Source organism: Myxocyprinus asiaticus, chromosome 27, assembly GCF_019703515.2.
Source record: "Myxocyprinus asiaticus isolate MX2 ecotype Aquarium Trade chromosome 27, UBuf_Myxa_2, whole genome shotgun sequence".
Classification (NCBI taxonomy): domain Eukaryota; kingdom Metazoa; phylum Chordata; class Actinopteri; order Cypriniformes; family Catostomidae; genus Myxocyprinus; species Myxocyprinus asiaticus.
This window is the reverse complement of record NC_059370.1, coordinates 19804345-19948523: the sequence shown is the minus strand read 5'-3', so window position 1 is coordinate 19948523 and position 144179 is coordinate 19804345. Positions and strand designations below refer to the sequence as shown.

The window sequence follows — 144179 nt, the reverse complement described above, 5'->3', positions numbered from 1 at the left end:
CACATGATGATGATGAGACTTTTGTGTCCAGACAGAAATTTAAGTCATTATTCTCAAATCATATCATTGATAAACTCTAGTTTGCAGTGCCCAGATCAAATTTGGTGACTACGGCACAGTTTGACAACATGGTGTATTGATTCACGAGACATGCAGAAACTAATAAGGTTTGATGTTATTGATGTCTAACCTGCGCCTTAAGGCTACAACCTGCCTAAACAAATTCCACCAAACACTGTTGTTGGGTTTTGTTGGATCAGTGTGTTAACCCTGTTAGTATTTGTAATGGCAGTGTGACAGTATACCCACTTTTCCACCATGGGGCAAAACGGTTGCAGAACCATGGTGTTCCAAACCAACAGGGTTTCTTTTTCTAACAAGGAGCCACAAAATGAGAATTAGAATGGACTAACTGAGCAAGTGACCAATCTTGAGTCGCCATGTATGCACATACAGTAATGCATTCCACCAGCATGGTTGAGTGCAATTAGCTTTACCGAACCATACTTAAGTGGACATGCTACTAGAACTGCTGATAGAACTGGAACTGGAACTAGCTTATCGACTTTATAAGGCCACAACCAGACTAATCAGTTTTAATTTGAAAACTTCGTTTTCAGTTTTCTAACATCATCGTTTTCTAAAGAATGAGAAAATGGAGAGCGTTTTGAAATGCTGAATTTATGGTAAAGGAAAATGCCGTTCTAGTGTTGATGAGAGGGTTAAATGTAGGGAAATCAATGCATTTTCACATTTTTCCTCTATGTTCTTCTATTTTTCCTTTTGTGTGCCATGGAAGAAAGAAAGACACAGGTTTAAAGTGAAATTAGGGTGAGTAAATAATGACAGAAGGGTGAACTATTCTTCATAAGCCATCAAATGTAAGATCTTAAACACCTACCAACTAGCAATTCTGATTTTACACAAACTTCTTAAAGGAATATTCAGGGTTCAATACAAGTCAAGTTCAACTGACAGAATTTGTGGCATAATGTTCATTACCACAAAAATTTATTTAGACTCATCCCTCCTTTTCTATAAAAAACTTTTCAAAAGTATAGCCACAAGACAAACAATGTGTGTTAACATGATTTTAGTGTGATAAAATGGCTTGTTAACTTTTTATGTGTAAAGTTACATCTAATTATACAACTTCCTTGCCATAACGATGTAATGCCTTAAACCCCAAACTTGTATTGAACCCGGAATATTCCTTTAAGACATAGAGTGCAATAAAAAGAAACTATTGCTTTATTGCATTTTGATGCAATCCTGACTCTATTACTCTTTCAGGGCATGGTACTTGTAGACTCGAGGGAAATTGCCACACAAGTCACTTTCCGCTACCTCCAAATAAAATCACTTTTTAAAACCAGCACCAAGCAGCAAATTAGTGTCTGATTTTTATGGCCAAAAAATGGTCTGAAGACCTCTTGTTTTGCACTGAGAGGTCATACAGAAGGTGACTGGTAATCCTGTAATGGAGCACACAGGCTCTCATTATACAACACAAGGCTTAGTATTGTGAGGCTGACTAGGGTGAGCAGCTTCTTACCCAAACCAGCTGATTGTTTCACCATAGAATTACTTACAGCTGTCAGGCAAATAACATTATGCCTGACAAAAGAATTACATCAATATTTACCTATGCCATGGTTAAACCAGAGACCATAGTTTACTTAGTAAGGGATAATGTACAGTCAGCCGGTTGTTATCGCGAAATGAACCCCGACAGGGAGATCAGGACACCGATGCAAAGCTGAGAGGACTTCTATCAGCTTGAAGGGGTTTATTCTGCGATAACAACCGGCTGACTGTACATAATCCCACTTATGACACGGCTACTAACCAATAAATAAATACATGGATATGAAACATTGATATGAGCTGAAATTATTTTATTAGCTTATTTGTAGAGATTGCACAGTGATCCAAAAAGTAAAGATGGCTCAGATACCTGGATGGCTGGTCTGATACGTGGATGTGCGGTTGTTACTGAGAAATATCAGACCGCTAGATGGCGCTGTTTACCAATCAGAATCGAGTATTCCAGTAATTTAAACTTTGTGCATTTTGGAGTTTAAAAATGTTGGTACCCATTCACTTGCAATGTTTGGACCTACAGAGATGAAATATTCTAAAAATCTTTGTGTTGAGCAGAAGAAAGAAAGTCATGCACATCTTGGATGGCATGAGGATGAGTAAATAATGAGAGAATTTAAATTTTGGGGTGAACTATCCCTTTAAATAAATGCTAATGTTATATCTATTTAAAACAGACATGAGAAAATTCTTATCAAATCAAGCAGTTCAAAGTGTATTGGACCCATAAAAAGTGTCTGGTCAAGATGATCAATTGCTGACATCTAATCTAACTTTGTTTTAAGGTGGTGTGTTAGCTCTAATACTGTGGTAATTTGATAAGTGGTAATAAGTTTAAATAAATGTGTAATATTAGCATTTTGATCATGCTAATTTTTATAATTCATGACATATTCAGTAAACAATCTAAAATGTAATGATTTTGCCACACATTTAGCATGTTTTATTATTTATTAATGTTTTACAGGCTTTCGGCCATTAAATCATTGTACAAGTTATCATTTGAAATTTGTAAAGACTGATGAATCTGATCACGTCTTGCACACGCACAGCAGACACTGGCATTACATTTGTTGAGCAACATTCCTTTGCGGGTGCCAAGATGCATTAAGTGAGCACGTAAATGACAGCTGTTTGATATGAGCCTGCAGACTGGATATTCCCGGCCAAGTCTCGACTGCCTGGTCACGTAGTAGCTCAATGCACCATGCTTGCAGGAGAGCTGATCCAGCCAGGCATTCTAAAAGTTATTTTTGAGTCCCTTAGTATTCATCTTTATGCCAAGCTGTTGTGACTATCTGTCTCTAACAACTCAGTTTGAGTACTGGTACTTTAAAAAGGAAAACTACCTTAGTTACAGTATATCCAAATAAACTTCAAACAACTTCAGATATAATAGGTTTATATTAAAGGTATTTTTGACACATAAATGAAAATTCTCTCATCGTTTACTCTCATGCCGCTCCAAATTTTTACATTTAATTTACCATGGAACACAAAATATGTTAGCCTGTCAACATTTACCTTCATTACTTCATTTTGTATGCATCACCATAAATCCTTATATTCTCTTGTATGCTTGCATGCATGTAGTCTCTTGTAGCCAGACCTTTGTCTAAAATGGCAAATGACTAGAACGACTGTCTGTGGTCCGTCTGAGGCTGAGACTAGCATGCATGTGAATCCCATTTCTGAACAGATGAAACCTTTACAACATAAATGACTAGCAAGGTTTGCTTCTATGTTCAAATAACGTGTTGATTTAAGCCTTAAAATGGCATAAACAAGATGGCTGTAAATCCCTCATTGAGTTGCGGGGCTGTGCATCATGCAGATTTGTTGCTTTGACCACATGGCCTGGTTTGTGTGCATCACGCTGACCCATTTCACTTGAATGGACAGATGGTTTAACTGAATTTGATAATGCCCATAGTCAAAGCGGACTTTTTGATGCCTGATATTACTATGCTTCTTATAGGCCACATTTGCTTTGAGAGCTCAACCATGCTCAATCTAGTCTAAAGACTGGCTGTCACTATGTAATCACAACTTTGCCTTGGAAGGTTTGTGAACTTTTTTGCTCATTGTTCAGAATGTTCAGTATGTGGTAGGTGTAAAAACTTTAATAAGGAAAAGAGAATAGACTTGGTGGTTTGTTAAAATAAAATAAAAGTTATCCACATTGTTTACAGAATAGGAAACACCAAATGTCCTCATTTGTTTGGGAAACTAACAGACACCTATGAATATGTGGGAGTAATGTCACCAACTTAGACACAAAAGATTGCAAAACAGAATTAGAGCTCACCTTAAAACAAACTCGTTACACTAGCTAAGTTAGACTAAATGTCATTAATTGATCATCTTGACCAGACACTTTTTATGGGTCCAATACACTTTGAACTGCTTGATTTGATAAGAACTTTCTCATGTCTGTTTTAAATAGATATAACATTAGCATTTATTTAAAGGGATAGTTCACCCCAAAATTTAAATTCTCTCATTATTTACTCATCCTCATGCCATCCAAGATGTGCATGACTGACTTTCTTCTGCTCAACACAAAGATTTGTAGAATATTTCATCTCTGTAGGTCCAAACATTGTGCATTTTGGAGTTTAAAAATGTTGGTACCCATTCACTTGCAAAGGTAACATTAAAGTAATCCATACGACTCCAGTAGTTAAATCTATATCTTCAGAAGTGATATGAAAGGTGTGGGTGAGAAACAGATCAATATTTGTTTTTGTTTTTTTTTACTATCAGTCTCCATTTTTACATGTGTTTTTGATGATTCATATTCTTCGTGCAAATCGCCACTTACTGGGCAGAAAGAAAAATCAATAGTAAAAGAATTTAAGGGAAAGTTAAACCAAAAATTCTAAATTCTCTCATTTACTCACTCTCATGCCATCCCAGATGCATATGACTTCCTTCTGAAGAACACCAAATTATGATTTTTAGAAGAATATCTCTGCTCTGAAGGTCCATACAACGCAAATAAACAGTGGCCAGAACTTTGAAGCTTCAAACAGCACATAAAGACAGCATAAAAGTAATCCATAAGGCTCCAGTGATTTAATCCAGGTCTTCTGAAGTGATCGAATAGGTTTTGGGTGAGGGAAAAAAAAAGAAATTTACTTTACCCCCACCTTTGACAACCTCCTAACAGCAGGTGCAGATATGCACAAAGAATGTGACGCCAAAAAACAAAGTAGAACCGGAGAATTATAGTAAAAAAAAATAAAAAAAAAATTAAAAATAAAAAAAAAAACCCAAACACCTATCATACGGCTTCAGAAGATATGGACTTAACCACTGGAGTACCTTACGTTGTTTTGACTCTCATTGAGGACCTACAGAAGAGATTTTTCTAAAAATCTTAATTTGTGTTCCGCAGAAGAAAGTCACACACATTTGGAAAGGCATGAGGGAAAGTAAATGATAACTTTCATTTTTGGGTGAACAATCCCTTTTATATTGATCCGTTTCTTACCAACACCTATCATAATCACTTCTGAAGATATGAATTTAACCACTGGTGTCTTATGGATTACTTATGCTTTTTGGAGCTTCAAAGTTTGTCACCATTCACTTGCATTTTATGGACCTACAGAGTGGAGATATTCTAAAAATCTTTGTGCAGCAGAAAAAGAAATTTGAGTGAACTATTCCTTTAAGCACTAGGTTTGCCCACAGTGTGTGCCATTCTAGTGTGAGCTGAACACCACAGTAAAGAATTGCAAACAAGACAACAAAATCAAGCTCAAACTTGCCCATATAAAGACACCCATCATTCCACACAAAGCAAGTGAAGCAGCTCTTATAAAACCAGATTAACACTTCCTGGCTCCATTTAGGATTAGATATTTGGCCCAGCCCCCTGATAAACATCTTATAATTGCACACGAAACAAGGCAATGCAATTCTCAGAAGGAAAAGTAAATTTGAGTTAATGCTTTATTTAATAAGTCACCATTACAGCTCAATCCGAAACCTTTTTTGGACAAACAAAAACACAAACTTGAAAGTGGCATTACAAACTTACGTGGGCTCTGTTCAAATCAATACAATGCACAAGCATACACTGAGAACAGCACAAGTGGGAAATGAATAAAGGCACACCATTTAGCATGGACAAGTGCACAAGAGCAGCATGAATACGTAAAATCCCCTCATTTACAAAAACGAAAAAAGGCATGAGCTGGAGATCAAGAATTTTGAATTCTTGCTAATAAGAACAGAATTACCAGCATTCCAATTCTTCAGCTTTGAATAACACATTAAGGGGCTTTCTGACCGGACATACGAGGACAAAGAATTCAAACCAAAATGGAGGCGTACTTTGCCGAAATGGTCAGTTGTAAATCTCACTCCCATGGCCCTTTAATGTCTTGACAGCACCAGAGAGTTGGTGTAACTGCCAAGACTCTACGGCAAGAAACCCTTTCGCTGGCAGAGGGGAATCTATAGCCCTTTCAGTCCACCGCTGCCCCATCAACTCCCAGTCCCAACAGTTCAAGTATTGTCCAGATTACTACAAAAGAAGAAAACACTATCTCAACAGACTGCCCCCTCCTATTTCTCGCTTGTAACGATTTGTGAGGTGATCTGCCTGGACCGTGAGTTTGGATAAAACTGCAAACAGTCCATGGAGGTGGTAGTGGAACTGGCCCTCCAGGTCTGAACCATCCTCAGCGTCTCCTTTCACCTGCTGCTGTGGCCCCTCCTGCTTCACAGCCATCTCCAGGAAGCTGGCACTGCCACCCATCTCCCTCTTCAGCAAGCCCCACTCCATGTCGTTCTTAATGGACTTAAGCAGCAGGTAATGCTCATACATGTCCCTCTGTTTACTGGGTAAAGAGGGCTCGTTGTTGTGACTAAAAGGGGTTTGGCTGTCCTGCTCCTCCAGAGGCACGTCCCGCAATAAGCTTGGCACCATGATGGTCTCGTTCATGTTGTTGGCTGCGGCCATGAAGCGGTTCATGACGTTGAGCAGCGAGTGCTTGTTGCAGTGTGCGTCGTTGCTGAGTTGCATCATGAACAAACTGAAAAAAGAAGTTGGATTGCATTATTAATAAATGGTTAAATCAATGCAAGCTTATCCATCGTCAAACTAGCCACGCGACAAAACTCGCGTCCACGCCTTTAGCGCGCGACGTGCATTATAATGAAACAATGCCCACCAATAGGCACAGCCGACTAAAATCTAATGAAATCTACTTAAGTCCGTTAAACGTGATTTCTAGGAATGTTTGATAAAACTGATAAGCGTGCAGAATGCAACACTTCACTAGTGAGGCAAGCGTCGCTTTATTCTACCTAGCAATGACCACGCAATAAAACAAAAACGGTGTTTAAAAGCACCAGATCCAAACGACTCACCTGGATGGAACCGGTTTTTGGACTGGAACGATCCAAAAGCAAATAACAAAGGATAATGACGTTGGTAAAGTACCGAACTGTACCGTACCAATGGAGAAGAAAGTTCCCTTCTGCAGGTTTCAGGCGGTGACCGGTAGACTTTATACTGTTGACGTCAGGCAGCGTTAAGTCACATGGCCAATTATGTACGGCGTTGGAAGTGAGTGACGGGTGATCGGACCAATCGCGCATCGCCTTTGAATCTCTAAGGGGTGTAACCACTGTTCAGACGATTTGATAGACCTTTTTCCACACTTCCGTGTTTCTCGCTTCCGGGGGTGTCTCTCGCAGGGTAAACTTACTTCCGGTATCAACAACGGCAATTGAAACGGGTGCAAGATCTGCTGAAATCAAAGTCTATACACAAATTAAAGAGCGTGTAAATGTTTGATCGGACTTTTTTGCTTTGTTGTCGACTCTACAGAGCTTTAATTAGGATATTGATTATGGTAAAGAACATTCTGACAACTTTGAGGAAGGCATAACATGACTGAATCCAGCATATTCAGTGAGAAATTCAGGCTGCTAGTTGCCCTAGACTACACCGGTTATAAATAACTTGTGAATTCGCTGTTATTTCATTCTCTGTGTCTGTTTGGGTCAGCTCTGCATTATCGCAAGTGAAAACAGCATGTTGTGTGCGTAGATAATCGTTAGCCAGCTCCCCTCCCTGTACAGCTGATCGCTTGCACCATGGACACTTTCATAAACAGGAACACTATTGTCATCTCTCTCTCTCCGATATTGCATCACAAGCTTCTGACACCATCATAAAACTGAGCGTGATCAAGTTAATGTTTGAGGCGACATTCGGGATTAAACACATTGAACCCTGTACTTTTCACACCATAAAGCCAAACCAACTCAGATATACAAGTGCATCTGCCTTTTTTTGTAGCACGCGGCTCAAATGTCAAAACAAGATTTTATTGTCATTTTATCATCCTTATAAATAAAAGAATGAAAACATCCATTTCTTGATGCGTTTAATCGTGAGAATCACCCCCTATTTATTTATTTTTAATTTGTGATAAAAGTAGCTAATATTCTGACTCTGTTAATCTATAATGGCTTTTATGACTGCTTATCATCATTTTAAAGTCTGTAAACATGTGCCGTAATATTCGATGTAGTGCTTATGCCACGTTATATACAGGTTGTTATAATTAGTATTAAATGCATTGTTTATTGCACAGTTCTTATTGCTGTCTGATGATCTTTTACTGGGAAGAGGGGTTACTGTTCATTGTATATAATTTATGAAAATAGGTAAATACATTTTATATGGGACAAGATTGGTTTCATTACTACATTTGATTATTTATACTTTTAAAAACTTTTTGGGAGTTTCATACAAGGTTCAGTTCAGTTTTATTTTATTTGTATTTTTGCATCTGTGCTGGGAGTTTATATAGCTTTTAAAATGTATTTCCCATGATACGGTGATAAGAGGAGGGAGACGGTTGAAAGAATATAGACTGCAGCCTGAAAAGCTGAATCAGTTTGAAAAAGATGATAAATAATTTCTGTGTATATCATGTTGTGACTTGTTGGAAAACAGACCATAGAGAAGAAGTAAGAAGCATAATTAGAGGCAAATATAAACACCGACAACGGCCGCCAACCCATAGCGGAAGTAGCTGTACTGTGCGGTGACGTAGTTTCCGGCTATTGTGAAAAAAGGCTAATTGAACAAAATAAATAAATAAATAAAAACATTAATTCACTTATTCTTTGAGTCGTCACTTTATTTTATTTTTAAATTAAGCTCAGAATAACATCAATTTTTCAAACAAAGTAGCTGGTAGTTTAGATAGATGTAAAACAAAAATCTGTTTTACAAAAATATTAAAAGCAATGCGTCATTTCATTTTAAGAGGTTTTCTGTAATAGGTCTACTGGTCTGTCAGCAGATTTCACAAAATCCAATCTTTCCACAAAGATTAACATTAGATTGTTTCGGTATAAAAATGCAAGCTTATTCAAGAGGATTCATGAAAATGTAGTAACAGATGCCAAAATAAACCATTTTTATGTTATTTCAAGTTTTATATGTGTCAATAATATAGATATCGACAGTGCTGGGTGGATTACTTGTGAATTGTAATCAGGTACTGATTACAAGTTACATTAAAATTGCAATTAGTAACGTAATCTTGTAGATTACATTTTTGGGGTAATCTAATATGACTACTTTTGGATTACTTTCAACCAAATTCTGCATGATTTCAATCGTTTGAGTGGTGCTTATGTCCACAAATTCAGATAAATGATTGCAAATGTAAAAATATGATGTTTTCATACATTATTTCCCCCAGTGATGCTGATAGTGGTCTATGCCCTCCATCAGTGACAGACTCAAATATGTTTGCGTTTAACAGGCATTTCTTATTGGAGTTTCTAAAAGTATGGACAGGTTCCCATGGCACATTAACACAAATGTGGTCATGCAATTTGGCCATTTTACAAACGCCATGTAGTAAGAGATCAGACCAGTTATATTTGTGGATCAGCATCACAAAAAAGTCTCAAAGTTATCACTACACCAAAAATGCATTCATATAAATTTTTGAAGCTGACTATAAAAGCAATTTAAGAAACTAAAAGTAATTTTATGGTACTAATCCAATTAAATATGATGAAGTATATTTGCATTTTTATGCGTTTGATGGACAAAACCCTTCCAAAGACATTGCAACACATGATTATATTACAGAGTGATAATTCAATTAATAATTGAAAAAAATGTATTTGCGATGTAAAGTTTCCAAATGCTTCTTTAGATTTGATGCAAAATCCCTTGCAGTTGTGGATATTAACTTTTTGAAGGCAGAGTTTACATTGCACAGTGATGTTTTTGCCCCGCGTCTCCTTAAAAATGAAATGATCTCTATAAATCCAGTGGTCAAATGCTGAAGTAGACCACTCCATCACCACCTGCCTGGCTAGTAGGGAGTATCAGTTCTGAGTGCAATACACAACCCTCCCCCTCACTTCCAAAAACTTACTGAACATATATTAGCAGTGTGCTGATTTAGAATGAAAAATGTAAAATATTGAAAAAAGATGATTGGGGGCCTGGGTAGCTCAGCGAGTATTGACACTGACTACCACCCCTGGAGTCACGAGTTCGAATCCAGGGCGTGTTGAGTGACTCCAGCCAGGTCTCCTAAGCAACCAAACTGGCCCGGTTGCTAGGGAGGGTAGAGTCAGATGGGGTAACCTCCTCGTGGTCGCTATAAAATGTGGTTCTCGCTCTCGGTGGGGCGCGTGGTGAGTTGTGTGTAGATGCCGCGGAGAATAGCGTAAAGCCTCCACACGCGCTACATCTCAGTGGAAACGCGCACAACAAGCCACGTGATAAGATGCGTGGGTTGACGGTCTCAGAGGTGGAGACAACAGAGATTCATCCTCTGCCACCCGGATTGAGTCACTACGCCACCATGAGGACTTAGAGTGCATTGGGAATTGGACATTCCAAATTGGGGAGAAAAGGGGAGAAAATAAAAAATAAAATAGAAAAAATAAAAGAAAAAAGATGATTATGATGATCAATAAACTATAAACAATTGACTGCAGTTGCCTCGTTAATATGTAATCATGTGATCTATAAAAAGTAACTAATCTGATTACGAGTATTTTAAAATGTTATTTAATCAAATTGCAAGTACTTGATTTTAGTAATCTGATTACATAATTCAGATAACATGTAATCCGTTACTACCCCGTACTGGATGTTGATCAATTTGAATATTTTTGAGCAGTAGGTCTGCTTAGTAGTGTGCAATTATGAGGTCCAACCCAAGTTGCAGAGTAGCCTACTGTTTTATTTCTAAAAATAAAGCAAAGGCACCATCTGATGGTCCTGTGTCTGAGGCACAGGCAACAGCTTCATGCAACAACAAAAATAAAAAAAAAAATATATAAAATGGTCCCCTAGGACATTTACAGTTCCCAGATTGACAGTGGAGTTTACAAAAAGTCTACATGCTCAAAGAGTAATATGCCGACAAGGCATGATGCAGGATTGCTTATTTGCCTTAAAATGAGTAACAATCTGTAATGAGGTTCATATGATGGGTAAGGAGGAGGCAGGAACCAGCTGAACAGTCAATGCTCCCCTCCTCGTCACACAATCATATACATATGTTGGAGTGACTTAAGAGAAAAATGATATTTCTGTTTGTATGTACATTTTTATTATTGTTACTCACAAACTTCTCTGACAATTTCACATTTTTATAGCCATATCAAAGTTAAAGAGAGACTACAGCTCATCACAGTCATGGCATTCAGCAATTTCTGTCATTATTATACTATCACGTCTACATCAATAAACCGAGGCTGCAAATAACTACATAATTTTAACAAAAGCAATCCAAATGGAATGGGAAAACATGTTTTTCTGTATCTAAACTAGCTTATCTGGTGATTAGGCCTACACACACACTTCATATGTAACACTGGATAACACAGGACCTCAAAAGGTAAAACATTATATCTTTATTAACTATCAAGTACTTTTTGGCAAATGTTGAGAAAAGGTTCAGGTTTCATTCAAGAAACTTTACTAATGTTTTAGTTATGTGTTGAGTCAATGTGTACAGCACTCCATCTGCTGCATTAACAGAGTATTTCTGGTTTAACACTGGGTAAAATGTGTGCACTTGTGTATCTAATCATGGTTACATTTACACTCTGGCAAAACAACTATGCAAAATTGGCCTGTCCCTTAGGAATGGATTCCATCCCTTCAATCTAGTTAGCAACAAGAAATATTTTTAAAAAGCAGCTATAAAATATTTAGCTAAGGCACACATACAAAACATTGAAACTACACGATTTCCCTTTGTGTCAGGTTCAGTCCTTGGTGATGCTGAGTTCTACAGTACCCTGTAGAAGACAGGAATTGACAGTAAGAATTCCTAAATAATAATAATAAAGAAACCTAATGATTTTTAACTACATTTTGTCAAGTTTTGATGAATCAAAATGAATAATTAGGTGACTTCAAATAAAATACCACAAAAGGTATTGTATAATAAGAAAATATACCTGTAATGGAGGATTACTACACCATCTCATATTGGTTGTTGGTGATATAGCGAGACAGACAGCATGCCAGGAATATCCCAATAAGCTAATGAGAAAGAGGATGCCAAATAAAGACAACAGAATTACAGTTAAAAGGTCTATTTCGGACCAAAAACATTCAAAATTACTTATATCACAAACTGGATGTGACAAATACCTGGAAGAATGCTATTCCAAAAGATATTCCAGCAATAATGCCAACATTAGCCTCCATCGTGGTAGTCATCAGAGAGAAACAGCCCTATAAGGAGGATTTTCATTTTACAATTACAGATATTGATTATAGATAGGTATTGTTAGAGAGTGTTCTAAAACAATCAAGTTCTTACGCGTTGGTACACCACTGCTGCAGCCAACTTTAGATCCTTCAGTTCTGCAGTAGTGCAATTCACACCAGCAGTAATATTACAGCAACTTTTGGGGATTCCCTCTTGTTTGAAGTAATCTGTGTCTGCCCAGCTAGTGTAGTTCTTCTCTCCACAGCATTGTAGCTACAATGGAAGGAATAATATCGTTCATGAGTGAATCTGAGACAGGGAAGGACAATATTATGATTCAGTATGATTCCACATAAAAAAAAATACCACTGCACCAACTCACATTTTCATATTTTGTAGGCATTGCTCTATGGATCAGATAAAAACAAACAAATACATCCTTACTGTGCTCTGGATCCTGTCCAGATCGTTGCTTCTGATGTCTGTACCAGTGTAGGCTGATTCAGCATTTTTATAGACATCTTGAAGTACTGCTTTAATCTTAAAAGAATACAAAAACACCATTTGGTTGTAGGTGGCAGATGACAAATACTATATGTGAAGGTCTGAAAAATGAATAAATTACCTCATGTCTAAAAATGAAGCCAGATATGCCTGAGACAAGTTCGGCTAAGAACACCAGTGTCAGGAACATAGCATACTAAGACAAGAGGAAAGACAAAATAAGAAAATGTTTAATTAACACATAAGGCTTGGCCATCTTGCTAAGGAAGTTTCACAAGTGGGTGTTCCTTCAACTTTTGATTTTGTCTGAGTTGATTTTTATCAAAACAAACAAATTTCAGATTACATTTTTGTGTGCTTGTTATTTGACGGTCACGTTAAAACGAACTTTTATTTTTCATTTTTTATCATGCCTTCACTTATTTGTACTTTTCAAATGTCTTTTATGTATAGACTTTATTGTTCCACCCTTGTCCCAGACCTTCAATATTAAACTATAAAAATCCATTATAAAAATTAAAATGATAGCATAATTAAGACTATGATAACCTAAACAAATAATGATACAAACAACCCATTTTAATACCTTTTGTAGGAAAATATTTTCTGTCATTTTAAATCAAAATTACAAATGTCCCACAGCTGCAAGGTTATTACAGTTCACAGAAACTAAAACTGAAATGAAATTCCCAAAAATAACCTAGAAAAACAAAATAAAAACAAAAACTAACATTTTCCAAAAAAAAAACAAAACAAAAATACTAAACTGAAACTAACTAAAACTAAATAGAAATGATCATAAAATATTTCCAGTTTTAATTTTTAATACTTTGACTTCCTCTGAAAATCGTTTTTGTTTCATTCAAGGTCTCCATCTGTTGCATTGCAAACATGCCAAACATTTCAAACGAGAAACATCATGGCCGGAAGGAGATGTATCAGTAGCGTTTGGGAGTATTTTAATATTGTGCATTGACAGATAAATAAAAATATCTAGTGGTTTCTCAAAATAGCACATGTGGCCCGTATCTGAAAGGTAAAAACCCAACAAACTTAAGTGCACCTGCAAAGCCAAATAGAAATAAAAATAAAAACTAAAATATATTGACTAAATTAAAAACTAAAACTAAAATTAAGCAAAAACTAACAAACACAGTTGGTAAAATAACTGAAACTAAACCAAATAATTTCAAATCTAAAACTAAATAAAATTTAAACTAAATTAAAAACTATAATAACCTTGCACAGTTGTGGTGTCATTTCCACCTCAAACAAATTTACAAGTCGACAAAAGAGTCAGTGAAGAGCATACTTGAAACAAAATAAAAGATATGTGATGTTTGAAAAAAAAGAAAAAAAAAAGAAAAGAAAGTTGTAAGCAGAATATTATTATTGGGCGTCACTACCAATGAACTGTAACTTTGCCAAATTATACCAAAAGTATGCAATGTTATCTATGAAATTAGCCTTAGCAAGACAAAAGAGTAGGACATCTTATTCCAAAAACGTTAAAAATGTAATTTCCGCCACAGAATAGACCTTTTTCACACTCCGGGTTTTGGAACGCGGAAGTAAAAAACCCCACAGTTTGCAGGTTAAACTTCGACAGCAAATATTATTTTCACATACCCATTTGCTCCAAGACCAAAAGAAAAAATCCACAATTACGTTTGAATGACTTTCCAGAAGTGGAAAACAATATAGAGCAGTGGATTAAGACAATAAAATGGGATAAGATACCAAATTTACTGTCACTCTCTCTGCAGCCGTAATCGAAACCCCTTCGCAGCTGTTGTAATTCCTTTTTTAAAACTAATTCCAGGGTAATATAAAAATAAGCATAATGTTATAAATTTACACTCAATATTTAAAAAATGTATAATATAAAAAAGTTTGCTAGGTTTACGCTGATAAATAAGGTGGAAACGCACCATCACAGTCTGTAAAAAAGGTCTAATCTATTAAACAATACAGAATTTGAGATGAGGTGGAAAAGACACTCTGGTGTGAATTATTCATGACTTAAAAAAAAATTACAAAAATGACTCAAATCGCCTGTGTACATACAATTTTGGACATTGTTAGAAGTCAAATAAAAAAAAGGGAGAGGGTGAAAAACGTTTTAACGATTCTTTACTTCTTAAAGTCCACAGTGTTAAAAGTGCACGAGTTAAAGAAACACCCATTTATAAAATCTATTACTCTCAGTGTTGAGATCTTCTGATATCTCTCAAGAACTGACCAGTTTCAGCATCCATGGACTCCCACGGCAGGTTGCGAAGCAACCAAACAACCCAAAGATGACGATGACGGCTCCGGTCCCAATCAGGACATATGGTGCATTGGTACCCTTGTCTGAACTCAAGAGTAGGTCGAACTCCAAATTAACCTTTCCCCATACTCCAACGGCCAACAGGATCACTCCTGTGAACTACAGGTGAAAGGTAAAGACTCTCAGACATATTCAATAGGAGTGCTGTTTAAGGATAGCCTGAAACACAGTGATTACAGGCCTGTACCTCACCCCATCCAGAATCTCAGTAACACCGTTGCAAACCGTGTAATTACACTTACACAGCTACATCACAGCTCTTACAGTTGTTCGAGAATTAAATAAAACAATTTTGTCTTAAGCTCAAAACATCAGCCTTGACCTATTTAAAAACTGATTGAAATAACTAAGGGCAACTGACTCAGTCTGAATCTCTCTTTATACTCTTTCCTCTCAGCAGCAGAGGTTGTAAACATGACCATCTGGCCATCTGTCTCCTGCCTGCTGGAAATCACTGTGAATAGCAATAAATGTTCAAGATAAAACAGCTGCTTCGGACTTTGCACCCATTAAGGACACATTTGATTAACTATTTATATCAGTTTCCACACCGAATCTCTGTATGAATCAATATATTTGAACAAAGACGAAAACAACTGTGACTTTTCTTCACAGGAGACAAAACAAAGCTGAATATTTTCTCCAGGAGAAACTTGAATCACGATCCCAACATTGAGATTTCACTTCATTACTTAATAGCTTTGAGACACTAAAGACTAATTTAGGTAAAAGAGTAAATTATTCGACCAACAACTTCAAAACGTTCAAGTCTAATTTTGGTAAAAGAGTAAATTATTCGACCAACAACTTTTAAAACGTTCAAGGCTAATTTTGGCAAAAGAGTAAATTATTCGACCAACAACTTAAAAACGTTCAAGGCTAATTTTGGTAAAAGAGTAAATTATTCGACCAACAATTTTAAAACATCAAAGACTCATTTATGTAAACATTAAACTAAAAGTGAAACAATCCTTCAGTAAACCGGTAACAATAAATGACTTCGGCAGGATCTAGTAGGTCTTTGAAGTCTTTGATAATCAACAGACAGGTTTATTCAAATAAACTAAGCTAAATAAACTAAGAAATGTATCTTATCTTTCAATAAGTGGTCAGCTGTTAGTTGACTGAGCTCATTTTCAGAGTGAGTTAGCTCTCGAGCTAACAGCGAATCTGATGAAAACACACAAACTCACCCAGAAAATCAGACTGTACGAGATGAGAAACGTCTTCAGACACGTTATCACGGGTTTGGTCTGCAGCCGTGCGGACGGAGGGGACATTTCTACTTTGGTTTGTCCAGCTGATGTGGCTGGCAACAGGATTTCTTGATGAAGAGAGCTGCAGAAAAGTTGCTGGTTGTGTGTTGTGGAAGTTTGTTAAGGAGCCTCTGGAGGATGAAGACTATGCTGTGGAGCCTGGTGCCTCTCCCGACAGGAAGTGCTGTTTTCCAAGATAAAGGACTGAGAATCTAGACTAGGAGAGCTGTAAATATAACAACATTAAAATTCCGGATGAATAAATTAAATGTGAAAATAATAATAACAGGAAGACTTTGTTCCGTGTTTGGATATTTCTGAGGAATTTGAAACTGGTCAGGGGTTTTCATAGTGGGGTCCTGGGCTGGGACCCCCAAGGGGCCGCAAGAGGGTGCTCTGGAAATAAAATAAAAAGTTTGGCATTACAGAATTTGACATTATTTCTGTTTCGTTCTGCTTTCTAAAGACTGGTTGGACATTATGAGATTCATCATAAATTATTTGATTCTATTGACAGCCCTAGTTTTATCTGTGAGAAATTAAAAAAAATATCTGCATGAACTGTAGATCTGTGATAAAAAAAATAATATTTTTTTAATTTTTAGCTTGCTTACTGGTGGTAATAAGAGTGTATTCTCAGTAAAGCTGCTTTGGAATAACATTTAATGTGAAAGCGCTATACAAATACATTTGAATTTAATTCAAATGTTTCTCTTAAGGTTTATATACAAACAGGGCCGTAGCAAGGAATTCAGGGCCCCGTGAATATATATTGCTCTGGGCCCGTACCTATTAAAATAATACAGTTTTGAATTTGTTGTGGGCTCCCCTGGACATTTGGGCCCCTATAATCATTACCACCTTTCACCCTACTAGCTACGGTTCTGTATACAAACAATAATATTGAAAATAAAAAGGTTAGGACAAAACACTATAAACTTAAAGTAACAGGCCTACTTCGCCCAAAAATGAAAATTCTCTCATCATTTACTCACACTCATGACATCCCAGATGTGTATGACTTTCTTCTGCTCAACACAAATATTTTTAGAAGAAAGTCTCAGTTCTGTTGGTCCTCACAATGCAAGTAAATGGGTACCAAAACTTTTAAGCTTCAAAAAGCACATAAAGGCAGCATAAAAGCAATCCATTCTACTCCAGTGGTTTAATCCATGTCTTCTGAATCCAATTGGTTTTTGGTGAGAACAGAACAAAATATAGCACTTTTTCACTGTACATCTTGACACTGCAGCCTCTAGGAATGATCACGATTTCAAACTCGATTACACTTGATGATGCTAGGAAGTGTAATCAAGCTTGAAATCATGATCACCAAAGAGACTGCTGATGTCACGATTTATAGTGAAAAAAGAGTTGCATTTTGGTCTGTTTCTCACCGAAAACCAAGTGGATCACTTCAGAAGACATGGATTAAACCATGGATTACTTTTATAGCTTAAAAGTTTTGGTACCCATTTATTTGCATTGTATCGACCAACAGAGATGAGATATTCCTCTAAAAATCTTTGTGTTGAACAGAATAAAGAAAGTCATACACATCCGAGATGGCATGAAGGTGAGTAAATGATCAGAGAATTTTCATTTTTAGGTGAACTATCCCTTTAAGACAAAATAAATATTTTTGGTGTATGTGTGTATGTATATACAGTTGTGCTCAAAAGTTTGCATACCCTGGATGAAATTGTGAAATTGTGGTATTGATTTTGAAAATATGACTGATCATGCAAAAAAACTGTCTTTTATTTAAGGATAGTGATCATATGAAGCCATTTATTATCACATAGTTGTTTGGCTCCTTTTTAAATCATAATGATAACAGAAATCACCCAAATTGCCCTGATCAAAAGTTTACATACCCTTGAATGTTTGACCTTGTTACAGACACACAAGGTGACACACACAGGTTTAAATGGCAATTAAAGGTTAATTTCCCACACCTGTGGCTTTTTAAATTGCAATTAGTGTCTGTGTATAAATAGTCAATGAGTTCTCACGTGGATGCACTAAGCAGGCTAGATACTGAGCCATGGGGAGCAGAAAAGAACTGTCAAAAGACATGCATAACAAGGTAATGGAACTTTATAAAGATGGAAAATGCCAGTCAGTACTGTACAATCACTTATTAATAAGTGGAAAATTCAGGGATCTCTTGATATCAAGCCAAGGTCAGATAGACCAAGAAAGATTTCAGCAACAACTGCCAGAAGAATTGTTCGGGATACAAAGAAAAACCCACAGGTAACCTCAGGAGAAATACAGGCTGCTCTGAAAAAAGATGGTGTGGTTGTTTCCAGAAGCACAATACAACGATACTTGAACAAAAATGAGCTGCATGGTCAAGTTGCCAAAAAGAAGCCTTTACTGCGCCAATGCCACAAAAAAGCCCGGTTACAATATGCCCGACACGCAATATGCAACACCTTGACACACCTCACAGCTTCTGGCACACTGTAATTTGGAGTGATGAGACCAAAATAGAGCTTTATGGTCACAACCATACACGCTATGTTTGGAGAGGGGTCAACAAGGCCTATAGTGAAAAGAATACCATCCCCACTGTGAAGCATTGTGGTGGCTCACTGATGTTTTGGGGGTGTGTGAGCTCTTAAGGCAAGGGGAATCTTGTGAAAATTGATGGCAAGATGAGTGCAGCATGTTATCAGAAAATACTGGCAGACAATTTGCATTCTTCTGTACGAAAGCTGCACATGGGACACTCTTGGACTTTCCAGCATGACAATGACCCTAAGCACAAGGCCAAGTTGACCCTCCAGTGGTTACAGCAGGAAAAGGTGAAGGTTCTGGAGTGGCCATCACAGTCTCCTGACCTTAATATCATCGAGCCACTCTGGGGAGATCTCAAACGTGTGGTTCATGCAAGATGACCAAAGACTTTGCATGACCTGGAGGCATTTTGCCAAGACGAATGGGCAGCTATTCCACCTGCAAGAATTTGGGGCCTCATAGACAACTATTACAAAAGACTGCACGCTGTCATTGATGCTAAAGTGGGCAATACATAGTATTAAGAACTAAGGGTATGAAGACTTTTGAACAGGGGTCATTTCATTTTTTTCTTTGTTGCCATGTTTTGTTTTATGATTGTGTCATTCTGTTATAACCTACAGTTGAATTTGAATCCCATAAGAAATAAAAGAAATGTGTTTTGCCTGCTCACTCATGTTTTCTTTAAAAATGGTACATATATTTCCAATTCTCCAAGGGTATGCAAACTTTTGAGAACAACTGATATATATATATATATACACTACCAGTCAAAATTTTTGAAACACTTGACTGAAATTTTTCTCATGATCTTAAAAATCTTTTGATCTGAAGGCGTATGTTTAAATGTTTGAAATTTGTTTTGTAGACAAAAATATAATTGTGCCACCATATTAATTTATTTCATTATAAAACTCAAATTTAATAAAAAATTTTAAAAAAGTTTTTGAAATTGATGACTTATACCAAATAATAAAAAAAAAACAGTCCCAATAAGTGCCCAACATAGATGGGAACTCCTTCAATACTATTTAAAAAGCATCCCAGGGTGATACCTCAAGAAGTTGGTTGAGAAAATGTCAAGAGTACATTTCTGAAAATTCTAGGCAAAGGGTGACTACTTTGAAGATGCTAAAATATAACACACTTTTGATTTATTTTGGATTTTGTTTAGTCGCAAACATAATTCCCATAGTTCCATTTATGTTATTCCATAGTTTTGATGACTTTACTATTATTCTAAAATGTGAAAAAAATAATAATAAAGAATGAGTAAGTGTTTCAAAACCTTTGACCGATAGTGTATACACAGCTGAAGTCAGAAGTTTACACACATCTTAGCCAAATACATTTAAACTAAATTTTTCACAATTCCTGACATTTAATCATAGAAAACATTCCCTGTCTTAGGTCAGTTAGGATAACTACTTTATTTTAAGAATGTGAAAGGTCAGAATAATAGTAGAGATAATTATTTATTTCAGCTTTTATTTCTTTCATCACATTCCCAGTGGGTCAGAAGTTTACATACATTTTATTAGTATTTGATAGCATTTAAATTGTTTAACTTGGGTCAAACATTTTAGGTAGCCTTCCACAAGCTTCTCACAATAAGTTGCTGGAATTTTGGCCCATTCCTCCAGGCAGAACTGGTGTAACTGAGTCAGGTTTGTAGGCCTCCTTGCTCGCACATGCTTTTTCAGTTCTGCCCACAAAATGTATATTGGATTGAGGTCAGGGCTTTTTTATGGCCACTCCTGTACCTTGACTTTGTTGTCCTTAAGCCATTTTACCACAACTTTGGAGCAATGCTTGGGGTCATTGTCCATTTGGAAGACCCATTTGCGACCAAGCTTTAACTTCCTGCCTGATGTCTTGAGATGTTGCTTCAATATATCCACATAATTTTCCTTCCTCACGATGCCATCTATTTTGTGAAGTGCACCAGTCCCTCCTGCAGCAAAGCACCCCCACAACATGATGCTGCCACCCCCATGCTTCACGGTTGGGATGGTGTTCTTTGGCTTGCAAGCCTCACCCTTTATCCTCCAAACATAACAATGGTCATTATGGCCAAACAGTAAACTTTTTGTTTCATCAGACTAAAGGACATTTCTCCAAAAAGTAAGATCTTTGTCCCCATGTGCACTTGCAAACTGTAGTCTGGCTTTTTTATGGCAGTTTTGGAGCACTGGCTTCTTCCTTGCTGAGCAGCCTTTCAGGTTATGTCGATATAGGACTCGTTTTACTGTGGATATAGATACTTGTCTACCTGTTTTCTCCAGCATCTTCACAAGGCCCTTTGCTATTGTTCTGGGATTGATGTGCACTTTTCGCACCAAACTTCATTCATTTCTAGGAGACAGAATGCATCTCCTTCCTGAGCGTTATGATGGCTGCGTGGTCCTATGGTGTATATACTTGCGTACTATTGTTTGTACAGATACCTTCAGGCATTTGGAAATTGCTCCCAAGGATGAACCAGACTTGTGGAGGTCCACAACTGTTTTCTGAGGTCTTGGTTGATTTCTTTTAATTTTCCCATAATGTCAAGCAAAGAGGCACTCAGTTTGAAGATAGGCCTTAAAATACATCCACAGGTACACCTCCAATTCAGTACACCTCCTATCAGAAGCTAATTGGCTAATTGTCTAAAGGCTTGACATCATTTTCTGGAATTTTCTAAGCTGCTTAAAGGCACAATTAACTTATGTAAACTTTTGACCCACTGGAATTGTGATATAGTCAATTAAAAGTGAAACAATCTGTCTGTAAACAATTGTTGGAAAATTTACTTGTGTCATGCATGAAGTAGATGTCCTAAACAACTGGCCAAAACTATAGTTTGCTAATATGAAATCTGTGGAGTGGTTAAAAAATGAGTTTTAATGACTTCAACCTAAGTGTATGTAAATTTCTGACTTAAACAATGTATATATATATATATATACATTGTACATTGTACATTTTAGGAACAGGGGTCCCTCACAAGCGGATTATAATATTTGTGGGGACTAGGCTCGAAAGTTTGAAAAACCCTACTTTAGGCATTGTGTGCTTATGCAAAGGCTTAATTACCATACTGGTAAACATAGTTTCCACCAAAATGCCAAAACTGCTACCGTTACTAGTCGTACCTAACATGGAAATACTTGAATATACTAATCATTCAGTAGCAGTGTAACAAATACCATGGTGACTGGTAAGCTGGCTGATTACCAGTTAAGGGCAACCATAACTGACAGCCTTAACAGACAACTATAAGTAATGACTTTCAATAATAAGTCCTGCATCATTTTAATGTGCATTATGTTATAAACCCATCAGTATATTATGTATGGCAGAAAATGGGCACACAGCCGGGGAATGAAAAGATGAATAATAATAATAATAAAAAAGCTATTAAAAAAAAAAGGCATCAACATAAAGGTTTAGGACAATGTGATTTTTAAGCATTTCTGTTGAGATTTCTTGCTTAAGGAAAGACCAGAAGGGTTTTCAAATTTTTTGATTCCAAGGACCCCCAAATATGATGATTCCCTTGCGAGGGACCCCCTTCCTTAGATACAGTATAAAGGCAGCTATATATTTTCATGCATTAAAAACAAAAAACAAATACTGTTTGAGAAAAATAGTAAGTAGGATATTACAAAGACATGCTGTTTCCTAAATGTTTCCAAACAAAATAATTGGCTTTTATATTTTCATTGTACTAAAACCAGTTCTACTAAACTCACAAAATTATACACACTGATTTGGTTTTCAACTCCCTAAGTTTAAAGACTATGGTTATCAATAGAATACAAGAATTAATCTGTTTATTTTCAACCAGTCTTTAAAAAGCAGAATGAAAATTTGTGATTTAAAATTTCAGTAAATGTGTATTTTATTGCGTTAAACCTATTAATATCTGTTAACATGTTAACGTTGACAGCCCTAAAAACATCTTATAAAATCTTTACTGAGCCAACATTCTCAGTGTAACAAGAAGTTCTGTACCACAAGATGGCGGTATAAAACAACAGCTAATTGATTGACGTTTTGCAAATACAGTCATTGCTTTTGCAATGGGCAGATATTTGAGGTTAATTCTTAATATTACACAGTGTTCTTGTACTCTTTTTGATATATTTTGCCTTTCCTTGTGCTGCAACAGTCTTCCTAATAAGGATATTATCTTTTCAAGAAATGCTATCCTTGGGCACTGGGTACATCTAATAACGTGTATTTTCGAAAGTTCACAAGCAAAGTAACTGTTTGTATGATACTCACTTTTACTAGAAACTATGTATGTTATTTGAAACTATGAAAAGAAGCAATAGAGATTTATTCCAAAATTCTTGCATTGGAAATGGTGATGGAATGTTGATTAAGTTGTTAAGTTATTGGCCTACAATCATTATTGAAATGCATATTTATTTAATATTATTGTGCTGTATAGAGCTGGGTCTATGTGTAATTTCAAATTTGATAGGTTTTTATATACTTATTTAATGTTCTGTATACTTAATTTTAAAGCCATGTATGATATAAATTATTTTCTCAGACTATGAAAAGCATGCTGCTTTTTTCCAAGCAGAGGCTGGAATGGAGCTTGTTTCACCTTCAGGAGATCAAAAGACGAAGTAAGTAACCATCAGTCACTCAGATGCTGAAGAATAAAGTTGTTTAGCTGAGTATGTGGTAGGTAAATGGAATATATATCTAGGAACTTGTTGAAGGCTTACAGAGATGAGCGCATTAGATGTGTAAACATAAGGCATCAAAATGGAGAGCTAATGTCTGCATTTTTCAGTCTTTGTATAATGACAACTGCCTCCATCCCCAAAAACCTCTCATTTGGGAAATTGGAGCATGAGAGAGATGGCTAACCAGACTTTATACGGCAGACAGTGAGCACAGGGCAAATTCATGTAAGCATATTCATGGCAGTAAATGTGTGAATTTATGTGTGTGTGCATTGTGGATGCTGTCACACATTCATTTAAAGGGGTCATGACATGAGCAATCAAATTTTCCTTTTTGACATGCAGGTGTTCATTGCCTATAAAAACTTACTGTAAGTTTAAGAACTCAAAATGTTCTTCTTATTTCAAAAAGAGCATTTGTTAAAACTGAGCTGCCAAAATGACTCGTTCTCTACTTCCTCCACATTGTGATGTCACACTGTAGAAGATATTTGCATCTGACTACCTCCACTATAACACATCAACGCCTATTTCACCTTATCACTTCAGTAGCCCCACCCAGTAGTGGTGAGCAATGAAAAGGCAATGAGAGAGCTGGTCAGTCAAGAGCAGAGAGCCAATCATAACAGTGGGCATTTACTGTCAAGTCTTAAAGGAGAAGCAGCACCAAATCCGAGTATCTCTGACAGAGGCAAATGATCATGTTTTACAAATACTGTATATGACTGTTTTTTTGTGCAAAAAACTTTACTCATATTATCAATGAACCTTAAGGAACATATTAAAATAATTTAAAAAATCCATGTTGTGATCACTTTAAAGGTTTGTTCCACAAGTAGTCATGTCTTTAGTCATATCATAAGTGCTCAGAATGAAAAGCAAAATATTTTGGCAGGCTATTTACTGTAGATTTAAACATGAAATGTTGTAAATTGTAATTTATTACATTAGTACATTGATACTGAGGGGACAGAAAAATAAATAAAAGTGTGACAATTATAAAACAATGTATTGAAGAACAAAACAAAATAGTGTCACTTTTAGGGATATTCTAGTAGAAAATGTAAAATTTCAAAAATCTCGTAATGACTTATTATTTTCAATGACAACAACAGAAATGTAACTAAAAGATGAGCATATTTCAACATCCAAAGCTTTGTTTCACTTAAGTGCTTTGTTTTATGTTTCATATTACACAGCTATAATGATATTTCAAGAACAAATGAAAGACTGAATATTCGAGTAAACATGCATCTGTGCCTGAGCAGACATCAGTACTGTGCATTGTTTGTGTATTAAATTTTTGTTTCTGAAAATATTATGTGAGGTCCTCCTTCACTCAAACTAAATTAGATATAAAATAAACAGCCATTTACCAAACACTAATGGCTAGAACCTTTCAGTATGGTTGAGTGAGTGAGTGTGATGTATGTGTGTGTATGCATGTGTTTGAAATGCACAAACATCTTTGATGTTCTAAAGTACCATGGACACTCCATTGGCTCCACTTACACATCTTCAAACTAATGGCCTCCCCCCACCCTCTCTGTCTTGCTCTCACTCTAATTTCTCACACACGCTCAGACACTTTCTGTGAGGGACTCGACATGGAGGCGAAGGTAGAATCCATATGCAGGAAGTTTATTACACACAGCAAACAAATTCAAAACACAGGGCAGAGACGTAATCGTAGAAGCTGGCAAAGTAGTCATTATCAAGAAATCAGTCCAACCAGGCAAACAGAGCAAAACAGTAATCAAAAAATCAGTAATCCAATAAAGAAGGCACAATGGTCATACCAAGAAGGCAATGAAACAGGCAATGGGAAAAATGCTTGGTAAGGCAGTGAAACTGGCAATAATTACAAAGTAACAATGGAGAGGCATGGCTATTTATACAGTGTAAACAGGAAGTCACCATAGAATAAACGGTTCAATGTTAGAACTCGGGAGAGGGCTCCCTCTGGCGATCGGTTGAATGAATACCAGCCTCATTCGTTAAACCCCCCCCCCCCCATGATCAATTCCGGTGTTCTCCTTCGGGGTCGTCCCCTTGGTTGTTGTGTAGGAAGGTTCAGGTGCCCTTGGTGAAAGTCATGAATCAAGGATGGATCCAGTATGTCGTTGGTGGCTACCCATGATCTCTCCTCTGGTCCGTAACTTCCCAGTCCACAAGGTACTGCATCTGGCCCCCTCTACGACGAGAGTCCATGATCTCTCTGACCATGTAAGCAGATGATCCATCGGTCTCCAATGGAGGCGGAGGCTCAGGATCCATGGTTCCGGGGCCAGACGTTGGGTGGACCAGTTTCAACAATGACACATGAAAGGAAGGAGAGATGCGGTAGTTAGCAGGAAGCTCCATTTGGTATGTTACATGATTGATCTGTTTGAGAATTCTGAACGGACCAGCATACCTGGGGCTGAGCTTCCTGCAGGGTAGCCACAACTTGAGATCACGTGTAGATAACCAGACCCTCTGACCAGGCTGGTAGTCGGGTTGGGGACACCTCCGTCGATCAGCTTGGATTCGTTGGGCCCGAATGGCCCACTGCAGTCTGACGTGCGCACTGTCCCACACCTGCTCGCTCTGTCTGATCCAATCGTCCACCGCTGGCACCATAGAGGGTTCACCTGACCAAAGGAACATAGGAGGTTGGTAGCCCAGCACACATTGGAAGGGAGTGAGCCCAATAGAGGAGTGAGTGTGGGAGTTCTGAGCATATTCCACCCATGGAAAGAAGTCGCTCCACTTCTGTTGTTCACGACTGCAGTATGACCTAAGATATCTTGATGTATTCAAGGTTTTTATGGTCAGTGATTACTTGGAATGAATGGACAGATCCTTCAAGCCAGTGGTGCCACTCTTCTAACACAGCCTTCATGGACAGTAGCTCTTTGTTTCCAACATCATAGTTCCTTTCAGCCGAGTTTAGTTTACGTGAAAAGAAAGCACATGGATAAAGTTTTCCAGGGTTACCATGGCGCTGAGAGAGAACCGCCCCGATGCCGCAGTCTGATGCATCCACTTCCACAATGAACAGTTGGTTAGGATCGGGGTGCTTGAGAATGGGGGCGGTCGTGAAACTTGTCTGGAGGATTTTGAAGGCCTTTTGAGCAGAGTCACTCCATGGTAGTTTGGATGGTTTCCCTTTGAGCAATGATGTTAAAGGGGCAGAGATGAGACTGTAGTTGCGGATAAACCTCCAGTAGAAGTTCGCAAAGCCCATAAAACATTGTAGCTCCTTAACAGTATTGGGTCTTAGCCATTCCATGACTGCCTGGATCTTGGAGTTATCCATCTTGACACCCCTATGACTGATTATATACCCCAAGAATGTTGTCTGGGTAGTGTGGAACTCACATTTTTCTGCTTTCACGTAGAGTTGATGTTTCTGTAGGCATGAGAGGACCATCTTGACATCTTTAATGTGTTGTGCTTTATTTTGGGAGTAGATGAGTATGTTGTCAATGTAGGCTATGACACACTTGTTGAGGAGGTCTCTGAAAATCTCGTTAACGAATGACTGGAACACAGCTGGTGCGTTGGCCAGGCCATAAGGCATCACCTGGTACTCATAGTGCCCCCTAGTGGATGAATGTGGTTTTCCACTCGTCTCCTTCTCTAATACGAATAAGATTGTAAACACTTCTCAAATCAAGTTTAGTGTAGATACGTGCTTCACTTAGTTGTTGTAGGGCAGATGGAACAAGAGGGAGTGGGTACCCGTACTTGATTGTTACAGTGTTCAGCCCTCAGTATTCAATAGATGGACGGAGCCGTCCATCTTTTTTCTCAATGAAGAAAAAGCCTGCTGCAGCTGGAGAGGTAGAAGGACAAATGAATCCTGAAGCTAGAGCCTCCTCGATGTAGGTTTCCATGGCCAAGGTTTCAGGTCTTGATAACGGATAGGCCTTGCTCCTGGGAGGAGCCTTGTTGGACAGTAACTCAATAGCGCAATCCCATAGACGATGAGGGGGTAGTTGTGTTGCCTTGATCTTGCTGAAAACTTGGAAAACTCAGAATATTCCTTGGGGATCTTGACTTGAGCTTGAATCTCAGGACTTTCGATGCTAGTAGTTAAACATGGCATGGTGACTGTGACATGCAGACAATTTGACCGGCAATAATCTGACCATTGTTTTAGCTCACCCTGTTTCCAGGAGATGATGGGATCGTGGATAGCCAGTCATGGCTGATCCAGGATGAGAATATGTTTAGGTGAGTTGATGACAAACAGAGATATGGTTTCTGTGTGAAATAATCCAATACGTAGTGTCACTGGAACAGTTTGGTGAGTGATGCCTGTGCCTATGGGTGCATTATCCACAGCAGTGATGTTAATGGTGGGTATGCAAGGTACTGTTGGAATATGGAGTTCTTGTACAAGATCTTGATGAATCAAATTTACAGCGGCCCCTGAGTCGACGAGTGCAGAAACACATTTAAATTTATCAAAGGACAGTTTGATGGGAAGATACTCACATTTGTTCAAGAAGTTTGATATTTCTTGCTTTTGTGAGGACATGCAGAGTTTAAATGACTCCTTTCACCACAGTAGTAACACAGTCTCTCTCTATGATGACGATCGCATTCTTCATCAGAAACTCTATTACATGCGATCTGCATCGGTTCAGGAGCTTCAGAGCATGCCTGGACTTGACTGTGGATTGATGGTGTGACTTGGAGCTAATCCTTGAACATGGTGAATTTCGCAGCAAATAATCAATCTTTACAGCCAACGAAATGAATTCAGTGAGTGTTGAATTCTCACCCTTGCATGCATGTTCGGCCTTGAGATTATGGTTCAATCCCTCTCTGAACACAGTCTTGAGTACGATATCATTCCATCCACTTTGGGCTGCTAATGTCCTGAAGTGTAAGGCAAAGTCAGCTGCAGAATGTGAACCCTGGCGTACATGAAGCAGCTGAACAGAGACAACTTTACCTCCCTCAGGATATTCAGACACTTCATGGATCTGGGAAGCGAAGTAATCGAATGATGTTTGAAGTTGTTTATCATTCTCCCAAACAGCTGAGGCCCAGTCTAATGCTTTTCCGGTAAGTAAAGTCATCATGAATGCACATTTCTTGGAATCCTGGCTGAATGACTCTTGTTGATTGGAGAAATATATTTTGCATTTGTGTAAAAATCCCTTACATTTCACAGGTGAGCCATCAAACTTTTCAGGAACAGCTAATCTTACTGGTGTAGCTTGTGGGGATGGAAGAGAGCGGATGTAGTGGGTGAGGTTCTCATTTGCAGTTCTTAGGTTGTTCAGTTGCTCTTGGTAACTTTTGAGAAGTTTGCCCTGGTAAGCGTAGGCAGCTTGCAGCTGATTAACTTCCGCTGGATTCATTGGTGGTGAAGTATTCTGTGAGGGACTCGACATGCAGGTGAAGGTAGAATCCATATGCAGGAAGTTTATAACACAGCAAACAAATCCAAAACACAGGGCAGAGGCGTAATCGTAGAAGCAAGCAGGCATTATCAAGTAATCAGTCCAACCAGTCAAACAGAGCAAAACAGTAATCCAATAAAGCAGGCACAATGGTCATAACAAGAAGGCAATGAAACAGGCAATGGGAAAAACGCTTGGTAAGGCAGTGAAACTGGCAATGGCTATTTATACAGTGTAAACAGGAAGTCACCATAAAATAAACGGTTCAATGTTAGTATTCGGGAGAGGGCTCCCTCTGGAGGTCGGCTGAATGAATACCAGCCTCATTTGTTACACTTTCTCCCTTCAGCACACTTATGAGCACACTTTCTCCCCCCTCTTTCTTTCCCACAGATCTGCACAGGATTTCTGATAGGTCAAGAGTCCTGTATGTGGTGTGCCACGACCATAAGGCCAGGTTTCTGCTTTACCACGTCTCAAAGCTCCACTGGTTTACTTCATTTCATGTTAAGTCTTTTTCCCTTGAGTTTATATCTGTGATGGAGTGTGGAGGATTAATTTGTGTGTGCAATTGGGGTTTTTATGGTTAATTAAGTTCATCGAAAGTTAATTAAGAAAACAGGTTTATGGCAATATATTTATCCTTTGAAGTTTGCAACTACCTAGCCCTCTTTATGTTACAACTTTATGTGAAATTGCAATAAACTCTCTATTCTGAACTAAGCTCAACTATGGATGAAGGCATACTCAATTCACTGAACAAGAGAAGTTAACTGTCTGGACCTTGAACATATGGGTGGCACTTCACATAACCTTAGTTAATGGTTTATAAAGGGGTTTGTGAATGACTAAAATGTCATAGCCTATACAAATGCTTATAAAGCATTAATATGTGGTTATAACAACATGCTTTCATGCAATACCTGCCAAATATTTTACCATACCTGCTTATTAAACATTTATTCATCACTAGCAACCTATAAAATGTATCTTAATGTAAAGTGAACTGATGTGAAGCATTTATTAAGAAGTTGCCAACATTAAAAACCTGTACATAAAAGTTCAGTATGGTTTAATGGTCATCAGCCTTGATTATGTGCTGTGAATGATCATGAAGACCTGAAATGTATGGGTTTTTTTTTTCAGATGACTTTAGATAACTATAGGACTAGGTAATTGGAACACTATTCCGAGAAGCACCATTCTTTTGACATCAATGTGCAAAAAAAAAGCGAGTCCAGACATTACAGTAATTATAAACATAAAGCGCACTGTAGCAAAATAATAATAAATAAATAATATATACAGTACTGTGCAAAAGTCTTAGGCACATAATATGTTTCACAAAAGCATTTGTCTTAAGATGGTTATTTATATCTTCAGCTTTAGTGTGTCAATAGGAAATATAAATGTTAGACTCCCAAACATTACTTTTGCAAATAGAAAAGATTAGAATAGAAAAACAGGGAGCCCTGCAACAGATGGCATGGCCCTCATGAAGCCCCCCTCTGAACATCATGTCAGTCTGAGATTACATAAAGAGACAGAAGTAATTGAGACAGCCTAAACAGATAGAAGAACTGTGGCGAATTCTCCAAGAAGATTGGAACATCCTATCTGCCAACAACCAAGAAAAACTGTGTCCAGGTGTACCTAGGAGAACTGGTGCTGTTTTAAAGGCAAAGGTGGTCACACCGAATATTGATTTCGCTTTTTTATGTTTATTGGACTTTGTATGACATTAAGTGATAAATGAAAACTATTTATGTCATTATTTTTGAAGACATCCTCACTATGCAACATTTTTCACAAGTGCCTAAAACTTTTGCACAGTACTGTATATACTGTATATATATATATATATATATATATATATATATATATATATATATATATATATATATATATATATATATATAATCCCTCCTTTTAATCAGACTATAATAGTCAATTTTTTTCAACATAAACCATGAATTAAGGCATATTATGTTTTTGATTAAAATAAGTATGAACAAGCGCATTTTTTAAGCATTTATAATATGTTAAGATGCTCACTATTTAACAAGTGTTGGATGAAAGTGTCCATTTATGCAGAATGTTTCTAGAATTGCATATAAATTATTTATGATGCATTTGTTAATCACTTAATAGTCATTAATGAACCCCTTTATAAACCCCTACCCAATGGAACATTAATTTAAAATGTTACTATCACAGGATATTCATGAAGAAATATATGGAATGTGCGAAAGAGATCAACCAGGTTCTAATCTGTGTTTAGTGAACTGTTTCCTTATGCTTCATAGTGCAGAACAGACAAACAGTAAACTCTCCTGCCCCCGTGACACACACCTAGCCAGTTGCTCACGCAAGAAAGCGGAGCCAGTTTACACTCATTATATTTGTGCAATTGAACCAATAACTATCATAGCTGATAGATTATGATATGTGCCATAATTTGCGCTCTCATTTGAAAATGTTGGTGGAAAGCAAAAAGGCTTGTTAAAATATTATTTGAAAGCATAGTAATGCATGCACTGGGATATTTGGGATAGAAGACTTATTTTAACATGAGTTAAATGACTGCGCTCGTGGATGTTTAGTCTCCGCGCGCGCAAGAGAGGTGCTTCGTCTGCCGAGAGCGCGTGAGTCAGATCGAGTACAGAAGATAAAACCCAAAATGCTTTAACAATACGGTCGCGTTTGTGGGTGATTATCACCGAAAGGGAACAGAACAGCTCTTCTGGCGTAAGACACGCATATTATCATAAGCTGAACACAAAAGAGGCGCACGAGCCTGGGCAGCTCATTGTCGTGTGCTTAATTCTGCTGGTTTTAATCACAGGGAGGGTCGTGAAGTCTATGGGGTAAATGGATATGTAAAGGGCCTGGTCATCGGACCTTAATGCAAGATCTTTACCGTTTAGTTGAAGTAAGTGTTGACGGTGGGGATCGTAGAGGATATGGCTGCTCTAATGACTTCAGGACTTTGGTTTGTCGCTCTCACACTGTCGGGTAAGCAACGCTCCTTCCAACAGTGCGGATTTCTTATGATCAAGTGCCATACTCATTAAAGCTTTTTAATAGTTAGCCTATATTATGAGGTTACATGCCTCTGTTTTTGTATTGACTGTATATTGCAATTAAATCCTAATTAAAATAACCCTTAAATTACGCTGTTACGCACATAGGATAAGGTGATCATTTAAAATGAACTTATGATTACTTGATTATTTATGATTAGCCTAATTGATCCAATGGATGTCTTTAGTTTGCATTCTTGATTGGTGCTTCTGATAAACTGGGGTGAGTCCATTGTATCTAAATACGAGTCATGTGACATTATCACATAAATTCACCAATCAATCTGGCATTAAACAAGAAATGTAATGTGTCAAGTAGTTAATAAATATTGCTAATAAAAATAATTTACAATGGATTATCTCAACATACAAAGATACAGTGAGGTCAGGAGGTGACCAATATATTATCCAGTTTACCAATGTATTATCTAAGAACTTAATTACAGTACATGTTCAAGATTAAGAAAAGTTAAAGAATTTACTTTTGAAAACCCATATTGACAGAACATTAATCTGAATATTAAATCACTATAACATCAAAGTGTCATGCTATGTGGACCTTTCATCTAGGCTGCATGGCTGTGTGCTGTCATGCACGCAAGGAAAAGTCTAGAAGGGACCCTTGAGTATGCGTGGACCTTGGGCATGTGCACATTTCAGGATTATAGTTTTTTAGGATTATGTGGAAGTCTGATTTCAGTCCATTTCAGGGCAGGGATAGTAAAATTTGTGTGTGTGTTTTAGTCCTTGAGGCATGCTAACTCTGACATAACTCTGATTAGATCTTTTGCTCAGTGAGTCAGAGCTGCAGAGAGGGTCTCAAACTAATTCATGAACGCACACACCTAGATATTTAGATAAATAGATGGATAGTGTGTGTGTGTGTGTGTGTGAGAGAGAACAAAATTTAGACAACTTCAGTCACCATTCACTTTCATTGTATGAAGTGAATATACCTTCTGCCAGACATCTCCTTTTGCATTCCATGGAAGAAAGAAAGTTATATTAGTTTGGAACAACATGAGGGTGAGTATATGATGATAGAATTTTCAATTTTGGGTGAACTATCCCTTTAAAGCATTGTCATATGTAATCAAGCCTCTACCCATATACATTTATTCATTTAGCGGATACTTTTATCCACATCAGATTGCAAAAAAAGTAATACAACAAAATAGATTCAACATAGGAAGACAAGAGAAGTGCCACAAGACAAATTTCCAAGACAAAAAGCCTCTGTTCTGATGGAGTGGGGAAGATCGTTCAACTATGTAGGTACATTGAACATGAAGGTTTTGGAGATTTTTTTTTTCTGCCTTTATGTGGTGGTACCTTGAGGTGCCGCTCACTCACTGACTGCAGATTTCTGGAGGGAACATAGATTTGCAGAAGTGAGTACAGGAGGGTGCAGATCCAGTAACTGTTCTGTATTGCAGTAGTTCAGTCTAGCCCTGGAGTTCCGCTGTTACTTGCACCAGTATATTAGGACTTCCTGAATTAAAAAAAGGATTTTTGTTTTGTTTTGTAGGTGATTTGTCTTAAATTAACTTTATTTATTGCACTTTTTTATGGTTCTGCCTTGCATTCTAACAAAAAGGAAACTAATCTCTTCTATAATTTTATGATTAAAAACTGGGCTCCATTTCCAAATCTGCTCAACTGACTGATTGCTCTCACATTAATGATTTTCATTGTTTAAGTATTTCCACTCGATAAACAGTGAGCCAGTTACACAGAAGTAATCAAGGCCATAATGTAAGCAATCAGAGATGTTCACGTAGAATATAATTGATAAAATATTTGGTTGATACATTGCAGAACATTTTTATATGATGATATGTCGACTAGTAAGATCTTACATTGATGAATTAGAAGAAAGAAAATTATTAGTACTAGTTATAGATATGCTATAGACTGTACTGTAGTCGTTGATACAGATGGTGGATACAGATCCAGAAGGGTGTATGACTGGGGTCATTTAAAGGGATGTGATTTTTCCACCTCCATGCTTTTTCCATAAAAATAGCTTCTCATCATATCGCTTCTGAAGACATGGATTTAACCACTGGGCTATTATAGTGGATTACTTTTATGCTGCCTTTATATGCATTTTGGAGCTTCAAAATGTTGGTACCCATTCACTTGCATTGTGAGGACTTACAGAGCTGAAATATTCTTCTAAATATCTTTGTTTGTTTGATGAAAAGAATAAGAGATTCTTAGCCATGATCTCTGATCATATCTGCTCTGTGGTGTATAATGATTTCAGAGTGTAGTAAGCAGAAACAGCCACACAGTCTTAGATTATGAATGTAATGCAAACTGAAAGATGCAATGTGGGGGAAAGCCTTCAGCAGGGAGGAAACGTCTGAGCATGAATAAGAGAAAGAGAGAAACACTCTCTTTTAGAGTTAAAGGGCAGCACTGCTGCTTGTTGTGGCCTCAAACTGCGGCACTAGGGCAGCTGTAGGGCCACTGCTGTTGTACTGTATATGTGTAAATTGTTTAATGCAGTACGGCTTTGCTGCAGATGGAGAACCTTTCAATAATTTAGTTGGTGGATATTTATGCTACTCAAACACTGATAACACACATTTGCAGATACACAATGGTTAAGTACTGCTTGGTCAAACATTAGGGCATCCTTTTTATGCAATTTAGGTTGGCCCTCACTCAGGTGGGAAGTGTTTGTGTGTGTGTGAGTCTGTGTGTTGGGGCGAAAACCAATGGCAAGTTTCTTTGTTATCAGTTTGTATCCTCGGCAAAGAACCATATGAGTTAGACTTGGCCTGTGTGTTTTTGTCTGCGTGTGTGTGTTGTCTGTGTGAGGAGTCAGGTTTTATTTTTGTGCAGTTGAATTATTCACAGAGTTGAAGTGCACTGGGGTGGAAAATCTCAGTGCATGCCACTGTGTGTGTGTTGTTTTATAATCCCGAGATGTTGTTTTTGTGCGAGTGTGTGTTTATGTGTATTTCTTTTCAAACCTGGCTTAGGGGTTTGTGCTTGTGTGTCTTGGTTGTGTGTGAGTGCAAAGTGGGTTATATTTGAATTAGAGGTGGGCGATATGACCAAAATCTTATATCACGATATGAATCTTTTTACATCTTTTTAAGTTTTTTTAACGTTTTTTTTTTTTTTTTAATCTATATATATATATATATATATATAAAAAAAATGTGTATATTAAATAACCATATTGTAATTCCTATTTTTGAATAAACTAGTAATTTAATTAAGTACTTTATAAATGAACATAACTACCTCTTAATTAATTATCTCTTTATTTGAAACTTGACAAACATAGTCAGAGTAAAAACAAAAAAATTCAATTTGGTTTTAAATCAACCTTACCATAATGCTTAATTGCACACTATGCCACATTTCAGTCTGATGTTGACTAGATTTATTATTTTTATTATAAACTTTCCTCAAGAAACTTGACATCTTCTGAAAGCAACGCAACAAAGAAATAATCCAAAAGTAAAATAATAATAATAATAATAATAATAATAAAATTATATATATATATATATATATATATATATATATATATATATATATATATATATATATATATACACACACTACCGGTCAAAAGTTTTGAAACACGCATTCTTTATTATAATTTGTTTTTCTTCACATTTTAGAATAATAGTAAAGTCATCAAAACTATAGAATAATAGAAATGGAACTATGGGAATTATGTTGTGACTAAACAAAATCCAAAATAAATCAAAATGTGTTTTTTAGCATCTTCAAAGAAGTCACCCTTTGCCTAGAATTTGCAGACATGTACTCTTGACATTTTCTCAACCAACTTCTTGAGGTATCACCCTGGGATGATCTTTAAACAGTATTGAAGGAGTTCACATCTATGCTGGGCACTTATTGGCTGCTTTTCTTTATTATTTGGTCCAAGTCATCAATTTCAAAAACATATTTTTTTTTTTTATTACATTTGAGTTTTATAATGAAATAAATTAATATGGTGGCACAATTATATTTTTGTCTACAAAACTAATTTCAAACATTTAAGCATACGCCTTCAGATCAAAAGATTTTTAAGATTACGAGAAACATTTCAGTCAAGTGTTTAAAAACTTTTGACCGGTAGTATAAGTATATGAAATATACACTTTTATGAAAAAGTATTTGCCCCCTTCCTGATTTCTTCTTTTTTTTGTGTATTTTTCATACTAAATTGTTTTAGATCTTCAAACGAGATATAACATAAAACAAAGGCAACATGAATAAACACAAAATACACTTTTCAAATATATATATATATTTTATTGAAGCAAAAAATATCACCTATATCACCCATGTGAAAAACTAACAGCCCGCTTAAACTTAATAAATGGTTGTGCCACCTTTAGCAGCAAGAAGTGCAACCAAACGCTTCCGATAACTGGAGATCAGTCTTTCACAATGCTGTGGTGGAATTTTGGCCCACTCTTCTTTGCAGAACTGCTTTAGTTCAGCCATATTGGAGGGTTTTCCAGCATGAACTGCCCATTTAAGGTCCTGCCACAGCATCTCACTCGGGTTCAAGTCAGGACTTTGACTATACTACTCGAAAAATTAAAGTTTGCTTCTTTTGAGCCATTCAGAGGTGGACTTACTCCAATTCTTTGGATCATTGTCTTGCTGCATAATCCAGTTGCGCTTGAGCTTCAATTTACGGACTGATGACTGGACGTTCTCCTTTAGAATTTTCTGTTAGAGAGAAGAATTCATGTTTCCCTCAATTATTGCAAGTCGCCCTGGCCCTGAAGTAGCAAAGCAGCCCCACACCATCACACTACCACCACCATGCTTGACCGTAGGTATGATGTTCTTTTTGTGGAATTCTGTGTTTGATTTATGCCAGATGTAACAGGAACTCGTGTCTACCATACTATTCCAACACTTTCGACTCATCAGTCCACAGAACATTCTCCCAAAAGTTTGAGGATCATCAAGGTGTGTTTTGGCAAAATTCAGATGAGCCTTAATGTTCTTCTGGGTTAGCAGTGGTTTTTGCCTCGCCACTCTTCCATGGATGGCATTTTTAGCCAGTGTCTTCCTGATAGTGGAGTCATAAACAGTGACCTTTATTGCTGCGAGAGAGGCCTGCAGTTCCTTGGATGTTGTCCTTGGCTTTTTTGTGACTTTCTGGATGAGTCGTTGCTGTTCTCTTGGAGGAATTTTGGAAGGTTGGCCACTTCTGGGAAGGTAAACTACTGTACCAAGTTTTCTCCATTTGGAGATAATGGCTCTCACTGTGGTTCTTTGGAGTCCCAGAGCCTTTGCAATAGCTTTACAACCCTTCCCAGCCTGATGTATTTCAATCACCTTTTTCCTCATCATTTCTGGAATTTCTTTCGAACTTGTGGTTCCCAGCTCTGCTCCTGGAGGCCCCCCCAACACTACACATTTTGGATATCTCCCTAATCAAACACACCTGAGTCAACTCATTAGCTCATTATTAGAGACTCTTCAACCTGAATTGGGTGTGTCAGATAAGGGAGATGTACAAATATTCAGTGTTGGGGAGCCTCGAGGAACAGGTTTGAGAACCACTGGCAAAGTGCGCTACTGGGTGAGACCTTTTAGACAAATTCATGCTACTGAAAAAGTTCTATTTAGGTGCTGATTTGACTGAACAGGGCTGGCAGTAATCAGGCCTGGGTGTGTCTAGTCCAGCTGAACCCCATTATGAATGCAGTTTCATAGATTTGGGGATTTAGTAACTAAGGGGGCAAATATTTTACTGGCTTCATTTGGCTCTAAATTATTTAAGTTATCTCTGTAGAGAATATTTTAATATCTGAAAGCAAACATGTCCGGTTTGTTTCCTAATATCTAATATCATTCAAACTGAATTTTATTAAGGGTGATGATGTGTAGTTTAAAAAAATCTGCATGGCAGATGACACATAATTGTTGGCGCATGACATATTGTTTTAGCTGTTTTCCTCATCAGTGTTGGTTAGAATTTGGAGCTCTCTTGCTGTTTGAGATTTTTAACTTTCTCCATAGCGCTTTAAGGTAAAAAACTCAAAACTCAGTAAAATTCAAACGGGTCACACAAGTTTTGAACTTTGTGCTGCGATAGAGAGAAACCGGATTGAGCAGTGGCAATATCTCAGGGCCAGCAAAGCCTTCTCTGCTGGCCTAACATGCCAAATAAATAAATATTTTTCATCCTTTCATTCTCAATCACCTTTTTATTTTTAATTGCTTTCCACTCTTAATTAATCTACAAACAAATAGAGAAAAACTAAAAGTTTATCCAGTCAGAATTTATTCTTTGATGCTTACAAGCAAAGTGTGACAACTGTTTCACAAATTGCATGCCTGAAGCAGCGTGTGAGTTTGAGCTCCACCTCATCAGGTCTTCAGAATTTCTTCAGAATCCCTCAACAGTGCAAATGAATGAGCAACTAAAGTCAGATTGTCAGAGTCATCAGCCAATCAGATTGATTTATTTGTTCTTGGTGGGTGTGATCTTTAGAATATGTCCCAGTCGAGGCCTTGTAGCTTTGAGTGACGCAATCACGCTTTAAGTGATGTACGTAATTCAAGAGCAAAAAGCGTAAGATCACACTGTCTGACTGTCATCACTGCTGTTATTGCCGTTGAGAAAGAGATCCTTATGGATTTAAAAACACGAGATGTTCTGCATGATCATGCGATTGCTTAATTTATTAAATGGGAAAGGAGAACTGATTTTCACTTCAAGTAAATTGGTAAGTGCTTTTTGCATTGTTATAGCAACATCAGGAGTTTTCTAAGTGTAAATTAGGCTGCTTGAGCATTCAGTGTCGGATCAAGTTTTGAAAAGTAGTGCTGCGTTCCATTCAACTCGGAAAGTCGGATTTTCCAACTTCTTACTAGGAAAAGTGCAATGGAATGCATCTTGAAATCAGATTTACAACTTGTATGCTTGTGCAGAAATTCTCAACTCTGATTTCACCGAGATGCAGGGGCATGATGTCACACAAACATGTCCACACTCAGGGAGATATACAAAGTAAGTGATAAACATTCACTTTATTAAGTAATATCGATAAATGAGTTTGTTTCCACATTACATGATATTAAAGCTTGTTTAACAAACGCCTGCAGAAACAGATATATAAAACATTATAATCTCTTTAGATAATCGTACACCTGAAGCACAAATGCTAGCGCTGCAGCATTGTTTATCAGTTGGGTTGCTAGGATACATCTCTAATGAGAGTCAAACCCCTACTAAGCTAACGGGAGCATTGCAGTTTTGCTTCCTTAAATGTCATCTTCTGAAGCCGCTCCATTTTCCTCAATTTCTCTGACAGAATGTATACTGCATACATGTGACGTGAATTGAATGAGGAGCACATTTCTTGTCACGTGTGATTTTTGCATTACCGCGATACATACAATAATCCAAAATGTATACCGTTTGCCAAATTTCTACCGGTTTATCATGTAGAGTATACTGGTAAATTGTCCACCCCTAATTTCAATTTAAGGTCACGTCCACACTAATCGTTTTTTACATTTTTTTCTCCCAATTTGGAATGCCCAATTCCCACTACTTAGTAGGTCCTCGTCGTGCCACGGTTACTCACCTCAATCTGGGTGCCGGAGGACAAGTCTCAGTTGCATCCAATTCTAAGACCGTCAATCCGTGCATCTTATCACGTGGCTCGCTGTGCATGACACCGTGGAGACTCACAGCACATAGAGGCTCATGCTACTCTCCGCGATCCACGCACAACTTACCACGCGCCCCATTGAGAGCGAGAACCCCTAATCGCAACCACGAGGAGGTTATCCCATGTGACTCTACCCTCCTTAGCAACTGGGCCAATTTGGTTGCTTAGGAGACTTGGCTGGAGTCACTCAGCACACCCTGGATTTTAACTCGCAACTCCAGGGGTGGTAGTCAATGTCAGTTCTCGCTGAGCTACCCAGGCCCCCCCTGAATCTGCATTGTTGAAGGTCACTAATTATATTTTACTCTCCATGGATTCAGGCTCACCTGTTGTCTTAGTTTTATTAGACCTCAGTGCCGCGTTTGACACTATCGACCATAATATTCTTCTCAATCATCTAGAATGTATGGTTGGCATCCAGGGTATGGCCCTTCAGTGGTTTTCCTCCTATCTAAAAGAAAGGACGTTCTTTGTAAATGTAGGTAATTTTTCTTCTGCGTTGGCTCAATTACAGTGTGGTGTCCCTCAAGGGTCGATTTTAGGACCTGTATATGCTTCCACTGAGCTCTGTTTTTCAGAAGTACAGCATATCTTATCACTGTTATGCTGACGATTCCCAATTTTATTTCCCAGTGAGTGAAGACAAGAATTATTCATCTGAGAAGATGTTAAACATTGGCTGGCAAACAATTTCTTACAATTAAATTAAAGCAAATATGAAGTTCTGATTTTAGGTTCCTCCATGCCCTACTTACCTTGCCTGATTGCCCATTTAGGTCCTCTGTCGTCGAATGTACAAGATCATGTGAGGATTCTTGGAGTGATTTTAGACTCCTCGTTACTTAATAAGCAGATCAGTGCTGTTGTCAAGGGTAGCTTTTTCCACCTGAGATCTATTGCTAAAATAAAACATTTTCTTTCCCATAAAGACTTGGAAATTGTGATCCACTCACTTATTATATCAAGGTTAGACTATTGTAACTCGTTGTACATTTGTCTGCCCCAAACTGTGTTATCCCGCCTACAGCTAGTTCAAAACGCGGCAGCTAGGCTTTTAACAGGGTCAAGAAAGAGGGATCACATTTCCCTGGTTTTAGCATCTCTACACTGGCTTCCTGTGAAATTCAGGGTCGATTTAAATATTAGGATTTTTGTCTACAAGACACTATCTGGTCTCGTGCCCCAATATATCAGTGATCTTCTACACCCTTACTCCCCCACCAGAGCGCTCAGGTCTTCTGATCAACTTCTATTGAGGGTTCCTCATTACTGCTATAGATCTAAGGGTGACTGTGCCTTTTCTGTGATAGGTCCTAATCTCTGGAACAGTCTCCCTTTCCATGTGAGGTCAGCTTCATCATTAGCCATTTTTAAATCTTCTTTAAAAGCATCTTTTTATTCTGTAGCTTTTGAATAGATCATTGAATAGTTTGAAATAGATAAATACTTGATGTTGTATTTAAATGTTTTTATATATTTTATTATGTTTATATTTAAATTTAAATCAATCTGTTTTTATATCACTCTGTCATTTTGTTTGTTTGATCTGTAAAGCAGGTCAAATTTTGTTGTTTTTAAATGTGCTCTATAAATAAAGGTTGACTTGACCTGACTTGACTAAAGCCTGCTTAAATGCTGTAGGAAAAGTGCAGCTGAAAAGTGCCCATGTACTGTATGTAGCGATGTGTCAATTATGTGTGTGAGTGCAGTTAGGATGGAGGAAGAAATGTCTTGGAGAAGGTGGGAAGGAGTAGGTTCAAGGGGGCAGGTGGTGGGGTGGTTGGAGAGGAGGACTTTAGAGACCTCAGGGTCGGTTAGAGGATAGAACATAGAGAGAAGAGCTGCATACAGGAGGTAGGTGTTTGAGATGGTGTTGTGCAGAGAATGTATTGCTGATGGCTGCAACCATATCATTGAAAAAAGTGCCGAAGACATCTTCTGTCAGTGAGGTGGTGGGGAGTGGAGGGGGAGAACAGAGGAGTGTATTAAATGTTCTAAATAAGCTGTGAGCATCTATAGTGTTGCTGATCTTGTCCTGATAATAGGAAGTTTTTTCAGAGGAGACATTAGCCGAGAAGGAAGAAAGCAGAGCCTTATACTTACTCAGATCTGCAGGATGTTTAGATTTGTGCCAGATCCTCTTAGCCACCCTGAGGTCAGTCCAATGTTACATTTACATTTATTCATTTGGCAGATACTTTTATCCAAAGCGACTTACAAAAGAGGAATAATACAACATAATCAATTTATCTAAAGGAGACAGTAGTATGAAAATTGCTGCATTACAAAGTTTCAATTGCATCAGAAAAATATTATCCAAGACAGATAAGAGTGCAACAATATATATATATATATATATATATATATATATATATATATATATATATATATATATATTATGAGTGTATGGTCAAGTACTCATGGAAAAGATGTGTCTTCATCCAAGACCGAAAGGGAATTTGCATCATGGATGGAGCTGGGAAGGTCGTTCCACCACCGAGGTACAGTGAAGCTGGAAGTCCAGTAAAGTGATTTGGTGTCTCTTTGTGTTGGTACAACAAGAGGCTGCTCATTAGCCTACCACAGGCTTCTGGTGGGAACGTAGTTCTACAGGAATGATTTTAGGTAAGATGGAGCAGATCTAGTGACTGTTGTTGATGCCAGCATCAGAGCCTTGAACTTGATACATGCAGCAACTGGCTGCCAGTGTAGAGAGACAAGGAGTGGTGTAAAATGCGCTCTCTTTGGTTCATTGAAGACCAGACGTGCTGCTGCATTCTGGATCATTTGCAGAGGCATAATTGCAAATGCAGGAAGGCTGGCAATGTGAGTGTTACAGTAATCCAGTCTAGATATGACAAATGACTCAACAAGGAGTTGTGTGGCATGTTCAGAGAGGAAGGGTCTTATTTTTCTGATATTGTAGAGTGTAAATCTACATGATTGTGCTGTCTTTGAGATGTGGTCGGTGAAACTGAGTTGGTTGTCGATGGTTATCCTTAGATTTCTGACCATTTTGGAAGGTGATATTGTGGATGAAACAGTAGAATAAGAACTGGTGATCTAGATCCCTCTCTTGCCTGTCTCAGTGACTCGGTGACTGATGGCAGCAGTCTCGGTAGAAAGTCTACTTTTGAAGCCTGACTGATTATCATCTAGCAGCTTGTTATGTGATAGGCAGAGATCTGATTGAAAACTACCCTTTCAAGTGGTTTCACCATGAATGGGAGGAGAAGACTGGTCTGTAATTTTGTACTTGTGAGGGGATAAGCGCAGGTTTTATAAGCAGTGGAGTTACTTGAGCTTGCTTAAATGCGGTAGGAAAGGTGCCTGTAAGTAGAGTGTTAATTATGTGTTTGAGTGCAGGCAGGATGGATGGAGAAATGACTTGGAGAAGGTGGGAAGGAATAGGGTCAAGGAGGCAGGTGGTGGGGTGGTTGGAGAGGAGAAGTTTAGAGATCTCAGTTTCAGTCAGAGGAGAGAAAATAGAGATAGAAGAGTTGCATACAGGACATGGGTATTTGAGAGGGTGTGGTGCTGAGAAAGAACTGCTGATGGCTGCAACCTTATGAGTAAAATAAGTGGCAAAGGCATCAGCTGTCAGTGAGGTGTCAGTTGGTGGAGGGGGAGGACAGAGAAGTGTGTTAAATGTCCTAAATAGGCTGCGAGTGTATGTGGTGTTGTTGATCTTGTCCTGAGAATAGGATGTTTTTGCAGATGCAATGTTATCAGAAAAGGCAGCAAGCAGAGACTGATACTTACTCAGATATGCTGGATCTTTAAATTTCTGCTCAGCCACCCTGAGGTCAGTCTGATGTTCAGGAAGAATGTCAGAGAGCCAGGGGTTGGGTGGTGTCATACGTGCTAGCCTAGAGGAGAGAGGACAGATGCTGTCTAGACAGGTTGTAAAAGTAGAGCAAAGAGTGTTTGTAGCGGTGTTTTGTTCCATGGTGGAAGCGAAGAGCAGTAGAGACAACAGTGTAAAGGTGGGTGGGGAAGTTATGGCGAAAAAACCCAAAGGGGGAGTGTCATGTAGTATAGATGGGAGTGTCATGTTGAATTGAATAAAGTAGTAATCAGGAACATGAGGTCCAGCTGGTTGCCTGATCTGTGAGTTGTGGTAGTTCATAGTATTTCCAAGAAAACGAGTGTATGTAGCAGTGTTTACATCTAGAGAGGAAAGGAGATTTTGTGAGGTAAGACAGGTAGAGACAGCAGTGGAGAGGCGGGTGGGTGAGAGAGAATGGAGGAGGAGAATGTGGTAGTGTAGATGGAAGCATCATGTTAAATTTAACAAAGTAGTGATCAGAAACATGTAAAGGGGTAAGAAGATCATTGTTTGTTGTACAGTTACATGTAAATATGAGATCCAGATTGTTGCCCAATCTGTGAGTTGCGGTAGTGCATAGTCTTTGCATAGTCGGCAAGTTCAGCAGCCTGGGGCTTGTCTAGGTATATGTTGAAATCACCAAGAACCACAAATGGGCTGCCATCTTCAGGGAAGGAGGATAGCAGGACATCCATCTCCTCAAGGAAGTTAGCCAGCTGACTAGGAGGATAATATAAAATAACAACATGGATTTTTGTAGGTTGAATTTTAGTAATTGCATGGAATTCAAAAGAGCTAAAGCGATGAGAGAGGTGAAAATGTCCAGTTGTTTGGAATGGGCAAACCTGTTCCCCCAACCCTACCGGTATGACGAGGGGTGTGAGAGAAGAGGAAGTTGTTGGAGAGGGAGGAGGGTGTTGCTGTATCCTCTGGGTGTATCCATGTCTCTGTCAGAGCAAGGATGCTGAGGGCTGACTGAGTGGCAAAGGCTGGAATGAAGTAAAATTTGTTCACAGCTTACTGGCAGTTCCAGAGTCCAACAGCAAATGAGAGAGGAGCAGTTGATGAGGTGCAGAGGGGCCATAGGTTGTGTTGGTTGCGATGTGTCTGGATCGTGAGAACCATCTATAACAGGGGTGTCAAACTCGGTTCCTGGAGGGCCACAGTCCAGCAGAGTTTAGCTCCAATCCTAATTAAACACACCTGAAGCAGATAATCAAGGTCTTCAGGAGTGCTTGAAGATCACAAGGAGGCATTTTGGAGCAGGGCTGGAACTAAACTCTACAGGGCTGCGGCCCTCCAGGAACTGAGTTTGACACCCCTGATCTATAACATATAACAAAGATGGGCTAGAAAAGATGGAAAAGAAAATAGTAAAGGAAAAGATATTTAAGTGCTGTAGTGGAGTGGGGCCTTGTTGTTGTCCTTGCTCGGTGGACTCGAACAGGTAGACTCGCTGGTCTTTACACAAGTAGGTCTTCACAAGAGGAGGGCTTCACATGAGGGAAGCCGCTTCCACAGCCGCTTCTGCGACAGCGTCCATGACATATATACACGCTATTGTGTCGTTAAGTGGGAAAAAATTGGACACTCCTCACTATTTAGCAAAACAAAGCAACTCCACGTGGCTAACCGAAACAGAGAGATGCAAACACAGGAACAAATGCAAGTTCAGTACACAGTAAGTAATCAACTCTTAACCGAGTAATGAATACTATTCTAAAACAAAGTAGATAGACAGTAATAAACACACTAAAACAAACGCGAAGTCAAACACACAGTAAACAAACAACTCTAAACCTGGCAATGAATACTATTATAAAACAAAGTGAAACACATTAATATACAGCCACTTACACACTACTGCAGACTCCTCCTGACTTTGACAAGTAGTCTTGTTATAAGATGCATGAGTAGTGAGATGACCATTTTCACAAAGTAAACACCAACAGAACTCCAACACAAACTGGAAGTGGATTTCAGCTGTTCAGTGATTTATTTCTTCTAACATAATTACATAACTTAAACGCAAATCAATATTTCATGTCCATTTATTTATTTATTTGGTTAGTAGCAGTGTAATAAGTGGGATGATGTATAGTCATCCAGTTGTTATCACAAAATAAACACTTTCAAGGTGATACAAGACCTGATCTCCCTGTCAGGGTTTATTTATTAAGAAATGCAATTTTCCTCTTAAAGTATTCTTAATTTAGTATATTTTAATACATTTAGGCTATGTTTAGTATGAATTCTTTTACTGTTTGATTACTGTTAATTCATTACTGTTAATAATAACTTGTATAGAAGATACATATTTGAGTTTATTAAAACTTCATGTTGTGGATCGTGGGATATTTCGGACCAGGGGCCTCTGTAGGATTTCAAAACATCATAATTACAAACCCAAAAAAGTACAAAGATGTTCAAAAATAATGAAAAATATAATAAGCATGTATATATTTTGTTTTCCATATTCAAGGGGCATTTCTAGCCTTTCATCATTTATCAAGTCACATAGTGCTTCCTTATTATGTAGCAGGGTTCGGGTGGCATGTTCCCCTTTGTGATTTTTTATTTTTATTTATTTTTTTACAATGTGATTCTGGTGACTTCTGGAGCAGTATTTTTACATTTTCAAAGCATCTATAGACATAAAGTATTCAAATGAAGTTGTTGAAGTTTCTCACAATGACCTTCAAAAAAAGTAGCCAGTTGTGACAGTACCATGGTAAAGTGATGGTAATATTATGGTATTTTGATAGATACCAGAGTATTTACAGTACATGTTAGGTATCTAAAGTATCTCAGTACTCTGAGTGATTGTTATATAGTCTAAGTATCTGAAACTTTTTGAATAAAACTCAATTTAATTAACACCTTATTAGAACTAGTTATTAGGACTTATTAGTACTATTTAGTTATTATAGAGCTAGTTATAATAGTCTGACTGTACCCATGAGTAGACCACTTTACTGAGTTGTGACTGTGCTAGTGAAAATTTTGGTTTCCTACTCCATAACAGATATTATTTTCCTTTCATCAGGCTCTTAATCATTTAAATAATCTTTATGAATATTTGAAGGCAAAACACCTGTACACCTACTTATATGATTTTCTAATCAGCCAAACATGTGGCAGCAGTGCAGTGCATAAAATCATGCAGGTATGGGTCAGGAGCTTCAGTTAATGTTCACATCAACCATCAGAATGGGGAGAAATGTGATCTCAGTGATTTAGACCGTGGGATGATTGACAACATGTAGAACTTTGAGGTGGATGGGCTACAACAGTAAAAGGCCATGTCGGGTTCCACTTCTGTCAGCCAAGAACAGAAAGCTTAGGCTGCAGTGGCACAGGCTCACCATAACTGGACAATAAAGACTGGAAAAACATAACTTGGTCAGATGAATCTGGATTTCTGCTGAGGTACACAGATGATAGACCCACTACAGCCTCAGCTTTCTGTTCTTGGCTGACAGAAGTGGAACCCGATGTGGTCTTCTGCTGTTCTAGCCCATTCGCCTAAATGTTAGACGTGTTGTGCATTCTGAGATGCTATTCTGCTCGCTACAATTGTACAGAGGGGTTATCTGAGTTTCTGTAGACTTTCTTTAAGCTCGAACCAGTCTGGCCATTCTACGTTGACCTCTCTCATCATCAAGGCGTATCCATCCACAGAACTACTGCTCAATGGATGTTTTTTGTTTTTGCCACCATTCTGAGTAAACTCTAGAGACTGTTGTGCGTGAAAATCCCAGGAGATCAGCAGTTACAGAAATACTCAAACCAGCCCGTCTGGCATCAAAAATCATGTTACGGTCTAAATCACTGAGATCACAGTTTTTCCTCATTCTTATGATTGACGTGAACATTAACTGAAGGTCCTGACCCATATCTGCATGATTTCATACATTGCACTGCTGCCACATGATTGGCTGATTAGATAATTGCATGAATATGTAGGTGTACAGGTGTACCTAATAAAGTGGTCGGTGAGTGCATATTACACAGGAGGAAAACTTTGTCCATAATTTGGAGCCATAAAATGTCTTGGATGTCCAGAATGTTAAACCCCTTTATGTTCTTGCCCTTATATTTACAGTGCAATGCCATAATCACAGGTAAAACCTTGGATGGCTCCTTATTACAGTGGTTAAGTAGCTAGTCTTTATTTTTTTTTCTCAGAGTGATCCATTATTGTTGTGAATTCACATGTAACCTGTCCTTTACCATATGTCACTTTCTTTGAAACTGTCCAGTAATTTTTTGTCAGTTTTTGTCAAAACATTGAAAATCAATTGCCTACAATATGTCATATTAATCAGTGGCGATTTCTCAGGGCCAGCAAAACCTTCTCTGCTGGCCTAACATGCCAAATAAATAAATATTTTTAATCCTTTCATTCTCAATCACCTTTTTGCCTATGTATTTTTAATCATTTTCCACTCTTAATTAATCTATAAACAAATAGAGAAAAACAAAAAGTTTATCCAGTCAGAATTTATTCCATAAAGTAAGCATACAAGCAAAGTGTGACAACTGTTTCAAAAATCGCATGCCCGAAGCAGCATGTGAGTTTGAGCTCCACCCTGTCAGGCCTTCAGAATTTCCACAGAATCCCTCAACAGTGCAAATGAATGAGCAACTAAAGTCAGATTGTCAGATTCATCAGCCAGTCAGATTGATTTATTTGTTCTTGGTGGGTGTGATCTTTAGAATATGTCCCAGTTGAGGTCTTCTAGCTTTGAGTGACGCAGTCATGCTTTAATTGATGTACGTAATTCAAGAGCGAAAAGTGCGAAATCTTGCTGATTTGGCTGTCTTGGCTGTCATCACTGCTGATATAGAGCTTGGGAAAATACGCCACTACGCATTGCATTCTGGGTAGTTGCCGCCATGTTTTAGGACACGCTCATCAGTTATCAGATATTAGTACACAGCGATAATAAACAGAAAAAAACAAACAAAAAAAACAATAATGGACCAAACGAAGACCAAGTGCAAGATTCTATATAGAGAAAAGCTCAACAAGGAAGCAAAGTTGCAGTACTTACAAAAAATCAAGGAAATCAACGGGCTCGATCCGTACGAACACAAAGAGTGGTCCGATGATCTTAAGGAGCTACTGCACGTAACATTCCCGGATGTGTTTTCTTACCTTGTTTGTGGCGTCAGTGCGTAAACATTTGAGCAATTTAGAAATTATAAATCTCTCGAGGCCCACCTGCAGTTCACAAATGGATGGGTGCAGGACCTGCAGATTTTCCGTGTCAACGACCAGAAACGGTTGTTCGCACAAAGGTATGTAACAAACACACACCTCTTTCACCACTCTAAACTTCATCATTTTCATCAGCAGCACATTTAGTCATGACAGTTTGTTTTTCACTTAGGCCACATTTTGGGCACATTATATCTATCTGTCTGTCTGTCTGTCTGTCCAAAATTCTAGCTTTTAAAACTACTAAACTAAAACTTTCAAACTTATAACCTTTTTTTTTTTTGTTTCTGCACATTTTGGACTACATTCTGAGTTTGATGTTTAGTGTGAGCCCTGTTCATATAGATGATTAGAGATATTTTTATTGTGTTTTATTATTCATTTTATACTTATTTCAGTATATTTTTATATCTTAGGTTTTGCAATTTCAACGCCTAAATGAACCTCCACTCAAGCCATGGCTGATCCTCAGCTCCAGTGGCCAAGTGGAGTGTGCGCACTGCACATGCATGGCTGGCATAGCAGAGTCTTGCACACATGTTGGGGCTCTCCTGTTTAAAATTGAAGCAGCAGTCTGGATATGGGGGACCAAGACTGTCAATGACGTTCCAGCCTACTGGATGATACCTGCTAGTGTTGATAAGGTCCAAGCAGAAGCGGGCTACAAGATTGACTTCTCCTCTAGTGCAGCTAAGAGGGTGGCACTCGACAAGTGCATCAATGGGGAGAGAGGAATGCCAGGGATACGTACTCGTTTTGGCTCTGTGAGTCCTTGTGGGCATAAGCCCAGACTTTCAGACCTGTCACCCCCGCTTCAGATTTTGCACACTCACAGCAAGGCTGATTGTCTTTCTGGGATTGAGGAGTACTACCATCATTATGCAGACCCTGTTAAGCCACATGTAGTACCAAAGTCCCTACTGCACCTTCGTGACCCAGGAAAGGATGGATGCGAACTACCTGTCCTGCTCCAGCATTGCAACATCATCACACACCTGGTAGCGGTAACAGAGACACAGGCAGCTGCAGTGGAAGCTCAGACAAGACTGCAACATCGATCGCCTGCTTGGTACACATTAAGAGCAGGAAGTATAACAGCTTCCAATATGCATGCCGTTATGTCTACTTGTGTTGACAAACCAGCTACATCAACTGTGTCAAGAGTGTGCTATCCCAAAAAAACAGCAAACTCAGCTGCCATCAGATGGGGGATAGACAATGAAGAAACAGCAAGGCAGACCTATGTCACATTGACAGCACCCCAGCACAGGAACCTGAAAGTGGAGCAATGTGGATTCATAATAAATCCATTATTTCCTGAGGTTGGGGCATCACCTGACGGGCTCATTCATTGCACATATTGTGGGAAAGGCTGTCTGGAAATTAAATGCACATTTAAGTACCGTAACAACTCCATCCTGCAGGCCTGTGCAGATGACAGCAACTTCTGTCTCCAGCTAACTGATGGGAAGTTACACTTGAAACAGACACACAAGTACTACAGCCAAGTACAAACACAGATCTTTGTTACTGGGTCACAGTTTTGTGACTTTGTTGTGTGGACGGCGAATGATTGTGCTGTGGTTCGGGTCTTACCAGATGCGGACTACTGGAAAACACTTCTAAAGTGGGCACAGGAATTCTTCCACAAAGTTTCACTACCTGAGCTTGTGTCTTGTTACTATACCCGACCAGCCTCCACAAAGACACCTGTTTCAACAGAGTTACAGCCATCTCATATAAAAAGGGCAAGAACACAGGCACATGAAAACATAAAAAGACTCTGGTGCATTTGCAGAGGGCCTGAAGACCAGGATGACATGGTGGCTTGTGACAACGAAAACTGTGCAGTCCAGTGGTTCCACCTCAGCTGTGTGGGACTCAGTCAGGCACCTTCAGAAAGCGAGTCATGTTTCTGTGCCTCCTGCACACACTGAAACATTGGAGCACAAGTGTGTTTTTGTATTTATAGTTCTTTTTAATTACTGGGCTTGAGTGGGAGGGCTCTTACGCCCTCGGGATCGCCGCCATGTGGTCCTCCGCAAGCCGGACGGCTTCCTCCAGCAACGCCGGGCGGTGGCACTAGACCCACTCCACCGTCCCCTTTGGCAGTAGATGTATTAATTGCTCCAGTACCACCTGGTCAATGATCCCATCGACGCCGCAGTCCCCCGCTAGCAACCATCTTCGGCAGGCGTCGTGTAGCCGGGCAAAGGCAAACAGGCAGTTGGAGCTCTCCAGCTTCAGGATCTGGAAGAGTTGACAACTTTCTTACGGACTCCGACCAACCCATTGCAGGATGGCTTTCTTTAAGTCTCTGTAAGCCAGGAGGCTTGTCGCTGGCAGTTGTTGAGCTGCGAGCTGGGCTTCCCCGGACAGTAGCGGGATGAGTCGGTGCGTTGGTGGACACCGGGTGTAATCAAACCACTATCCACCAACGCTTGGTTCAATCCGAGGCGTTGGGCACAAGTAAAACGGTGAGGGTGAAATGTGTGCACGGGGATATTCATAAGTATCCGGTGGTGACCCTGGAAAAAGCATAGAGTGGAGGCCGTGGTTAGTTCCTGCCTCACCCATCCACTGATTTTGGGGACTGATTGGCCTGATTTTAAAGTTTTATTAAAGGGAATTTGTGCGGATGGGTCCTGTATGAAGTTAGGGAGATGTGCAATGTGCGATGCTCTGGCAGGGGAGGTGGAGCCGGGGCCATCCTCGACAGCTCCACGTTATAATGACGAGAGAGGGGGAGAGGCTGCAGCCCGCTGACTGATATCACTAAAAAGGGAGCTCCAGACCCAGTCCAGTGGACGGAGCAGTGTCAGTGGGCGTTCACGCAAGTTAAAGCCGCACTTTGCAGGGGCCGCTTTTACATTCACCTGACTATTCTCTCCCTTTTGTTTTACAGACAGATGCTTCAGACAGGGGGCTGGGGGCCGTACTCTCGCAGGTGGTGGAGGGGGAGGCACGCCCGGTGCTGTACATTAGCCGTAAGCTCTCGTTGAGGGAAACTAAGTACAGCACCGTGGAAAAGGAGTGTTAAGCCATCAAGTGGGCGGTCCTCACTCTCCGATACTACCTGTTGGGGCAGGCCTTCACCCTCTGTTCCGATCACGCCCCACTCCAGTGGCTCCACCGCATGAAAGATACCAATGCACGGATCACCCATTGGTATCTGGCTCTTCAGCCGTTTAAGTTCAAGGTGGTCCACAGACCGGGGGCGCAGATGGCTGTCGCCGACTTCCTTTCCAGGAATGGGGGTGTGGTCAAGCATCTCTCCGGAGAGAGAGAAAGCAGTAAGGGCGCTTACACCTGAGCTAAATTATTATTAACACCTGTCTCTAATTTCATTGAGCACGGGGAGAGCAGCATAAAAAGAGCCACACCGCAAGTAGACGAGAGAGAGAGCCTGGGTACCAGAGATCATATTGTGAAGCCGAGAGTTTATTATTGCGAAGTTGAGAGTTTATTATTGTGAAGAAGTTTGTTTATTTATGAGAGTGAATTATTGAACGGAGTGAAAACCCTGAAAGAGTGTATCTGCTGCAGTGAGGAGAATAAAACGCCTACCTGAACCAGGAAATCTGCTTCTCGCCTCCTTCTTTCATTGAGAAGTGTTACAGTGACGTTTTTCCATCTTACTGCTGCTACCCATGCCATGCGATGCTGCTTTTTTAACTCAGAGACCTGAGATCCAACGTGTTGTTTCCAGGCGGGAAAGCTGAAAAATCGCACTCCATTTGAAATACAGTTTCCACGCCTGTCGTGAGTGCGATTATGGCAATTAATTACACAACAAGCATTCACCATTGTTACATATCTGTATAATACAAACTATACCATCTATTTCCAATACAACACAGTATCCACCACAGCTTCCGTGTCCTAAAGTCCCAACATGCATTGCATTGCTGACGTCACGTCCCCAGAAGCTATTGCCGTTGAGAAAGAGATTCTTATGGATTTAAAAACACGAGATGTTCTGCATGATCGTGCGATTGCTTAATTTATTAAACAGGAAAGGAGGACTGAATTTCACTTCAAGCAAATTGGTAAGTGCTTTCCAATTTCCAAAAAAGAGTTTTCTAAGTGTGAATTAGGCTGCTTGAGCATTCAGTGTCAGATCAAGTTTTGAAAAGTAGTGCTGTGTTCCATTCAACTCGGAAAGTCGGATTTTCCAACTTCCTACTAGGAAAAGTGCAATGGAATACATCTTGAAGTCAGAATTACAACTTGTATGCTCGTGCAGAAATTCTCAACTCCGATTTCGCCGAGATGCAGGGGCATGATGTCACACAAACACGTCGACACTCAGGGAGAGATACAAAGTAAGTGATAAACATTCACTTTATTAAGTAATATCGATAAATGAGTTTGTTTCCACATTACATGCTATTAAAGCTTGTTTAACAAACGCCTGCAGAAACAGATATATAAAACATTATAATCTCTTTAGATAATCGTACACCTGAAGCACAAATGCTAGCGCTGCAGCATTGTTTATCAGTTGGGTTGCTAGGAGACATCTCTAATGAGAGTCAAACCCCTGCTAAGCTAATGGGAGCATTGCAGTTTTGTTTCCTTAAACGTCATCTTCCGAATATCGGGGAATGGAATGCATTTATGGTCAGAGATATCAAGTAGGAATATCCCTCATCCAACTTGAATGGAATGCAGCATAACCGTGTACCCTGACGAAATGAAATTTATTGCAAGCAACATTTAAATCGCATATATTATTAGATCGATTTTTCCAGGTATTATAGACCTCCTTGATAGATTAATATGAAAAATTATGATTTTTGAATGTCTGTTTGGGAGACGTTCATTTCACAAAACAGTCATGCTGCAGTTCAAGTTAGGCTTGCTTGAGCATTAAGTGTCATTTCAAGTTCTGGATTTTGTGCGTGGACGTGTTTTTAAAATGTCAGTTGGTATTACTAGTTGGCTGTGACAATGTATGATGCCCAAAGGCATAGGGTGTCTTATTCATTGTGAAACTGTGTTTTCTTAATGGCATGAATCACACTGAAGGCCTAGACTTTAAATGCACGGCCCGCCACTGATATTAAGCGACTGAAAACGAAATCTTAAATCATCATGGGTTGCAAAATTTGTTGCAGTTAACACTGCCATGTTTGTAGTGTTCATTTATGGACAGGCCGTTTTGCTCAGTAACCCCCCATTATGCTAATTACTCCCAGACTCTGCTATCATATGCTGAAATATGAGAGCTTGCGATAAAGGAAATATGTGCTGATGAGGCAGTGATGTAGTGAACTGCTGACTCATCCTTGGCAAAGACTGATCATTACTTCAGGGTCTTGAAGAGAGACTTCTATGGCCCTCTGCAGGCTGTCAGTGGATCATGATGATTGGCTTCAGTGCATCTTATTTTCTGCATCTTATTGTCTGCAGTTGTAATAATGAATGTGTTAATGCAGTTGAGAGGATGATAAAACTTGACACTGACATGCGTTTCTAGAGATTTTTTTTTTTTTTTTTTTTTTAAATAAAAAGCAGGATTGTGTTATGTTTTTGTGGATATTTTTGTACAGAATGATTCTTCAGAATCAATTATTGTAAATTTTCCCTCAGGTTTGAGAAATTCTTTGAGAGTTTGGTTCTGCTTTATTTGCTCAGATAGTTTTAACATTAATTTAATATTTTAATTTCTCTCATGTTTCAGCTCTACTTGTTCAGCTGTTAGTCAGATGAAATGTCTTACTGAGCGAAGAGAAACTCTCAGACTGGGTGATTGTGTGTTGAATGCTGACCACTGCCTCAGTTCTTCTTCTGACAACTTTAATCTTGTTGTTTAGAGTCCCCACAGTACACTGCTTGTCCACGTAGTGATGTCATTTGTACTGACTTGCTGTCCCTTAGAGACACTGGCACAGAAACACCAGTAGAGTTTTTGGCTCTCTCTTTGAGATACTTTTCACTTGTTCCTGCTGAAATTACATTTTGGCCTTCCTAGCTTATACAGCATCCAAAATGACTTTTTTTGCCACACTTGCAAGGTGGTTAAATTTTGCAATATTTGCTCAAAAATATATTTTTTCTATTGCTTTGACAATGTAATTATTTAGCTGTGTTCGTGTCCCAGTCTCTTGTTTAACCCTTTAGGGTTATTTTTGACCCGAGACAAGTAAAGAATAATTTATAAATATTGCATAGTTTTTGGTACCAGACCCAAACGTTGTGACTTTGTCAAGAACATAAAAACAAACCAAATGAAAAGGAAAAATTATATTTTTGCATATAAAGTTTTTTTGTTGATTCTTAAGTGAAATATGGAATAAACAAAACATATATACACAGAATCAACTTAACTCCCATTATTTCCCCCAACCCCACCCTGTCCCTCGACAAATATCCCTGTGGTCAAAGCCTAAATTACACCATGCACACATATAAGCAAACAAACAAACAAACAAACAAACAAACAAACAAAAAAAAAAAAAAAATATATATATATATATATATATATATATATATATATATATATATATATATATATATATAAATCAACAAACAAAGAGAAAATAAATAATTCACAAAGAATAGAATTTACAATTACCACCACAATTCTGGTTCTCTCCAATGGTGAGATTGGGGTAAGGACCGCTTGTTCAGTGTTGTACCAGGGAGGGGCTCTCTCAGGTGGAAGTAACCAATGGGCCAGGTGTCTGAGATTAAAAGCCTAGTAATAACACATTTTTTGGGGGAGGCCTAAACCTCCTTTGTCAATTGGTCTATGTAACTTTCTGAAATGCAACCAAGGTCGTTTAACATTCTAAATAAAAGACTTAGATATTCTATCAATTGTTTAAAATAAGAAAGAGGAACATTTAGAGGGAGAGACTGTAGTAGATCATTGAATTTGGGGATACAATTCATTTTTATAACATTGACCTTCCTTGCCATAGACAAATGTAGTGAAGCCCACCTATCTACATCACACGAGAAACTTTTCATGAATAGGTCAAAATTAACTTTTTTTTAATCCCCTTTTCTCCCCAATTTGGAATGCCCAATTCCCACTACTTAGTAGGTCCTCGTGGTGGTGCGGTTACTCACTTCAATCCAGGTGGCAGAGGACAAGTCTCAGTTGCCTCCACTTCTGAGACAGTCAATCCACACATCTTATCACGTGGCTCGTTGTGCATGACACCACGGAGACTCCGCATGTGGAGGCTCATGCTACTCTTCACGATCCACGCACAACTTACCATGCACCCCACTGAGAGCGAGAACCCCTAATCACGACCACAAGGAGGTTACCCCATGTGACTCAACCCTCCCTAGCAACCGGGCCAATTTGGTTTCTTAGGAGACCTGGCTGGAGTCACTCAGCACGCCCTGGATTCGAACTCGCTGCTCCAGGGGTAGTAGTCAGCATGAATACTCACTGAGCTACCCAGGCCCCCCTCCTCAAAATTAAATCTCTCATATTTGCTGTAAATAAAATGGCTAAATACCTAATGCCTTTCTTGGGCCATTGGAAGGCGCCAGGTTGGAAAGCCATGGCAGGGCACTATGCTGTCAGAGCAAGAGCTTCTGATTTAGACCAATTCACCCTATATCCTGAAAATTTGGAGAAATAATTAATAATCCTATGGAGGCTAGGCATAGATCTACTAGGGTTGGAGACAAATAATATTATATCATCTGCATAGACTAGAAGTTTATGCACCACACCTCCAACAATACCAGGAAAATCATCCTCTTTTCTTATTGTGGCTGCTAATGGTTCCAGGGCAAGATAGAACAATAAAGGGGAGAGAGGACAGCATTGCTGGGTTCCCCTACCAAGAGAAAACAAATCTGAAATGAATCCATTAGTTTGCACTGCCACTACCGTAGGGGTGGGCGATATACCGGTAGACAGGATACATTGGTAGAAATTTGCCAACATTTTGGAGTATCGTTTGTATCGCAGTTATGCAAAACCGCCACCGCGTACATAACACGTACGTGGTACACATTCTGTCTGAGAAATGGAGGAAGGCGGAGAGACTTTATATGAGACTGAGAGAATTGAAGAAACAGGGTTTTTCAGGTACTGACCATTTTTCGGCAGCCGCCGAAGCAAATTCAATTACATTAATTTCGCGTTCCGAACATGCTTCTCATCGGACACATGCAACTGTGTTTCACGTCATCTCTGAAGCATGAATGTGCGTGCGAGTCCAGCATGCTTCCAGATTGGGCTCTGCAGACACTTGCATTACTCAGTTTTCTCAGTTCTCAGTTTCATGTATCTGGCAAGAAGTCTCCCTGCCTTGTCCCCAGACTCAAAATATGTCTTGCCCTGAATAACCAAATACTCTACCTTCTGTGACAAAATAGTATATACTTATACTTTAGCTGAGTCAGCTCTCTAAGACCATTGGATGACATTTGGTCCTTCAGCTCTGTTTCATCACTTTTAAAACTCTTTTCCAATTCTAAATTCCTGTGTTTTTATCTTTTTGATGAACGAGGCATATTGTATGATCTGCCCCCTAAGAACTGCCTTAAGCACCTCCCATGCCACGCCCACAGAGGACACTGAGGACCAATTGGTTTCTACATAATCATTAACTTATCAGTATTAACTATCTTTAACATTTGTTGAAATGCTGGGTACTGTAGATAGAAGGGATGTATTAAAGCGCCATCTAAATGATTTCCTTTTCTCTATATGTGGCAACATCTCTAAACACACCAAAGCATGATCTGAAACTAAAATTAAAATATTGGATATATAAAAAAATCTATTCGAGTAAATCTTATGAACTGATGAAAAAAGGTGTTGTCTTCTTTTGTGTCAATGCTGCTCTAAAGCAGGGGTTTCAAAATCATTTTGGGTCGCAGGACTGACTGGACCAAGCGACATTGCATGGGGACCATAGTTCATATTTATAAATTATATATACTGTGTGTATATATATATATATATATATATATTTTTTTCTTTAACTGTTTAAATAGCTTTTAGAATTATGAATCAAAATTCTTAATTATTTTTAACAAGATTTTATCATATTATCATGTTTTATCAACACAAAACATTTCAACATGACTGAGAGCAACTTATAGAAAATAACATATTCATTCAGACCTTCCGAGTAATTCAGTAAATTCATTCTCTGAAGGATTCGTCAGACTGATTCAAAATGAGAACTGGTGAATCACTGTTTTAAACGTACCAGCTCATAAGAGTCATTTAGTCATGAATCGGACTAAACCATGTTTGTTGTTGAGTACAGCCAGTGAACACAGCGCAATAGAAAAGGCGCACTGTTTGGTGTTATTTCACGGTGCACCCTTTATATCATCACATTCAATTCAGACTGAAAATCTCATAACTTGGGTAAAATATAGTTTCTTTAGTGATGCTGGCAGATCAGCAAGGGAGCAAAGGAAAATTAGAACAGGAAAATAGATGCCATTTTCATAACTAACACTGGGGTAAAAAATAAAATAAAATTGCCCACCAGCCACAGTGCCCATGAATGCCCAATTTCACCAGCTCCTTTGGTTATTCATAAAGGTATGCGCCACGGAATGAGTCAGCAATGAGGACTTAATTGCAGGAACAAGGAAAAAAAATAAAGACTTTATTAAATAAAATACAAACGGGAGAAAAACTGAAAAGCAAAAAATAATGACAAACTATCCAAGAACAACTAACTGAAAGACAAGATTACAAACCAGACTGGGAGACAGCACAAACAAACACCAACTGAACAACATAAGAAACAAAACAATCCAACAAACACAAGAGGAAAAGGAGCACAATATATACAGGTAGGGCACATGAGGAACAGGTGAAGACTATTAACATAACAAGGACTAACTGAGGGAGCTGATGAGGTTAACGAGGAGGTGGGGTCAGGGAAGCACATGGCAGACAAACACAAAGCCACATGCTAACACACGAGACTAAAACAGACACGAGTGCACATGGTGATGAAGGACTAAACACAGCAATGTGCACTCACACAGCACACAAGATTGACAGAAGAGCACATGGCAAGAGAACCGAACCTGAAACCACGTGCTCACAAAAGACGAGACATGAAGCATGAGTGTCCGGAACCCGACCCAGAACAGAAACCAAACTAGGACCCAGACACCACGCTCCAAACATGAAAACACAAACAGAACATGAGTGTCAGGATCCTGTCACCACTAAAAACATGACTGACAAAGTGACAGGATACTGACAGTATGTAAAACACCACTTTTGAAGCTGTAGTGAATTATGATGACACACATAACAATTCATTAATGTCACTGCATGTCATTTGCTTTGTATGTGTATGTATTCAGCTACAAATGTTTGGAATTAAGCAATGTTACATTCACAATGCGTGTAAACGTGAACTGCTCTGTGGAAATTCAGTGAACTAAACTTGAAGCACCTCCTGAGATGGTCTGAAATCATTTGCAGTGTTATCATGGATGACACTGTTCTTGCAGTTACAAACTATTTTCAGATGACTGAAACAGCAGAAACAGTGAGCACTCTGCATGCGTGTGTTCCATGAGAAGCGCTGTGCTTATGGGCAGCATAGTGCATCTGAATACACAGCGAATCAGATACGTGCATCAGCGGCTATATTCTTTTGTCTGTTTTTCTAAATATAATCAAATGAGTTTCTTCAAATGCATGTCTTTGTGTCTGACAGCATTTCTTGTCACGTCACTCCAAGAAATTTTATCACCCAAGTGTCACCCGCCACAGAAATAACTCAGCACTGCGCATAAAATATCCACATTTGTCGGGTTGGTGGGTGTTACTCTGAACAAAAAGAAAAAAACATGGAATTAACAAATTTTATTAAGCAGAGGTTACATCACAAATACACACACAATTAGCTGAAGGGAATCAGGCAATAATATTTACAAGAAAAAAAGAGAACTGCTCGCTCTTTGGCTGGAGCTTTAGCCTCAATAATCCATCTGAAACTGAACATAAATTCCAAGAAATTGAAACCTGCTTAAAATGAGTAAAAGTTCAATGGGATGGAAACAATGCAGCAGTTATTACATCTAATATTTATCCTTGGACCTGTCCATGTTGTCATTATTTCTGTGAGAGAAACTTCACTGTGGGAATGTGTGGTCATGGAATTTGTGTCACTCTCAGACATGTGTGGCGTTCGCTGATACATGTGACACTGCGAGCACTGAATGTCTTGCGTAATTAAAAGAAATTCCAATAATCATGCAAGCTATAACATAGCTACATGCAACACCACAAATTTAAATGTTGATCTGTTCTGCTGTTACTAATAAAATAATAGTATGAATACATCTTACCCAAGTTACAGGCTAAATCAACGTGAATGTTTTCAAACATTACTTATTTATTTTTTCCGTAAATCTTCCCGCGGGACGTATGTTTGACACCCCTGCTCAAAAGGGTCTACACACCTTTGCATCACTATGATCAAGGAGTGGATCCATTAAAAGATTGAAGTCTCCACCCAAAACCATATCATGAAGGATCCCAGCTGCTTGTAGCTTTCCCTCAAGATCTGTAAAAAAGTTCTGATCATCAGCGTTGGGTGCATAAATATTAGCCAAAATCAGATTTTGCCCCTTTATTTCAGCCAAAACAATAATGATTCTTCCTAAATTATCTTTAATCTGTTTGAGACATCTAAATTGTAAATGCTTACTTATCAATGTGATGACTCCCCTGTTCTTAATCGAACCAGCACAACAAAACATATGCCCACCCCATGCCCTGCCAAGATTTTCAGCTTCCTGTGGAGAAAGGTGCGTTTCTTGAAGGAACACTTTATCAAATGTTTTACTCTTAAGAAAAGATACAACAAAACAAACATTATTACATCTGCTCCGATTTTCCATATCCTCTAGTTTTTCCCACACCCATTCCACATCAGCTTTGGTGACCGGCAGGTTAGCCTGCAGCTCTCTTTTGGCCGACTCCAGAGACTCAACTCGCTTCTCAACATCGTCCATTCTTGTGATCATGGTGGCTCAACGTATTTCCGCGAGGCCCTCTATGTCGGTAGAAATTTTTGTTAGTGCTGCATAAATGTTCAAGATATCCCGACCAACGTCATAAGGCTCACTGTCACTATTGACTGGACCCCTGCCATCTTGATACTGCGAGGCATCTGTCGTGTGAGAACGTAAGTGCTTTTTAATTTCCCCACAGGCCGACGATTTCAAATTTTTCGACATCCTGCACACCCAGCACAGATTAAGAAACAAAACTATCACAGTTCTCACCAGTTAATATTGCTTAAAAGTATAATTGTAGCTAAAGTTAAAGTGAAGCTCGCCTTCATGTGATCAACCCTCGCATAGCATCACATGACTCCCAATTGTGAATGCATATAATGGTTTTAAAGAAATGACAATTTAAAATAAATTGTTCCTTCCATTGTCTCAACTGGACAATTTTTACTCAAATGGAAAGAACCAATTTTTACCTTTGGACTTTCTTGATGTTATGCAGCTTTAAATAGTTTTTGTAGATCTACTGTATTAATAAAATTTGACCTAAAAATATATATATTTATTCCTCAGATTTAGCCCCTAGCCCCATACTGTTCCACTGGGTACTGCATCTTTATCACAAATTGCATACTTTCCTCTCAAAAAGAACACATGCACGTCACACACACACACACACACACACACACACACACACACACACACGCACACACATACACGCACATGTTGGTGCGGCTATCCTTATGAGGACTCTCCATAGACATATTGATTTTTATACTGTACCAACTATAGATTCTATCACCTAACCCTAACCCTACCCCTAAACCTAACCCTCACAAAAAACTTTCTTCATTTTTACATTTTCAAAAAAAAACATTGTTTAGTATGTTTTTTTAAATGATTTGAATTATGGGGACATTAGAAATCTCCTCATAAACCACATTTATAGCATAATAGCCTTTTACCAGTTTGTAACCTAAAAAAATTATCTCGTAAACCAACCCCTGTATCACTGTAACAAAATTTTTAACATTAGTGGGAAGGAATGGATTGGTTGCAATGGATGTGCAAAGTGGGTCCATTTTGACTGCTGGAAAAAGCAATAGAAATTCATTTGTGAAATAGGCATGTACTAAAACTGTAACTCTAAAATGCACATTGTTGATTTTCTTCAAGCAGAATAAATCAGAAATTGTTATAATATAGATAAGATACCATAAAATGCCAAACGTTACTGAAACAAACATAACGTGAGACCTCCTTTGCTAATGTTTTCCAACTTTATTTTTAGTTCAAAAAAATTATTTAAAAATTATGTTACTCGATTATTATTTTTTATTTAATATTTTTTCCCCTTTCATTATAGACTTTGGGAGCACATTAAAACAGATTTTTGTTTAGGGAGGTCCTTTATATGCAATTTAAATGGTTTTTAATGCAAAGGACAAAAGGAGGGTGCAGTTCCTTAAGACAATTGGAGGGATAAACATTACCTTTCATAAAAACATGGAATAATCATTTTATTCCTAATATTTTTTTTTCAATGGCTTAGTTCACTCAAATTTATAATATTTTTTTACATATTTCATATTTACTGTAAAATTTGCCATCAAGTCTTTATCTAAAAGTAACATGGCAACATTTTTTTAAAGGTAGCTGACCCCGAGGCAAATGTTCCTGTCTTTTACATGTTATTTCCGTTATTGCTACAAGCTGTAAAATGTAAAATAAAAGCTTTTGAAAAACAACAACAACAACAACTACAACATGGAAATGTATTATGTGGGCCCTAATATGTTGGGAAAAAACAATGAATTAATTTTCAGAGGTACCTTTATATTCTTGCCCTTTTTAGGGTTAAATAATGTCTCATTCAAATTCAAACTCTGCTTAATGTCTGTCTATAAAATGATGTGTGTTATTTTCAGCAGTATGGTGTGCTGAGGTGGAGGAGCGGTTGATAAATTACCTACTCTCCCCTGACCGCTACAACAAACTGATCCGGCCAGCAATCAACAAGAGCCAGCAGGTCACCATTGCAATCCAAGTGTCCCTTGCCCAGCTCATCAGTGTGGTGGGTAAAGCCTGAACACATGGATCATTGTATTTGTGAAAGTGCACTCTTCATCTTAAGATGACTTTAATGTTTCTGCTTGTATTTCAGAATGAGAGAGAGCAGATTATGACCACAAACTGTTGGCTCTCACAGGTATGAGCAGTTGAACATGCATGTTTGGGTTGCAATTTTTTAAGACAGTCTTTCTAAAGTGTGTGTACCCTTGCAGATTTGGAATGATTATCGGTTGATTTGGGATCCAGAAGAGTATGAAGGAATCAGGAAAGTTCGCCTTCCTTCCCAGCATATATGGCTGCCTGACATTGTGCTATACAACAAGTGAGTTTTTATGTGATACTTTTTTTGCACAATAAAGGACTAGTTCACCCAAAAATGACAATTCTCTCATCATTTACTCACCTTTCTGCCGTCTCAAACGTGTATGGTGCAAGGACACAAACAAAGATTTTTTGATGGAGATATGATGTGCTATTGTACATAAAATGCAAGCCAATGACAGGAAACGGATGCCCCTCTCTGTTGCTGCAGAGCTACTCCAGCCACTTTATCATCGCCTCCGTCTGAAATAAAATGATTTTACTCACCAAATATCATACACTTAAATCTTTTTGCCATGAAACTTGTTTGTTATATACTGTATTTAAATACTTTCTGACTGCTACAATAAAGCCAGCTCATGATGTTTCTGGTCTCTGGTCTACTTATTTAAATAATATTTTGTGTCTAACCACATGTTTATGCAGCTTTAGCAAGAATAACATTACAATAATAATTATACAATAAGTAAATGTTTATACCTGTGTTTAAAACCTGTTTAACCCTTGCTGAAGTCTACTTGAACTCACAGCTGATTGGTCCATTCTTTCTACACGTCATTAAGAATATTCATTTCGATGCGTCCAGTGTAGACAGCCTCAAGCCGTTGTAGCATGTCGCATCAATTAATGCACCTGGTGTAGACAGCATGTCATGCTGCCTTTAAATCCTTTTTGGAGCTTGAAACTTTTGGACCCCATTGACTTGCATTGTACGCACAATAACATATCATATACTCTAAAAATCTTCGTTTGTGATCCGCAGAAGAAATACATTTATAAGAATTTGAGACAGCATGACGGTGAGTAAATATTTATCTTTTTTCGCACCAAAAGTGATCTTATCGCTTTAGAAGACATTAATTTAACAGCTGGAGTTGTATCTATGATGTTTATGCTGACTGTCTGTGATTTTTGGAGCTTCAAAAGAGAAATCTCCATTCACTTGCATTTTAAGGACCTACTGAGCCAAGATGTTTTCTGTTTTTCTTCAAATGTGTTCTGGTGAAGAACAAAAGTCATAGACACCTGGGATATCTTGAGGGTGAGTAAATAATGAGAGAATTTTCATTTTTGGGTGAACTATCCCTTTAAGCTATTCTATATCTCTAACTTTCATTATTTTCTCTAAAAGTGGTATATTAATGATATGCTAAGCATGATAGGATGTAATACTGTTTCTTAAAAGAATAGTTCACCCAAAAATGAAAATTCTCTCGTCATTTACTCACCCTCATGAAATCCCAGGAAACAGAAAACTGCTGTTTCTCTCTACAATGCTACATCCATGCAGGATTTTGGCAGGATTTGACCTCGTCCAAGGACACAGTTAGTGTGTTAATCTCAGGAATTGCTAGAGAGACTGAGATTAGAATGACAGCATTTTTCACATGGTGAGCTGGCACTCAGGAAATGAGAACATCAGCTTTGAGTTTCACCTTTATTATGCACTTTATTGTGCACACAGGCAAAATAGGATACTTTTCTCTTATTCATTTATAACGACATATCTTAAAAATGTGTTTGTCATTTTTAGTGCTGATGGGACATACGAGGTGTCTTTCTATTGCAATGCTGTTATATCAAATAACGGTGAGGTTGCCTGGCTACCACCAGCCATATATAAGAGTGCCTGTCAAATTGAGGTCCGGGACTTTCCCTTTGACCAGCAAAACTGCACACTCAAGTTCCGCTCTTGGACTTATGACCACACAGAAATTGACCTCATCTTGTTGTCGGACTTTGCCAGCCGAGATGACTTTAAGCCAAGTGGGGAGTGGGATATTGTCTCCTTGCCGGGTCGTAAAAATGAAGACCCTAATGACATCACATATTTGGATATAACGTACGATTTTATCATCAGGCGCAAACCATTGTTCTACACCATTAATATAATCATCCCTTGTGTTCTCATTACTTCTCTCGCCATCTTGGTGTTCTACCTACCGTCAGACTGTGGGGAGAAGATGACTCTGTGTATCTCTGTTCTTCTGGCCTTAACTGTGTTCCTGTTAATGATTTCCAAGATTGTACCTCCGACCTCACTTGCCGTGCCCCTCATCGGGAAGTACTTGATGTTCACCATGGTGTTGGTGACCTTCTTAATTGTCACAAGTGTATGTGTGCTGAACATTCACCATCGATCCCCAAGCACACACACTATGCCGAAGTGGGTCAGAAACTACTTCCTCGTCCGTTTGCCTGGCTTTCTGTTCATGCAGCGACCAGGAGAAGACAACAATTGTGAGAAATTTCGCAGGACGCACCAGCAGTGCTCCTTATCTGATCTCACAGCAAAGTGTGAAGCAGATGAGTCGGATTCTACCTTCTTTGTCAATGAAGATTCAGCCAAGCACATTAATTGGAGACCTAGTGAGTTGCAGGAAAGCACAGAGTTTCGTAAGCGGATGGCAATGAAGTGCTCTCCAGACATGGAGGAGGCTGTGAAGGGGGTCAGATACATTGCTGACAAGATGAAGAGAGAGGACGATGATGAAGGGGTGAGGACTTTATGGATTAAGTTTCATTTAAATCCATCTGTATCTAGGTGCATGCTTACTAGTCTCATATGATCTTATGTAAGGCACTAAAGAAATTAGTTGTGCAGATTAGTAATGCACCTCAATAAAGTATTATAGAGTTTAAGATCAGTGGTTCTCATTGGTTTTGATCCAGATTTTACATTGATTTTAGAAATAGATTTTACAAATTGATTTCATTTGATACAAATTAAAATTTTGAAAATCACATCAGGAAATTAGTCAGCTCTTGTTTTTATCAGTTAAAGAATATTTCCAAGGTTAGACATGTCTTGAGTTTTAGGGATATAGAGAAGCTTATACATGCTTCTATTTGTCTTGCCTAGATTATTGTAATGCCGTGTTTTAACTTTAAATCAAGGCACTTTAACACAGCTGCAAATCAGTGCAAATTGCTGCTGCTAGACTTTAGACACGAATTAGGTCTTCAAATCATATTACTCCAGTTTTAGCTTCTTTACATTGGTTACCAATTCATTTTAAGGTTCATTTAAAGATATTATTAATTATACATATTATGCATTATTATAAATGGCGCCAGAATATTTAGCAGAACTTTTAAGACCTTACAAAACAGTTAGAACTCTTAGATCTTCTTGTCATGAACTATTGGCTGTTCCAAGATCCAGATGCAAAACTAAAGGTGATAGAGCTTTTGTAGTGAAGGCCCCTCGATTATGGGACAGCCTCCCATGGGATATAAGATCTGCTGAATCTGTGTCTGTTTTTAAGTCTTGTTTAAAAACCCATTTGTATAGATTTGCTTTTACTACTATGTGAATGTGTTGTGTTTTACTGAGTGTGTTTTGTTCTTATGTTATGTGAAGCACTTTGTGCTAAATTGCAAAAAGGTGCTATAAAAATAAAGTTATTATTAAAGTTATCATTACAATAGGCACCAAGTGGCATTGACTGATCTCACTGTTAATTGCTACTTGGTTGCACACAACCATATCCGAACCCACTGTGAGAACCATTGGTTTAGATATAGTTTTATATATAAATATTTCACAAACAAATTACAGCATGTCACTGCATTTTCTTTCTTTTTCACAGATTATCGAGGACTGGAAATATGTAGCCATGGTGATCGACCGTCTGTTTCTGTGGATCTTTGTTTTAGTGTGTGTTACAGGAACCATCGGCCTCTTCATGCAGCCACTCTTCAAGAGCTAAAACACACCCACTACTGATTTGTAGACACGTATACAGGCAGACCAGCTTCAACCCAACAAACACAGAACAATGCCACAACATGTTTATTTTCAGTGCACATGCACCCCAATTTATCATAAACTGACAACATGCTTAACATGCTCAACAAATCTTGTAGCAATCGCAGAAGGTGAAACCCAACAATGGACTTCAGACCTGACACGTGTCTTATGCAGTAGCACTAAGCTCTGTACACTGACCATTCAACACACTCGACACACAATTCTTCCACATCGTTGAGTCAGAGCACACCACTGGACACAAACTAAATATGAAGCTGACTCTAACAGTGACCAGTAGCCATTTAATGGAAAATACTTTCCACCTTTACACACACAAACACACTTGCATGTACTGTTCTTCATAGTTTGATTGAATTACAAATTTACAGACAGAACTGATTTTTGGCCACTCTCATGATCATATGCTTTTGTTGGAATTAATTATAAGTGCTAAACATATAATTTTCATAATGTTATAATATTATGATGATATGTTATTAAAACCATGCAACATTTTTTGGTGTGTTTCTTTGCTTTTCATATATGCACATTTTGTTGATATTTTCCCAACACATATTTTACAATAACTCAGTAGTCATAAGGGCAAGGCTCTGACTTATTTGAATTCAACAAAGGGCATTTTACAGAGCATTTAACATATGTTTAACAAAAAAATACAAACAAAGCTCTCCATGTTATTTTGATTTCAAATGCATATTGAAACTTCACATCAGTTGTTACCACACCAATTTGCATGGCAAAGATTCAACTTAACTTAAGATATTCAAATAGAGTCCTCAAGGAAGTTTTTTCAGAAGGTTTTCTAGATTTATGCTACTTACCCATGCATCTTGACAGAATTATATGTCAAACACTGCTCTACAACCATTAGTTATTTAAAAAAATGCTGCTTTTGCACCAACAATGTTTTTATTTGTTGGTTTCTTTTCTTTTTTTTTTGCACTTCTGCATGATTGATTGCATCACACACTCGATGGGTAAATAAAAACAAAATAAGCAGCTGCTATGCAGAGGGGTTCTCCTTACCTTATATTTAACTACTTGCTTTGGTTTAGGATTAGGATTTCCTTAGGACTCACAAATATTTGTAGATTTTTTTCAATGTTAATTCATCATGACTGTGGCTCTGCTGATTTGACAGGTGGCGACAGTGATGTCAGGGGAGTGTGCAAATGGAGGCAGCCAGAGATGTATTATTTAAAAGACTGACTGTATGAATAAGTCATTTTCCAGCCTGTCTTCCTCTCTTCTGAAGACAGCAGTCTATGCACATGCATGCAGACCTACACATGCAGTGTGGATGAAGGAAGCTAATGAGTACAGAATGTGAGTCAGCAACCATTAAATCATAACGACATATGCAATAATACCACTAGAGGTATACCTGTGCTGCTGCTCTGGTAGATTTATCATTACATGCAGTTTTTTTCTGATGTATCTAATTGTGCATTATTCATACTTTGAGAGAGTTCTATGTGTGTCTATACATTTGACCATTTTTATGTGGGATCCAGTGAAGGTTTATCCCCAAATTCTGAATAATACAGAATCAAATGCAATGGCGTGAGATAAAATTATTAACGGAGGCCACAGCTGCTTCTAACTGGAGCAGAAAATCATCTGAGCTTCAGATTGTAGCCATAAACACTGATGAGAAATGGGGGGGGGGGGGGTGGAAGGCAAGAGACACTAATGAGTTTGACTGTTAAACAAATGAGCATAGACCGAGAGTAGACACTCAGTAGACCGCTGCATCATTTCAGTCCAAACCAGAACACAAGCGTCAGCACAAGCTTAAATTATGTTTCACAAACAATACCAAAAAGTATATTAATAACCCATTTAATCCTAAAACAAAAGTTTTGAAGGATCTAAAAAATTATTATATTCTACACAGAGTTCTCAAATACAAATGAAAAGTGCAGACTGTCTTAATTTCATATGAACATTTGACATGGGTGGTCTAAATAGTCACATATCCAGAGCATTTAATTCTAGTGCTGATGATGATGTCTCCATTAAGCTTCATACAAGATGTAAAGTTAAATCTGTCATAGTACATATACAAATATTTAACTGATATACATATTTAGTACATATAATATTTAAAGGGTCTATTATTGATTTACAAATAGATGGCTACTGTATGTCTCATCTAAATCATGCGCACAGGACACAAAAACATATTAGCAGAGCCATATTTTATTTAAGCATTTACTATTGGTTTACTAATCCCCTATTTCCCACAATTTCTTGTTAGTCAAAAAAATTGGGAATTATGTTGTGATTAAACAAAATCCAAAATAAATGAAAACTGTGTTATATTTTAGCATCTTCAAAGTAATCACCCTTTGCCTAGAATTTGCAGACATGTACTCTTGATATTTTCTCAACCAACTTCTTAAGGTATCACCCTGGGATGATTTTTAAACAGTACTGAAGGAGTTCACATCTATGTTGGGCACTTATTGGCTACTTTTCTTTATTATTTGATCCAAGTCATCAATTTCAAAAACGTTTTTTAAATTAATTTTTAGTTTTATAATGAAATAAATTAATATGGTGGCACAATTATATTTTTGTCTACAAAACTAATTTCAAACATTTAAGCATACACCTTCAGATCAAAAGATTTTTAAGATCATGAGAAACATTTCAGTCAAGTGTTTCAAAACTTTTGACCGGTAGTGTGTGTGTGTGTGTATATATATATATATATATTATTTTATTTTATTTTATTTTTTACATGTAGTGGTCACTCCAGGTAATCCTCAATTAAGGTGTTTTCAATGATGTGAACTGACTTTTTACAAATTGTACGTTTTTTTTTTTGTTTGTTTGTTTTTATCACTATCCCTAGAATGCACGTCCTATTTAACCCACATGTGTTTCCTATGGGATTCAGTACATTTAACACTGGTGTTATTTTTAGTAATTGACAGTTTTTAGTTGCCATTTGTTATGTAATTAAATAAACTGTATGTTAAATACTATGTTCACGTTCATATTTATGTGTAGTATATTCAAGTATAGAAAGTTGAAAGAATGCTTATAGGCATATCCAAAGTGTTTGTCATAACACCAAATACAGGGACAGTCCTCGTGGACAACCTGAGGTTAGATGCCTTGTTCACGGCAAGGGCACAATGGTCATAGCTCCTTGACCACTTCTTAGTGTGTTTGAACCTGCAACTTTTCTTTTTCAGTATGCCTCACCTCACTACAAACACCAAATGTAGCTAGCTACATAGGGTAATATAGAAATATAGTGTCATACGGCAATATAGAGTACATAAGGTTGTCATTTTACAAGTTTATAAATTTTTTTTATTGTTGTAAAAAACATCTATACTAATCCATTATGGGCTACTTATATTAAGGGTTAGGATATAAATTCACCTGTACCTTTAAGCTTGCGCGCGCTCCTCTCCTCCCTGTTGTTGTGGGACTCAAGCGCGCGCCTGGATTCTGTCTGGGACCGATGCGCGCGACTATTGATATGCCTTAATACCAGCAAATAATAACTGCAAACTTTTATCAATTTTTATGTTTTAAAAAGTTGATTTAAAAGTGCAGTTGGAATGCTTTCAACCACATTTCAGTTAGTGTCGAAAATTATTTATCCGAAAATGGCGTTGACAATAATTGGTCTTTTTACGCTGTTTACCAACATCATCGCCAGCACGCCAGGTAAGTGCAAACTAAATGATCTGTCAGGTTAGTAAAGAGAAAATCAAACATTTGTTAAGAACGGCATGTGCAGTTACGTTCTTATTTTATTTTATTATGTTTTTGCCCCCATTCTTCCATTTTGTCCGTACTTTCCCCCATTAGTTATATAATTAAAGAGTTTTATTATGACGGTTATACTGCTGCAGTATCATAATTGACATATTTAATATGCATTTATGTTCAGCCTTACTTACAGTGCCTAATTACTTGAACGTATCTTTGAACAAAGCTCGGAGACTTATGTATATTTTTGTTTGTTTGTTTGTTTGTTAGTTTTATGTACTATTTCCCCCCTCTAAAGGTTATGCGTCCTCACTTGAGGTCAGAGTAAACAAGATTTCTGCTGACTACTATGTCTATGAAGTGTCTGATTTCTGACTGTCCTTGCATGACTGACATTTCTCTGTCTATGTTCATGTGACTCTTACTTGCATTAAAGTTCTGAAGTTGTGCATCATTAGGTTGGATTGAAAGAGCCAAACCTACTGATCTATCCACTTATGCTACATCTTTTCTAACTGATCGGGATTACGGTATTCACGTATCGGATTTACAACAGGACTGATTTTAAATTGACTCCCATTCAAGGTGTGAAAACTTTTTCGTGTAATAACTCCTTTAGAGGATTCAATCTACTTCCTATCACTCCATCACTCTCATTTCTATCTTTCCATCACTCCACTCTTTTTATATTTTTTCTTTCACTCCCAATCACTTTAACACCCTAGCAACTGCATACAACCTAGCAACCATTTAGTGCACCCTAGCAACCAAAACCCACTGACTGCCATTCAAAATGGCTGAGATGGATATCTCCTGATCAGAATGTCATAGAGTCTTCAGGTTTGACTCATTACAATCAGTCCAGCAAGTAGTCTTTTTAGTATCACCCTGGAAACTGCCTAGCAACCAGATGGACTTACCCTAGCAACCAAGTAGCAAAACACATATCTCTGCACCAGAACATCGTAGAGATTTCAACATTGGCTTATTTGACTCAGACCAGCAACGAGCCTTTAAATATCATGCTGGGAAATTCTTAGCCACACCCTAGCAACCATTTAATGCACCTCAGCAACGAAGTAGCAAATCACATATTTCTGCAGCAGAACATCGTAGAGACGTCTGTGTTGGGTCATTTGACTCAGGGTAGCAAAGAGCCTTTTGAGTATCACCTTGGTAACTGCCTAGCAACCAGATAGGGTTACCCTAGCAACCAAGCAACAAAACATATATCCCTGCACCAGAACATCATAGAGACTTCCAGTTTTGTTCATTTGACTCAGGGTAACAAGGAGCCTTTTGAATATCACCTTGGTAACTGGCTAGCAACCAGATGGGGTTACCCCAGCAACCAAGTAACAAAATCACATATCTCTGCACCAGAACATTGTAGAGATTTCCGGTTTTGTTCATTTGACTCAGGGTAGCAAGAGTATCACCTTGGTAACTGCTTAGCAACCAAATGGGTTTACCCTAGCAACCAGCTAACAAAACATATATCTCTGCACCAGAACATTGTAGAGACTTCCGGTTTCTTTCATTTGACTCAGGGTTGTAAGGAGACTTTTGATTATCACCTTGGTAACTGCCTAGCAACCAAATGAGTTCACTCTAGCAACACATATCTCTGCACCAGAACATCGTAGAGACTTCCGGGCTGGGTCATTTGACTCAGGTTAGCAAGAAGCCTTGTTAGTATCACCCTAGCAACTGCCTAGCAACTGGATGGGGTCACCCAAGCAACCGAGTAGCAAAACACATATCTCAATACCAGAACATCATAGAGACTTCCAGGGTGGGTCATTTGACTCAGGGTAGCAAGGAACCTTTTGAGTATCACCCTGGTAACTGCCTAGCAACCGAGTAGCAGAACCATATCTCTGACCCAGAACATCGTTCTGACTTCCGGGTTGGGTCATTTGACTCAGTATCACCCTGGTAACTGCCTAGCAACCAAATGCAAAACCTAGCATCATTCTAGCAACATGACAAACATGCCAGCAAGTGTTAAATCATGCTAGCAATATGTTAAAACATGTTAGCAATGCCTAGCTAAGCATTCTATCTATCAATAAACTTTCAGACTAGGCTTTTTCAAGCCAACCTAAAGTTTGTCCTGACGAACTTTACTTCTCTAGTTAAAAACTGTTATTTAAACTTGCTTTATACTAATGAACACCTAGCTGATGAATTCAGGTCCTAAAATTTAAACACACTGGCTTTACTCTCTGTAGAAATTACATTACATCAACATTTGTTATTTATGCATTTGGAAATTATTTTTACCAAAGCAACTGCATTCAGTGAATTCAAGTTATACAAGAATTTATGGTTTATGTGTTCTCTGAGAATCAAATCTTATTATATAGTCGCAAAAACTTTTATTTAATCATTGTAAAATTATAACGATAATTTGTATGTGTGTTTTTATAGCATCCAAAGAGTTTGTATCTCTGGCAGAGAAAGAAGATGCTCTACTCCGGGACTTGTTTCAGGGATACCAGCGCTGGGTCAGGCCTGTTCTGCATGCAAACCACTCTGTGAAAGTCCGATTTGGCTTAAAGATATCTCAGCTAGTCGATGTGGTAAAATAACATACATATTAACTTTTTCTTTACTTAATTTGGAGGCAAAACCTTGGCCCTCTGTTGTGTCTCTGTCCATGGTGCTGAAACTTCACTCATGTAGCTCTCCATGGTTCTGAAACCCATTGATTTATGAATCTCTTTATTAGCGGCAGCTGTTTGCTTAGATGCTTTATAAATTACCTTACTGCTGTTCCCCTCCTCCATCGTTTTCCATTTCACCATGTCTTATTCTGGCTCGCTCTTTCCCTTTTGTTTGTTCAGAAGACTCATATAATGGGAGGGTGAATTATTAACAAGAGATCCAGCAAGCTGTCATATCCTGAACAATGTGCTCCCAACAAAACCACCAATGCACCATTTAACTTTATGATTCATTTATCTTTAAATTGAAGTGGTAGGAATTCAGCTTATTTGGAAGAAAATATAATTGCTCAGCAAACTTTTGCAGGCATTAATTTCATCTTCTCATCTGTTTGCTAACATAAGCACAATTGCCTGTCTGCTATCACTTACACTGAAATACTCAGACACACACTGACATCCAATGCAGGTGTGAATCATTCTGGTATAAGACTGAATGAGTGAATAATGTATTTGATGCTTAAATGTACTATATGTTGCTGGCAGTCCTGCATAAAACCTGAAGGGCACTAATTGCATTTTTATTAAAGAGCAGCTATTATGGTTTTTAAACGTGCCTAATTTTGTTTTAAAGGTCTCATACAATAGATTTATATGCATCCAAGGTCAAAATCAGTTCTTTCTTTTGGGAGTCAATAACTCCATTCATCGTGCACTTTAATTTTTGAAACTTTGCAGACTTTTTTACATTCACAAACAGCTATATAACACACTACATGAAAGGTAATATTTGAAAAAACATAATAGGTGCTCTTTAATGCATCGACAGAACAAATGAGTAATACTAAACACCACTAAGATAGTGTTGCACTAAGGCTAAATGTTCCTCTCAATATTACACAGAATCATACAAAAATGAAAACATCAACTTACTGTTATTGCACCCCGAAATTTGATTTACTTGATGAGGGCTCAGATGTGTCTGTTCACTGTTATTGATTTAAACACTGCCTGAAGGCATAAGTGCCCATGTGGCTCATAATTCACAGTATTAGATGGTTTAAAAGTGGTTACGTTGGACATTTATCAAAATAAATGGCCGATAGTTTCGAACCGCATGGAAACAGAGAAATACTTTTATTACGTGGACAGCAATTATTATGTGGGCTAAATCACCCCTCTTAGCCTTACTTTGCTTCATATATCTCATATAATCAAGAAAAAGACAGAATGATTGGTGTTTTTGTGGCCAATAATGTCAACCTATGTTTGATAAATGAGTCCTTTCCCAGTGCCCCTTTATGCTTTGTCGTTTGAACAACTTTCAGCGGGCTTTAAATATGTAAACCAGTAGCATTTATTGTTGATTATTAGAGTTAAATACTTAATTTGAGAGAAAAAAAAAATCAAATGTATTAAATAATTGCTAATTTACTGTAGTGCACTATGAGGGCTAATTATTTTTTTCACTTTTTTGTTATTGTTTATGGCATTATCTCTCTCTCTTCCCTGTTTCTGACTTTAGGATGAGAAAAACCAACTCATGACCACTAATGTGTGGCTATGGGAGGTATGTAACCTCAAACATATTTGTCCACAGAGGTATTATGAACCAGTTATTTTGTTCTTCAGTTTCACCATAGTTAGAAAATGGTTACATTAAATGTAAAAATATATAAATACAATATTAAACAAATATAAAAAGAATACAAATATAAAAAGAATAATAGAATTTATACCACGGGTCTGCTGAATGCTTGATTCTGATTGGTTGACAGACGTTCTGAGGTGTACAATTATTTTTCAAGTGAACGCACGGCTATGAAGTAGTTCCAGGTCTTGACCGCATAACAGTTCCATATCACCAAATTATTTCAGTTATTTCAAAGAGCCCTACAGGCTACCACTACAAAATAACCAATTAAAAACAAAGACATTGGTTAAGTACATCGGATAAGAATGACAAACCATGTCTATAATATCCTACATTTATTTCAGTTTCGATTGAAAAGTCTCCTTGGGCTCCCTCTCTTTCTCTCTCTCTCTTTCACTCTCATCTCACCCACACACACACATTGAGACTTGAGTCACGACCAACAAATAGAGCCGCACCCCCCGCGACTTGATTAATACAACAATTCCCTCTCGAGGGACTCAAGCTGCGTAATCACTATGAGGACATGCCCTGAGTGTCATATGGTCTAAAGCCCTTATACAATCATGACAATTTATTGGCTGATGGTGCTTAGCGACGCCACCAAGTAGCTAAGTCATGCCATAAAGGCACTCGCTTTAAGCCATCGCGTCAGATTTTCTGTTTTTCAGTGCATGATTTTGTCTAAGCTCCTGTTTGTTCCAACGACTCAAGTCGAAGCGAGGTTTCTTTGTCCTCCCTTTTGAGTGGAGAACACGGTAAGAATGTTGTTTATACAGCATCATTTTCAGAGGAATTTAATGTAGAACATTTTTACTAAACGTTACAGGGGTCTGACTGGGACAGCTGCACTTTTCGAGGCTCGCAATTTCTCGCCACGGGCCGTTATCCCCAACTATTCCAGTTCCAAAGCCTCCAAATTTGGAGCTCTGTGTGCGGGAGCTGTTTGGTGTTTTTTCGGCTCTGTGTCTGAGAAGTTGGAGTGTGAACGGACAGTGGTTTCTTCTTTGTGTTTGTCGCACTCCCCTTGAGAGAAAGCGCAAGTCTCTTCAGACATGCTCTGAGGCCTAGTTCGGCTGCCATTTTCTGACGATCAAAGCATGCGAAAGAGTTACCATGTGCGTCTTGAGCCATCGCTATTAAAAAACGCTGTATAGAGAATTAGTTGTCAGAAGTTAAGGAATAAATTTGCCCCTTGTCCTTATTGTCTTTTTCTGTGTCATTCTGGGAGAATGCACATGTATAAGGCAATGGAGGAGTGGCCTCGGACTTTCTCTCTCTCCGCTCCCCGTTCGAAGCTGTGGAGGAGATCATGCAGGGACCGGTGAACCCGGCTGCAGAGCAAGGGGGCTGGAATAAGATAATATTCCCCAGCAGAGTGATGGCAAACCAAGGCACAGAGTGCTTTGTCAGTGCCATTATTCTTTTGGGATTCTATCAGTAGATGCGAGGTATTTTAACTCTTTTTCTTTTCTTTTCGTGGACCATGTGGGCATTCTGGCGAGACAAGAAACGTGCACTGCTATCTCTGCTCGATTTTTTGGTGGTGGCATGGATATCGCCCTTTTCAGTCAGCTGTCGGATCTACACATGATGGTTTTACAGCCCAACCAAGCTTTTCGCATAAAGGAATACTTTGTGCTAATATCGGCTCAGTTTGGAATTTCCCTCATTTATCCCCCGTGGCTCGCTTTGGGGAGTTGGTCAAGGCGATGCTTTTGTTCCACGAGGATGTTTCGTGCTATCCGGGTACTACACATTGTTCCCACATTAAATGCTGGGACTGGTTTAGTGTCTAACCCATCTTTTTAAATAAACTAATTTAGCTCAGTTTCCCCCATAAATTACGCTGGTGAACGAGCATTGAATATTTTCAGCTTGAGTTTTGCCTCTGCCTCCATGACTAAGAGTCTCGGGGCACACATAATATAACTCAATGTACGATTAAAATAGATCTACACATGAGCCTATGGGCTTGCTATGTAACAAAGGATGAACCCCCATTCAGTGAGCAAAACTGGACTGCATAAATGTATCCGTTTCTCTCCTATCTGCCCTTCGGTCAGTATCGGAATGAGTTCACCATTGTACGCGCTTCGAACATCCAACAACCAGAATATGGTTCTGGGTTCACTAGCACCACGCACTTTTGCAAAATGCATGGATGCAGTTTTGATGCCCTTGAGGCTTCAGGGCATCCATGTTTTAAATTATCGCGATGATTGGTTGGTGCTAGCCCACTCAGAGACTCTGGCTGCCCAACATCAAGAGGTCATTCTCAGCCATCTCAGCCAAGGCAACAGACTCTGTTTCTAGGGATGGAGCTAGATTCGTGGACGATGCAGGCGCGGCTGTCTCCAGCTCACGTTCTATCATTTCACCGGTATCTAGTGGTGTTCAAAGTGGGACATGTTTTCCCTGAAAGAACATTTCACAGGATTTTGGGGCTTATGATTGCGGCTTCCACTGTCATTCCTTGGGCATGTTGCATGTGAGACCTTTTCAGTGCTAGATGTACTCCACGAAGGGACTTCAACCACTGACACATGCGTACCAAACACTGTTACCATGGAAACGATACTGACTTGCCTTCTGATGCCAGGCGTTCCGTTGGGACAGGTGTGTTGCTGCAAAGGTATAATGACAGACACCTCCTCCAGGGGTTGGGGTGCTGTGTATGAGGGGCGTCCATCCTATGGGGTTTGGACAGACCAGCAGCAATTTTGGCACACATGGTCTGGAGATATTCACGGTGCTGCTGGTGTTAAAATGTTTCCTCCCGGAGATTCAGGGCAGCCATGTCCTTATCCGGTCGGACAACAGGATGATGGTGTTCTACATTAATCGCCAGGGAGGAGTGCGCTCTCATACCATGCTGAGGCTGGCATGGCACATTCTTCTGTGGGCACGGGACAATGTGCTGTATCTACGAGCCATACATGTTCTGAGCTGGTTGAATTTGAGTGGCAGCTCTCCTTTTCAGACAGGGCTTGATGCCCGGAGTATGGACATTACATCCTTAGATTGTGGAACAAATCTGGAGAAGATTCGGCAGAGCGGAAGTGGATCACTTCGCTTTGAGCGAGACGTCACACTGTCCCCTCTGGTTTTTCCCCCTTGCCCCTGGCACTGTTGCGCATCGATGCGTTGGCGCATCAGTGGCTGACAACGTGTCTTTACGTGTTTTCTACCAACCAGTCTGCTGCGCGCAGTTCCACAGAGAGTTCGGGAGGATCGGGTTCGGCTTCTGTTAGTGGTGCCGTATTGGCCAGTATGGCCCTTTAACGGGGGCACTCTTTTGAATGATGGTTTATCCCCTGCGGTGGTTGATACCATTCTGAATGCTACAGCTCCATCAATCTAGAAGCTTTATACGTTCAAGTGGCATATTTTTTGCTTCTTAGTGTATGGCGCGAGATGAAAATCCAATTCACTGCCCTGTTGGTACAGTGCTGGAATTTTTGCAAGAGCGTTTTGGGGCTGGGGTCGCCCCGGCAATGCTTAAAGTCTATTTTGCCACTATTGCGGATGAGCAAGTGCTTATTAATGGAGTCTCTGTCGGTGGACATTCTCTTATCTCTTGTTTTATGCATGGCGTATGAAGGCTTAGACCTTTTCGTCCTGTCCGCATTCCCTTAGGGGATTTATCTGTTGTTTTTGAGGCACTCTCAGGAGCCCCGTTTGAGCCCCTGACAACAGCTGCTGATAAGTTTCTAACTCTCAGAACAGTCTTGCTGGTGGCATTGGCATCATTTAACAGGGTTGGTGATTTGCATGCCCTGTCGGTCAGTCCCTTATGTATGGATTTTGCACCAGGGTATTCAAGGGTGGTGTTAAGACCTCGCTTGGGCTATTTGTCGTTCCCCATTTGAGTCAGAGGAGCATGAAAGGTTACATATGCTTTGCCCAGTTATGGCGCTGTGAGTTTATGTTGACCATACTAGCTGGTGGCATAAGTCGGAGCTGTTGTTCGTGTGCTTTGGTGGCCGCAACAGAGGTGTTTCGGTGTCCAAGCAAAGACTGTCTCATTGGCTTGATGATGCAATTTCGAGTGCTTATTAAGCACAGGTTTACCTTCACCTTCAGGTATTCGAGCCCATTCTACAAGGAGCATTGCATCCTCATGGGCTTTGGCTAGAGGTGCATCATTGGAAGACATTTGTATGGTGGCAGGATGGTCCTCTCCGCAAACTTTTGTGAGATTTTATAATCTGGATGAGAATTTGAATCCCGCTTCTCAGATTTTCTCTGTTGGAACAGGAGTAAGCTCATAATTTCCTCTGTCTGATTCAGACACTTTAGCTCACTTGTTGGCCGCTATATGCAGCTTCTGTTTGCATGGCGTGAATGTAAATTGTTCCCCATAGCGATTACGCAGCTCAAGTCCCTCGAGAGGGAATGTCTCAGTTATGTGAAGCGTAACCCTGTTTCCCTGAGAGGAAACATGATGCTGCGTAAGCTGGCCATACTCTCTAGTAGCTGCATAGGCTCGTGCCTTCATTCAGAAAATCTGACGCAATGGTGTGAAGCAAGCATCTTTATGGAACTCATGAAGTAGCTCCCTGGTGGTGTTGCTAAGCATCATCAGCCAATCAGTCAGATTGTACACTCAGGGCATGTCCCCATAGTGATTATGCAGCTTCTCGTTCCCTCTCAGAGAACCAGGATTACGCGTCACGTAACCGAAAGTTTTCTGTTGTCTGAAATAACTTTTAATATGTGAAACATTTTATGTTTCAATGTATTTCGCCCTAATTAGCCTCACATAGCTATAGTGGAAAGCACTGTCTCCCTCTCTTTCGCTCTCACACAAACTCTCTCGGGAGCAAATTCAGTGCACCCCTGTGACTCACTGACTCACTGGGATTGTAAACAGTTGTTTAGCAATGGAAAAGCTGTACAAGAATGGCAACACTCGCTGCTGCTTAACATAAACTTAGACTTAAACTTACACTTTGGCAATTTGAAGTGATATTATTCCTGACGAGAGCAACTTTAAACAAAGGTAATTCCACGCAAGATCTCTCTCAGTTTCTCTATTTTCTCTCTCTCTCTCTCTCACACACACACACACACACACACACAAATGTTGGTGTGGCTATCCTTATGAGGACTCTCCACAGACATAATGATTTTTATGCTGTACGAACTATAGATTTTATCCTCTAAACCTACTCCTAAACCTAACCTTCACAAAAAACTTTCTGCATTTTTACACTTTCAAAAAAACATAGTTCAGTATGTTTTTTAAGTGATTTTAATTTCCTCGTTCACCACCCAAACCCATCCACACACACACAAACTTGTTACTCCAATGCCGAAAAGCAGCGTATCCTCCGTTGATAGTTCCTATGTGATGTTTTCGAACTAGCAATGAAGGCTTGAGCTGCATCAAAGCTAGATACACTTGATCAATACAACAGTTTTTATATTATCTGAAATATCTGTGGGAAACACCCTTGCGCTCCCCGTCCCCCTCCCTTTCGCTCTCTCACGCACACGTGGACACACATACATATTATGTGTGCATTATGCACACACTTACTCATGAGCGAAAAACAGAGCCATCATGTCAGTGCACACCTGCATCTCAATAGGGTTGAAAACAGTTGTTAAGGTTTATATCGGAGAAGCTATATACAAAAATGCCGACACTCGCTGCTGCTGAGAAGTGCTTAAACTTACATCTTAGTGATTCTGAAGTGATGTTACTTCTGACAAGAGCTGCAACAAAAAAGGTAATCCCAGAAGTGATCTCTCTCAGTTTATGAGTTTCTCTCTTTCAATCCCTCAAAAAAATAAAAATAATCTCACACACACACAACCTTATTACTCCAGTAAAAGCTCCAGTAAAAAAGTCGGAAGAAAGTAGTTCCACTCACAAGAGCGTTTTAGGGACGAAAACCAGAAAATGCCTTGAGATAAAATCCTGAACGATGTCTTAAGGTATGGTAACCATGGTATAAGCTGAATAATTGACTCCGGCTTGTATAATTATTTTAAAAAATATATCTAAAAAAGAAAAATGACATTTTCCAGTAGGTGTGTGTGTGGGTGGAGGAATTCACAGAAAATGATTCCACCTTCAGACAGACGCCACTTTCTTTATAGAATTCTTTTGCATGTGACAGTTCAACTGCATTAGATTAAATGAGCAATTCTCATAATGCAACCTGACATTGACAATAGTAATGTAATGATCTGATCAAACATTGGACAAATTTAACAATTAAAATTTGGGTTTGTAGGAATGGGTGGATTATAAACTGCATTGGAACCCTGAGCATTATGGTGGCATAACCTCTATCCGGGTCCCATCTGAGAGCATCTGGCTTCCAGACATTGTTTTATATGAGAAGTAAGCTGGTGTCATTTCTGCAAAACCATGCAGATACAAAAATGTTTGCATGATCTTGGAATATTAATGATGCTAGGCGTTTACTGTTAGCGTTTCATTACTATTGAAAGTGATTTAATGTTATGCCACTTAACTTTTAGTGCTGATGGACGTTTTGAAGGCTCACTTATGACCAAGGCCATAGTGAAGTATAATGGCATGATCACTTGGACACCTCCTGCCAGCTACAAGTCAGCCTGCACCATGGATGTGACTTTCTTTCCATTTGATCGGCAGAACTGCTCGATGAAGTTTGGCTCCTGGACGTATGATGGAAACATGGTTGACCTTGTCCTTGTCAATCAGCAGGTGGACCGAAGTGACTTCTTTGATAACGGCGAATGGGAGATTCTCAGTGCCACTGGTGTCAAAGGCAGCCGACGAGATGTCCACCTGTCCTACCCCTACATCACATATTCGTTCATCCTGAAACGACTTCCTCTCTTCTACACGCTGTTCCTTATTATTCCTTGCCTGGGCTTGTCCTTCCTCACAGTGCTGGTCTTCTACCTTCCCTCTGATGAAGGAGAGAAAGTGTCCCTCTCCACCTCTGTCCTGGTGTCACTCACTGTCTTCCTCCTGGTCATTGAAGAGATCATCCCTTCCTCCTCAAAGGTCATTCCGCTGATTGGGGAGTACCTGCTGTTTATCATGATCTTCGTCACTTTGTCCATCATTGTGACAGTGTTTGTAATAAATGTCCACCACCGCTCCTCCGCCACTTACCACCCTATGTCTCCATGGGTGCGTTCGCTGTTCCTCCAGCAGCTGCCTCATTTCCTCTGCATGAGAGCGAACACCGACCGTTACCACTACCCAGAGATGGAGCCCCACAGCCCTGACCTCAAGCCCCGCAAAAAGAAAGGGTCTGGCCCTGAGGGAGATGGTCAAGCTCTGATCAATATGCTGGAGCAAACCACCAACTCTGTTCGCTACATCTCACGCCACATTAAGAAGGAGCATTTCATTAGAGAGGTAAGAGCTTGAAGAAATAATAAGGTAAAGGGAAGGGAAACCTGTCATAAACACTGAGTTGAACCAAAGGTCAGAGTAAAGGCCCCAGCACCCTCATGGCTCAAGTGCTTCTTCGTTCTTTTCTCAAAGCCAAAAAGAAGTTCTTAACAGCTGAGCAATGACATACCGTTTGCGAACATTCAGACACCTGCCACGCTGCTGTGGAAGAGGTTTCAATGTACATTTAAATATGAGGACGCTCAAGACTACATGTAAAACATCAACTAATATGACATTTAAATGTTATCAATGACTTCATGTCTCATTCTATGAGTAGAATTCATATGAGATCAGTAAAAGAAGTTGTTTTAAATATTCAGTGATTTAAAGAAATATACTGTATATGCAGTAGATAATGTGTAATTTGTTATCTTTACCTTTTGAATTCATAAGACTAATGTGCTAACAGGCAATACATGCCCATAATATGAGCTGATTACACTCTGTTCTGTTGTTTTAATTTATGATGCAACTGATACTACTGAAAAGATGGGAAAAGAGTGTTAATGTGTAGAATACTGACAAAAGAATGATGATCAGTTTTTTGTTTTTGGCACCATTCTCAGTAAATTCTATAGACTGTTGTGTGTGAAAATCCCAGGAGATCAGCAGTTACAAAAATGCTTAAACCAGCCCGTCTGACACCAACAATCATGCCATGGTCAAAATCACTGGGATCACATTTCCCCTCAATCTGATTGTGTATGTAAACCTTAACTGAATCTCCTGACTCATATCTGCATGATTTTATGCATTGCTCTGCTGCCACATGATTGGATAATCGCATGAATGAATAGGTGTACAGGTGTACTTAAAAAAGTGGTCGGTGAGTGTATTTTAGTGTACATTTCAACCTCAAATCTGATTTTAAAAAAAAAAGAAGCAGTTTATGGACATGTTCTGCGTTCACTATCCAAATACAAATGTTGGACAAGCTGAGCATCTCTGTCTTGCTATTGGCATTAGCACAATTGGCATCAGAGAATGACACAAAGCTTTTAAAATTGCATGACATTGATGATGATTTGTAGTAATAAGGTCACTCTGCTATCAGTGATACTGATGATGGTAATGATAAGGACAGTGATGATGATAATGTTCGTTGGGGCAAATGACTTAATCGGTGATTACAAGGACTATGACAACTTGATGATAATGTGGATGACAACTATGATATTTATTATGATGATGACTATTGTTTGTCTCTGCCAGGTCGTACAGGACTGGAAGTTTGTGGCGCAGGTGCTGGACAGGATCTTTCTATGGGCATTCCTCACTGTGTCTGTACTGGGCACCGTCCTCATCTTCACACCTGCCCTGAAGATGTTCCTGCGCACTCCCCCTCCTTCCCCATGAGACATTCTCCATTTCCACCCAAACTCCCAAACACAAACACCCATAACGGGAATTTAAACTGTCCAGAAATTCACATGTACAGGCCATCAATTGTGAACATAACTGTTCTTTCATTGTATCAACTACTCAGGTTTGTGGTAAACATTACAAGATTACAAACATAAAGTAGCAAATCTAACAAATTGTGGTCTGCAAATGTACATATGAAGAGTAGCATTATGTGCTTGTACGGTTTACCACATTAGGGAAAATTAATGATAGAATGGACTGTTTGCAACTTTTTGTTGTATTGTGGAACACAGTGTATTTGTAGATAATTTAATTATTTATTTACAGACAACAGTAGAAAAACACTGAATTGGGTACAAAAAAAGAAAGAAATAAGAGAATTAATGAGCTGTAATTGACCTGTGCAGAAACCCCCACAGAATGTGATTTGGCCTTTTCTGTGAAGACACTCCTCTGTAGGGTTTTCCTATCTGTTGATGTATTAATATACGTTCTTCTTGTTAGCACACATTCCACACTTGAAGCATTCAAGCTGAGGAGCACAAAACAAAAAACACAAAAAAAAATATCTGTAAAAATAATATACACAACTAATATAGATAGTAACATGGTATTCCTATTTAAAAAAAAATCAATAGTCCTATTCAGTAATGTTCTTTAAGATAAAGGTCCCTTCTATAATATGTTAAAACCTAATTTGTTATGAATTGAATTGCAGATAGACTGAGGGTGACATTACCTTCCAGAAAAGGTAGGAGAGCGAAGCTAGTAAGAGCAGAGCAGCCAATACACTGAGTAGAATGACCCACCATGGGACTCGGCTGAACAAAGCAGGCTTCCTCTCAGGAAAAACAGTTAGTCTCACCTATATGTATCAGAAAAGTATTTGTTAATCTATCACTACAGTCAGCTTCACCTACAGTACATTGCTCACAATTGTCTCATTACTGCTGTGCTCATTTAATTCATTTCCGCTTGAATAATACTTTACATTGTTAACACTACAATCAGGTTGTATACATTAACATTAGTTAATATATTAGTTTAACAATGAACAACATTTAAAAAAATGATTCATCTTAGGTAATGTTAATTTCAACATACACTAAAATATTTTTGCAGTTTGAAGTTAACATTATTTCATGCATTGTGAACTAACAATGAACAGTTGCAAATAATGTTGACAAATACAACCTTATTGTAAAGTTTTACCAATACATGCACTAATAGCCTACATACACACAATTTCTATATTATACCCTGAACAAATATTTTAATTTCAGTTTTACTCTCTTTCACCAAGCAAACTATAGTTTCACTGAACTGCTACAGTAGGCTATAATATATATGACACTTAACCTTAGTTTCCGATGGCCGGATCCCAATATTCTCCTGAGTCCCATTAAGGCTTAGAGATGCATCCAGTACAATATCCAGATAGTTCAATGAGCTATACTTCTAGAAAACAAGCCAGTGAAGTACTCAGTAATCATTAACATTACATTACATTTAATCATTTATCAGATGCTTTTATCGAAAGCGACTGACAATGAGGAACATCACAACCAATTTATCATACAGGGGCTTACAGTATTCACAGTAACACAATAAAGAAATTCAAGAGTAAACTAGGGTAGTATAAATGCTAATGCAGAAGTAAAAATGCAGAGAAGTGGATTACATTTTTTTATTTATTTATAGGAAGCACTTTTGTTATGGTTTTGTTACTGTAGGGGCTCTCTAATAAACTGTATTATTGTTGGTTATCATAGAATTGCTGAGCTCTGATAGAGAAGAGTTTATGACAGCAACTAAACATGCTCTGTAATCTCTGTGCTCCATAAAAAAATTTAAATAAAATGTACCTCAAGAAAAGTACTGTTCCATAAGCGGCCATGTAGAACAATAACTGCAGTACTGTCCACTGCCTGAAGAGGGCACTTTATCTCCACACATTTTAAGTCATCAGCACAGGTCTGGCCAGCAACATGAATGGAAGAAACATGAAAGAACACAAGAACTCACTAATTGGCATGTGAAAAAGCTCTGATATAAGATTTAATGGCACAAAATATGAGTAAACGTAGTTATTTATACATAAAAAAAGACACTGGCCAATGAAACGTTTATGTGTGCTGTGAAATTACCAAGGTTTTGTACTTTCTTTTGTTTCCAAAAAAAGAAAGAAATCCACTATCAGAGCTAAGAGCCTCCAGGTCTGATTCACGCTGTATTTCACGCCGTCCTCTGGACGACACCTAAGTGGGTACAGGAAACATCAGTGACAGTGCCAGAAGTCATATAAGGAGTGTGTCATTTCATATCATTTCCAGAGAGCTGTAAACATTGTCACTACCAGTGAATAATAAAGAAGGTTTACCTTGATATATCTGAGTGAGTTGATCGCATCTGAAGGTGTGCAGTGAATAATCCTTTGTCCTTGATCAGTGACCTGCATGAGGTACAGGAGCCTTTTCCCTTCCTTGGTTGCTTTTGGCCACTGGATGTTCAGCAGAGCTGAAGCGAAGGACTTCAGAGGCCGTCCAATGTTACTAATCTGACAAAGCAGTGCATATTTTCACAAGCGGAACAACATCAACAGGCTGAGTAATATTTCAACAAATTTCAATAAAATTTCTAAAAAAAAAAAAAAAAAAACTACTAAATTCAGTACTTTCTCAAGCATAAAGACATTGCAGCCCAAACAATCACTGTGTCTATTACATGCTACTGACATGTTTATGAATTAGGATGAAAATATTCAAATATATTTTCTTGTAACTGCAATCAGTTACAGTTATCAATTATGTGGTGTCCTGCACAGGCTTAAAGGTAATAATTAATTGTGATAACATTGTGGTTAATGATAATGCATAATCATTCCTAAATGTCTTGTTAAAAGACTTGTTCTTATAATTAGGCTTTGATAGTTCAACCAAGATACAAACCCTGAACTCATACTGGACCAAAGAGCCAATATCATCCTCTGATTTCATAGCTTTCTCCTTAGTCACTTCTCCTCCAAAAAACAGTTGGGAAGGTTTAGCAAGACTACAAAGACAAAATACATCAGACAACCAATATAATGAGTCATTCAGACACTTATTTACTAAGGGAACAGCACTATGCATCTTGTTAAACAGAAGTTGATAAATCAAGAGTATTTCACAATCTCCATTAAAGTATTTTTTTTTTTTTTAGTAATGCTTACCCAAAGACTTCCAGTTGCATTTCAAAGATAATTTTTGCTTCTGCAACAATTATTGCAACATTCTGGACACTGATCCTGTTGACAAAAACCAAGAAACCACAAATGACAAAGATAATGTGCAATAATAATAATAATAATAATAATAATTATATAAATAATAATAATAATAATAAACAAAAACAATAATAAAAATTAAAACATCTGTATTTTATCTGTTAATCCATCGCTAAACTGTTATAGTATAGGTAAATTAACATCACTGCAAGAAATGTCTTACGTTTTAAGAGACATAGTCACATTAGCGCTTGTTACTTTCATGGAAAGCTTGTCTGTGTTTAGTATCAGAAAGAATGACACCTAAAATTGTTGAAGAGAAGCTGGATTAGGACAATGTGACATATTGTGATTATAGATTGAAAATGCACTGAATGTTATGTAACAGCAAACTAATACTAGTTTTGCCCTCTGCGTACCTCTGAGTCTCTTTTAAAAGGATTTTCAAGTTGGCAATCAGCCAATGTTTTGATATCATTGGGGTTGCACTGCACCTGTGTTTCCTGCATCGATTAAAACATTAAAGGTCACTGAAAACATCTATATCCAAAATGCAAAACAATGTATAAATAGAGATAGTAAATAAAAAGTGTCAATGTTCCATTCATTTAAAGACTCCATTAATAGGACACAAATCTGTGTAGTGCAGCATACTGAGTTATCAATATGTTTGGGAATAGAAGAGAAGAGCAGAGAAGAGAAGGGCTGTACATTTTAAATATGGATATCTGCTAAAAGGGAATATTGTCAAAAACAAAACAAAACAAAACAAAACCACAGTAACAGAATTTTTTTAAAAGATCAAAAAGTATTCTAAACATATGCTTTGGAGCATCACACAAACAGTTTGGAAAACTTTGTGGAATGTGCAGCTACACAATGAGACTTGTTCAGACTTCTTACAGACTTGTCAAGAATGAAACAGAAATGACACTGAAAACAATTAGATGTGTTGTTTTCACTTAAGTAGAAGACTCACACTGTTCTTCTTCAGCACAACTGATGATAAGGGCAGAAATTCTGGAAACTGCACAGAGAGTTGACTCTGATGTGCATCATCTCCGCCTTTGTTGGTTACAGTGACCTCCAGAGCAACATTCTCATCCCCGGGAGAGATGAGAGGAACACCATTTTCCCTTCAACAGACAAAGATACACTCACATTTACAAGTACTAGTCTATAAAAAAGGCTGAAATGTGCCAAATAAGGAGCAAAGAAAGAAACCCACTGCCAAATTTCACCACTCATGATTTTGTGGTTAATCTGAACTGAATTTGCATACTATTGACAGCATGATATAAAAAATATGTGGTCCAGATTTGTCAGTACATGTAAAGTCTTGTTATTTCACTGACATAACTAAATACCAATTGCATGCAAAATATAAATTGTGCACTTTTTGCTCTTTAGGCTTCAGAAGAAAGCAGTGGTGAAAGGTGCTGTGCTAAATCATGCACAAGCCAAATATATACAGTAACTTCATTACATGGTTAGTGGGTTGCACTCGTCTTGTTGCGGGTCTTTGGTGCAGAATTGATACTGGAGCTGCAGGTTACTCTGGCAGATATTGTCACTTCCACAGCCAGCATTCTTAAAGATGATCTGACAGATAAGAGGTTTGCCATTAAACTATTATGTGGCAAAGAAAGCTTAAGACAATGATACATCCTTGCAGTAATTCTACCAAGTGACATGTTTTTGATTTTAATAATTGCCTGATGCGGGCTCCTCACACATTACTGTGTTGTGTAGCTCCTCTACATACTTTAAGGAATTGGACACCCAATAATGAAAAATCTGTGTGCTATTTTACAAGCCTTGTGTATTCCTGTGATGGAAGTTAAAGTCGTTCTTCACTGAAAAGGAGTTCACAGATAATTCATGTTTGTTTAAATTAAAATACACCTTCTGTTGACACATTGCGGCATGTTGTTACAGACTGTGGCATGCCAGATTGAAGGAGAATGATGTTTGAAAGCTATAGCAGAGAGTAAGATTTTCAGTGAATAAAGATGAATAAATAATTACATTTCAGTCTGTTCATCACAAGCTAACATATGACTTTAGAAGACTTGGACTGTTGCACAAGAGTTATATAGACTGCTTTTTGATACTTTAAGTATGCTTTTTTGGTCACTTTTGGAGCTTGACACCCGTGTTTGCTATGAACTGTTATTGTTATTGTGAAATGTGGAGCATGTACATTTTCCAAAATTTCTCCTTTTTTATTCAATGGAAAAAATAACAGCACACGAGTTTGGAATGGGTAAGTAAATAATTCCAGAATGTTTATTTTTGGGTGAACTACTCCTTTAAATGCATATTGGAATAGATGCTTACCTCTGCTTTAGTTGTGTTTTCTTGCAGAGCGTTGATAACAGGCTCTAAGTCAGGAAGGGTTCTGACTGACTGTTTAGGACTGTTGGGTGGCAAAGAAACAGACAGACTGATGGCAATGTTTGTCAGTTTGTCCTGGATATCTCCCTAAAACACATAATATAACAAAATCATATTTTTTCATCATGCTCATCAACTCTCATTTCTATTTCATTAAGATATAGAACACCCAAAAATGAAAATTCTGTCATCGTTTTCTAACCCTCATGCTGTTTCGAAGCCGTATGACTTTCTTACTTCCAGGGAACACAAAGGCAGAATGTTATGGCTGTTATAAGGACTGACAGTCACAGTCACCATTCACTTTCATTGTATGAAAAAAAAAAAAAAAAAAAAAAAAGATGCAATGAAAGTGAATGGTGACTAAGGCTGTCATAAACATCTAACGACTTCTTTTATGTTCCACAGATGACAAAAATTCATACGGGTTTAGAACAACATGATGGTGAGTGAATAATTTTTATTCTCTGAACTATTCCTTTAACACCTGTAAATCACAAAAATTAAACACAACAATATCAAACTGGAACAGCAGTCAAGAATGAGTTGAAAGTACCAGTAGTCTGAGCTGAGTCTGGACACACTGTCTCTTGCCCTGGCCTGGGAGATCATGGGATCCCTGTGCGGATTCAGTATTCACAAAGACTACTCGTGAAGGAAGACCTCTTACTCTGCGTACTGTATCAGCCTTTAGTTGGTACTGGATCCCTGTAGAAAGGTGACTATCAAATATAATTCTGATCCCATAAAATGTTTAAAAAAAATTGTTTTGACTAGAAGCTGTTTGCCAAGTTATATTAACCAGTCAAACACACCCAGCCTGAATGACTCATACAGTTGGCTTAGTTGGGAGGTATTGTTGCATTCATGGATGCTTTGGTATTTAGGCTGTATGGAAAACAGGGAATGGACTCACTCAGTTTGGGATTGTATGTCGCTGGTTGGGCAGTGTAAGTGAAGCAGGACTGAGCTTCAATTAAGCTGAAAGATTTTCATATAATATGCATTAAAAAGCCAAAGAAAGAATACAATGTCAAAAATATTTGCTGCTCTCTCACCATGTATGTTTCCTGCAGTCGTGTGTCTTCAAGTCAATATTATTAGGCTTTAGTGTTAAGGTTTTTTCTATGTTTACCACTGGCTTAGCCCTTACAAAAGAAGATAAATATGTGAATTTAATTTTCTGAAAGCTACAGATCCTACAATTTATATTAAATTAAACATTTGTAGAGTGTGGTTTATGCCTGGTAGTTTAATAACTACATTTAAAATAATATGCCGGATTAGATATAAGTCAAGCTAAATCAACATCATTTGTAGCATAATGTTGCAGATTGAATCATCAATTATCTAAAAAAATTATTTCGACTTCGACCTTGTTTATTTTTTAAAGTGAAAAATTGCAGAAGTGAAAGGGGCCAGTCCATAAACATTTAGATGCACACGGTTTCAAAAGAGTAGCCACAAAACGTTAACATAATACGTTTTAACATGATTTTACTGTAATAATATCTCTGTTCTGTATAGAGTGATGAAATTGCTTACAGGGTTTACCGGCTTTACGTCATCATGTCAACAAAGTTGTAATATTGGATGTGACTTTACACAGATAAGGGTAGTAAGACATTTTATCACACTACAATCATGTACATCATGTGGCTATACTTTATACTCAGTCTGTAATTTATTGTTTATGGACTGTCCCCATTCACTTCCATTGTAAGTGCCTTACTGTAACCACAATTTTGTCTTCTTCTTCTTCTTTTTTTAAATAAAGGAGGGACGAGACAAAAATAATTTTTTTGTGGTAATCAACATTACGCAACATATGCTGTCGATTGAGTTAACTTGTAATGAATCCAGAATGTTCCTTTAAATTACATCAATGCAGAGATGCAACTGACCTGTAAACTAGCACAGTATCTGAAAGTGAACCAACAGCAAGGTCTGGATAGCCATTGCTGTCCACATCCATGTTCCCAGCCAAGGAATAGCCAAACAATTTAATATCATGGTCCCCAGCATGTAAAACCTAGAAAGAGTTGAAGCAGAGATACACTTGAACAAAATTTCAAATGCAACTTGGCATAGAAAATGGAAAAAAGTCTCCAAAAAGTAATTCTGGGAAATTTCCATCCTGTGATTTTAGTCCTAAAGTCAGACATCGGCTAGATTGATTACATCCAAGCATCAATGACCAAAGTTCAGCCATTAGACTCGAAGTGGAGCAAGCTGATGGGTTCCTTGAGTTTATTGTCTGTTAGCCAAATGTCTCACTCACATGTGACATGTTAATCCAATCGGTTAACTTGGTGTAAGCTGATTGGTCATGTGACATGTAATTGAGAAGCCAATCAACTTGCGTCTCTCTCTCTGTCTAAAATTTAAATTGCTCAGTTTTGCAGACAATCTGGTTTCATTGCTGCGCACTGCAAATTTTTTCTCTGAAACCCAACTCCACCCCAGCTTCACTTGTCTAAATCTGCTAAATGGGGATTGTTTGTAAAGTCTATTTGTGCAGCAGCACATTCATACATGCTCAATGTAGCATGCCTTGCTTTTTGTCAAATTGTGCAGCAGCAGCAACAACATGTCCACATGCTTAACTCAGTATGTCTGTGCATTTTTAGCAGTAGCAAACAGTACCGCCATTCCCTATATGCAACAACTCCCTAGGGGGCACCATCTCACCCTAGGGGGGCACCAGAAACTCCATCGGCTGCCCTTCCTCGCACGTTATACGTTATTCAAGGACCCTATAAAAGCCGCAGAACACAGACGATTGCCTAAAAGCTTGTATCAAGTCAGATTATCAATCAATTTGACCAGTGCCGACCCTGGAAGCAAGTCTCCGTACTAGCAGAGTAGCAGATCTAGTCCGTCAATATCCTATAAATATGCCATACCCACATTAACATGCAAAATCTTTCCAAGAGTTGTCATGACTGAAATATTTGATATATCTGATATATAATATCAATATATCAAATCTTTTTTAATAGCCTGCAACTCAACTTGGCAAGACTTTGAAAATGTAAATGTTTAACTTGGTAGATTAAAGGTAGATGAAATAACTAGCTCATTCCTACTTCAACCTCTATCGATACAAAATCTTGAAGAATATTGAAGCTCCAACGACATTCATTCAACCTGAGTTCCTTAGAAGACTGAGCAACCACATTTACACACCTGCTCTGGTTTTTGACGGAAGCCTGAAGCTGAACCATGGTACACATACACTCCACCTCTTCCATTATCATCATAGGGAGAGCCCACTGCAAAATCTGCCAATCAGAACAGATCAGTTATCATGCAGAATGCCCTGTAAAACTGTGGCCCAAAATTGGAGTATAAGGAGCCTTCACTCAACCTTGGAATCCATCCTGATTGATATCTCCGGTATGTGCCACTGCTATTCCAAACATGGAGTCTCTTTTCCCATAGAGACACACTGGCTCGATTCGGTTCCACTGTTGTCCACCTTCTTGGTTGATGTAAACATACACAGCCCCTCCCATATCTATGTCCATGTCTGTTTTGGAGAACTGTGGTGCACCCACAACAAGGTCATCCCACCTGAAGCAGTGAGGATGTTTACTCAAACAGTCAACTCTAATGCAGACTAAAATGCATTAAAAATGTATTATGTTCTGAGTAGTCATAAGAAATTACAATGTCATCCTGTTTAGTCATGCTTGTAGCTGTTTCTAGTGGCGACTCACCCATCTGCATTCAAGTCAAGCACAGCAAGGTCATAGCCAAAAGAGGAGGCCAAGCCTGGGCCTTGAAGAATATGTTCTACTCGCAAGCTTCTTGCCTCTGCTCTTTCATCCGGCCTTAGCAGAACAACCTCTCCGCTGAGGTTTGAGCGTGGAGCCCCAGCCACTACATTCAGCTCTCCCTTCTTCATAAGGTTCGTACTGGTATCTAGAGCAAAGCCTGAGAGAAGACAGAGACAAAGCAGTTGATAAATAGACAGATACAGCATAACATATCACACCTCAGGACATGCCAACTACCCAAGAGCATAATATTAGATTTAAAGATGAAATAGCTCTGGATTAGCATTAACTGAGTCATACAGTATATGTGAAAAATGACACTACAGGTAGAGATCTAGATTAAATTTATAACTACTGGAAGATCAGCATTCTAGACAAATTGGACATTTAAGTCTTAAGGCCAAGGGTTTGGCCACAATCACCTAAATAGCTGCTGATGCCTAGAGGAATAAGGTCTTCTCGAAACTGATTCTGATCTCCCGTTTCATAGTCCTCTAGAGAGAAGTCATCAACAGGCTCCATGTGCACTGTGCCTTCAGAATGAAAGAGAAAAAGATCATTATACAAGGAATGGAGGTGATGCTCTATATTGGAGACTTTTTAGTTTGTTAATGAATAATCAAGTTACTTAAAGTCAAGCTAAGAGTTCTGAATGATAATAAATGCAATACAAATTATAAATGTGTAATTCATCAATTATGTGTAGTACCTTTCCAGTCATAAGCTCCTGGAGCTCCAAAAACAAGATAATTGTTGTCTTTGGCAAATGCTACTGAGAGACCCTGTTGACAGTACCCAAACATGTGCTTTTGTGCTGGTCGATTTCGACAAAATGCCCTTGTATCCTCCACTTTAAGGTCCTGTTTAAGAACAAAACACCTGCCCAATACCAGCTGATTGCCAAAACTCCAATCCTGATACCTGTGGGCACAAGTCTACATAAAAACACCATACAGCCATTAAACATAATGTCTACATTATTTAATGATATTTAAAAGATATTATTAGATATATTATAAGATATATTATAAAAGATACATAATTAAGATTTGAGTTTGTGGAAACAACTGAAAGAATTTCTCAGAACCTTAAATAAGTTTTAATGTTTTTTTTTGTTGTTGTTGTTTTTTTCACAATAAGTTACAACCAGTTTAAATGAACAACACAAGACAGTTCCTTACCACTACTTTGCCACCTGGTCCCTGACTTTGCACACGGACACCCAACCATTGGTTTTCTCTATGGTCTTCTCCTTCCCTCTCCTTAGGACGAGCTTCCAGTACACAAGTGGAAGGTTAGACTGAGACCTGCTCATTTGGATACTGATACTGCTCATGTTATTGAATAATTATGAACATAAAGCACTCTGATTAACTGATTATCAAGTACAATGATTTAAATCTGTGCTATAGTAACACAAATATGGCAAGTAAACCAAAACTAACCTTCTATGTCAACAGGTATGCGTTCACAATCATCAGGTTGTGTGGTGAATTTACATCGGTATAGTCCCCCAGATATATTGGCCTTTTGAACAGGTAATGCTTTTGCATGAGGGGCTCCAATCAGCAAGCTGAGGATGCAAGTAGTGAAGTTTAGATTACAAAGAAGTATGGAGCTGTCATTGTGCCCTTTGTCAACAATATAACAAAACAAATAAAAACTTTTCATAATAGATGTTTTTTGCAAGATAGAAGATAGACAGACAGACAGACAGATAGATAGATAGATAGATAGATAGATAGATAGATAGATTTTCACTAGTTATAATGCTAATTCTTAATATCAGCAATTGAATTACTATAGTGGAAATACTCATTCTTGATGTTGGTAAATATTGTGCATTTGTACTAGTAAAAATCTTAATTCTTCATGTATGATGCCATTACTCGTGGAAATGCCCATTCTTGATGTCAGTGACTGAATTTCAGCTAGTAAAAAACAGATCTACTATGCCTGGCAAAAGGCAGTTACAGAAATCTTCAATTCTTTTTTTACTAGTTGAAATTCCAAATTTCACATATCAGCACTGCACTTCTTACAATAAAAAATGATAACAATAATTGCATTATTACTAGTACACAAATCCATTCCTGATATCAACAATTTAATTACAACTAGTGAAAATGCAAATTTCTGAAATCAGTAAATGTATTTCAACATGTTAGATTTGGTAGGCTGTATCAGAAATGTGGAATTGGATTTCAGATAATAATAAATTTATAAGAAATTAAAGATATCTTAAAAGGCTTTCTTACTAGTTACACAACATTATAGAGATCTAAAACTAATATTGCCACTAGTGAAAACCAAATTACCTACACCAAAAATTAGCATTTTGTTTCTAGTTGTCATTCAGTTGTTAATATCAGGAATAGACATTTCTACTAGTAGTATTTTTTTTTTTATTTTTATTTTTTTACTAGTAAGTATTGCTGATAAAACTGGAATTTAAACTCGTAAGAAATTAATTATATCTGTGCATTTTAAACAAGAGTGAGTGGCTCACTATGACATTATAGGCTACTAGTGAAAATGCAGTTACAGATATAAAAAAATACGGCATTTACTGGTCCATTTTTGATATCAAGAATGGGTGATACGGAAGTAATTATGTAATTTTTTATATTATGAATTTAGGTTTTTACTAGTGCAAACCTAATTACTGATCTGAAAAAAATAGCATTTTCACTATAATTCCATTGCTGAAGTAGCATTTTATCTAGTGAAAACTGAATAAGCAGATATCTATAATTCATATCCTGCATGTGATTAAATATCAAAAGGGCTTGCGATGCAACATTTATGACGTGAACGCTTTAAAGCACACAATTCTTACACACGCTCCTCAGCAGGCTTGAGCTGGTGATGCATGGCCATGGAAAACCCAAACAGAGTGTTTGCTTCTCCACGTTTCTTCATCACATTCTGGGTATCCAGGTTAAACGGAGAAACCAGCGGTGGCTGAACGATGCTGAGGACCCACACGGTCATGACGAGCCTCCACTGCTTTGACAACATGATGGTATCTCCCTGGAGCTGGATGTAGTCTGAAAGAAGAAGGAATCCCACTGTAGGGTGAGGCAAAGTGACACCTTATATAAGCCTTGATAGTTTTATCACCCCAGGGTGGGGATAAGTACAACTGCATAATAAATCGAGTTAATGTTTACCTATGCAGGAAACTTTAACTCACGCCCTTTCATCCTTAAAACTTTCCTGGCAGGTTTAGACAAGTTAAAGATAAGAATCAGCATGTTTCAACGGTGCAATACATTTGCAATGACACAGATCAGCAAATGTAGATGTGGTAGATAAAACACACCTTTTCACAACCTATAAATTAAGACAAACAACCAAATAAACGAAGTCATATGTACTGTAAATCCAAGCCAGATGAAACTATCAGGCTGTTTGTATTCTTAAGACAAACAGCCTCATTCATCTGTTTGTCTTCACCAAAAAAATGAAAATTCTCTCATCATTTAAACACCCTTATGCCATCCCAGATATGACTTTCTTTCTTCTGCAGAACACAAATGAAGATTTTTAGAAGAATAAACCTCTGTTGGTCCTCACAATGCAAGTGAATGGTGACCAGAACTTTTAAGCTCCAAAAATCACACCACTGGTGTCTTGTGGATTACTCATGCTGCCTTTATGTGCTTTTTGGAGCTTCAAAGTTTTGGCCACAATTTACTCGCATTGTGTGGACCTACAGAGGTGAAATATTTTTCTGCAGAAGAAAGAAATTCATACACATCTGGGATGGCACGAGAGTTAGTAAATGAGAGAATTTTCACTTTTGGGTGATCAATTTCTTTGAGAAGACAAACAGCCACATAGTTTCATTTGGCTTGGAGGTACACAGTATATGACTTAGTTTATTTTTCTGTTTGATGAGAGAATTTTGAGAGACCTTTTTTTAATCTAAATTAATGTAAAATGTATGTAAATCTGATGTGTCTAATCAAAGACCAAAAATTACACGTTTTACCACTAGATGGCGGTAGAGATTTATAGTGTGCACAGTATTGACAAGGCAAAAGATAAAATTGACCCAGCAGGTGGAATGTACTGTATATGCTTAAGATATGTAAACGTATTAAAAATCTAAGTGTGATACTCACTTGAAATCTTAACAACACTGGAAATCATCACAGTATTGGTAGAAATGATAGTTCAAGAGAGTGAGTTTAACTACAAAAATGGAAGGATGAGGTGATCAACTGTTCTTGCTTCTCAAAGCAACATTTCTGAGGAGACAGGAAGACGTTTAATAAAGACAGTCTACACATTTGAACCTCTGTTTAACACTTTTATTGATAGAATTTCAATGTGAGAGTCACAGTCAAGTGATTTTCACTTTAAAGGTGCAGTATGTAACAATTTTCATGTAATACTCGCCTTTATTTTTTTTGCCTATGTGTGAACGGCTTGTAAAACAACGTAAAAAATGAGCCCTTCCCGGACTTCCTAGGTTGCCTATAAAGCCTGTAGACTGATTTTCATGCGAAGGGAGTGGGTCGCTTTTGCCGAGAAAATCCAAAGGATGTGACGTTTATGCGCGCTCCCGAGAGCCTTCTACTGAATCCCGTCTGGCTAAGCGGGAATGTGATCATTGTCGAGTGAAAACTAGAGTGAACATCGGCAGAGCATTTGATTCCTGGAGGGACCTTCATTCGGTTTTGGGGATCAAAACTGACCCTGAATTGGTGTTCTTCTTACTGGACAGGTAAGCTTACATAACTGCAAAGCATGTGAAATATAGTGCCATAAGGATTGATCTGTGTAATTTTAGCTAACTTGATCTTGCCTGCTAACGCTGACAAATTGCAAGCTACCTTGCTTTGTAACTTTCAAATAATTTCAATGATCTTCTCTTTATACTAAAAGTCAGGTATACAGGATAAATTTAAGCAAATACGCTGGTTTCTTGATCGTAGTACAACATATGACATACAAAACATACAATAGTGCAGTGCAACAGTAAACTGTCTGGTATAGTTCGGTAGTATGTAGCTGTATGTGTGTATCAGTATGCTATGTTAGCTGATAAGTAGTTTTAGTTTAGTCTCAAAGTTTGTAGTAAAACAATCATAACTGTGTAATTTTAATTATGCTACCTCATCCGTCAGCATGATGCCAGTGAATCATGTTCGGTCTCTTTGTACGTTACGTCATTGTTTTGGCCGATGCTCGCTGGCTTGCTTGCATCCCTTATGGAGTGTGTGCACGAGCATGAGCACGAGCAACAGGTAGCTGGCTGCAGTTCACTTAACGGCCACAGGTGTCATTAATAACAAGGGTTTCTAAATGAAATTTAAATAATCATTTTGGATAATAATGTGTCAAATTAAATATTGAGTTTGTGGCAAATGTACCATTAGAGTTGATTGTGGTAGAGAGAAAATCTTTAGATTTCTGATAATAGTGTCTTATTTGTTATTTGAGTCAACAATATTGAATATATTATATATTTATTCATTTTTATAGATGCAAATATTTTGAACATGGCTCAGATAAAAATTATTCTTATCAGAGCTTATATAGATTCTTGTGTTTTAATGGTTGTCTATGCCTTCATAATATTAGAATAATGGCAGATTTGAGGGCCATTGTTTTAAATAACGCTCTGGTATGTTTCAAAATTACACATAAAGGTTTTTTTTTTTTTCTCTTACACATAGTGACCATGGTTTGGAAACTTAAGCATCAGTGTGGTTTTAGCACTGAGAGGTGCTTAGTGAGCTGCCTTCCTGTTGATCAAGTAGGCACAATTGGGTGTAGTCTGCTAATTGTTGTTTAAAATCATATTCATAAATTTACACACGCGCACACACACACACACACACACACACACACACACACACATAAATGAATGAATAAAATCATGTTCAGAGATAAAATAAAAATATGCCCTGTATAAGTGCTTTTTAGAGATTAATTAAAAAAAGTATCCCTTGAAATGACAGCATGCATTTGATATAAACAAAAATAGCTATACATCCTGTGGAAATTTTAAAATGAGTTGCGGTAACTGAGTTGTTTACTGACAAAGCCACTGAGGATGATGTGAGAGGTGTGCAGAGATGACGGGTCATGGGTAATTTCAGCGAGGTTAGCAGTGAAAAGGCACCTTGGCAAAGTACATAGGTCTACAGAAACCACTTCAAATAACAGGTCTCACAGAAGTACAATACCACACAACCACAGTCACATGCACAAACTGATGTGCACTCACAAACAGATAAAAACTCACTTGCTCACACAAACAAGCACAGATGCATGCTTGTACAGACACAAGCACATGCACAGATAAAAACTCACACACTCACTCAACCAATTCACTCACTGTAATACTGCTCCCACACACAAAAAACACAAATGTATATGCTTGAATAGATGCATACATGTAACGCAGTGGCGTGTGCCAGACTTTTGAAATGAGGAGGCAGAATACCATTTTTCTTTTTTCCTTTTTTTTTTTTTTTTTTTTTTTGTAGTCCAATGTTCGTGAAATCTTAGATGATTTAAAAATGTAGGCCTTTATAAAATTATATAAAAAAGTCAAATAAAAAAAAAGTCATACTTTATTATAATGTAATCTGAATAGGCTATGTAGCCTGCATATACAGTATATGCCCAAATAAATGAATTTTAGTTTTATATACAGTATATCTGTTACTGTAATTGAAGACATTTGAAATACCAAATTGACCTTTTATCTAACACTGTCAATAATCATACAATACTTAAATTTTTGCATGTTCATATTTATTAAATATGGACAAAGACTCATCAAATTTGTGCATTGTATTATAATTCATATTTTTACATTGCTTCAAAAACAATACCTAGGCCTACAATAATACAGCAACAAGCATGTTTCATCTATATTTTATCTGTTCACCTACTGTATATAATTTTTTTTTTCATAGTTTTTAGATCATTAGTCATCTTTTCACTAGTAAATACTGCAAGTTTCATGATGGCGATCATGCTGATCAAGTTAGTGCTTACTAAAAACCACTCACTGACATGGGCAGGGCTAGGGCCGGGCTTTCGGGGCTTGAGCCACAAATGTTTTCTGTAAAGCCCAGAATGTTTTCTTGTAGTAATGTCAGTACCAGTGCTTGTATCAAGTTGATCCTAAAACATATGATATTTTAATATTTTATTAAGTAATGTATAATTTAATAATACCATTCTTTCTGCAGTAATGATAACACCAAATAACACCATAATCAATATAACACCAAAGTACACATCAAAGGAGGACCCCATATGTATCCATGGAGGTCTGGGCTAAGCCCCAAATGTCCACTGACCCTAGAATCGCCCCTGCTCACTGACACAACATTTCATGTTTAAGTCATTTCAAGTAAATTTTTATTGGACATGACAATAAGTGCTGTTTTCCATGTCAGTTAGTTGTTTACTGTGTAAATAATTTCTCCACTTGCATCAGTTCATCTCATTCATAGCAGTCTGCAGAGACACGCTGTGTGGAAGAGAGCATGAGAGGCGGGGGTCATTGCAGTGATTGATTGACAGCATATTGAACGAATCAGCGCTATTTGGAACCAATGTCTCCCCTCACATTTTTTGCACTTCCATAAATGATCTTTTTTTATGATTATTTATATCTATATAAGTTTACTATCACAGAATATCTGTTTATTCGTTTATTACAAAATAAATGAGTGCTCTATTCATACAAATAATTACTTTATCATGCTGATTTTCTGTGCAACAATGGTGAATTATCAGTATCACATATTCAGACACATACTGTACATATCATACATGCTTTTTGTTACTCAAGGTGGAGCTGTTGATGTTTCAGTGATTGAATAGATTTACAACTGACATTGCTATTTGATGAAGAAACAACATGGAAGTAAACTATAGCAAGTGTTACACATGAACAGGATGATATGACTATTGTCATTTGGGTGTATTGCTGAAATTATGTTAAAGTTGTGTGTCTATTTAGACTCAATAAGTGCCTGAGAAAATACATATGTGTAGCTTATGCGTAGTTTTTTTGTGGCTTATGTGTGATGTGTAGCTCAATATGTGTTTGACAGCCAGTTGTGTCTCATGAAATTTCAATGTGAAAGTTATGAATCCTGTTCTAGATTTGTCCTGATTTGTAGCATTATCTCTGATATATGCAGTGCCAGTCCTAGCCTTTTGGGGGCCCTAAGATTTTGTGTGTGGGGGGCCCCCCATCAGTGTGTCCGTAACCCCTAAAACGACCCCCCTACCCATTAAACCTGTCTTACAGAGCAGTTTCGTAGTATAAAAAGAATTTTAAACAGTTTATTTTAAGGAACATTAGTATTTATTACTTTTTATAGTGACAATAAGCCAGTGGTATATAAGGTGCCAAATAGATGCAGACTAGAAATGGCAAATATTAAAATGGGAGTAAGACAAATTAACAATAAAATAATTGAAATCAAATTTTGATTGACAGCTAAATGCTCGCCAGAAATAATGCTCTGGCGCTATCTAGCGTTCTGAAAAATTATCACCGTTAAATCCGTTTCCGATCGATCGCAAAATTTACCAGGACATTTTTTATAAGTAAACATATGAGAATATTTATCTAAATGTGCACATTTTGGACTAAAAGTTCTAATGAATATTGTTACTGAAGCGACACGGCCTATTCAGCAGAACTTGCATAATTGAACAGGTTTGAACATTTCTTTATTACATTCTGAAACACGTCGCGTTTTGATTTAGCATGCTGTGATGAGTAGTCCTGACACAAATTAAGAAATTACTTTTGATGTGGCATTTCTGTAATAAAACATCTGTCTAATACTGAAGCTTGAAGTTTGACCTTTGTAATGATAATGTAAAGATTAAATAAGAAGCTGTTATAGTAGGTGGCTCACACAAACCCAACATGTACAGTGCAGTATTAATATTTTACGGTATAAGGTCCTGAATAAATTATTTAATCAATTACAATAATGACAATTGTGCATGTGCACAATTTTATTTTTTACTCTGTGCTTGTGCATTGTGGGATTTAAATGTATCCAAGTGGCTTGAGCGTTTTGATTAGGTTCTCCAAAATTTGTTCAGATCCATTTAATGATTCAGTGACCATTACTGGGTATGTCAGAAGGTGGTGACAAAGAGTGTCTGGTGTGAATCTAGTTAGTCACTGAATCAACAATCAAAAGAAAAATTTAATCCTTTAAAATTTGTATGTCTACAGACCTACAAAGAGATTTTAGTAGAGGTTTTAATCATTATAAGAACAAAACAAATCTGTCATTTCCCTAAATTTGTGAGCTACTGAGCATGACTTATCAAAAGACAAAAATAATTATAATGAGTTTCAATAACGTCCATGTTTTCATATATATATAAAAAAGTGTGTCTACATATATATATTCACTTCAGTTAAATGTTTTCTAAGAACACAGCAGATCTATCTTTTTTCTTTCAGTTTGTCGACTGCACACCAACATGTAAAAAACAGGAGCTGATATTAAAAATAGCTTTACATATTTAACACAGATCTAGTAATCTGCTTAAATTTTTTTTCCGCAGTGCATTTCACATAATGCTGGCAATCAGGAACGATATGCCGATAAATAACTCTCATTTGTGTGTTCCTCATCTCTAGATTATTAATTTAGATAAACATCAATGCCGATTAAAAACATGGATAAATGAGCATTGTTGAAAGCAACTTAGAACAAAATAAAGACAGTTTTAACCAAGGGATAACTAAACGTAAATTTATTAACAACACTACTTTCTCGCTAGAAATGGAATCAAAAGTTGGAACTAAACGTACATTTATAGACAAACTGGCTCTCAGCATCCTCTTCAACTGCTATTTTTTGCTTCAGCTCAACTGCCGTGGATCCACACACATAGGATTGTGGGATTTCTTCATTAGCTGTCACATGTCCGAAATGGAAAAAAAAAAAATAATTATAATAATTATAATATGCCCCCAACCACCTCCTCTACGGTTGACATTACTTTTATATTTGCATGTTTTATATATATATATATATATATATATATATATATATATAAATCGATCAGCCACAACTTTAAAACTACCTGCCTAATATTGTTTAGGACCCCCTCGTGCAGCGAAAACAGTGCCAACCTGTATCTCAGAATAGCATTCTGAGATGCTATTCTTCCCACCACAGGTGTACAGAGCGGTTATCTGAGTTACCATAGACTTTGTCAGTTCAAACCAGTTTGGTCATTATCTGTTGACCTCTCTCATCAACAAGGCATTTTCATCCACAGAACTGCCGCTCACTGGATATTTTTGGCACCATCCGGATTAAATTGTAGAGACTGTTGTGTGTGAAAGTCCCAAGAGATCAGCAGTTACAAAAATACTCAAACCAGCCCATCTGGCACCAACAATCATGCCACGGTCCAAATCTCTGAGATCACATTTTTCCCCATTCCGATGGTTGATGTGAACATTAACTGAAGCACCTGACCTGTATCTTCATGATTTTATGCACTGCACTGCTGCCACACAATTGGCTGATTAGATAATTGCATAGATGATTGTTGGTGTCAGATGGACTGGTTTGAGTATTTCTCAAACCCGGGAAAGGCTGTTTCATATTGTATAGCTAGCGCATCTAAGTTCGTTCAGCAGGAGACGCAGATATAAACAGTGAGACAGTGCGCAACAGTGAAAGGTGCCCAGCAGCGCATGCTGATGGAAGAACTATCCACACCACCCCCACCCAGAGAAAAACTTCTTGCTTCTTCCTGCTTTTCTCTGAGTCTTGCTTCCCTCCATTTTAATGTAAGAGTCTTTAAACTCTTCTGGTAATACAGCATCTATAATTGGCCCCTTCGAGATGATCATTTCTAGGATTTTTCCAATTATTTGCTTTTAACAATACATGACATCATGATTGCCTCTGAGAAAGTGTAACAAAGTCTTCCACATTTGTTGAAATTAATTATTCTAAATAATTGGATAGACAAAATGCTTTTCTGCTACTTAAAATGAATTGAAACTTACATTTTACTTACTGTTACTTATTGTTTTCTTACTGTTACTGTTACATTACTTACTGTTGATATGGCAAATCCATAACAACAGGATACAACACTATACCATTCTGATGTCATAAAACAGCTGGTCTTTGAAAGGAAAAATGCCCTAATATATTGTAATTGTGGACAAACTACAATACTGTTCAAGTTTGCTCACATGCTCACCACATCATTTGACATTCAACTTTACGATTGTCATAGGTCAAGATGTTTTCTCCATTCTATGCTCTTACTTTGGAGCCTGTTGTCAAAATAAGATCAGATGACTACATCAGATTCTATGAACATGTTTTTTTCATCCTGATCTTTTGTAAATTCTGAAGAATTTAATGAGGAGCAGTGCCAGTGTCAGGCTCAACCCTCTCTGGACCAGACACTCTAGGAACTGTGTCATTGCTAGACTCAACTCTCTCTGGTACCGAACCTTGTTGTTTAATGTTCCCTGAAATCAGTACAGGTTCACCTATAAGGGCTTCAATTGGCTGACACAGGGTTTTCAGGGTTCACATTCTCTGTCTCCTGCAGACTAGGATATGTGACCACTTCTAACACAACAAAATCAGGATCAGACTGCACAACCTCAACCTGCTCAGAAACAGATTCTCCCCTCGATTGTGGTGTTGTGGGAGAATGGGTTTCAATCACCTCTGGCTCAGGAACAGAGTTAATACAAGGGTGCAAATCAACTCTATGGACTCTCTTTATAGGACCACCCTCAAGGGACTCAATTGTATGTGTGGTACCTTGCACATCTATGACCCTGTATACAGTAGGACTTATGAATCCTGTATTTTGTTCTTACCCAAAGGTCTTTGATGCAAGTATACCTGCTGACCCACATGAATCACAGGGCAATAGACCTTGTCATTAAAAAGGGCAAGTCTTTCATCAGCCTTGTGTTTGGCATATTCCCTGGCTTTCTCATGAGCTTCTTTCAATCTGTCTTGGTGAATCACTAACCAATCATGTTTTCTGTCCACAGTTTGCTCTTGACCTAGCAGTGCATCTACTGGAAGATTTGGGTTGACTCCAAACAGCAAGTAATGTGGTGAGTATCCAGTGGTTGTATGTGGCATTACATTATAAGCATAAACCAACTCAAGAAGGTGTTCTGGCCAACACTTTTTCTTTTCAGGGGGAAGTGTACGTAATAGATCATGGAGAGTTTTGTTAAAGTGCTCGCACTGAGCGTTACCCTGAGGCTGATAGGGTGTGGTGCAGTTTTTCTTTACACCATACATTTTACACAACTCAACAATCACGTTGCTTTCAAAATTTCTGCCCCGATCACAATGTAATCGTTCAGGCACACCATATTTTATGAACCACTCTTTCAGAAGGATCTTGTCAGTGGTATCAGCCCTCTGAACCATGATTGGAAATGCCTGTGTGAACTTCGTGAAAACATCAGTCACAATTAACACATTCTCATGGCCATCAGAGGCAGGTTCAAGCACGGTAAAATCTACTGCCACTACTTCAAGGGGCGTTGAAGCCAGAAATGGCTTCATAGGAGGCTGTATCCTTGCCTTTGACACTTTTTGATCCACCGCTCCACCTCATTATACATGCCAACCCAGAAGCATTGTTACCTCAACAGGTTTAGCATGTGCTCAATGCCCTGATGTCCCATACTGTCATGAACACTTTCAAGGACCTGTTCTTTTAGACATGAGGGTAAGAGCAGCTGTTGACATTCACCACAATGTTGGTCATTCACTATGCGATAAAGCAAGCCATCCAACACATTTCCACTGCTTTATTAGTGACAGTACATACTTTGATAGACCAGATCTCTGATGAGTGGTGAGCTTTTGTTTACATTCCCAAAAGGTTCTGAAAGAACTCAGAGTGGGATATTTCATTTGAAAATCCTTGAGTTCAGCTGTTGTATAACCCAGCAGAGTAGGCGTACTTCCTTGAGAGTTACTGCGTTCCTATGCTCCATACTCTAAATCATGAATCTGTCTAACAGAAGGTTGCTATCTGTTATAACTTGGAACCTAGCAGATAACCATAACATTTTTCAGAGGTAGCCCACTTGAGGGCCAGTAGCTCAAGTTTCAAGCTCACCATTCCTTTCTGCTTTACGAAGTCTCCTACTGACATAAGCTATGCCTCTCCTACACACTTGGCTGCTGGTATAAGATACACAGGTTCACTAAATTATGAAGAGGGCCAGCAGTTCTAGAAAAAACCCTCAATGAACTTTCTGTAGTAACTACAGAACTCTAAGAATGAGAGTAATTCCTTAATGGTACTGGGAAGTTTCCATTGCTTGACCGCTTCAACTTTACCTGGATCAGTACCAATACCTCAAGCTGAGATCTGATGACCTAAGAAAAGTAATTCTTGTTGCAAGAAATTACACTGTTCAGGCTTAACTTTGAGACCTGTTTCTTTTAGTCTGTTAAAGACTACTTCCAGTCTCTGCAATTGCTCAGGGAAAGTGGGAAAGTACACTAGTATGTCATCAAGGTACACTAGCATGATCTGAAAAATTAGATCACACATGGAAGCCTGCGTAAGACATTGAAACATTGAAGATCCATTGCAAACCCCAAAGGGCATCCGAGAATACTCAAAGATCCCAAATGGAGTTGTAAATGCAGTCTTATGCCTGCATCTGCTGAAATGCCTCCCTCCAATCAGACTACATTTCTCCACCTAGGGTAGTATCAAACTCTGCATGAACCAGTTGTCTACATCTGCTAATGATGTTCATGCAAATGAGGGTTGGTCCAGCAGAAGAGCTTTGTGAGTTTCTGACTACTAGAAAACCACACTTTGGTAGGGTAATACCCATGGCTTCATCCTCCAACTCAAGATAACCTATTTAAGGTATGTCTAAGCCGTTGGCAGCTGTAATCTTCAGCCAACCTGCTGTGGACAGCATGTCTTCATCCTTCCCAGACAGGTGTTCTCTGAAGAAACTCTCAGACATAGTACTGACTTGGCTTCCTGTATCAAGTAAACAAGAGGCCATTAGTCCAATAATCTTTAGATTAGTGACAGGACATTTTACCACAGAACACTGGAGTAGTCGGTCACTACAAGTATCGATATTAGCCTTGACTGGATTGAGCCTATGCACTGCCCTTGCACTGCCGACATAGCATTTTCTGTGACAGTCTGTTTGTTGGCTGGCCATCATCTGTAATCCTTTGCTGCATCTTGGGTTTTCAATGAGCCACAGGTTCTGACTCGGTGCACTGCAAAGTGAGTGACACTTGAGTGATACTTGACAGCTTGTGTTAGCTCTGCTATAGCTTTTCCTTGTTCTGCTACAATTTTTAACACTTCTTCAAGAGTAGCAGTGTTTTTCTCAGGTATACCAACAGCAGCGCACTGAGCTTCTGCTGTCTCAGATGCAACACTTCTGTTGCTGACTAATTTTGACACGAGATTTAGGATCTTCTAGAGACCACATAAGGGCTTCATCTCACACTTCAATTAGTGTCTCTCACAAGCTTACGAAGCTCCATTCTAAGGCCTGCATCCCTAATCCCCTTAATGAATTGATTTCGGATTGCCAAATTCACATTGGATATTGCATTTGATGACTCCTTCAGGATAGAATTTAGAATTTGAGGCAAAGCATGAGAGTAACCACAAACATCTTCACCTTACTTTTGTTTACGGCTATATAATGTTTGTAATAACTGAGACACACTGTGCTTTTCTCAAAAAGCTTCTCTCAGGTACACAAAGAGTTCAAATGGTCACTTTGGTTCATTTCCCATCCGTAATCTGACCTCTTCTGAGGCTGCGCCCTTTAAGAGGGAGAGTACGAGGTCTAACTGGTCCTCAGTGGTCTGATTTCTAGCATATAATACCCTTTCTACTTCTTCAATAAACTCATCAACATATCTCCCATCTTTGCTGAAATCACCACTGAATGGTTGAATGTGGCGTTCTCTTGGCACATAAACATAAGACCTGGTTGGCTCTCAACTCAAATTGGCAATAGCTGCCATGGTCTCCTCATGCTTTCTGTTGAGTTCTTGAATTTGTCCCTGAACATCATGCATACTACTGCCTACACCATGTTCATAATCAATGTTCTGTAATACTGGACTATCATCATCAGATTGTGGCATTTTAAAATGTTCAAATTATCTCAGTTTGTCTCAGTAAAGACCAGTGAAAGTTTACTTGTGGGCCTAACAAAAAGTCTCTAAATCAGTCCGTAATGTTTTTTTTTCTTCTGGAGCCAAAGGATGTATTTCCGAATGTCTGTATAATACTTACAATAGAATTCTCATTACACATTATTTTCACATATAACACGTATTACACTTGCTCACTAAACTGGAAAACTCTCTGGGCTATAAATCATTAAATAAGATATGATTAATTCTAAATTTACATACCCAGTCATCACATGTGTGCACAGAACGTGGTCAAACACCACACATGCAATCCATATGCATCCTTCAAATATTATCCATAGCAAACACTCAGTTTTAACATATGACTCTTGTGAACACATATTTAATGCAATTTAATAACATTGTGTAACATTTTATATTTACCCAAAGAATTATCAACCGATGAAAATAACCCGGAGCTCTCTTGCCCAACGTATGCTCTTACTTCTAACCAGCACACGTGTAACACAGCAGGTGTCGCAAAACTCTTAAAGGGGACACATCCAATTTATGACCAGAGTTAAATTACATGAAATTTCTCCACTTGGTAGTGATAGTTGTTATCAATATAAATGTGCAATATACATTTAAATATCACTTTCCCTAAATATTCCTGTTGTTTTTAATGAACGTGCAAATAATTAGTAGTGCTTCATTCTTGATTTGGCAAGGAACCACTATCACTGTTGCTCTAACCTATAGTACGTTTAAGGATTTTTCATCTCAAATCATTGAGCTTTTTGAGGAGATGGTTGCCATAACTAAAATGTACGATGTTCGCCCAGCGGATGAAATGTTTTTTTACAAAAAATCCCATAGACCAGGGGTATTCAATCAAAGTTCCAAGAGGTCCGGTCTCTAGATTTCCTTCCCAGCAAAGGTCCGGACAATAACTTACATGGTGTTAGTAGTCAGTATAGCTATGAAATAACATAAGGAATGCTCATGTTTTGAAATAGTAGGCCTAATTGTAAATTTCCAAGTTGGCAGTAATAGTACTTTGTAAAAGAAGAAAGAGAAAAAAAAAAGAAAAAAATCAAAGTCAAAACAGCAACTTTAAAACTGGGCAAGATTAGGACACTGGGGCTCCAGAGAAAATGCCAAAGTAGTGGGGTTTGGGGGATCTTCTACCAAAAGTTTAAAATATTTCAATGTGTTTATCAATCGAGAGCACTTTGTTATAAATATTAATAGATAAACTGAACAACTAAAACTAAAACAACTGTTCATTCTGAAGCTGAATAACAACAGTCCTGTTTTTGTTTTTCAATATTTTTAGATACTCAAGGGCCATATACGTCTTGTGACTATTAAAGAAATATATTGTTTGGGGGTTCAGGGGTATCCCCTGAGAGAACATTTTGAAAATGTAAAAGTCTGAATGGACAGTTTTTATATTTTCCTTAAAATGAAAATCTACCAACAACAAACAATATACAGCACAATAGAGAAGCTTAAAAATACTGTTAGCTGAAGTTAAGAAGGCCTATAAATGGTCAGACTATCAAATAATGGAAACGTTCTCATGAGAACTCCACTCTGCTACTTGTAAAATCAAATTTTTGGTTGTTTTTCCTTGCCATTTGTGCGAGAGAGGACCTTTGGTTAATTTTCACAAAAATAGTCTGTTTGTGAAAGGCTAGAAACATGTGGATTAATAAAGCTAATTTTAGATGGAAGAAAATGTTATAGTTTATTGTCCTGTCACAATCCTGGTTTAGCTGAATGGTCAGATTCATTTCAGACACATGAAGTTGAATTCACTTCGCTTCATTCTCATTTTCTGCAGTGTGCTTTATGAAAGATACCAGTATCCATTTATATTGCTGCTCACTGTATTTCTCTGCTATAGTCTACTGTCGTAAAATAACCGCATCTGCAACTATACAAAAGGGTATAAATGAAGCGTGTTCTGTAAAAGAGAAAAGTATCTGAGGATACAGCGCTGAAACATCAGTGCTATCTGTGCCCAAGTGTTTGCACTGTTCAAAGCTCTTTTTTGTTTTGTTAAGCTGATCACTTGAAGTATAGAAACAGTGAGATGGGGCAGCAAATGTCAAGATGTCTCGTGGTCTGGATACCAAGCCGAGGTCCGGACCTGGACCGCAGTCCGCTAATTGGCGAACGCCATAGACTTACATTGTAAAGTAATCAGAGGGATCTCATCTCCAGATCAGACAGATTGACCTCAGGGGAACATTGGATACATTAGGTCGAATTTTTTGTCTGTTCAAATAGGTCTATACTTTTTGAATTTCCAAACTGCCCCCAGTAGCCGAAGTTGGAACTACAGTTGTGTGATTTTCGGTGCATCACTGCACGGTGGAACTGACATGCTGATGTCCCATGCGATCCTGTTGAATTAGAATATCATGCAGGATTTGGGGTGGGCTCTTTTGACTCAGGCCAACAAGCAGCCATTCAGTCAACCCTATCCTCCTGAGACCTGAGCGTTACTGCTGTGTGCATTTTAGTAGCACCTAATAAACATGCAAAAAATAAATAATAATATTTTAAAAACAATTCCACATATGTGGACAGTGGGACTAAGTTGTGAAATTTTAAATAATACCAAGTAATAGAAATCAGTTTTTCTTTTTCAAATTGTTTTTTATGTTTCCAGGAGTGTTGATTATTCATGTTTTTGAGACGTTACAGACATTACAGCTGATTTGCTGTAAAGCTGCTTTGGAACAATGTGTATTGGGAAAAGCACAATTAAAAAAAAAAAAAAAACTATACAAATAAAAAAGGTTTGACTTGATTTGATATCGTCTAAGCCAAAATGTAACATCCATGCATGTGTATGCGGGGTCGCACAGTGCTATAGTAAATTCCTATCCATGCCCTAGCAACCAGACACAACACCATAACAACTGTATTGCCACATGCCCCAGAGACATATGGAGACCAGAATATCAAAGAAACATGGGCGAGGGCTCTTTTGACCTGGGCCAGTATAGTGAGGCCCCATACAGCGACAGCCATATCAGAGATATCGTAGAGACATAGGCTCTTTTGACTTACAGTACCATAAGCAGCTTAGCATATATATATATATATATATATATGCACACATACACAGTATATATAGTTGTCCTATACTGTATGTATTGTCCTGTTCGAGACCTTTTTTAATCAGAACTATAAAAGTAAAATCTAAATTTACATTTACAGAGCTATAATCTAATGTTTGCCAACCGTTTTACCCACTTAAAGAAAGACTCGATCCGGCATCTCCAGCATGGGAGGCGGGCGCACTAACGAGGAGGCTAAAGTCTACAGCCTCTAGTGTCAGTCGCTAGTGCGCCTCTTGAGGCTAGTGGAGTGAGGTCAATACTACATTTTTGGTTTGAGCTCAAAACACAGATTAATAATATTGCGATGTTTGTTAATGAGCATATGAGATTCAGAGATAGAAAGTTATCACAAAAACAGTACAGTTGTAACAGAGTACAGTTGAAACACTGTGAATATTTCCGTTCTAATGCAACTTTGAACTTTAATTTTCAGTATGCATATTTACATTAGTGTCCTCTCTCTGTGTGGACAATTTGAAGAACATAGTCCACATTGATGGGAAATGATTAGAGAACATCTGTTTTTGGGGTTATTGTTTCCATTTTATTACTCCTCTTTCATTGTGAATAAATCATTATTTCTGAATGACCATGAAAGAAAAATTATTGATTCGTCTACCTTCAATTAACATATTTTGGGACATGTTAGGGTGTAAAGTCATGGAGAAAATCAAACATGCAAGGTGATCAGCAAGGGACAGATGTAATACTGTGTTACAACAGTCTGTACCTGCTACATAAGAAACATGGTTGCCAATACTCCTTCTAGAGTTTTGTTCACTCTTATTTAGTCAGAAAGCTTACATAAGTAAGCAAAACAAATTAATGAATTGTAACAGGGTCAGGTTCTTGGAGTGAGAAAGGAGGAATCGGGAACGGTGAACTTCAACTCAATAAGGTATTTATTTTCTACTCAAAACAAAAAGCACTCTCGTGCCACACTCCCCCCCATTCCTAGAGAGGAAGTCCGCAATAGCATTTGCGCCCTCGGCCTGTGGATCACCTCTAACTTAAATGGCTGAAGAGCCAGATACCAACGGGTGATCCACGCATTGTTATCATTCATGCGATGGAGCCACTGGAGCGGGGCATGGTCCGAACAGAGGGTGAAAGCCTGTCCCAAGAGGTAATACCGAAGGGTGAGGACCACACACTTGACTGATGTACAGCACCGGGCGCTCCTCCCCCTTGACCCACTGGGACAACATGGCTCCCAACCCCCTGTCCGATGCATCGGTCTGTAAAACAAAAGGGAGAGAGAAATCAGGAGCATGTAAAAACAGTCTGCCACAAAGGACATCTTTCACCTGCATAAAAGCCTGTTGGCACGGCTCCATCCACTAGACCGGGTCTGGGGCTCCCTTATAGTGAGATCAGTCAGTGGGTTGGTGACATCCGAATAATTAGGCACAAACCTTCTATAGTAGCCAGCCAGCCCCATGAACTGTCTCACCTCCTTTTTGGTCTTGGGTCTCAGGCAGGCCACAATCACTGTGGTCTTATCAATTTGGGGACGCACCTGCCCTCGACCCAAGTGGAACCCCATATACCGTACCTCCACCCGTCCAACTGCGCACTTCTTGGGGTTTGCCATGTGTCCCACCCACCACAGCGACCTCAGAACTGTCCTCAGATGCTGCACATGCTACTGCCAATCATTACTGTATATAATGATGTCATCCAGATAGGCAGCGGCGTACGCAGAGTGCGGTCTGAGGACTCGGTCCATAAGGCACTGAACTGTAACCGGGGCCCCGAACAAACCAAATGGAAGGGTCTCGAATTGGTGTAAACCAAACGGTGTGGAGAAGGCCGTTTTCTTCCAGGACATTGGTGTAAAGGGGATCTGCCAATATCCCTTTGTCAAATCCAGTGTCGAATAAAACAAGCCATGCCAAATCGATCGAGCAGTTCATCAATACGAGGCATTGGATACGTGTCAAATTTAGACACCGCATTGACCTTCCTATAATCCACACAGAACCGGACCGAGCCGTCGCTCTTCGGAACCAACACCACCAGGCTGGGCCAGTCACTGTGGGATTCTTCTATTACCCCGATATTGAGCATGGCCTTTAACTCTTCCGTACCGCTTATTTTTGTGCTTTGGTAGTCGGTGGGGACGACTGCGTACCACTGCCCCAGGGGTTGTTTTGATATTGTGTTTTATGAAGTTCGTACGACCGGGAAGGGGTGAGAACAAGTCCAAGAATTCTCTTTGCAACTGGGCCATGTCCATGACTTGCGACAGTGAGAGGTGGACTCTGCAAGTGACCGGGATGTCTCGTTTGGCTTTTAAGTTCACCTCAGGCCTGAGCTCCTTCCTCTCCGGTACCACCATCGCCAAAACCATGGGGACCACCTCCCTTTGAGGTGGTAAATTTGCTGTGTTCTGCCCCATCCATTATTTAACCACATAATCGACTTCCCCGACTTGCTGTGTGACCTCATAGGGCCCTTGCCACTTTGCAAGTAATTTAGGGCTTGATGTGGGTAGTAATACAAGGACTTCATCTCCTTGTGCAAATTCCCGTAGCTGAGCTCCCCTGTTATACAGCCAGGACTGACGTTCTTGAGCCTGTAGCAAATTCTCCTGTGATAGCTGCCCCAATGTGTGGAGTTATGCTCTCAGGTCAAAAACATATTGAATTTTGTTTTTGCTGTTTGAAGGTCCTTCCTTCCAATTTTCCCTCATGATGTCTAAAACACTGTGAGGCTTACGCCCATATAAAAATTAAAATGGGGAGAACCCCATGGAGGCTTGCGGGACCTCTCGAACTGCGAATAACAGGGGTTCAAGACACTTACCTCAATTCCGAGCATCTTCATGCACAAACTTACGAATCATGTTTTTCATGGTTTTATTAAACCGTTCGACCAAGCCATCCATTTGTGGGTGGTACACACTTGTCCATATCGATTTAATTCCCAATAATTTGTACAGCTCATGTAGTGTATGTAACTTGAAAGTAGTGCCTTGATCAGTGAGGATTTCTTTCGGAATCCTCACTTGGGAGATAATTCTGAAGAGTGTCTCCTCAACACTACGTGCTGAAATGTTGCGTAGAGGCACTGCTTCCAGATATCATGTTGCACAGTCCACCAGAACCAACACAAAGCGATGTCCATGTGCCGTCTGCTCTAATGGCCCAACGAGGTCCATACCAATTCTTTCGAAGGGGACCTCGATCAAAGGAAGGGGGCGCAAAGGCGATCTTGGGGTGGCGTGCGGATTCACCAGCTGACATTCATGGCATGCTGCACACAACCTGCGAACATACCCATGAATGTCTGGCCAATAAAAATGGGCCATTAGACGGTTTGTGTTATTTCTTGCCCTAAGCTGATGTAGACAGCCCCGTCTCCGCCTCCCCAGCCAGCGCATCACAAATCCCACACAAGACTCATTGTTGCAGGACACACCTGCACAAATTTCCCTTAATAAAGTGGTAAATGCTGGCCAATTAATTCCCAAAATTAGCGGATGGGTGAGGCGGGGACTAACCACAGCCTCAACACTATGCTTTTGTCCCTGGAATTGAATAGTCATAGTCACTACAGGATAATCATGGATATCCCCCTGCACACATCTTCACCTTGTGACTAGCACCCAAAGCATTGTCTTGAACCAGGCATTGATGGATGGAGGTTTGGCTGCAACCTGAATCCACCAAGGCCTGGTATGTACCCCCCATAATACTCACAGTTATGTGGTACATCCCAGCTCGATCAGGGGTGGCTTGTGGCACTTCGAGGAGCCGGACCACAGTCCTCACCTCCATCAGCAGGCACTGGTCCTGGAAATCCCCAGGCTCCCCACAGCACCAGCAAACCGGCCCAGACTCCACGCCCGCACCGGCATTGGCAGATCTGTCTTACTGGGAGTGAGAGTGGAGAGGTGCAGGGTGAACTGGCAGGCTGCGTAGACACCGCAGCTGGGGAGCCGGTTTCGGAGGGGGAACTCCCCAACTCCAGGGAGGAGGTACTGGAAGGGAGGAAGCAGAATGGGTAGAAGGAGGGGTCAGAGGGAGAGAGAGAGATGAAATGGGGGGCTCGCCGTTCCCCGGAAAGGCCACCAAGTGGTCCTTCGCCAGCTGGATGGCGTCATCCAGCAACGCTGGGCGATGGCACTGGACCCACTCCGCAGTTCTTCTAGGCAAACGGGCGGCGACCCTTCTGGGCCAGGACCCACTTCCAGCAGGCATCGCGGTACAGCTGAGCATACACAAGTGGCCGGCTGACCTCCTCCAGCCTCAAGGAATGGAACCTCTGGCGGTGTTGTTCCAGTGTACGCCCGACCTGCTGAAGGATGGCCTTCTTCACGTCCTCATAGGCCAGGTGAGTTTACGCTGGAAGCTGATCAGCCGTGAGTTGTGACTCCCCAGAGAGCAGCGGCAGCAAACGAAGTGCCCATTGAGACCTCGGCCAGTCGGAGGATGGTAGCCGCTTGTTCAAATAGCCAATGAACACCTCCAGGGTCCCATCTTCGTCAGCTGCAGATGAGACACGGTTGCTGCCTCCGGGTCCATGGCTGAAGATCGATCCTGGGTCACCAAGCTCCGCCATGCCTGCCGGTCCTCCGCTTGGGCCCGAAGGAGTTTCTGGAATCGCTGTTCATGAGCCAGGAGGGCTTTGTTGTGGGTTTCTTGAATATCCGCAAGGGCATGGATGACTTCACCCAACTGGGAGGACTCCATGGCGATACTCTTCCTTCTGATCCCTGGTTTTGGCACCAGTATAACAGGGTCAGGTTCTTGGAGTGAGAAAAGAGGGATCGGGAATGGTTAACTTCAATTCAATAAGGTATTTATTTTCTGCTCAAACAAAAAACACTCTCTTCGCAACACTCTCATGCCACACAGGCTCAGTGAGTGTGTGTGTGTGTGTGGGTCTCTCTCCCCTCCACTGGTGTCTGGCTCGCTCTTAATTCCGTCTTTATTCTCACTGCAATGACAAACAGCTGTTAGAGACAATCATTGACAGGTGATGATCCTTACTGTTCTCATCTCCCAATCTCGCTCTCCATTCACAAGCCGACACTCGACCATGCCCCCACTACCACATGAATTAAGATAGATAAATGGCATGTTTACTCTGCTCTGTATTTGTGCAGTACAGCTTTTCAAATTTCATAAAAATCATAAAGTGAATCTTGATGGTGGACCTTTGGTCATTCTAAAGTCGCAGGGAAGTTCCATGAGGAACACAGTTCTATTTGGTGTTTTGATGTATTTCCTACTGAAACTGGAAGTAGGGGTGGGACATGTCGAACGGCTCGTCCCTTTTTAAAAAAATAGCCAAAAGGGTTTATTTTAAATCACACACACACACACACACACACACACACACACACACACACACACACACACACACACACACACACACACTCAAACTTGTTTTTATATCATTGTGGGGACTCTCCATAGACTTCCATGCATTTTATGGATTTTATACAGATCTAACGATAATTTCTATCCCCTAACCCTATCCCTAAATATAACCCTCACGGAAAACTTTTTGCATTTTTACATTTTCAAAAATACATAGTTTAGTATTTTTACTAAGCTATTTCCCTTGTGGGGACTGCTGGTCTCAGGTGTTACTATCCTTGTGGGGACATTTGGTCCTCACAGTGTAGTATAAACCTGTACACACATACACACACACACACACACACACCTTTTCACACAACTTTCCACCGTGCTGCTCATGCCAAAGCTAGTTACCGGGGAAACTGAGAACCGATCTCAATAGCGGCCCACCTTTCTACTGACTTGAGAACTGAATGATGATCTAACTGACAATATTAATACATAACCAGCCAACAAATAAACCCAGCACATCGCTGTCTTTTCTTTACATAGTTTACTGTACTATGGTTTATGGTTTTACAATGTAATTTTGATGCTAGAGTCAAATGTTATAATGAATAAAATCCATATAAATCATGGTATTTGTAAATAACATTTTATTTAGATGAACAGGGAAAATAAAGAGTTGTGCAAGTCCAATAAAAATGAATGAGAAACAAGTGAGTAAAATATCACACAATTTCAACGTTTTGAATCACAGTAGGCCTACACTAAATATAAAGAATAAAAAACACGTACTCTTGTTGTACATCCCAAGATACTTCAGAAAAATGCCTGCATTAATAATCTGAAGCCACTTTATCTACATCCAACTGCTGTTACAATTTAGAAGTGATCACCTCTGGAAACATTCAGGCGTGAAATGCCTGAAACACAACCGCAAATTTACCGTTATTCAAAGTGTGCCCGTAACCAAAGTAGTTTGAGATAGGGAACAGGGTTTTAGGAGGGAAACTGATGAAAATACACTCTGCATTTGCTGCTTGACTGATTCTAAATTTGTGGTGTTTTACATGACAGGCTCTTGAAGGGAGGGGGTTAAAATTGCATAAAAACATTTTAATATTAGCTTTGCTGCCGCATGGTCTCTCATACATTACGTCAGCAGAGAGGAAAAGTCGTATCAGCGGAAGAGTTATTACATTTTGATTCAAGATTATGCAGTTCATTTTCTTTAAAATAAAAAAAACAAAAACAAATGCATAGATGATTCATTCACAATAAGAACAGTAATATGCAAATAAATAGGGTCAAATCTGATGTTATGCCGTCTTTAAATGTTTTGTTTTCTTTACCCTCAATTAAAAATGCCAACTGTCCTGTTGAAGCAAAGTTATCCACCACTGTGCCCTTTGCATATTTTCTAATTTCACAATTAAAAGTTGTGAATTGAAAGCTAATGTGACTGACTTGACCTTCGTCATTTTGTAAACTATAATTAAAATTGATGGCAGCAAACCCTATAATTGCACCTGGAGAGGTAACAGTACAATTGTTGTTGTCTAGAAACGTTTACAAGAAAAGGTGACAGGAAGTCTGTGATGCCACAAAAAAGGATATCATCTGAGATGTACAATTTACTGTTGCTGTAGTTTTAAAGAGGCAAGACGAACAGCCAAAGACTACAGAGTGAAGATGATACTGTGGATTTCTGTCATGATTCTAAGTAAGATGCGTAAGTAAACATGTATATACATTTTAAATTATATGGGAACATTGTAGAACGTGTTAACATGCAATTATACCTTGAGGATCTGTTTCTACTTGTCTAACCCTAAAAATTACTTTTGGTGTAACTTAATGTAGTTAGGTTAATTTAGTCATGTAGATATTACCACATGAAGCACATATTTTTACAGTGTATAGTTGACATGGTATACTTTTGAGAAGTTGACATGTTCTGTGGTGTAACACGCTTTGCTCCTTTTAAAACTTTTTTTATTTAAATATTTAAAATTCAGATTATTTTGTCACATCACAGGATAATTGAAAATAGACAAGTGAAGGCAAAAATATGAATAAAATGTTCACTTATACATTTTTCCAATACTTTTTAAATCTTGATGTTGATGTTGAAAAAAGGTACATGGACAAACGTCAGCTGTCCAAATACAATGTTGAGTCTTCTCTAATTTTCAGATGACTGTAAACAATTAAATTTTATCCCACAGAATGTTGCTACACTGAAAAATGCTACACATAAAATAAATAAAACGTAAAAATTGTGCTTAATGTATTAACTTCTAAATTATCTGGTTTAAATACGTAAACTGTATAGCCTATAAAAGCAAAAATATTATTTAACATCACTGAATCATTTCACTACTTTCATGTCACTGAATCAGGTTTTTAACTAATTTTAAGGGTTAGATCAGGAAGAAATAGTTAGATCAGGTAGAAAGGTAACAATTGCAGGTTATAACTTTTTAAAGTACATATTCATTCTGAACAAGGTAATTTCTAGCTAATCTGAATTAAATGTATATATCTTTGTCTTCATCAATAATTGTATTTATAGCAAGTATTACATTTAAATGATGCATTTTTTTCCAATACAGCAAGCTTACAAGTATTCCTTTTTAAGTAAAAAAAAAAAAAAAAAAAAAATTAATCTCATTAGGAATCATTTATAATTCAATCAAAATACATTTGAATATTTCAGTTCTACAGTTTTGTTTTAAATCTTCTGACAGAGGGGCTTAATTAGTAATGTTGTTTTTGAATTAAAATGACTGACTTTGTACAAAGAAGCTTGATTTAAATAAATAATGGAAGATAATGAGGTTGAGCATCAACCAGACCCAGTGATGATTGTCTCTGTTGGTGATGAAGTTACTCTCCGTTGCATGGTTTTAGAAGATCATAGTGATCCAATTACTTGGTACAAGCAAATTTCAGGACATCAACCATCTGTTGTTGCGATGGTCCAGAAATTTGTGGCAAAACATCAGTTCTATAATGAGTTTAAATCTTCACGTTTTACACTTGAGAGAGACTCAGGAATCTGTCACTTAAAGATATCAAATGTCACTTCATCTGATGAAGCAATGTATTACTGCGGCTGGAGAAGGTTTGAAACTGTTTACGCTGCAGGTACGTATTTGGCTTTGAAAGGTAAGTTTTATTTTTTTACCTAGAATGCTTAATTTATTGGAAGAATCAGGTACGATGTAGCTTGCTGTGTTTGGAAATAATTTTATTTCTTATTACAATTATTTTAAATTAGGAAAATACATAGTAAACAAAAATAAAAGGAAAGAAAGAATTGTGTAAAATTCTATGAGGGAGATTCATCACATAACATTCTTTGCAATATTAAAATGCATTCTTTTCTATTCCATTCTATATGTCATAAAATCTGCCAGACATTTGTTTAATCATAGGATTTTATATACATTATTTGAGAAAGTCTTTTGGACAAAATGTCTCCTTGCCTGTGTTTAGGGTCGCAAAACAACCAACATAAATTCAACGTGTCTATTCATCAGCATCCAGTGTCGGAGTCTGTCCACCCTGGAGACACGGTGACCCTGCTGTGCTCTGTGCTGTCTGAACGCAGAACACCAGAGATCAGGATGTTCTGGTTCAGATCTGATTCAGGGAAATCTGTTCCAGAAATCATTTACACTCGTCATCGGAGTAATCAGTGTGAGATTGATTCCTTTATGCAGAGTTGCACATACAGTCTCACTAAGATCATTGTCAACCAAACGGACACTGGTACTTATTACTGTGCTGTAATCACCTGTGGAAGAATTCTGTTTGGAGATGGGACAAAAATAAATATGAGTAAGTGCCATACATTCTGCTTAAATCTTTTGTATGGAAATATAAATATAATATAGTATATGAACATTTTATTTTTAGAGTTATTTCTGCATGCTCTGATGGACTGTGTGAGTACAGTGTAACTGTATAATGTCAAAAGTGAAAATGTGTAGGAATTACCTTAAGAAGCTATTTCTACCTCATCAAACCATAAAAAAAATTCCTCCCTTAGGTGTAACGTAAAGCAGTCAGGATGATTCAGTCATAATAATTAACATTTTTGACTATATAAAACCAGTTAATTTAGAAAACAAGATGAAGAACATTTTCAAGGTTACCTGACAAAACATTTTTACAGTGTTTGAAACAGCCAATTCACAAATATGGGAAATATCTGTAAAGCTATATGCGAAAAACTGCATATATTTATGGTAAAAATAAGTAAAACACAAAGATAACCAAGGGTGACTTGGTGCATTATTGTATAGTGGTGTCAGAAATGAACTTCTTATTAAATGAACTTCAGGAATGTTGTATGCAATAATGTGTATAACTGTATGGAGCATAAGCTTTATATTGACCTTTGTAATAATTTCACGTTTACGTAATATCAGTCACAAATGTATAGTATATCTCTTACAATTTACCATCTGACTACATTAAATTCACATCCATAATGTGTTTTGACTGTGCAGTAAAGCAAGTGGATCCTGTAGTAATTGTCTTGGGAGTATTATTGGGTGTTTGTGTGGCTATCATCTCTTCTCAAGCTGTTTTAAGTCATAAAAAGGAACGATATAACTGCAACAGAGGTAAGTGTTTGAATTAATTTGCATACACAACCCTACAGAGAAGGTTTTTTTTTTTTTTTTTTTTTTTTTAGCCTCATAGAATAATAAAATAGAATCAGCACTTTTAAGTCTAAACTCTCTCTGTAATCTGGGCAATGTGAATGGCATCAATATTACATACTGTAAATTGCTTTGATTTTCCATCTTTTTTTGTTGTTGGCTTTTAACCAGAAAAAGAGCTGCGAGACATTAAAAAAGAACAACCCTCCAGTCAGGTATGCTTCATACATGCTGATTCATGTGATTCATTTTGTGCCATGTATTTGGGTGTCATTGCATAAAAAATAAAAAAAATTCTCAATATGTGCATTTTATATCATTTATCTGTCAATTTCTGTCAATCTTATGTCATTCTCATATAGGACTGTGATGCAGTGCATTTAAATTATGCTGCCTTGCATTTTAAGAAGGGGAAAACCAAAAGAGAGAGAATGAAGGGAGAACCACCTCGAGATAGTGTGTTCACTTCCGTGAACTGTCAGCTAACTACCACCTAACTTACATTTTCCCAAAAAGTATTAGGACATCAAAGCCACAATTACAAATGTGTGATTGCCATAGCATTATATGACAAAATATCAAGACATATGGCATTTATTTTGAAAAAAAGTTAGCACACATACTGTTCGAGTGTAACATTTCATAAAAGTATGTTTGCTAGTTTTTAGATGATAAAACTATAGCTATAGATATATGCTTCAAATATAAGACAAAAAGTATTTGTCTTATTTGAACACTTACTGGAACATGTCCATAGTTAATGTGAGAGTGACTGCACCTGTGGTTACTCTGCTAGATCATGTTGGAACTTGAGGGTGTCTATAATGTGTGTATAGATTTGATCACACAGGGAATTGAGAGCCACTTGATGTTGAATCTCATAATTCTTTGGCGGTTGTTGTAGGCTAACATGCAATTTTAAAGTTTGTACACTCAAGTTTAGTAGTCATGCAGTTGTGATCATATTAAAACATCATGAGTGAAGTCAATGAGTGAAAAAGCATTTTTATTTATTTTCCCCTAAAATTCACGTAGAGATCACCTTAAAATGGGATCTAATGGAATCTAATCTAATTTCTGCTTCACAAAAATATTTGAATTGCTAAAGCATATACTTAAATATTAGTGAAATATTAAAATATGACATGAGCATATTCAAATATGAGCAATATAATTATTTATTTATTTATTTATTTTTTGATAGGATGTTTCAGCCGAGAATGGTCTTCCATTATTGGGAATCACTCTACTCAGCAGCATAGACTGTGTTGGAGGTTTGACTCTGCTAAAAAACAGAAAAGTGTCAGTGCAAGGCAAGACTCAGAAATGACAGAAATGGCTACATTCAGTTTTTCATCTGAAAGATATTAGTCTGGTTGGATTTTCAGAAATTTTACAGTAATAAAATACATTCTTTATTAAAGATAGTAGTACTAAAGGTGGAGTCAGGGTGATGGATGGATAGCATAAGAATTGTCACATGATGTGATTGACACTCGCCGCTGCCCACGCGGAGACATCGTTCCTCATTGCGAGAACATAACCATGGCAACGATGCGGTCGCGGCTCGCATTCGTAAGAAAGCAAGCCACCCCAGCGGCTCCCCACCTTGGTCGGGCGCTTGGACGAGATCGCCGGCTCGTCTCAGGGCGAGTTTGACCTCTCGTTCGGAGCCCGGGAAGAAGATGAGTTATTGAGCGCAGCATCAGAGAGCGGGCTCATCCAGTCGGACGCAGAGGCTTCGACTGGGCTTCCTCCTTCGGGAATGGTCGCCCAGTCCCAGGCCAACGCAGAAATGATGGACATGCTTTCCCGGGCGGCCGTGAGTGTCGGGCTAGAGTGGAACCCTCCACTCTCCCCCGAACCCTCGTGGCTCGACAATTGGTTCCTGGGCTCGGGGCGCCGCCCATGGCCACGCCACACTCCTGTTCCTTTCATCCCAGAAGTGCATGAGGAGCTGACAAGATCGTGGGAGGCACCTTTTACTGCCCGGTCCCAGTCTTTCAGCTCCCCCGCTCTCACTACCCTCGATGGCGGAGCGGCCAGGGGGTATTCGGTGATCCCCCAGGTGGATAAGGTGCTCACGGTGCACTTGTGTCCGCAGAGCGCCACCACCTGGCTCAGTCCAAGGCTTGTAGGTTTACGTTGACCCTGAAGGCTAAGGCCTGCGGTGCTGCTGGACAAGCCGCCTCCATCCTGCACGCCATGGCTCTCCTGCAAGTACACCAAGCCAAGGCGCTAAAAGAACTGCACGAGGGTAGTTCTGACCCAGGATTGATGCAGGAACTGCGCTCGGCGACCGACCTTGCTCTCCGAGCGACGTAGGTCACGGCACGGTCTCTCGGGCAGGCGATGTCCACCTTGGTGGTCCAGGAGTGCCACCTTTGGCTCAACTTGGTTGAGATGCGAGAGGCTGACAAGGCACGGTTCCTTGATGCCCCATCTCCCAGGTTGGCCTATTCGGCTACACCGTCGAGGACTTTGCCCAGCAGTTCTCGGTGGTGAAACAGCAGGCGGAGGCCATACAGCACATCCTGACCCGGCGCGGCTCAAGACCCCGCACCCCGACTGCTCGTCACCAAGGGCATCCTCCTGCAACTACAACACCGTGGCCCGGCCCCGGCGGGGAGCCCAGCGCAGGAAGCAGACACCACCCGTCTCACAGCCGGCTGCCAAGAACCCGAGGAAGGCATCGAAGTGCCCCTGAGACGGGTGACCCAGGGGCAAGGAGACCTGCTTCTCTGGAGCTGGTGAGCAGACCACTCCATCCCCCGGTGGAGGGCCGGGAGGAGAATCTTTTGTTTCATTTTCATTTAATTTCGCTGCATGTCCAAGAGGCTGCGGTACCCAAAAATTCAACAAAAGAGCAGTTTTCTTGTTCCCTGGGTCACATGTCTGGTGCGCACGGCCGTCGTCATGACCACCGTCCCATCTTTGCAGGTATGGCGCTCCAGCGGTGGTCCCCCTGCCCCTGTGCGCCCAGCTGTGGCACAAACATGCCCACACAGGATTGGGTCCGATGAACTACGGGGACGAGACTCCTCCTACCCCCTCCTCGGCCAGTCTTATGGTGGGCGGCAGGAGCCAGGTAAGTGCTTTGATGTCCTGGACTCGAGCTCCGCCGCGAGGCCCCACCCACTGGTACGTCTGACGTGATCATTCCCTTGGTCCCCCTCGCCCGGAGTTTGGGCGCTTGGCTCGCACTTTCCAACCCATTGCGATGGCTGACCCGGACCGTCCGACTCGGCTACATGATTCAGTTTGCCAGGTGCCCGCCCAGGTTCAGCGGCATCCGCTTCACCTCGGTGAAGGGCGAGAACGCCGCAACCTTGCGTGCGGAGATCGCTACCCTTCTGCGCAAGGGTGCGATAGAGCCTGTCGTTCCAGCCGAGATGAAGAAAGGGTTCTACAGCCCTTACTTCATCGTACCGAAGAAAGGCGGTGGCTTGCGTCCAATCCTGGACCTGCGAGTACTGAACCGGGCTTTGCACAGACTCCTGTTCAAGATGCTGACGCAAAAACGCATTCTAGCGAGCATCTGGCATCAAGATTGGTTCACTGTGGTAGACCTGAAGTACGCGTACTTTCATGTCTCGGTCTTACCTCGACGCAGACCATTCCTGCGGTTTGCCTTCGAAGGCCAGGCGTACCAGTACAAGGTCCTCCCCTTTGGCCTGTCCTTGTCCCCTCGCGTCTTCACGAAGGTCACAGAGGCAGCCCTTGCCCCACTAAGGGAAGTGGGCATCCGCATCCTCAACAATCTCGACAACTGGCTAATCCTAGCTCACTCTCGAGAGTTGCTGTGCGCACACAGGGACCTCGTGCTCCGGCATTTCAACCGACTGGGGCTTCGGGTCAACTGGGAAAAGAGCAAGCTCTCCCTGGTTCAGAGCATCTCTTTTCTCGGTTTGGAGTTGGACTCAGTCTTGATGACAGCGTGCCTCACAAACGAGCACGCACAGTCGGTGCTGAACTGTCTGAAGGCGTTCAGACGGAGAACAGCGGTTCCACTGAAACTTTTTCAGAGGCTCCTGGGGCATATGGCATCCTCAGCGGCGGCCACTCCGCTTGGGTTGATGCATATGAGACCGCTTCAGCACTGGCTTCAGACTCAAGTCCCGAGATAGGCATGGCACCGCGGGACACATCGTGTGACCATCACGCCGATCTGTTGCTGCCTCTTCAGCCCTTGGACTGACCTTGCATTTCTACGGGCAGGGATTCCCCTAGAGCAGGTCTCCAGGCATGTCGTGGTTGCAACAGATGCCTCCACGATGGGCTGGGATGCCGTATGCAACGGGCACACAGCCGCCGGCTCCTGGACTGGCCCGCAGCTGTGTTGGCACATCAACTGCCTAGAGTTGTTGGCAGTACTGCTCGCCCTGCGGCGATTTCGGCCGTTGATCCAGGGCAAGCACATGTTGGTCCGGATGGACAACACAGCGACGGTAGTGTACATCAACTGCCAAGGTGGTCTACACTCCCATTGCATGTCACAACTCGCCCGCCGTCTCCTCCTCTGGAGTCAGCAGCGCCTCAAGTCGCTACGAGCCACTCACATCCCGGGTGACCTCATATGAGTCCTTCGGGTCTACAGGGAGCTCCCTTTGAGCCCTTGGAGTCAGCTGAGCTTGAGGTACTCTCTTTGAAGGCTGCCCTCCTGACTGCGCTCACTTCCATCAAAAGGGTAGGGGACCTACAGGCGTTCTCTATCAGCGAGTCATGCCTGGAGTTCGGTCCGGGTTACTCTCATGTGATCCTGAGACCCCAACCGGGCTATGTGCCCAAGGTTCCCACGACCCCTTTTAGGGATCAGGTGGTGAACCTGCAAGCGCTGCCCTAGGAGGAGGCAGTCCTCGCATTGGTGTTGCTGTGTCCGGTGTGAGCTTTACGCATCTATTTGGATCGCACGCAGAGCCTTAGAAGCTCCGAGCAGCTCTTTGTTTGCTTTGGTGGACAGCGGAAAGGAAGCATTGTCTCCAAACAGAGGATCGTCAACTGGGTCATTGACGCCATCGCGATGGCATATCAGGCTCAGGACATGACACCCCCTGCGGGGTTACGAGCCCACTCAACCAAGAGTGTGGCGGCCTCCTGGGCCCTGGCCAGTGGCACCTCTTTGGTAGACATCTGCAGAGCAGCGGGCTGGGCAACACCCAACACCTTTGCGAGGTTCTACAATCTCCGGGTTGAGCCAGTCTTGTCCCGTGTATTGGCAGGCATGAGCAGGTAAGTTCCGGGACAAACTGGCCGGGTGTACCACTTGCGCATAGCACCTTTCCCCTCCCCTGAGATGAAGATTTGCACTTTTGACTCCCAGTCATGTTCACAGACTGTGATCCCTGGATGAATTTCCTCCTTAGCCCTCTGGCAGTTGAGTTTGCAGAAAAACTCGCTGACCAGCCCAGTACGTGCTCTAATGAGCCCCTGTACTGAGGTAGGTGCTCCACATGTGCTGGTTCCCCGAAGGTGACCCCATGTGATATCTTCTGTAAAATCGTTTCCCTGACGGCAAACTGCGTCTTCCTGCCTCTGCCCCCGGTCGCCATACTCTGTAGAAACTCCTCCCCCTTCGGGTAGGACCTACCATGGGACCTCTCCACATGACATACTTCCGACAAGACTCGGTAAGACCATGTGACATATTCCACTCAAAATACCCCCCCCCTTTTTGGGCAGGGTGTGGTCTCCACGGTGTCTTCCCCTTGGGAGGGACACCCCCCGACACAGACACTTATGGCTCCCAGTCAGTTAAAAAATTCCACTTTTTTTGGGGAGAAAGGAGAGGGAAAAGAGGCCTTGGCTGGGCTAGCCTGTCCCTATAGTTGGGCAGTCGACTTGTTCCTGATGGACCGTTCGACGCTCATAAGAGCGTTGGGGGAGGTTATGTGACGGCCTGGTGCGCTGGCTACGAGGCACACAGCAGTCTGCCTGTCACACACCGCCAGTAACGTAACACAGTTCAGCTAGTTGTGGCGTTTTGTTTAGGAACCCCTAGTGTCACTATATTGACACAACGTTGAGTGAGTGACAGATAGGGAACGTCCTGGTTACTTTCGTAACCTCCGTTCCCTGATGGAGGGAATGAGACGTTGTGTCAATATAGTGACACTAGGCCGGGACCTGGTCTCGGCTCCTCAGCACAAAACCTGAATGAGTGGTTGCATACCAGCTCCTTTTATATCCGTATGTCCAGGGGAGTGGCATGCAAATTCCACTCGCCAATTCTCATTGGCCTTTTTAAAAAAAAGCAGAGGTGTTTGGGGCTCCCAAGAGTGACCACTAGTGTCACTACATCGACACAATATCTCGTTCCCTCCATCAGGGAACGGAGGTTACGAAAGTAACCAGGACGTTTTCCATGATGTCTTTTGACCTTTTACAAACAAAGATGTGATAAGGAAGCTTTGCCTTAGTTACAGGCATTTCTAAATGGATTTCTTTGCTGTCTCTCTTAGGGCTGGTGGAGAGGTAGGTGATTATTTTTTTTTATTTTATTTATTTATTTGGCTCTGCCAGTCTCTGTCACAATTAAAATGGGTATTTTATGTTTATCAGTGATTTAAAAACTCTCAGTTCACCTCTTTCGCTATTGGTAAGCAAGAGTTATGATACTGTATATAAGTTAACATCAATACACTGCGAACTGATGTGACCATTTCTATGCTTATTTCGAATGGTTATCTTATGACATGACAATATTGTAGTTAGAAGAAGGGTAACAAAATGCACCTGACTGAGCCTTTCATTAAAATTAGTTTATAAAGCACTATATTCTGTCATATTAAATTTAATTATTTTCAAATAGTACAACTCTTTTCACTAAAACTAAGGTGTGTCGATCAACTTTGCCTTGGGTTGTTAATATGATGAACTTTTTTACTTTTCCTGGGTGGATATTTTTTGCCATTCACACATTACATAAAAATGGTGAATTTACATACGTCATATTACACGAGTATGGTTATATACATATATAAAGGCGTAATGGATAATACAAAATATTGCAACACCTACCCTTTTGTTTTTTTAATTCTGATGCAGAGACAAATGATCCACACAGTACATATTCCTAAAATATGCCACTGAAAGATGACAACTGCAGTCCGATAATCGCTTTTATCTGTCAGATTTAAAGAAGGAAATAAAGCAAAAGAACAGTGACTTAAAAGAAAATTTGTATGTACAGTAATTATGTAATTAAGAACATCTTGTTACAGAAATGGAGCTGGGTAGGCACAGGTTAACTTGTAAACACTCTCAAACCTGGGCTATTTTATTTTCATGTCTATCAGTTTTCATTTTACATGAACAAAGCAGGGCAAACACATGACTTTGAGATGACAATTGATTGTATATATAAAAACAAAAATCTGAAGAACAATAACTAACCTGTAAAGTTAGAGAACAATCCATTTAATGTCAAAAATGCTCCATTTCCAAACTCAGTATATATAAAAAAAAATTATTAAGGCTATGTACCATAACTAACAATTTATTATTCAATTGAACTCAGTCTAAATGAGCGCTATACTGCATAAAAATGTCTATAAATTCTGTGTGTCTTTGTGTATTCAGATTAATGAAGCAATTAATAATTCAGCAGTTAGTAATTCAGTGTTATTATAAAAGACTCTCTGACTTTTTCAGTACATAAATTCTACACACACTAGTATCACCTCAGCCAGTGTATGTTTCTGTGTGTTACTGTAAGTTAAAACACCATATAACTATTCTCTCAGTCACTTAAGGCTTATTTACTTTATTGAAAAAAAAAAAGAAAACATATTCCCAAAAAAAAAAAAACATCTGGGATCTGGCCATCTATTGTAGAAAATAAAGTCATTATGTCCTTAGGAATAGTCTATGCAAACGTTTTAGGCACTTTTGAAAAATTTTGCATAGCGAGTATGTCTTTGAAAATAATGCCATAAATACTTTTCATTTATCAATTAAGATCATACAAAGTCCAGTCAACATAAAAAAGCTCAACTTGGCCTTCAAAACTGCACCAATTTTCTTATATACATTTCTTACACTGTTTGTTGTATACTGTTCATTTGAACATACCAGGAAACACTGCAGACCTTCTACAAAGAAAACCAGAGTATAAAAAGTAAAAGGGTAAAGTGAAACAGATTATTTCTATCATTACTTGTTCAGAGCAGAACATTGTCTTGACTGATAATGCATATAGTAACATTATGCATAATGCAAGGTGCAACCATGGGGTCAAGCATTCAAGTCCTGAGTCGACTCAAAGGACACAGTCATGTGAAAGGCCTGTAGTGGAAGAGCCCAGACTGGAGCTGCAGTCTCTGAGCCCGAGAGACTGGGCAGGGTGTGAATGATGTGAATGAGATTTGATGTGACAGATCTCTTAGTGTTCACCACAAGAACAGGTTTATAAATCTGACAATGCTTATGAAATTTCTGTTAAGCACAGAGAAACTGTTTAATGCATTCAGTACGTGTTTGCAATCATCTGTTCTCTACAGCTTCCTCCTGTACATGATAAATAGAAACATTTTAAAATACGTTCTCAATTGTATATCTCAATGTCAATTCATGCTTCAATTATTGCAGTTTTTATATATAGCCTATAAAAAAAGAGCATGGATTGTGAATTTTAGGAAGTCATTTTTCTAAAGTTTTTCATTAAGTAAGTTTTGGTGCCCCCATAAGGTGAGTCCTGACATTGCTGAAAGGTTTGTTGACATTTCAATTTTCATTAGAAGAACTTCAAATACAACTGTTGTATTACTATTAAATAGCAAACACAATATCATCTCATGAACATTTGAAACTGACTTTGCTTTTTGCCAAATGTCAAGTATGATTCAGTTGCTACAAACAAGTAGGTTTTGGCTTAGGGCCCCAAGTGCTCAGACACGGCCCACATAAAAGGAATATTGAGCATATTATGTAACAATGAGTATGTTTACATATTTTATGTTGTAGAGCCACAGTATTCATTTCACTGTTCAAGTATACATAACTGCGCTATCAAATACATTAGGTGAAGAAAGGATATCAGCTGAGGAAGTGACAGAGACTTTTTTCCATTCACCTTTTGTGTCATAATAGTGCATTGAAGAAGTCAGCTACAGCGAGACCCACACAACAAGCACAACAACAACATGGACAAACTTTACTGCCATGTGCATTTCTTACATTCTTTACACATTAATTTTGGTGCAGATCAGATGTACATTATCCGTTGTGCTAATGGTGATGTCCAAAGGCAGAAGATGACACAGTTGCTAACTATACAACCTCTGCATTGCTTCACTTTTATCCTTAACTTTAATCTCCGAGTAAAGCATGATAATAATGTGTAGGCTAAGTAGAGATGTCGTGACTCATGAATGAGTAGAGATGTCGTGACTCGTGAATAAATAGACGATTATAAAAATATATTGTTTGTTTATTTTTTCCCAGCTCGCACTTGTTTTTGTTGTCTGTATAGTCTTAAATAGTTCTGTATCTATACCTGTCTTTTGCTTCAGGCTGCATATAAAAAAATAAAGCTTGCTTTCTGTCTCATTTTATGAATGGAATCCACATTCAGTAAAAGAAGCTGTTATAACCACTCGATGATAATTGAAAGTCTATATGCAGTAGATAGTGTGTAATATGTAATGTTTACATTCTGCATTCATGGCGCTAATGCTAGCGTGCTAACCTTAGCCATAGTATGCTTCTGTTAGCCTCTTTTATTGTATTTTATGATGTAATGTGTAAAAATGGTCCACATAAGATTATGAAAATGTTTTTTTTTAGACTTGTTTTATTAAAGAAAGACAGTTATTGCTACTGCAAAGATGGGTGTTTGGTGAAATACATTTACATGACATGAGTGTTACTATGGCAGACAGATTAGTCAATGGACAAAATAATAGTAATTAGATGCACATTAATGTGTCACAGGTGTGAATGGTTTACAGACTGCTGACCTGTCAAAAAATGAACATTTCTAGCTATGTGTCCCTGTGTTACAAACAATATAAATTAGCCTCCGAAGGGCATTTTGAAGGGAGACCAGTCATAGTTGCCATGCTGTACAATCGCATCTAACTGAATTTCCAATAAAAAATGACTTAAAAGGTGAATTCAGACTTCCGGGTTAAAGACACGTCACTAAGCAGCTCAGTTTTTCTGAGCATATGCGTTACATTGAGGTCCGATTGACATGTATACAAGCTGGATGGAACCGATCTTCACTAGGACTTTTAGTTTGATTTAGTAAAAGCCGGACTGGTACAATTTCAGTCAGACTAACGCGTTTATATAACATTATAAAAAGACTAATTATTGCTTTAGTCCTACTGTAATCAGACTTTTAAAGTGCATTTATACCATGGTCTGTTCTAATACTCGATTCTGATTGGCTAGAATGCGTGCAGTTCAAACCATTGAATGCACAGTTAGTTTCGGTCAGTTTTAATCACTGTTCGATATTAATGCGTTGTTTGTAACCACAGTAACATAACATTATAGTGCAAGCAGAGTGAGCTATAGCAATTGAAAATATTTCTTAACAACTTTCATTAGCATAGCTAATATAATGGAATTCAATTTATTTTGCACGGAGGTGTGAGGGAAGGATATAAGGATCTATTAAATTCATTTTTTGCTTCCAGAAAGGCGATGCAAGACGATTTAAACTGTAATGTGTTGTGTATGTTATGTTGCTGTGGGTTGGGGTTAGAGTTTTGGGTCAAAAAAATACAGTATGCATTAACCTTCACTGTATTACATCTTTTACAACTAAAAACAACTTGCTTTACAACTTGTTTTTAGTGCCATTTGGTGGACATGAGCTCACACATACACATACAGTACATTCAACAACACTTCCTGCTTCAACCACTGGGGCAGTCGTCTGAATTTCTGTGAGCACAGACTGATTTCATCTGAAGAAGTTTTGACCAACTGTCACCGACTTTACAGTGAGATCAGTCAAATCTTTGATTACAGTATAGTTTCATTATTGCACTGTTGCTTGTTACTGAAAGCTAATGTAACCGTTGTCATTTTGTGAACTATAAACAAAAAAGATGGAAGTGAACCCTTATTTCACCTTGAAAGGTTACAGTACAATTGTTGTGCTCTATTAATGTTTACAAGAAAAGGATGCAGGAAGTCTTTGATGTCACAAAAAGGATGACATCAGTATAATCTTGTTGTAGTTTAACAGAGGAAAGCCAAACAGACAAAGACTTCAGACTGTAGACATTTTTCTATAGCCGCATGTCCTATGTAGCGTCATTTACACTCGTAATCAGAGTAATCAGTGAGAGATTGCAGAGTTGCACAAAGAATCTCTCCAAGAACATTGTCAACCAAATGGACACTGGCACTTGTTACTGTGCCACAATCACCTGTGGAAAAACTCTGTTTGGAAATGGGACAAAAATAAATATACTGTAAATCAGTGCCTTATCTTCTTCTTACAATATTTGTATATTTTGTGGTGAACTATAAGAATAGTTTTTCATTTACAACAACAACAGACAACATTTACATATACACTGTGTTTTGACATATTGCAAAATAAAAAAGTCTGTGATTTTAACATTAAAAGAATGTAAAAATACTACAGTAAAAATATGGTAAAATATGGTAATATATTCAACAAGACATTTTTTTACTGTAAAATATATAAAAATATATATATATTTTTACATTTGTAAAATTTATAATTTTACGCTGTCATTAATGGTAAAAATGTATATTATGTTTAACAAAAGAATATACTAGAGAGAATAACATATGGTAAACTATAGTTAAAATAATGGTAAAAGCAATAATCGGGCAACCTCAGAATTCCCTACATGACCCATCATAATTCATTATATTTCATGGAAATCGTTTTTTTAAACAGAGTTTAACAATACACTTTAAAGTGAAAAGCAGATTTTATACTCGCAGAATGTTAGCACATAAAGTTTCTATAATTTAAAAATATAAACAGTAGCGGACCATATATAAGCGTATAAATTATATCCCGTAATGTCTGAAACATGATCACCATAGTGAATTTCTAGCAACCACAGCTGCCGGTTGTCACGGATCTACCTGGCACTCCTAGCACTAATATCCTACCATCCCTCTCCCCTGAGTACTGATCACCTGCACCTGTCTCACATTTTATGTAGCTCCACTACATAAAAACCCGATTCTCCTTTCACTCTTTGTCTGGTCTTGATTCAGAATGCAGACTCACATACCGGTTATCACTGAAAGCCTCTCTGAAGACATTCCTGTGTAATCTCTTCCTGACTCCACTCCTTTACTACTACAACGATCCCCAAGATTACTGTCATTCACATCCTCTCTGTGTTTGTTGTTCTATAACACTACAGTTAATCTCTGTTGTTTATTTCAATAAAAACCTGTTCAACATCATCTTCGAGTCTGGGTACCTGTGACACTGGTATTTTAACGTAAATGTAACTGATATTTTTTTAACAGTGTGTACAATAAAGCCAGTGGATCTCTCTCTTCCTTCTGTCCATACCAACTCTCCGTACTTGTTCCAAGGGCCCAATACTTCACAGAGCTGCAGAATATGCACATTTATTTTAAATGCCTGATTGCAAGATTTTTCTTTCGCTAACATAAATGAACAACAAAAATAAAGTGTCGAACAACAAATGTGTGTGTGTGTGTAAAATTTATGTGATGTTTTTGTAACTCATCTGAACTTTTCTTTAACAATTATAACATTCCGCTCGTTGTTTCTATGGTTACCACATGTACCATAACTAACAATTTGTCATTCAAATCTAAAGCAATACAGTCTAATGTAATACAGCAATACAACATAAAATATCTATAAAGCAGTGGCGGATTTAGGCATGGGCGACATGGGCAGTTGCCCGGGGTGGCATCTTGTGGTGGGGGAGTGGCACGAGGCACGAGGGGGCATGTTGAAGTGGGTTTTGCCCAGGGCGCCATACAAGCTAGAACCGCTACTGCTATAAAGTGTGTGTGTAGATTCATTAAGTAATTTAAAAGCCAACATTTTTATGAAACTTGATTGTGGCGGTGGGGGTGTGGTCGAGCGTTCATCCGAGAAAACACTCTCTGACCTTTTCAGATCATATATTCTTCACACTAGCATTTACCCTTCATGCTGTGAATGTACTCCATGTAACTAGAAGGTAAAACACCATACAGTTCCCTTAGTCCATAAAAGCCTTACCTTATTTAGAAAAAATTGTGTATTTGCACATACCAGGAAAAACAGCAGGCCTTCTTTCAAATAAACAGTATAAAAAAGTAATAGGGTAAAGTAAAACAGATTATTTATATCATTGCACTTATTCAGAGCAGAACATTGTCTTGACCTGTTTCAGTTTGTCCTGCTGATAATGCATATGGTAACATTATGCGTAATGCAAGGTGCAACCATGGGGTCAAGCATACAAGTCATCCAGTTATCCAGCAGACTCAAAGGACACAGTCATGTGAAAGACCTGTAGAGGAAGAGCCCAGACTGGAGCTGCAGTCTCTGAGCCCGAGAGATTGGGCAGGGTGTGAATGATCCTTATCTAACGTGACGGATCTCTTAGTGTTCACCACAAGAATAGATTCATAATTCATTTGAAAATGCCTACCTGAATTGTTTTTAAAAGCAAAGACATTATAAAGTGCAGAAACTGTTAAATGCATTTAATAAGTGTCTGTTATTATATGTTGTCTACCATTTTATCCTACCACAAATGTGTAAATCTCTATTGAGCACAACAGTCTGGTTCCAGAAGTAAAAATCCTATTCAGTCTTCCATAGACAAATTGAACAGACCTACCTTGAGCTACAAGTTTGTTCATCGATTGTGTACACTTTTCTGTTGAAGCCATTCATCTGCGTAATTTCAACTTCATTATTTAAAAATCATGTCTGATAGCAGAATTCATGGTAAACAACTACATTAGCCATGGTCCAGCAGAAAAAGCTTCACCAATCAGAGAACCATGACCACCGAAGCCCTCGAAACGTGCCTCAGAGTGACCGCCTACTCCCATGACGCAATGTAAATGACTTATTCGAGTCGGAGACTCTTCACCCTTAAATACTTACCTAGTAGTACATATCAATAATAGTAGTCATATTTTGCAATAAACATAACATATGTTGTTTCTATACTTATGATCAACAACCCAAAGCCAATAGTTTGATATATTCCTATAGTTTTCTTTTATTTAATAACATCATTCACAATGCTTCATGGCAGGGCCATTTCTAGCTATAAGTGGTATAAGTGGCCGCTTAGGGCCCCCTGAGCCACCAAGGGGCCCCACGAAGCAGGGTGTTTTATATATATATACAATGCATCTGGAAAGTATTCACAGCGCTTCACTTTTTCCACATTTTGTTATGTTACAGCCTTATTCCAAAATGGATTAAATTCATTATTTTCCTCAAAATTCTACAAACAATACCCCATAATGACAATGTGAAAGAAGTTTGTTTCTTTCACAATGTATAGTCAGGACATTAATAACATGACAAATTACTATTACAATTTGAAAAAAAAAAAAAAAAAATCAGAACTTTTTAAACTACTTCAAAGAGTTCTCATCAAAAGAATCCTCCATGTGCAGCAATGACAGGCATCCTTTATGGCTCAATTAGACAGGTATAGGGGGCCCCCTTGTGGCCCGAGAGGGAAGGGAAAATGTAATAATCTGGAAGGGAGTGGGGGTTGGATTGTAGGTGGCCTCTAAGTAGGATTTGGCTTAGGGCCTCCATATGCTCAGAAACAGCACTGCTTCATGGGTTTGTAGTTCGTGCCCTTATGAAAAACTGTAAATACAAAGACTTGTACCTTTGTCTTATTGTCAAATACTTTATTTATTTTTTTTTGCCTCAAAACAAAGTTTGTGATGTGATTTAAAAAGGATTTTATGAAAAGTCTATGGAAGAAATGAATGGGGAAAATACTTCCGGAACCCAGACAGCTGAATAAGTGGGAGGGCACTGTTACGCTCTGTATTTAATTATCATTGTCCATTTGAAATAATAAGTAAAAGTAATTTTATAATCAAACGTTTTTCATTTAGTAAGGTTTTGTGCCCCCATAAGGTGAGGTCTGACATTGTTGAAATGTCATAATCCCACATACTTTTGATCTAAAAACTGTTAAAACTGTAAGCATTTAATTTTATTGACTTTTTTCTCATGTAAAAGAAATTTAAATCGATCTGTTGAATTGCAAGGTATGTTGGCCTATGCGAACAATATCATTATGCGTTTGAGAAACACGCACACGCACACACACACACACACACACACATGTTGGGTTTTCATGTTTTATGAGGACTCTCCATAGACATAATGGTTTTTATACTGTACAAACTTTAACTAACCCTCACCCTAACCCTCACAGAAAACATTCTGCATTTTTACATTTTCAAAAAACATAATTTAGTATGATTTATAAGCTGTTTTCCTCATGGGGACCGACTAATTGTCCCCACAAAGTCAAAAATTTCAGGTTTTACTATCCTTGTGGTTAGTAACATAATAGTAAAATGTCGTAGTAAAATGTCCTTAACATTTGGTCCCCACAACGTAGGGAATACACTCACACACACATACACACACAAAGCACACACACAAAGCACGCACACACACACAAACAATGTCAAGTTATAACAACTCAATCTTACGTTACAGTACATGTGGTCTCTTGGAACACTGAAAACAACCACAGACTATTGCCGCTTCAATCAAAAAGACATCAGCCAATTGAAACATACACGTATAGAACAATAAAAACCATCAATATATAACTGAGCATGCATGCCTTATGGAGTACAGACTTACAGTACACTGTCTACTTTACAACCCTGTTACAAAAAGTGTAACTATGTATTTTTTTCTCTTTCTCTCTCTCACTACCTGTCATTTTCTTAGGTTCAACCTGTCTAAACTCCTATTGGTTCGGGAAGATGTCAATCTTCATCAAGCGGAATGACGTCAACTCCTCCGCTGCCAGTCAAGTTTCCCGTCAGCATTTAAAAGGCCTCCAAAATGAACGAGAGTCATCTTGGCTCCTCTCTCTCGTTGCTCTTTTGTATCGCGCTTGTCAATAATATTGTTTGTTCTGTGACAATCTTAATCCCTACCACTTTTTGGTTTGCCATTTCATTTGGGATATTGTTTTACTACATATCCCTTTTTGTTAGCTTTCTGATTTCAATGGCGTGCTGTTCTCTCCCCAAGAGAAAGGTGGATAGGTAAGATGTCACAAGACATACATAGTACAACATTTAGGTAACTCGATGTATAGACACCCCAGGTAAGAAAGTGAACGCCACCCTCTGTAAGTTTTGTGTTCATTAGTTAGAGTAGATAAGTTACGGCGTTTGACGCTGAAGACTTGATTTCTTCTCTGTTGTTTTTATGCTAGTTAGGTTAGAGGATTAATCATCAGTTGGATCTGAGTTTTGTTTTGTTCTTTTCTTTCCTTTGGTGTTATTTGAGTCCCTTTTCTCTTGGGTTAATTACTTAGAATATATTGATTCCAATTGTACATATTTGTATTTATTATTGCTTATTGTTCATCTTTATTATTATTATCATTATATCTTGTTACACTTATTTTCACTTATGTATAATAAATCATGGCATTACTTCATTTAGCGTTGTCTCTTACAACCACCATCACTCCAATTTATCGCAATCCCAATGTTACCTCTTCTAACCCTAGACCAAATTAAGAGGTCGTAACAATCTGCCAAATGGTTTGTCAAGTAGAGCAACACCAATTTCCTGCATGAAAATAATATATTAATTGTACACACTTAATTTCAGCAAAAAGAAAATATTGGAGAAAAATATGCTGTATTACTTAGCAAATTACATTTTCTTTAGCTACATCAACAGATGTGAAATATTGTCCAAAGTAATAAAAAACTATCCCTAGATGACCAAAACAGACAAAAGTTTCTCTTATTCAATGAATGGCAAAAAAAAAAAAGAAAAAAAAAAAAAAGCATTTTAAATATTTAATCATCGCCTGCCTCAAAACATTTTTTAGTCAATGCTTTTAGATACTGTAGTTAGATCTGAGACATAATTAGAGCAAAAATGCTCTGAAAATAATTCTGTATTAAAGAGAGCAAAAATAAATTCATAATTTACCACCAATTTCAGAATGTGTTTATGATGAAAAATATCTTACAGAATTACAGAATCCCTCTGCGTAATGCAATCATGAAGGTATCATTCCTATCAACAGTGTTTGACATCAGAGTACACACACACATTTGTGCTCTCTTCTGTTTGCTCCTCACTCTCCTCACTTTTGTCATTCGAGATATTCAATGCAGAGAACCGGGGGGCCACAGCTTGAACCTACAAGTAAACAAATCATCTCTGTGCAGTAATTCAGGCTTGAATTTACATGAAGAAAAAATAAAATCCTATCAAAATCATCCATTGTATATTTGACAAAGAATATAACGTACTTTATAGACAACAGATAATTTATTATGTATCTTGTACATTATACTGTATATTTATCAATATCAGCAAAAACAACTGTCCTTTAAAACTTGTAATATATATTCTGTATATTGTACTAAAAATATTTGTACATGCAGAAATTTTACCTGGTCATCTGTTTGTTCATACGGCTCATTTGGTGTATTACAACTACACCATACAGTAATATAGTCGTCTAAAATGACAAACAGACACATTTGACATAAAACTTGTGGCTTTTGACTTACATAATACATGTGATTTTTATTTATTTTTTATTTTTTTATTTTGTAATGGCAATTAAATAAATCTTACTTACTGTAAACCAGCTGGCACGTCTCTCTGTATCTTATCATGCAAATGAAGTAGATGTTTACAGCAATAGAAAGCAACAATGCTTGACAGAGACATACGATGACAGGAATGCATATGTCTCCACTGTTATAACCTGAGATATTAAAATAATGATGAGCATGAAAGGAAGCTAGTTTTGTGTACCAAGTGTTAAGGTCTGCGCCCGCAGCTCTTTATTTTGTTTCTATCACCTGTAATGCAGGGTGATATTGTCTCATAGACTACATAGCATTAAGTTTCTCTGTGGGATGCTTCTATTTGTCAAGTGGTATATAATTAAACATGTTTGTTAATAATTCAAATCATGACATTTACTTATAAGCTGTTTTTTTTTAAGCACCATGTACTATGGTGCCTTCAACAATCACATAGATAATGAAAATGACACATTGGGATTTGCATTTATTGAAATGTGACAAACAACTCATCGCCATAATCATACACTAGATTTAATTCTGTCATATGGAGTTGACGCTGATACTATAGAATTTCTGCCGCAGAGCGATGAGATCTCAGATTGTCTCTTGTTTGCTGTGATCAGCAAATGTCACTCAATCTACACCACGCAATCATTCAGGTAGAACTATTCTTTTGACCACTAAAGATAGCTTCACTAATAATCTTCCAAATTTACCTCAAATACTCAGTAAGCCAAAAAGTCTAGAAGAACTTGAAGTAATAACAGAAAATGTAAATACAGTCATCTCTAGCACTCTTTATAGTGTTGCCCCTCTTCAAATAATAAGGCAAATTAAAGGAAAAAGCCCCACACCATGGTACAATGATCACACTCATGCTCTCAAGAGAGCAGCTCGGAAAATGGAGCACAAGTGTAAGAATACAAAATTAGGGGTATTTCACGGTGCATGGAAGGATAGTGTCTGTAGCTACAGAATATAATAACCTGCCAGGTCAACATATTTTTGCAATCTCATAAAATAACCACAATAATCCTAGGTGTTTATTCAGTACTGTGGCTAAATTGGTTAGGAATAAAGCATCGACTGAATCAGATATTTCGTCGCAGCACAATAGTAATGACTTCATGAATTTCTTTACTGATAAAATTGAAATCATCAGAAATAAAATTGGAATTAAGCGCTATACAAATAAAAATGATTTGACTTGACATGTATTTAATATTTGTAAGTAAAATATATATATATATATATATATATATATATATATATATATATATATATATATATATATATATATATATATGTGTGTGTGTGTGTGTGTGTGTGTTTGGGCAGGTTTAAGTGGTTTATGAGGACTTTTTTGTAGGTTACAAACTGGTAATTACAAGGGCATTGTGCTATAAATGTGGTTTATGAGGACATTTCTAGTGTCCCCATAATTCAAATCGCTTAAAAAACATACTAAATGATGTTTTATTGAAAATGTAAAAATGCAGAAAGTTTTTTGTGAGGGTTAGGTTTAGGGTTAGGGTTAGGGGATAGAATCTATAGTTCGTACAGTATAAAAATCAATATGTCTATGGAGAGTCCTCATAATGATAGCTGCACCAACATGTGTGTGTGTGTGTGTGTGTGTGTGTGTGTGTGTTACCAGAGATTCTTTACCTAGGCTGTCAGTCTGAGAGCCTGGAGAAACAAACAAACAAACAAACAAACAAACAAACAAACAAACAAACAAACAAACGTATCTTATAAGAAAGTCACTTCTAATGTACAGATATATTTGTTGAATCGTAAAGATAAACATGCTTCATATCCAATCTCTCTGTTCTAAATGTATAATACTCCATACCTCATATTCAAATAGAGGTAAAAAGTACTCTAAAATGTTACTTACAAACTGGGCTCAAAAGTAGAAGAAAAATATAGAGAGTCATATTTCAGATGTTTGATATCCAAATGTGAGATAAAACTTCAAGCGCCTCCTGTTTCCACCGCAGTTCATCACATGACTATTAACTGTATAGGATGCAAAAAAAGAAAAAAAAAGAAAAAATCTATTCAAATCTAAATCAGATTTGTAGCAGCAATAACATGTTGCTGCTTAAAGTGCTTCACAAATTATTCTGAAATGCAAGGCATTTTTCAATGGTCACTTTTCAAAGGACAGATCAAAGACCACAAAAAGGAGTGTGTGATAGGCTGCATGAAAGTATGACACACATTTTTATTTTTAGATGTACAAGTAAAAGATGTGCATAGGCTGCTTTTACAAAAACCATGAAGCACGACACGAAAAAAGTCCACAAGCAAAAATAAGACTGTATTAATAGAAACTTTCCTGTACTCTTTATTTTGAACTTTTCTTTTTTAGTCTTTGCCAAGTCAGATCACTTTAGATAGTTCATCAATAGTCTCTATTTAAATGGCAAATCAAATGGACCCAAATAGAGGGTGTACTGTATTTGCATATTTGCATTTGATAGAATCTGTTTAGCAAAGAGACAAATGTGCTGTGGTGTGCAAACCACAGAAAAGGAAGATACTGCCGATAATGTATATTCACAGAACCACTCATAATATACAGTCTGTACATGTAGCATACACTCAAGATGAAAAGCTTTAAATATACAACATATGAAAAGACAAGTGCAACATTGAAAACATGCAAAACAGATTTAAGTACATTGACATAGGCCTATCTAATAGTTAACATAATTATCAGCTTCTTCACATATTCTTTCATAGATCAGAGGCTAACAACTAAAAGAGATATTTCACCCCAAAATGAAAATTCTACAATTAATTAAGTTTCAGATGTTCTTTTCCAAACAATGACAGTAAATAGGGATGTCAAGCTCCAAAATTACAAAAATAAGTAAATAAAAAAATTAAAAATTCCAGGTATCATAAAAGTGGTCTATACTCCCTATGAACTATTCACTTTATTTTCATTATATGGAAAATAGTGGCCAGGATATTCTTCAATTATTCACCTTTTGTGTTCCACTGGCGAAGAAAAGAAAAAAAAATAAAAAATCCTAAAGGTTTGGAACAACGTGAGGGTATAGGAGTAAATTATGATAGAATTTACCTTTTTTGGGAGAACTATCCTTTTAAGTTCTGACAGGGGTGTAAAACGTACTCAGAAATTATACTTAAGTGAAAGTATGGATACTGAGTGAAACTTTTACTAAATTAAAAGTCCAAGTATCTAGCCAAAAAATACTTGAATTTAAAGTAAATAAGTATTCACATTAAATTGTACTTAAGTATTAAAAAAGTATGACTGGTTTGTAAGCCGCCTTTTTACTGTCTCTGATGAGTGTCATATTTCTCCCCCAGTGACGTTCGCAACCTGGTTAAAGAATCATGTTACAATAACTACATTTTTGCAAAATACATTTTATGTGGCCTGTTGTACGCAATACATTTCCTGGTGAAATGAACACTAAAGGCTCTAAAACAACAATTACTTTTATCCCCTTTCACTAAAATCATGAGTGAAACTGCAGATTATCAGTTCATTAACGCTTTTCGCTCTGTTCTATCTTATGACAATTAAACACCTACTAACCAACTACTTTACATTTACAAGCTTGTTCAAGTGTGATCAAATTGTGTGGTAGCTCAACTGATAGTGTGTTGCATTTACAATACAAAGGACCGGGGTATGAGTCCTGAAGAGCATGCAGGTCGGCACGTGAGCTGAAAGTGTCATAAGTAATTGTGTTTTTCATGTCACATTTGCTTTTTCTGACACTATTGGTTAGGTTTAGGTTCAAGGTTTATGGTAGGGAGGTAGGTTTTGTTGATTTAAATCTCAATAGAACATTAACCTTAAAAACATTAAAACATTTCACTCTCTTTTAGCGCCACACAGTGGACATTTCACTTCAGTACTGCATTGAGATATGTAAAAAAACTACATTTTTTTGCAAAAACATTGCCACAGTCACGCAGTGTTGGTTGCATGGGAGAAGGCAATCACGACTATCAGTGCACCCAACCCCTTGAGACATAGAAAAAGATTTTTTAAAAAAATGTAAATGAAGTTATCAAGAAAGTTAGTAATGCTGTTGGTTTTGTGAATTGTTTGGCAAATGCAGAAATAAATGACATGAACACATTCAATTACAAAAGCCTTTTGTTTATATATACAGTGTGTGTGTATATATATATATATATATATATGGAATACAAATTGATTGAATTTGACTTCATCTGTAAAAGTAGCAGGCATTTAGAATACATACTGAAACATATGTCCCTTTTTCATCATTCATTTGCACCACTGCCCTCCTGAGACTGACCAATAATTGCTTTAATGATGCTTGAAATAATTGTTTAACGGTTGATTCCACTGCACTGAGATCAAGCAAGGGGAATGAACATATGCAACTTTTGATTTACATGAAGCTCAAAGAACCCTCGGTTGTGTTTCAGTGGAGAATAATTTACTAGCGGAGATACTGTCTGAAATCTTGAATAATCTGCTTTGATTTTCCATGTAATAACCAAAGATCACACTAAAGATTATGTATTTACATAGACCACACATCTCTTAACTAAAGCATTTATTTTAGCTCTATTTAACTAATGATTTGTAAAGATTTTCTAAATAGCCAAAGTTGTTCTTCATAGTTGTTTTTAGTTAACAGATAGAGAAGAACCATTGTTTACCACTGTATTTGCACATCGAGTGGTGACACCAAAGATTGCCTCTAGATGGCACATTAGCCTTGTCTACATGCCCCTGTAATTGGTTTGGCAGGTACTAACAGTTCTTCCAGCAAGAAAAAAGAGGTTT

General features: G+C 38.6%; 6 protein-coding genes across 8 annotated transcripts; 3 read left to right on the top strand and 3 right to left on the bottom strand.

Annotated features, from left to right (window-relative positions):
* Positions 1 to 5544: 5544 nt before the first annotated feature.
* LOC127418213 (mid1-interacting protein 1-like) lies at positions 5545 to 7145 on the bottom strand. The gene is made up of 2 exons (XM_051658667.1): positions 6988 to 7145; positions 5545 to 6650 (listed from the first exon to the last, which is right to left on the bottom strand). Exon 2 carries the CDS (start codon positions 6641 to 6643, stop codon positions 6158 to 6160), a length of 486 nt encoding a protein of 161 aa, XP_051514627.1. The 5' UTR covers positions 6644 to 6650; positions 6988 to 7145; the 3' UTR covers positions 5545 to 6157.
* Positions 7146 to 11202: 4057 nt separating this feature from the next.
* On the bottom strand, positions 11203 to 16624 carry LOC127418249 (tetraspanin-7-like). Its single transcript, XM_051658722.1, has 8 exons — positions 16368 to 16624; positions 15085 to 15273; positions 12964 to 13038; positions 12783 to 12878; positions 12450 to 12611; positions 12278 to 12361; positions 12082 to 12166; positions 11203 to 11919 (listed from the first exon to the last, which is right to left on the bottom strand). The coding sequence occupies exons 1-7, from the start codon at positions 16452 to 16454 to the stop codon at positions 12098 to 12100; spliced, it is 762 nt and encodes a 253-aa protein (XP_051514682.1). The 5' UTR covers positions 16455 to 16624; the 3' UTR covers positions 11203 to 11919; positions 12082 to 12097.
* Positions 16625 to 31649: 15025 nt separating this feature from the next.
* Positions 31650 to 67493, top strand: chrnb5b (cholinergic receptor, nicotinic, beta 5b). 3 transcript variants are annotated; one of them, XM_051658048.1, is made up of 6 exons: positions 31650 to 32061; positions 62775 to 62920; positions 63011 to 63055; positions 63132 to 63241; positions 64775 to 65738; positions 66834 to 67493. In XM_051658048.1, exons 1-6 carry the CDS (start codon positions 32010 to 32012, stop codon positions 66951 to 66953), a joined length of 1437 nt encoding a protein of 478 aa, XP_051514008.1. In that variant the 5' UTR covers positions 31650 to 32009; the 3' UTR covers positions 66954 to 67493. The 3 variants fall into 3 exon arrangements, with proteins under 3 accessions (XP_051514008.1, XP_051514009.1, XP_051514010.1); XM_051658049.1 differs by lacking the exon at positions 31650 to 32061 and adding an exon at positions 52113 to 52157; XM_051658050.1 differs by lacking the exon at positions 31650 to 32061 and adding an exon at positions 52848 to 52913.
* Positions 67494 to 70497: 3004 nt separating this feature from the next.
* LOC127418133 (neuronal acetylcholine receptor subunit non-alpha-2-like) lies at positions 70498 to 83999 on the top strand. Its single transcript, XM_051658525.1, has 6 exons — positions 70498 to 70705; positions 73184 to 73335; positions 74945 to 74989; positions 81322 to 81431; positions 81572 to 82445; positions 83697 to 83999. The coding sequence occupies exons 1-6, from the start codon at positions 70597 to 70599 to the stop codon at positions 83838 to 83840; spliced, it is 1434 nt and encodes a 477-aa protein (XP_051514485.1). The 5' UTR covers positions 70498 to 70596; the 3' UTR covers positions 83841 to 83999.
* Positions 84000 to 84146: 147 nt separating this feature from the next.
* On the bottom strand, positions 84147 to 96394 carry itga6l (integrin, alpha 6, like). Its single transcript, XM_051658524.1, has 25 exons — positions 96133 to 96394; positions 94739 to 94866; positions 94475 to 94566; positions 94003 to 94228; positions 93716 to 93826; positions 93234 to 93450; positions 92882 to 93087; positions 92701 to 92795; positions 91416 to 91543; positions 90570 to 90659; positions 90428 to 90492; positions 90068 to 90219; positions 89455 to 89598; positions 88601 to 88716; positions 88094 to 88250; positions 87534 to 87617; positions 87338 to 87417; positions 87061 to 87135; positions 86798 to 86900; positions 86230 to 86406; positions 85997 to 86107; positions 85715 to 85825; positions 85209 to 85307; positions 84589 to 84714; positions 84147 to 84381 (listed from the first exon to the last, which is right to left on the bottom strand). The coding sequence occupies exons 1-25, from the start codon at positions 96312 to 96314 to the stop codon at positions 84331 to 84333; spliced, it is 3126 nt and encodes a 1041-aa protein (XP_051514484.1). The 5' UTR covers positions 96315 to 96394; the 3' UTR covers positions 84147 to 84330.
* Positions 96395 to 97853: 1459 nt separating this feature from the next.
* Positions 97854 to 122568, top strand: LOC127418134 (uncharacterized). The gene is made up of 7 exons (XM_051658526.1): positions 97854 to 98028; positions 105355 to 105420; positions 118482 to 118650; positions 120420 to 120764; positions 121439 to 121555; positions 121766 to 121809; positions 121957 to 122568. The coding sequence occupies exons 3-7, from the start codon at positions 118611 to 118613 to the stop codon at positions 122089 to 122091; spliced, it is 681 nt and encodes a 226-aa protein (XP_051514486.1). The 5' UTR covers positions 97854 to 98028; positions 105355 to 105420; positions 118482 to 118610; the 3' UTR covers positions 122092 to 122568.
* The last annotated feature ends 21611 nt before the right edge of the window (positions 122569 to 144179 follow it).

Coding starts and splice junctions, on each gene's coding strand:
- LOC127418213 (XM_051658667.1), bottom strand. CDS start 6,643: ATGATGCAACTCAGCAACGACGCACACTGCAACAAGCACTCGCTGCTC.
- LOC127418134 (XM_051658526.1), top strand. CDS start 118,611: ATGATACTGTGGATTTCTGTCATGATTCTAAGTAAGATGC. Junction 118,651..120,419: donor CATGATTCTAAGTAAGATGC/GTAAGTAAACAT, acceptor GCCTGTGTTTAG/GGTCGCAAAACAACCAACAT. Junction 121,556..121,765: donor ACGATATAACTGCAACAGAG/GTAAGTGTTTGA, acceptor GCTTTTAACCAG/AAAAAGAGCTGCGAGACATT.
- LOC127418133 (XM_051658525.1), top strand. CDS start 70,597: ATGCTTTCAACCACATTTCAGTTAGTGTCGAAAATTATTTATCCGAAA. Junction 74,990..81,321: donor CTAATGTGTGGCTATGGGAG/GTATGTAACCTC, acceptor TTGGGTTTGTAG/GAATGGGTGGATTATAAACT. Junction 81,432..81,571: donor GACATTGTTTTATATGAGAA/GTAAGCTGGTGT, acceptor CTTAACTTTTAG/TGCTGATGGACGTTTTGAAG.
- LOC127418249 (XM_051658722.1), bottom strand. CDS start 16,454: ATGTCCCCTCCGTCCGCACGGCTGCAGACCAAACCCGTGATAACGTGT. Junction 13,039..15,084: donor GTCCATGGATGCTGAAACTG/GTCAGTTCTTGA, acceptor CTCTTGTCTTAG/TATGCTATGTTCCTGACACT. Junction 12,612..12,782: donor TGGACAGGATCCAGAGCACA/GTAAGGATGTAT, acceptor CTTCCATTGTAG/CTACAATGCTGTGGAGAGAA.
- itga6l (XM_051658524.1), bottom strand. CDS start 96,314: ATGTTGTCAAAGCAGTGGAGGCTCGTCATGACCGTGTGGGTCCTCAGC. Junction 93,088..93,233: donor CTTGACTTGAATGCAGATGG/GTGAGTCGCCAC, acceptor TCACTGCTTCAG/GTGGGATGACCTTGTTGTGG. Junction 92,796..92,881: donor CAATCAGGATGGATTCCAAG/GTTGAGTGAAGG, acceptor TCTGATTGGCAG/ATTTTGCAGTGGGCTCTCCC.
- chrnb5b (XM_051658048.1), top strand. CDS start 32,010: ATGGCTGCTCTAATGACTTCAGGACTTTGGTTTGTCGCTCTCACACTG. Junction 63,242..64,774: donor GACATTGTGCTATACAACAA/GTGAGTTTTTAT, acceptor TGTCATTTTTAG/TGCTGATGGGACATACGAGG. Junction 65,739..66,833: donor GAGAGGACGATGATGAAGGG/GTGAGGACTTTA, acceptor TCTTTTTCACAG/ATTATCGAGGACTGGAAATA.